The sequence below is a fragment of the Vipera ursinii genome, assembly GCF_947247035.1.
Source record: "Vipera ursinii genome assembly, chromosome: Z".
NCBI lineage: Eukaryota > Metazoa > Chordata > Lepidosauria > Squamata > Viperidae > Vipera > Vipera ursinii.
In genome coordinates this window covers 51,743,556-51,865,451 of record NC_139517.1, presented here as the reverse complement: position 1 = coordinate 51,865,451, position 121,896 = coordinate 51,743,556, and the positions used below count along the sequence as shown (strand labels likewise).

Below are 121,896 nucleotides of genomic sequence, written 5' to 3'. Positions count from 1 at the left end.
TAATCACTTCCACTTATGGGAAGTGAATGATATTCAAGAAACACTAGATATTTTCTAGGTTTGCCTACTTGGGCATAAATCAGAACAGAAATTTTGTATAAGCATTACATTTGAAAGTGTAAATAATTCAGCTAATATATTATTAATAGTTTGAAATGCTAAATCACATAACATTTTTAATTTACTTAAGTAAAATCACTGTTGATTTTTCAGTGTTTGTTTTTAATATGATTTGTATTCAACATTTAAAAAATATTTATTCTTCAAATATTTAGCAATCAAAATATGTTTCTGCTATGGTATGCAGAAATTATGTTTAATTTAACAGAATTATATCCATAAAAAGGACCAGAAAAAAAGAGGCTGCTTATTATTGGGGGCAAGATTTAATCAAAAAGGATAGAAAAATTAATTGCAACAATCATTTTAACCTAATACATAAATGTTGCCTCTTACATAGTACCTGCTTTATCACTTATTAATCAAATATTAAACAAAGCAATATATTTAATATTTCTTATAAATTAGAACATTTCAGTGCTATTCTCTGCAAACATATAAAAATAATTATCAATCGATCTAACCAATTCCTCATTCCAGTGAAATATCTGAGTATCACTCATCACTATAGACATCCCCTGCAAACGGTAGATGGACTTGACTCCCTGTAACATTGGGAAGCCTAGACAGATCAGGGAGGCTCTGGATGCGTGACTTGAGTTCTTTCCGTACCTGGGACACACCTGTTAATTTGCGCTTGTATTCCTATAACACATGAAAAACATTACATAAGTCAATCTGTTGATCAACTATTTCATTTTTGCCATTGGGAAACAAAACAAAATAACAAGAGTCCCATTTAATTCATTGAATATCATTGTAGCCTATACAAGATAGAAATTGACTAGAATAAAACGAGCTACACAATAATACAATAATACAAGCAAAATTGTTGATTTAAATTTATGAACTTGGGGCATACAAATGTAATAAATTTTAGATTAGGGATTAAATATAATGTAGAATAACAGAATAGTACATTTACTAATGTAAACTTGTCAACCATCCTATTGGTAAATGCAACAAAAGAAACTCCTGGGACATTATTTTACTAAGATTATAACTTTATGATAATTCCACATAGGAACAGTAGTAGCAAAACCAGTTCTAAAGTTTTTGCATGAAAATCTGCATAGGAAAATCCCCCTTTTCACCTGGATCTCCCCATTGTTCATTGTTCACCAATCATTTTGTTTTGGGAATAATCTCAGTGTCTCAAATTTTCCCAGCGTTTGACCTTGGGGTTTGGGGACTGTCCCAGGATCATCAGCTCAGCTGCATTCCTCAATTCCTCAAGCTTCCCTTATATTCCAATATTTTCCCTCCCCCTCCCTGTTTCTGTAGTCTGGTTGCGAGCAGGAGTGGCTAGCGACTCAGCCATGACATGCTGACCCTTAAGAAGAAAGATAATCCTACAAGAAACAAACATATACAATGTTAAATTACATTTTTTTCTCTTTTCCCCTGTATCCTATCAAGGCCAGTTTGGATACTTAACATGGAACCTGTGAATAAGTCTAGGTGCCTGAACATCCCCTACTGTCACACATTCTGGATCTGCGGGAAGGAATCCCTTCCATAACATGAAATAATGCAACTTCCCTTTATAATACTGGGAGTCAATGATCTCCTTGATCTCAAAATGTTTCTCTGCTGGGTGAGGGGAGGAGTCTTAATAGCTGGTCTTAGTGGTGAACAATGAAAGGGTTTCAATAAACTGCAGTGAAAAACTGGCTGAATGTGCCTGATATTTGGGGGCAGTTCCAACTCCACTGTTACCGGATTCACAATCCAGATAATAGGGAAAGGGACTATGTACTTGGATCCCAAATTTTTGCAGGGCTGCCTCAAATTTAGGAACTTTGTGGATAGATATACTTTGTCTCCTACTCTGAACTCACTCTGGGGCACTCTCTTCTTATCTGCTTGTCTGTTTTGCACTTCCCTTGCTTTTTCTAACGCCTTACGCTCTATTACCCAGGTGGCTTTCAAAATGTCTACCCACTCAGCCAATGAGGCTGATGAAGGGGTCTCTTGAGTGTGATATGGCATAGCCATGAATTCTATTCCAGTGGCCACCTGAAAGGTCGTAAATTCAGTGCTACTATTATTATATTATATGCCACTTCAGTGAAAGGTAAAGCAGTTCAGCCCAATTGGTCTGTTGTTAGTTCACCTAACATCGAAGATACTGTTCTAGGACTGAATTTGTACATTCTCGGGCTCCATTTGTTTGAGGATGATGGGAGGAGTGTATTAGGTTCAGGAATCCACATCAAAAATTTGACATGACTTGCACTCCTCGATCTGAAATGGTGTGCTTTGAGACACCATGCAGCCGGTATAAGTGCTGCAAGAATAGTTTAGTTAGGAATTGGGCCAAAGGAATCCTAGGCATGTCATAAAATGGGCTTGCTTGGAGAACAAATCCATGATAGTCCAAATTATAGTATTCCCAGCATTCTTTGGCAGCTCCACAATAAAGTCCATAGATATTTCCTTCCAGGGAGCTGTGGGGCTGGCCATAGTTTCCAGCAGACCTGGAGGCTTGCCAGGCAGCCACTTCATCGAAGCACAGATGGGACAGCTGGCCATGTAGGCTTCTATGTCCTTCTTCATTCTTGGCCACCAAAACTGCCTATTTATGAGATGAAGAGTCTTTACAAATCCAAAAATGCCCTGCTGCCCTAGCATCGTGGCTGCTCTGTAAAACTGGCCAGCTGGAACATATCCATGGCAGCCCATCTCTTAATGACACATTGTCTTTATGTTGTTGGTACCACTCATTTCCTGCCAGAGCATTGTTTAATGGTTGTATTAGATCTTCAGCCAACGGCAGTGGTGATGTTCTCTGCTGTCTCATAAGGGCTGGTGCCACAAACTGGACAGAATGATGGAGTTAACAACTTCCTCTCAGGTGCTGTTGTATTGTGGCAGTGAGGAGAGGGAATCTGCAAAGAACTCCCCACCCCCCAATAGGGTAGGGTGAAGTTGAAGTGGGTGAAGTATTGGGCCTACCAAACCTGTTTAGGAGACAGTTTTCGGGGAGTTTTCAATGCTTCTAGGTCAGGGGTCAGCAACCCGAAACAGCAAAAGAGCCACTCGGAACTGGTTCCGTCATACACACAAAAAAGTGGGAGCCGCAAAATGCGTGTGTGCATGTGGGCACGCATGTGCATGCGCAAAACAAGCAAAAAATACACCACCCCCTACGCCCGCACCGCATTCTGAGCTGCACGCACCCCTGGGGGGGGAGAGACGGACTTGCAGGTGACGGGCACTGGGTTGCGGCGGCGCCTTCAGCCCGGGCACTGCCGGAGCCACCCGAGCGCCCTCCCCCTCTCCCGGGACCTCCAAACCTCTGCATTTGATGAATGCAGCAGCTCTTCAAATGTGGAGGCGGAGGTTTGGGGAGCTGCGCAGCTCTCTAAACCGCCGCCGCCCCGTTTGCAGAGTTACGCATTCTTCCGCATTTGAAAGAAACACGAATGAACGCAGCAGCTGTGCAAAGAGGACGGTAGCAGTTTGGAGAGTGCGTGCGCACCTCTCCAAACCGCCGCCGTCCCGTTCTGAGACCTGCCGCGCTTGTCAAACATGGACGAACGCGGCAGCTGTGCAAACGGGACGGCAGCGGTTTGGAGAGGTGCGTGTGCACCTCTCCAAACCACCGCCGTCCCGTTCGGAGACCTGATGCGCTCGTCAAACATGGACGAACGCGGAAGCTGCGCAAACAGAACGGCGGCAGTTTGGAGAGGTGCGCGTGCACTCTCCAAACCGCCGCCATCCCGTTTGTAGACCTGCCACGTTCGTTCATGTTTGACGAGCACGGCAGACCTCCGAACGGGACAGTGGCGGTTTGGAGAGGTGCGCGCGCACTCTCCAAACCGCCGCCAGTCATTGGGAGACCTGCCGCGCTCGCCAAACATGGACGAATGCGGCAGCTGTGCAAACAGGCCGCAGCAGCTTCCCCAACGAGCGGCGCCACTGCCCGTTCGGGCGGAGGTGCGCACGCACCTCTCCAAATGTTTGGAGAGGTGCGCGCGCACCACTGCCCATTCAAAGAGGTGCGCGCGCACCGGCCGACTGGGAGCTGCAGGAGACGGCTCAAAGAGCCGCATGCGGCTCCGGAGCCACAGGTTGCCGACCCGTGTTCTAGGTTCTTGTGGTCTGTCCACACTTCAAAAGGAATCTTTCTGCCCTTCAAGAATTGTCTCCAGGTTAGGAGAGCCCAGCAGACTGCATAGGCTTCTTTTTCCCAAATAGCCCATCGCCTCTCAGTGTCTGACAGCTTGCAGGAAGTATACATGCACAGTTGCAGCTCTGTCTTGGCATTCCTTTGGAGCAGTATTGCTCCTACAGCCATGTCATTAGCATCCGCTTGTATTACAAAAGCCTCATCCAGTTCAGTGAAAAGGTGTTATAGCTTCTTGAACGCAGCTTGGCACTTGAGTGACTGTTCAAGGGCTGGTTGGGCTTGGGTTTATCTTTTCCCTTTGTTTTCAACAAGTTGATGATTGGTAGGGCTATCTGGGCAAATGTGGGGATGAATGGATGGTAGAAGTTTGCAAACCTGAGAAAAATCTGCAATTGCCTCCTTGTTCAAGGGGGTTCCCACTTTAATATCACCTAAACTTTACCAGGGTCCACCTCTATATCCTCTTTCAAAATTCAATTCCTGAGGTAGTCTAGGCTGGTCTTGTGAAAGTCACACTTGGACAGCTTTGCATAAAGTAGAGTCTTCCATAGTTTCTTGAGCACCGTTCTTATCAGTTTCACATGCTTTTCCCTGGTCTTGGTATAGATTAATCTATTGTCCAGGTATACCAAGACCCCTTTGTACAGGTGCTTATGTAAGAAATTTATCAATTTCATTAATACCGCAGGTGCTCCTTGAACACTAATGACATAATGCAGAACTGGTAACAGCCCAGGGGCCAATTAAACATTGTCTTCCATATGTCCCCTTCCCTAATCTTCACTTGGTAATATGCCTCCCTCAAGTCCAACTTGATGAAAAGTCTCCCTTAGCAAAGTGCCCTCACATGTCCTTCATTAATGGGAGGGCATGAACATTGGTGGCATCGACCCACGTGAAGTACTCGGGCCCATAGCCTTTCCATGCCACAAGGTACTGAAACCAGCCCCGCAACCGATAGGAATCCCAAATACTGTCCACTTCATACTACACAGCTCCATGAGGGGTTGCTGGACCTGGTGGTGGTGGAGCCGGCCGATGTGGATCGTCTGCCGCTACAGGAACCAGCAATGACCTGTGGAAAACCGGGTGAATCCACATGGTCCAGGCAATGACAAGCGAAATGCCACAGGATTGATCACCACTTCAACTGGAAATGGCTCCAAGTAACGGTGATCAAGTTTTTTTGACAGCTGTGCTGTGGGCAGGTGCTATGTGGAAAGCCAAACCCGATCGCCCATGGATAATGGAGGGACATCTCGATGATGATGATCGGTGAATCATTTGTAATCCTCCTTGGCTTTCTCCAGCTGGTGTCAAACTACTTGATGCACTGCCTTCAGCTCCTGGAGAAACTGGTCCATGGCTGGAACTGGGGAGTCAGATGGAGCCAACAGAAAGAGCCATGGATGAAATCCGTAACTGGCAAAGACCGGCGACACACGGGTGGATGCATGCTGGGCGTTGTTATAGGCAAACTCTGCCATAGCCAGGAGCTCCATCCAATTGTCCTGTTGGGTGTTGCTGAAACAGCGGAGGTAATGTTCCAAGATGGCATTCACCCTCTCTGTGCCCCCGTTGGTTTTGGGGTGATGGGTGGAGGACAGACATACCTGTACCTGCAGTTCTGTGAGTAGGATCTCCCAGAAGTGTGCATTGCACCCCCTGATCTGACATGACTCCGTCCGGTAACCCATGCAGCTGAAATACTTGGGCAATAAACAACTGGGCCATCATCCGTGCTGTAGGGAGACCCACACATGGAATAAAATGAGCCATTTTGGTGAGCATATCCACCTCCACTAAGACGATTGTGGCACCCTTGGATGGGGGCAACCCAGCAATGAAGTCTAATAAGACTGCCCCCCCAGGGTCTTTCTGGCATGGGTAGTGGCTTCAAGAGACCAGGAGGTGCAGCAGTAGCATACTTGGCCTGTCGACAAATGCTACACGATGCCACATAACTAGACACCTCGTGCCAGAGTTGCGGCCACCAAAACATTCTGGATACAAGGTGTAGTGTTTTGAAGACCCCGAAGTGACCCACTGCTGGACTATCATGGCATTGTTTCAGAATGATGCAATGGAGGGGTCCCCCAGTAACATAGATGCAGTCTCGGAAATGGAACAGGTCATCCATGTACATCTAAGGGGTCTTATCACCCTCATCGCCAGTCAACTCACAATGTTGAGCTGCCACAAATGGATCCTGTCACTGCGCCTCACAAATTCTGCTCCGTAGGTCCACGGGTTCCTCTGTGGCTGCCAACCGTTCCAAGGAAATAACCGTTCTTGTCCTTTGTTTGAGTGAATTCGGGCTTCTGGGACAGGGCGTCCACATGCTGGTTCCACCCACTAGGAAAATAGGTCACCCAAAAGTCGAACCTCACAAAAAACAATGACCATCGCACCTGTCGCTGATTCAGCATACTGGCAGTCCATAGCTGCTTTAGGTTCCGATGGTCTGTTCGAACCTCAATTTGGTGACAGGCCCCCTCTAAGTGGTGCTGCCATGTCTCAAAAGCGACTTTGACCGCCAACAACTCCTTGTCCCATGTTGTATAATTCCGTTTGGGGGCTGACAGCTTCTGTGAATAATAGGCACATGGGAACAAGGTACCTGAGGGAGCATAGGCTTGCAAAAGCACAGCCCCGATGGCCACATCTGATGCATCCGTCTCCACCATGAACGGCCTTAAGAGATCAGGATGCTTGAGGATAGGCTTGGAAGCAAACACGGCCTTAATGGCATCCAAGGCCCCCTGCTCCTCAGTGCCCCAATGGAACCTCACTCCTTTCCTTAACAGATTGGAAAGGGGAGCGGCCAGGGTCGCAAAGTGAGGAATGAACGTGTGGTAATAATTTGCAAATCCCAACAATCAATGCATGTCCTTGACCCTCCGCAGAGGCTGTCATTCCTGCAATGACTTTACTTTCTCCGGATCCATCTCCACACTCTCAGGCAAGATGCGATGGCCCAGAAAATAGATCGTGGTTTGTGCAAACTGGCACTTCTCATGCTTGGCAAAGAGATGGTTATCCCGCAATCAATGCAACACGAGCCAAACATGATTCCAATGTGCTTGTGGGGAGGACGAGTAGATCAGGATGTTGTTGAGGTAGATGACCACAAACTTATCCAGCAGGTCCCTGAGCATGTCATGCATAAAGTGCATGAATACTCCCAGTGCATTGGTCAAGCCAAAGGGCATAACCATGTACTCAAAATGTCCATACCGCATCCAGAAGGCTGTCTTCCACTCATCTCCCGCTTGTACTTGGACTAAGTTGTAAGCTCCCCGTAAGTCCAACTTTGTAAATATTTTGGCCTGGCGAAGTCTCTCAATGGGTTCGGGGATGAGCGGGAGTGGGTACCAATTACGGATTGTTATGGCATTCAATTTCTGGTAATTGCACCCCAATCTAAGTTTTATTTATTTATTATTTTATTTTATTTATTTTAATTTTATTTATATCCCGCCTTTCTCCGAAGACCCAGGGCGGCTTACAAGCTTAGCAGTTCCCCTGACTTCTTCTTCATGAAGAGCACTGGTGCAGCCAATGGGGAGGTGGAAGGTCGTATAAACCCCTTCCTGAGGTTTTTGTCAATGAAGTCCCTCAAGGCTGCCAACTTCGGTTCCGACAGGGACTAAATCTGGCCAACAGGCAACTTGGCATCAGGCACTAAATCAACTGGGCAGTCATTAGACTGATGCGGGGGCAACTGATCTGCCTCTTTTTCCCCAAACATATCGGCATAATCCCCCAACTCTGCCGGTAGGTTCAAATCCCCATTTGTCTCCTACACAGGAGACAACCAAATAATCTGTGGATCATGAACCCGTAACCAGCACCACTGGAAAGTGGGAAACGATAGCCACATAGAACACGGCTTCTTCCACATACGACCCAATACGCATGTGAAGGAGCCAGAACGAAGACCGGTGGTGACAATTGCTGCTGGAGAATGGACCACCACATGGCAAAAGCCAAGTCCATGAAATTGGCAGTAGCCCGAGTCCACTAGGGCCTGGACCTCCACCACTCCTTGACCAGGCATGAACACATTAGCTGGTAACACAAGGCGCTTTACCAGAGTATGTTGGGGTGGAGGTGATTGACTCATTTCCAAGCGAGCCCAACCTACGGAGCCCTCTAGGCCAACCCTGCCCATTTCTCGCCATGGCTTTGGGTGCCTTCACAGGACACTTGGCCACCATATGACCTGGACTGCCACAATACAAGCAAAGGCCTTCACAATGGTGCCTATCTTTTTCAGCTGGGGTCAGTTGAGGTTGTGCAGCCCCCAACTGCATTGGCTTGTCTGGAGGCGGTACCAACGGTGCCACTGTTTTGATGGGTGTGGGCAAAGCCTCCGTCCATCATTGTGCGTGTTGCTGCTGGAGTCTTGCATCGATATGGAAACATAGGTGCATGAGCTCCTGCAAGGAGGGAGGGCATTCAGTGCATGCCAGCTCATCCAGGAGATCAGATGAAAGTTCTTCCTGGAACTGGTACATGAGCACCACCTCATTCCACTGCAATTCCTGACAAACCACCTGAAATGTAGTGATGTAGTCTGCCAGTGAGCCATGCCCCTGCCGCAACTCTCTCACCCACCAGTTTGCAGTCTGGGCCCTAACAGGGTCCTCAAACATGGCCTTTAGCTGCCGGCAAAACTTTACATAATTGTCCAGCAGCTGATTGGGCTAGGACAACAGGGGAGTTGCCCAACGTGCTGCTGTTCAAGTCAAAAGGTTTATCACAAATCCCACCTTATCCCAGTCAGTGGGGAAGTCCTCAGGTCGAAGGCTCATATACAACTGGCACAGCCCAAAGAACAATGGAAAGTGGGGCTGTGAGCCATCAAATTTCTCTGGCACTGTAACAGGGCTTCTGCGGTGTGGCCGAGCTGCTTGCATCTGTGTCATCTGTGCAGTCAGGAGGGCTATCTGCTGTTGCAACTGATCATTTTCTAAACGGAGCTGATCCATGGTTGCCCAACTTGGTCTGAAGGAGCAATTGGGAGTGGGCCGGGAACAAAATGTGATGACCCAGGGCCACGAACGGAGACAAGCAGTCAGCTAGCAAAGAAACAATTCTTTAATCACTGCCCAAGTTCTCCAAAAGCTCCCACAGAAGCTGGCAAGAGTTCAAGCAATGCACATACAGGCAAGACAAAAACAAAATGTAAATAGTCCTTTTAACTCTCAGCTTGCCTGCAGTCTGTAAGGAAAGACTCAGAAAAGTCTTCTGTGGCTGTGAAGCAGGAAACTGACCAGTCCGGATTTCAAAGTGACCAGATTAAACAAGAGCACAATTCACATCTCCAGATAACACGTTTGTTCCCGGCGAATGCCCCACCCCACAGTGTCTCCTTATATCCTAATCCCCAGGTGTGCCTTGTGAAGTGGGCCGGGATGCTCTCCTCCCAAGCAATTGAGCCTGCCTCTGTCGTTCTCTCCTCCTCTCTGCTCTCCTTGCTCTAGGATCAGGTTTGGGGGGGGGTTGCTCCTCGCCTGCACTGTGCCTTTCCTGTTGCAAACCTGAAGGGCCTTGGCCTGCCTCAGCCTGCTCTTCCCTACAGACACCCCCTCCTGGGCCTCAACAAAGCACTCCATGTTGTTCTGTTCTCGGAGTCAGGCTCGATGGAGGCATAACAGTAATGTTGCCAAATGGAAAACATCTAAATGTTTGAGAAAAAATATTGTGTATTATGTAAACTATTGTACATATTTCAGCTACAATATTTGACTATATAGAATCAGACTTGTCTGATAATAACAATTTTAGATAGAAGGAATCACTGCAATGAGCATGTTTGATAATGACTGGGAATAGTAATTCCTGGCAAACATCAATATTGAGGGACAAGTACAACATAACATGTTCCAGTGTTTCAATTATTCCTCCATCACATATGCACAATCCCCGCTCAAAAGGGATGTTCCAATATTTCTCCTTAATAACTGCTGTTGGATAGGCATTGAATCTAGCCAAAGTCAAAGCCCTTTTAAATTTAGGTGTTATTATGCTATTAGTTGGCTAAAGTAAACATGCAGAGTGGCTCAGAAGATGTTTCTGGTAAGAGTGACAAATCTGATTGAGGTTCTAAGTCAATGGGAAATTGCTTAAGATTGGCTAAAGAGATAGGAAACTGTCAGTCATAATTAAAGGGGCCAAGCTGACTGGGAAAAAAGAAGCTTAAGCCAGTATGAAAATGTGAATCCAAATGGAAGTTTCTGTTTTGAATAAGTCGGTTATGTCGTCAGAATTCCAATCCTAATATACCCTACTTCCCCATTGCTGAAAGGCAGCAGAAGAGGGGGGGGAAGAATCTAGAAAGGGTGTGTGTATTATAGTCTTCTGTTAAATACTCTGCTCCAGGTCACCTAGAGATTTAAATTTATTACCAATTTATCTCACAAAACAGAGCAGCTTCCAGGTTCTACAAGTATAAATTGCTATACTTTGCAGTTTTGTTCGGAAAGACTTAGCTTCTGAATCAGTCTAAATTCATAGAAGCCTCCTTGGGTCACCTCTATTACTTGAACAATTCCAAGGATCTATTTTAGAAGGATAAAATTTATTATTAAAAACAAACAAACAAATAAAAATTTGTTTATCAAATTCCACATTTGTCTATTTTCAAAGCAGGAGTGTCAGTTCATTAAAAGAAATCTAAAAGACACAACATGCTTAAAGAATTTCAAGATTTTGAATTTTTTTTCAAGATGCCTGAATGCAGGCAAAAGAATGATTGATCTACCTGTGAATGGTAGAGTTGACCATGGATGGGAATGTGGGATCACACAGCATGGGAAGATCTTAAATATTTCATCCTTCCCACCTGGCTATTGGTACAATTGCAAGTGAAAAATCTGATTTCTGTTGAGTGAATAGAGCTGAATGAGTGGCACACTAATGCCTTTAAAACAAGTAGATGCCAAAGAGGAAGAAGAGGAGCCTATTAACATAAAACAGGGAAAGAATGTGGTTCTGTACAGAAATATCTTAATATGAAGAGATACAAAAATGAATGGCTACTTGAATCCTGAAAGACCAGATGCTAGTACTGAAAGCTGCTGTTTCAGTGAGACCAGCTACATCTTTATAAAGTCTTATAGCTTATAAAAAAGGTATATTTTATGAAAAATAGATCACCAGGAGATCTCCCAAATGAGGCAGATGGCTCCATCATTATGACTGTGTATTTGATAGAATTGTCAAAAAAGAACACAAACAATGATCTACTGTAGTAGAATACTTACAGTAGAAAGCCTTTTATTTGCACCTTTGCCTTAATGATCATGCTTCTAGAACATGGGTGTTAAACTTGATCATGTCACGTGATGTATCGTGACATTTTTTGCCTTTGTGTAACTGGGGTGGGTGTGGCCTGTGCGTGACACATCCGGCCCGAGGACCACCGGTTTGACACCTCTACTCTAGAAAGAATTAATCACTGAGATCCTCACCGGATTAATGGATGGCTGAGTTCAAGCATCTTTGAGGTCAAGAGCCTCTTTGGCTAAGGAGAGAAGTGAGTGAGAATTTATTTTAAGTTTTAAAAAAATTAACAAATTAAATTGTTTGCAATTTATTTTCTCTCCTTCTGTTTCTAAAAATCTAGGAGAAGAGAGCCACTGAATGAATCAGTTGAAAAGAACCAACACATGGTATTTGAGGATATGCCTCTCCACCTTTTTTCCAGTGACAAAATGAAGAACCTCCTAGTTTTTGAAGCAATAGTATGTTTTCTTCTAAGGTCAAGACAAAAATCTGCAATTTGGGTGATTTCCCCCCCCAAAACCTGCAATAATTATTTTGAGCCTGGAATATTTTTCAAATATCTAAATTGTAATTTTATCACAAATAAATTTAAACTATCTGCAGCTAGCTTAAATGCCAAAAGCTTAGATTTGAAGATCAACCTAGGATATATTGCAGATATCTGAAACAACTTACATCCAAATGCTTAAGAGAAGAGTAGGATGAAATATCAGGGTAGTAAATTAAACAGACAAGATTAGCATCAGGATGAGGTCTTAAAAAGTCTTTGCACTATTTTCATCTTTCTGAAGATAAACATATGAAAATACAATGAAGACAAAGTCAGTAGGGATGGTGACAGCTATACAATATATATTGACTGGCTGAATCCCAAACAAAGATCATGAATATGTGCTCAATATAATGACCTCTCAAAAATATGTTTGCTCCCTTAGGGCCAAGATCTTCCATACTTTGTTCCCAGGATATCACTTCCTTTGCTATTACAGAAAATGAGAGTTGTGAACAGTAAAAATTCACTTCAAGGTGGAGAGAATTTGCACATTAAAAGTTACCGTAAGTATATATGTCCACATAGAAGTTACTTGATTGAAAAGGTTTGTTGTTTTAGGAAACTCAATCATTAAAGAAACAGTGAATTAGCCACATGGTACAAAAAACCCTTCATTTTACGTGTAGACCGATAATTAAAGAGATCAGCAATCTTGGTGAAAATTGCCATTATTGATGTATAGAAATGCAGCTAAAGTTGCTTGGTAGAAGCAATCAAGACTGTAAAAATATACTTCTCTGGAATGCTGCCAATGTGAGAAGGACCAATTAAGAATCATAGTTTATCATGAGAAAGTGGTGTAAGGGGTTAGATTTCTTAGATTAAAAGCATTTTGGACAAAGATAGTACAAAAATGATAAATTCTCTCTTGGGTTAGAATGGATTATATATTATATTTATTATATTAAAATGGTGTCAGAATAATTTTTACATAGATCCTTGAAAAGCCAGAATAGAGTCCACATTGTGGAATAATCTACCACTGAAGCAAGCTATCTCTTTAATACAATTTGCAGGGTCTAGAAAAATATTAATTTTGTTTTTATACTAAAATGTTTCTTTCATATTTCTAATGTTTTTATTCCTTTGTACAGGCCAGGAACTGTTAAGAGAATGGATCACAATATAAGTCCCAAAAATAAATAAATAAATAAATAATATTCCAAATTAAATAAAAATTAATATAAAAAAGAAGCAGCACCAGAGCATGAAGATGTACATATTTTCAATAATTCAAATAGGAAATAAAAACGTTACCATCATAATTGAATGTGACAGCCAATCAAAGATGGCAAAGAGCTGAGGAAAAATAGATATAAGGAACTGGCAGGAGTAGGCAACATCCCAGAAAACAAACTCAGGATCGAAAAAGATCTTGACAAACTTGAACAATGGACCCTATCCAACAAAATGAGTTTCAATGTGGAGAAAAGCAAAGTTTTACATTTAGGCAGGAAAAGTCAAAGGTTCAAATACAGATTGGGCGAGACCTGGCTTAAAAACAGTAACTGTGAGAGGGACCTTGGAGTACTAGTGGATGATCACTTGACCATGAGCCAGCAGTGTGCAGCAGCAGCCAAAAAAACTAATACAATCCTGGGTTGTATAAACAGAGGCATAGAATCAAGATCACACAAAGTGTTAGTACAGCTTTATAAAACCCCAATAAGACCACACCTGGAATACTACAGCCAATTTTGGTCACCAAAAAAAATCCAACAAAAAAAATATAACAAAAAAGATGTTGAGAGTTTGGAAAAAATTCAGAGAAGAGCAACTAAGATGATGAAAGGCATGGAGACTAAAACATACGAAGAATGGCTGCAGGACTTGGGTCTGGCTAGTCTACAGAAAAGAAGAAATAGGGGAGACGTGATAGCAGTATTCCAGTATTTGAGGGGCTGCCACAAAGAAGAGGAGGTTACGTTATTCATCAAAGCATCAGAGGGCAAGACAAGAAACAATGGTTGGAAACTGATCAAAGAGAGAAGCAACCTGGAATGAAGGAGAAACTTCCTGACAGTGAGGACAATTAACCAATGGAATAGCTTGCCTTCAGAAATCATGGACGCTCCATCACTGGGGATTTTTAAGAAGAGGCTAGACACTCACTTGTCTGAGATGGTATAGGTCACAGATCAGCCACCTGTGGCTCTGGAGCCGCATGCGGTTCTTTCAGCCTTCTCCTGTGGCTCCCAGTTTGCAGATAGAGAGAGACAGACAGACAGAGGCACTTGCGCTTCCCTTCTCTCTCTCTCTCTCTCTTTGTATGTGTGTGTGTGTGTGTGTGTGTGTGTGTGTGTGTGTGTGTGTGTGTGTAACTCACACTGTCCTCCAAAAAGCTGACGAGCTTATTGGGTGGGGCTCCTGCTCCACAAGAAGCAGGAAGAGGGCCAGCCCAATAAGAATGTGTATCAGCTTGTCCAAGAACAGCATGAAGCCAGCTTGCCAGGTGAGCAGAAGATTGGAGAGAGGGAGAGAGAGGGGGGGAGAGAGAGAGGGAGAGAAGGGAAGAGCAAGTCTCTCTCTCTCTCACTCACTCACACACACAACACACAAACACACTGAGTGCGGGAAGAGCACTGGCAGACCAAGAGCAGAAAGGGAGGGAGAGAGAGAAAATATAAATATATGTGGTTGTCCTTACTGGACTTTTAGTAAAGAACATTTAATGAAATATTTTGATGTTTTTTTAATTAAGAGGTGAAGTATGGGGGATAATTATGCTGTATTTAAAGATGGTAGATAAGCTAGTAAGCTATTAAAATTGTTTTTACCTGTTGTGATGAAGGAGAAAGTTTTTTTCCCCCTTTCTCCTGTCCTTTTCTTCTCCCCCCCACGCAATTTTTTATTTTCTATTTTTCTGTTTGCAGTTTTTATAGTTTGCACTGGCTTTTTATTTCATAAATACGAGGAGGACTCAAATAGACATTTGAGTATTTTATTTGAAAGTAACCTTCGACCCAGCATCTTGGTTTTTTTGGAGTTCAAAATGCTTTTGTTGCATGCAAAAATAAAAATTTGTTTTCTTGGAAGCAGTTCATTGATTTCATAAATGCAGCACACTATAGTTTTTTTATACATAGCATAAAGGTAAAAAACAATATATGCAGTGTTATCTTCATTTTAGATGTCAAAAGGGTTTTGCGGCTCCCATTGTTTTCTTTTTGGTGGGAAACGGGTCCAAGTGGGTCTTTGAGTGTTTTAGGTTGCCTACCCCTGGTATAAATTCTCCTGCTTGATAGGGGGCTGGACTAGAAGACCTCCAAAGTCCCTTCCAACTCTATTCTATTCTAAGACATCTTGAAAGGGATATGGTTTGTATGCTAATGCTAGAAACTTCTTAGACTAAAAAGGAGAAATAAAAATAATGGGTCTTATTTGCAAAAAAAGGTGCCAGTTGCATATATTCACACCTTGATATAAACTCGACCAGGGCTCCCCAACCCCTGGAATTGGAATTGGGCTACCTGAGTGGTTGGTCAGAATGCAGAGCTCAACTTGCACAAGCAGAGAGCTGCGTGCACACGTGTGCACCAGCCTGCCACTTGTACAGGCCTGTTCCCCTCTTCCTCTCCAGCTGGGCTGCCAAGGTGCGAAGGTTGAGGACTGCTGAACTAGATGAATAGAGAAGGACTTATGAGAACTAACATCACACTATGTATCAAAGAAACCCATGGTTTGACTACAGATAACTGCTCTTGTCCTTTCCCAGGTCCCAACTCTGCTGTCTTTTAGGAAGGCTATAAAGACCTGGTTCTTCAGCAGGCCTTGAGCCAGGGGGTTTTGTGAATATACTACTATGCTATGAATGTTTACATTTTTTATATATTCAGTGGACAGCTGTTTCTTGTTTGTTTCTTCTAGTCCTGCATGTCACCTTGATTCATTTGATGATTAGACATCTTTATAAGTAAATTAAGGCAATCAAATTCTATGATTATGAATTCAAATAATGTTCAGTGGATACAAATACAATTAAACACACTGTTTAGGGCAATCACATTCTTCTCTGACATAAAGAAATTAGTATGTATTTTAAATTCATATTTAAATAGTATTTTAAAAATTTAGAAACAGCAGAAATTCATATGGAATTAAGCAAATGGAACATTAGTTTGATCTAGTGATTGCCACAAAAATAGAAACAGGACAACTTTGAGTTCTAGTCCTGCCTTAGGCATGAAAGTCAGCTGGTCACTTTGTGCTAATCACTGTCTGTCAGCCCAACTCACTTCAGAGAGGTGATTGAGTTTCATTGGTGAACATGATAAACTTGACAAACTTCTATTAACTCAGAAGTCTTTATCCAAACAAAGGAAGTTGAATTGGAAGTCTCTATCCAAACACAATAAGGAAGATGAAAATGAAGGGCAAGGGCAATGAAAGCATATCCCACTAAGAACAACAACAACAACAAAACCAAGAAGACAACCCCTGCCCTTTGAGTAATTGATTTCATATCCTCCCCAGGAAGGAAGCATGCAGATACCTGAAGAAAAGACTTTGCCAAATATATCAGTGATAAGTAAAGTAGCTCAGACTTCCCTAAAGAAAAAAGAGCATATGTTGGCAGTCAGAGATTCACAAACTAAAAGAATAGAGTCAAACATTTGTAGAACAGACAAATTCTTAAGGGAAGTGCATGGTCTTCCAGGTGCAAAGATTAAAGATGTGACAGAGAGGTTCACCAAAATAATCAAGCTCCCCAATTATTATCCTTCTTCTCTTTCATGTTGGGACAAATGATGTAACTAAAATCCTGAAAACAATTTCAATGGATTATGAGCAATTAGGAAGGATAGCCAAAGAATTAGCAGACAGGTGATGATCTCATCTATACTTCCAACTGAAAATCAACATCCAATGAGGTAACATAGGATTTTAGAAGTAAATCGCTGGCTCAAAGGAAGATGCCATCATGACAGTTTTGACTCTAGACCACAGACTACATTACTTAAAGGAAGGGCTTTAGGCAACAAATGAAGTGCATCTCACAAAGACTGGCAAGAATGTGTTTGGGAAACATCTGCCTCAGCTCATCTGAAGGGCTTTAAACTAAACCTGATGGGGGAAGGTGACCAATTTATAGGACTAAACCATAAATCAAATAACAAGAAAGGATCTCACAAGATCAGGAGGTTCAGAAAGCAAAACTAGAAACAACTATAAAGGACTCAAATGCCTGTATCCCAATACCTACTGTATGGAGAACAAAGAGGGAGAGCTTGAAATTCTAGTATAGGAGGGCAAGTATGATATTGTAGCTATTACTAAAACTTGGTGGAATGGATCCCATGACTACCACAGACAACTAGAAGAATATATATTGTTCAAAAGGAATAGACCCAACAAAAAAGAGGGGGTTTACATTGTCTGTAATGAATTACTATACCTCCAAAGAAATACAGAATGCCAGGGAGGAAAGCCTTCTTGAAAGTATTAAAGTATAAGTAAATGTTAAAGAAAAAAGAAATGACTTTGCTAAATGTGTGTACTAACCAGCCAAAGAGAAAAGATAAGTGAACTCCTGACATCAACTGGAAAACAAACTCTGCACTGGGTGAGAGATCAAACAGGTTCCTGACATGCTTAGCTAACAATTTTGTCATAGAAAAGCAGAGGAGGGAATTAGAGGACAGCTATACTGGACTTAATTCTTATTAACAGCAGTGAAATGAAGTTAGAGAACTATGTGGGACAGCAATCATGACATATTCAAATTCACATAATGGAACCATAGATAATTCAACCAAGTCAGAACAGTGTATTAGACTTTAAGAGAGCTGACTTCAACAAGCTAAGAGAGAGATTAGAAAGAAGTCCATGAATGGATACCCTATAAGGAAAAACAATCCAACACACTTGGGAAACCCTAAAAAATGAGAATCTTGAATCTGCAAGGAAGGAGTCAGGAAAGCTAAGGTCCCAGAATGAGCTAAAATTAGCAATTAGTATCATTAAATAATAAAATATTTTTTCCCTCAAAATGTAGGGAACAAGAAAAGACAAGGAAACAATAGGTCCACTAATGGGAGCAGATGGCAAATAGTTAACAGGCAATAGGGAGAAAGAACTGCTTAATTCCTTCTTTGCATTTGTTTTTATGCAACCGAAAGAATCAGTCCAATAGATCAAAATGGAGATAGAACAGGTATACAAATCAAAATGGCAAGGAATTAGTAAGAAAATACCTATCCATGATGAAATAGTAAAAAAAAACAGATTGTTTACATTCCAAGATTTTGAAGAATTGGCAGTTGTAATTTTGGAGCCACTGAATATAATTTTTCAATTTCAGGCAGCACAGTGGAAATCCCAGAGAACTCAAAAAGAGTTGATGTGCGTCTAATCTACAAAAAGGGGGGAAATGGATCCAGAAAATTATAGGCCAATCTATTGAGATGTAATAGCTGAGAAAATCCTGGAAAAGATAATCAAGTGGAGGATTTGTAAGCACAGCATGAAATCAAACCAGACAAACCTTATTGCCTTTTTTGATTAAATTAACTAAATTAATGGATCAGTAAAATGTTGTGAACATACAGCAGTATACATGGATTTCAGTACGTCACTTGATAAAGTAGACCACGGCTTACTTCTTGGTAAGACAGAACAATGTGGATAGAGAGTGCCACAACCAGAAGGATTTGCAATTGGTTAACCAATCACACTCAGAGAGAAGTCTTCAATAGAACTATATCTACATAGAAGAAAGCATGCAGTGATATACCTTAAAATTTGGTTTTGAGTCTGATACTCTTCAACATCTTTATAAATGATCTAGATGAGTAGAATGGGAATTTATCACATTTTCAGATGAATTCAACCTGGGGGCGGGGATTGCTAACTGTTTGGAATTGAGACTCAAGATCCAAAAGGACCTTGATAGACTTGAATATTGGGACTCTATGTGACAAGATCCATTTCAGTAACGAGAAAAGGTTCTTTACTTGGGCAAGAAAAACCAAATGCATGGTACAGAAATCAAGGGGTCCTAATGATCACCACTTAAATTTGAGCTAGTAGTGTGCGGCAGCTGCCAAAAATGTCAGTGTAATCCCAGTTTGTATCCACAGAGGGATAGCGTCAAGACAATAAGAAATTATTTACACTGCACTGGTGAGACAACATTTGGAATATTGCATGCAGTTCTGGTTAACCACGATACAAAAAGTTGAGACCGTAGAGGCTAAAATACAAAAAACATGGATAGAAGCCAACATTACTTTAATACCTATTCAGATTTGACACAGATAAAGAATTATAGACTAATAACTCTATTAAATGTGGACTATAAAAATTTTGCTTCAATAATAGCAGAAAGATTAAATAAGTTTTTGACTGAATTTATACATACAGACCAAAATCGATTTTTACCTAAGAGACAAATAAAAAATTACTTAAGAATGATCTTAGATATTTTGGAATACTATGAAATGCACCCAGTGAAGCAGATGGCGCTAATATTCCTAAATGCACAGAAGGCTTTGGATGACGTAAATTGCAATTTATGATTCAACAACTAAACACAATGGATTTTGGAGAAAACTTTACAAATATAATTAAAACAATTTATCATAGACAAATAGCTAAAGTAATTGTAAATGGAGACTTTACAGAAAACTTTAATATTAAAATAGGCACAAGACAACGATGTCCATTATCCCCATTATTATTTATATTAACACTGGAAGTACTGAATAGAAATATTAGGCAAGACTCAGAAATTAAAGGATTGGAGATAAAAGATGAAAAATATAAACTACAAGCATTTGCAGATGACTGGTCTCTGTATTAGACGAGCCACTTGAGACAAGCCTCAAGCTTATGAAAAAGATAGAAGAATGTGAAGAAGTGGCAGGACTGAAAATAAATAAAGACCAAAGTGATAACTAAAAACTTTACAGATAAACAAAAAAATCAATTGTCAGAAAAAACAGACCTTCAAATAGTTAAGAAAGTCAAATACTTGGGGATATATTTAACAGCAAGATGTGCAACAATAAAAGAAGACAACTATGTAAAATTATTAAAACAAATAAAATTAGACCTGGAAAAATGGAAAAATCTACAACTTTCAATGCTAGGGAGAATAGCAATGGTGAAGATGAATTTTTCACCAAAACCACTTTTTATTTTAAACAATACCTATAAAACTGGGATTTTTTTTAATGAATTAAATACATTGATTTTGAAATTTATTTGGCAAGGAAAAAAAGCTAGAATTAGATTGAAAATGCTATAATAAGTGAAAGAAAATGGAGGATTTGGGCTGCCAGATTGGGCAATATATTATCAAGCATCTGTATTAACTTGGTTAAAAGAATGGATAACTCTTAGACATAAAAGATTACTATATCTAGAGGGGCATGACCTACAACTCAGATGGCATCCCTTCTTATGGTATGGGAAGAATAAAATACATAGATACTTTCAAAATCATTACATAAGAAACACACTTCTTCTAGAATGGGAAAATGTAAAAGCGAAAATCTACATGAAAATACCTGGTTGACTTTCAACAATGGAAGTGTTTGTTCACCCAAACTTAATTAACTATGAGAAAATTGTGACATATAAAGACATTTTGAATGCTGAAGGGAAACTAAAACCTAGACAAGAACTGAAAGAACAGGGCATTGATCTATCATGGTGGCCACACCTGCAAATTCAAACAAGATATGAAAAAGATGTTAAAACATCTGGATTTTATAAAGAACAGACAGAATTTGACCAGATATTATTGACATCAAATGAAAAATTGATTAAGAAACTGTATAAGTATATGTTAAGTTTAAAGATGGAAAAGGAACAAGTCAAAGAAACAATGATAATATGTGTTCTGTATGTACCTGTCCAGCCTCGTGATTGGCTGATCCGGCCAGCAGGAATTTCTGGACACCGGGTTGGGTGTCTGAGGCAAGGCAGGAGATTCCAGCCAGGGGGTTGGCTAGCGTCTGGCAGTTTCCGGACATATAAGGGTTACCGGGGCATACAAGGTCAGTCGGCCACGTGTATTGGAATAAACAAGAGTAAACCCTTATCCGTCTCCGAGTATCTGTCGCCACCACTGAACACAACAGTGGCGATGAAGGTGGGATCGTGGCAGAAAAGCAGAGAAAAGGACGCGTGAGCGGAAAGGCGTGCGGAGCGGGAAATTCAAAGAGCCATCAGCAGCCGATAAGTCTTCAGCCCAGTGGCATCAGATTCGCGGACGGGGAAGCAAGAATGGCACAGGTCGGCTCAGTTAGAGAATTTGATCCAAGACGCCCAGAAGACTGGGAAGAGTACGTCAGCCAAGTCGAAGGGTACATGCTTGTGAATGGAATAACCGACGACCGAAAGAAGGCTGCCGCATTGCTGACAATCAGCGGTACACCGGTTTACCGGGTCGCCATGGGATTGTGCCAGCCAGCAGCAGTCGCCAGCGTCATACACCGACCTCTTGGTGAAGCTAAAAGAACATTTCACCCCCAAACGATCAGAACTTTTCTGGAGGAGAATCTTCGAGAAAAGGAACCAGAAACCAGGGGAATCCATAACAGAGTTCGTGGCAGCAGTGAGGGAAGCCGCACTCCGTTGCAAATATGATAACCTGGAAGTGCGAATCAGGGACAGAGTGGTCCTAGGGCTACGCGTTGAACAACTGCAGAACAGAATCATTGCAAAGCCCACAGGAAACTTACAAGAAGTCCTGGATGAACTGCTGACATATGAAGCCACCGGGCAATGCGACCCCCCCAACAGCAACGGCGCGGCCGGATCCATACACCAAGAGTGCCTTGTGGACAGTGGGGTGGAGGACTGCCCATGGGAGACGGACATCGACAAAATCACCCAGCGATTCAGCAAGGCCACCGCGAGAGCGAGCCGATTGGATGACGCCGACCGACCCAGAAGACCACCATCATCTCAACAACCCAAATCACTGAGGGAGGCCCAGAACAGACAAAGGGACCCAGAATCCAAATGCGGCAGCTGTGGGGGAAACCATCCCCATGCCAGCTGTAGATTCAGGAACACGAAATGCCAAAATTGCGGAAAAACTGGCCACATTCAAATAATCTGCAGAGGCAAACCGCGTGAAAACCTCCACGACATCGACGCCTGGGCCACAGGTAAGGTAACCCCTTGCAGAAGTGGCAAAGAGACCCACAGGCTGCAGGCATGGAACCCTAACTGGGGAAAGGGGGAGGCTATCAACCAGGTGCTAAGCCCCAAATTAAAAATTGAGGTCCGTTTGCAGGGCATTCCCTGCAGAATGGAGGTGGATTCAGGGGCAGCGGTGTCCATAATCTCGGGGGAAACATTGGCATGCATCGAGGCCAGAAGTGGCCGTCGGGTACCCATTAAGCACACACACATACAACTAGCAGATTTCCAAAGGACACCCATTAGAGTGAAGGGGAGAGTCACCATCGACGTCTGTTTTAAAGGGTTTAAGGGGCCACTAGAACTTCTAGTCATGGAGGGACAGAGAACCAGTTTAATCAGTCTCAACTGGTTCAGACCATTAGGTATCTGGGTTGGGGGAATTAATATGGTACAGTACCGAACCCTAGAATCCGTCTGCGATAGCTACGCAAACGTTTTCGATGGGACATTGGGGAAGTACAGGGGAACACCTATTAGCTTTAAATTGGACCCCTCAGTAAACCCCATAAGGATTAAAGCCAGGAGAGTCCCCTTCGCCCTTAAACAAAAAACTGAAGCCGAGTTAGATAAGTTAGTGGGCCAAGGGGTGTTGGAACCGGTAGAAGGGGGACCCTGGGAGACACCCATTGTCATTCCTCTCAAACCCAACAGGGACGTGAGGATATGTGCCGACTATAAAGCGACACTAAACCGAGCTTTAAATCAGCATGCTTACCCGGTTCCGACGGTGAAGCAGGTCCTCGCGACTTTCCAGAATGGTGCCATCTTTGCTAAACTCGATTTGGCGCAGGCATATTTGCAACTAACAGTTTCCAGGGAAGCAGCCGATGCACAAATGATATTTACCCACAAGGGGGCATTCCGAGTCAACAGATTACAATTTGGCATAGCAGCAGCCCCAGGTATCTTCCAAGAAGTGATGGAGAGGACCTTGAAAGGTATACCTGGGGTGTGCCCTTACTTTGATGACGTGCTGATAGCAGGGGAAACTGAGGGGGTCCTAGCAGAGTGTTTGGAAAGGGTACTGGGGAGATTTAGAGCTGCAGGGCTTAAATTAAAAAAGAAGAAATGCTCTATTGGAGTAAAATCCACTGAGTTTTTAGGGTACAGGATTGATGCTCAAGGCATACTCCCAATAGAGGAAAAAATAAAAGCAATCAAATCAGCCCCAGCACCCAAAAATAAGGCAGAGTTACAAGCATTTTTGGGTCTCATAAATTTCTATCATACATTCTTACCACATAAAGCTGCCATAGCAGAACCACTGCACAGGCTACTTGCCAAAAAAAAACCACCTGGCAGTGGCAGGAACAACACAAAAGAAGCTTTCAAACACTGAAGGAGATACTATCCAGTAGGTCCACAGTCACCCACTTCATTGAGGGAGAGCCAATATACTTAGCATGCGATGCATCACCATATGGGGTAGGGGCAGTGATCAGCCATATGGATAGTGATGGAGAACAAAGGCCAATAGCATATTACTCTAGAACTCTGACCAAGGCAGAGCGGAATTACGCGCAAATCGACAAAGAGGCGTTAGCAATCATGGCAGGTATAAAGAAATTCCACGATTATCTATATGGTAGGAATTTCACAATATTCACTGACCACAAACCACTCTTAGGACTATTCACAACTGACAGACAAACCCCACAAATAATGTCCCCAAGAATGCTGAGATGGTCAATATTCCTATCAGCATATACATTCTCCATCAAATACAGACCTGGGAAAGAAATGGGCCATGCGGATGCATTAAGCAGGCTACCCCTACCAGACACAGACACAGCACCTGTGGGACAAATCCTCACAATACAGGAACTCCCAGAATGCCCATTAACATCCAAAGACATCGCCAACACCACCAGCAAGGATCCAGTTCTAAGCAGAGTAGCATCATGGGTCCAAGGGGGGTGGAAAAGGGAAAACCCAGGACCACAATTCCAACCTTATTTCAGGAGAAGGGACGAGATGTCATCACACTTAGGTTGCCTATTATGGGGAAACAGGGTGACTGTGCCAGAGAAATTAAGAGAGAAGGTTGTCTGCGAACTACACGAAGGGCACCAGGGAATAGTGGATGCTACCAATGCCAGAGGTCTAGGCCAGAACAAGCTCATGCACCAGTACACAGGTGGGAGGCAACACACAACCCCTGGTCCCGAATACACATAGATTATGCGGGGGCCATTCCAGGGTCAGACATTCTTAGTAGTGGTTGACAGTTATTCTCGGTGGTTAGAGGTGGTGCCTGTTAAGAGCATGACGTCAGAAAAAACAATACAGGTCCTGAGGGGACTCTTTGCCTGACGTAATTGTATCTGACAATGGCCCTCAATTCACCTCTGCTGAATTTCAGGACTTCCTCAAGGCCAACTGGATTAGGCATGCAGCATCGGCACCCTTCCATCCCTCCAGCAACGGATTGGCAGAAAGGAACGTGAGATCAAACAAGGATGCACTGCGCAGAATTATTGTAGGGGACTGGCACCAAAGATTGACTCAGTTTTTGCTGGCACAACACACAACACCGTGCACAGCAACAGGAAAAAGCCCAGCAGAAATGAGGTGGGGCAGGAGACTCACAACCAAATTAGATAGGCTCCACCCAGATAGGGTATCAGCTGAAACTGAACAGGACTGCACGGCCAGATCATTGAACATTGGAGACTTGGTGTGGGCCAGGAACTACGGCCAAGGGGACAAGTGGTCACAGGGAGTGGTTGTAGACAAGCTGGGGCCACTATCTTACATCATAGAGGGGGAAGGGGAACGCCAGGTCAGGAGACACATTGACCAACTCAGGAAAAGGGCCCCAGAGAATACCCCACCGGCACCCAGTGAGACTCAGCAACAGCAAAGTCACACACACTACAAACCACTCCCACTTCCAACTACATCACCTCGTCTGAACTCAATGGGCAGTGCCGGACCAACTGAGGCCGGAACACCAAGGACTACAACAAGGGGGGCAGAATGCCCAGAGCCAGTCACAGAGCCAGTGCCAAGAGATCTCACAGGAACCTCACTGCCAGCGGGTCACCAGCTGATGGGGGTGCAGCCAGGGCTAACAGGACCAGTCCAGGGGAAGGAGATAAGATCTGACAGTCCACCTGGGAGATACCCTGCCAGAGAACACAGACCTCCGGAATACCTAAGGGATTTTGTAAGGAAATGAAACAGGGAATAGATTAATTCACAATTGGGGGGAAAGGGGTGTTCTGTATGTACCTGTCCAGCCTCGTGATTGGCTGATCCGGCCAGCAGGAATTCCTGGACACCGGGTTGGGTGTCTGAGGCAAAGCGGGAGATTCCAGCCAGGGGGTTTATTTATTTTATTTATTTATTTTAATTCCATTTATATCCCGCCCTTCTCCGAAGACTCAGGGCGGCTTACAAGGCTATTGTCCGGCAGTTGCCGGACATATAAGGGTTACTGGGGCATGCCAGGTCAGTCGGCCACGTGTATTGGAATAAACAAGAGTAAACCCTTATCCGTCTCCGGGTATCTGTTGCCACCACTGAACACAACAATATGGGCAAAAAACTTTGGGCATAACATAGAGCTAGAAAACTGGCAAAGCCTTTGGGAAAGAAACTCTAAAATAACAAAGGCGGTGACTTACAAAGAAAACCTATACAAAATGTTCTAGAGATGTCATTTTACACATATAAGGTTAGCTAAAATGTTTAAAAATATGTCTAGCAATTGTTGGAAATGTAGACAAAAACCAGGCACATGTTATCATATTTGGTGGACATGCCCTAAAGCCAAAAGGTTTTGGTCAAGAATACATATATGTTTAGAGAAAATGACTAAAAAACACAGATTTTAAGCCAGAATTATTTCTTTTAGGCAGTACTTTTTTTGTAAAAGAAAAAGGTGCCGGAACTCACACATGTCATACAACCCGCCTTGCCTACCCTATAAGGTTCCATCCAAAAAAGGTGCCGGAACTCCGTTCTGAGCATTCTATGAGAAAAAAAGCCCTGCTTTTAGGTATAATTGTAGGAAATTTTGAGAAGGAATATTTAATGTTACATGAATTAACTGCAGTGAGAATTGTATTTGCTCAACATTGGAAGGATGAAGAATTACCAGCAGAGGAAGAGATAATTAAGAAAATTTTAGACTGAGCAGAAATTGACAGACTGACAGTGAAAATGAAAGAGAAAGAAGACTCAGAATACTTTAGAACATGGGATACATTTTAACAATGGCTAGAAAAATGAGGTAGAGAGAAAGGAGTTTAACATGTATTAGTAAATTAAACATTGGAACCCAGTCAATATGTTGCTGATAAAATATTAAGGATTTGTGATGATAAAAAATTAATAAAATATTGAACAAAAAAAAAGTTGTGACCCTGGAAAGCGTACAAAGAAAAGCAACAAGATAATAAATGAACTGAAGGCTAAATTGTATGACAAGGACTTGATGGAGCTAGGTATGTCTGGTCTATTGAAGAGAAGAATTATGGGGGGACATGATAAATATATTCCAGTACTAGAGGGGCTGTTACAAAGAGAGGATTGATTTATTTTTTAAGGCAGGCATGTCAAACTTGAGATGTCATGTGACATCGTGCAACGTATTGGAATTTTTTTCCCGTGCCGGAAATGGGGTGGGTGTGGTTTCAGCGTGACGCATCCAGCCCGTGGGCCGGCATTTTGACATGCCTGCTGTAAGATATCAGAGGACAAAAAGTAATGGTGGAAATTTGTTAAAGAGAGAGTTAACCTAGAAAGAAAAATTTTCTGTCAATGAGAACAATTAATCAATGGAACAGCTTGCCTCTTGGAGTTATGGGTGTTCTATCATTTGAGGTTTTCAAAACTAGACTGGACAACCATATGACTGGGATGGTAGAAGACTCCTGCCTTGAGCAGGAGGTTGGACAATAAGACTTCCCAGGTCCTTTCCAGCCATATGATTCTATGACTATATGAGGTGTTTATAAAATAATTAGGATGGGATATAAATCAAATAAATAAATAAATATTTTGGAGAAGGATTGGTCATGAATTCTAAATTGATATTAAATAAACCTGGTTTATTTCCTCTTTAATTATTTTATTAAATTTCTTTAATTATAAACATTAACATAATCATTGTATATTTGTTTTATTTAAACATTTAAAGAGAATTTTTCAATATTATAGAATATTATTTCAGTAGACAGAATCTCTTGAATGTCTCAATCTCCAGAAGACTAATTTGGGATTTTAATTTAATGATCTATTTAAGATCACTGAAATTGTTACATCCAGATCATCTGTGGAGCAGTGGGCTAATGCCTTCTTAAGTAACACCAGCTGCCTGCAATTAGTGCAGGTTCGCGTCCCACCAGGCTCAAGGTTGACTCAGCCTTCCATCCTTCCGAGGTAGGTAAAATGAGGACCCAGATTGTTGGGGGCAATAAGCTGACTTTGTAATAATGCCGTTTGGGGTGTGTGTGAAAGCCCTAATAAGCAGGCATATACATAGAATGAAGGCTACTGCTAAGCTTGTAAGCCACCCTGAGTCTTCGGAGAAGGGCGGGATATAAATGGAAATAAAATAAATAAAAATAAATAAATAAAGATAATCTGTGCACACTATTAGGATCTGCCACAGTTATATTACACATATTTTCCCAAATTGTAGTAGAAAAACTGTAAGGAGGGTTTTTTTTAGTGGTAATGCTTAATTACTCCTTAATTATTATTTGGTCAAATATAATTGAAATAATTGGAAAATCACCCACAACAAAGAATTTTCTATTGATTTATCGTATATATTTTATTTAGCCAACTTAGTTTTGTACTGCGAAACAATGAAGAACAAACCATGCATTATATTGAATTCCAATATAACGTGATGACTCTCACCCAAAGTTCCAGTATCTTCTACTCCCTCTATCACTTCTTCTCTATTAGTAAGAATTAGGTCTAGTATAGCTTTTCCTCTAGTGCTTGAGCAGGGGGCTGGCCTAGAAGACCCTCAGGGTCCCTACGTGAAGGAGGAAAAAGGGGTGATAATCTGTGGGCTTGATTATTTTGGTAAGGTTTTTAACTATATCTTTGATTTTTGCTCCAGAAAGGCAACATACTATCTCATCTGCAGACTGCAGGTTCTGTTCCAGAGAACTGAATCTCCTATCACCAAAAATAGATTGGACTACTTTTCTTCCTATTACAGGAGTGCTTGACGATGACTCTTTTCTAAGTGTTTGCATACTGTCTTCCAGCAAGAGGCTATGAAACTGGTTGCTGAGGTCCAATGGGGCTGCATTGGAATGTGCTGATTTAGACAGTAGGGATCTTGTTCTTGATTGCTGTTTTTTTCTATGAGTGACATATTTCCATTGGTCCTCTTCTAAAAGTTCATTTATAGGATCATTTCTATTAAAAGTTGTTTGTTCCTTATTATGTTCAATTTGGATATAGCCTTCTTGCATAGGTTGGAGTTTCTCATTTTGTAGGATGAAAGTGGTTAGAGTTGCCTCTAGACCCTTTACTTTTTCTTCCAGTAATTCAGTTAATTTACATTTGACATACATATAATTTGGGTCTTCTACGGGCGCAAGCATATACAAGGAACATAGTTTTCAAATCACAATAGTGTCAGTCTCTTTTTCCATGACTTTGTTTTTGTTAAGGATTAAAAAAAATAAAAAGTATACAGATTTCCAGTTTGGTCATGACAGCATGGATGGAAGAAACCAGGGCTCCTGTTTCCTAGTCCAATTTAGCTCCATCCAGAAACTCCAAGGGGTCGGAAAGTTGCCCTGGAGAGGCGACGAGGAGGAAGGGAAGTTTAGGGAGCTTGGAGCTGATGGCGGTCAACCCAATTGAACCAAGGAACCCCTTCAAACAGCCAGGAGAAAGGCTGTGCAGACAACCCAAGTTATAGACAGCTGGGAAAGAAGTGAATAACATGGCAAGCCGCTGAACAGTTGATTTTCCTCAATGTGTTGAGATCTGGGTGAGACTGTTTATATTTCTTTTCCCTATGAATTTACAAACATAAATCCCTGTATTGGACAATTTCCAAAAGCAAATGACCCCAAGAAGATTTGGAAGAAGGGAGTTAAAAGTGGCGAAACATCTTAAATGGGGGAACAAAATCAAGGAATACAAAGATATATAGAAAATGAAATTGGGACTGATATAAAGATCAGTCAGATTGTTAATCTTTATGATTTGGGAAAAATTCTGTTTATTTTCTGGGAGAAAGCATTTTGAAAAGTTTTTAAAAAATTGGATATAGACAGTACAGTTAAACAAGGACATCCAGTGGTGGGAAGAAGGCACTACAATACAAAAAGAACTAGAGAAATTGCTGACCTTGGACTAACACCTGTTGTAAACAAAAAGGACTTTGTGTGACTCTATGCTAAAAAGGTTTTGTATAATCATATGTGCTGACTCTGGATACAACTATTAAAGAAACTACTTGGAGACAGAGCTGTTTATATTTTTGAACTGGAATATTTGGATTAGCCTAAAGCAGTTGGCCTTCTTTATGGTTGGATTTACAAAACCTGATTAATTGAAAAATGAATGCACCAAATCTTACTAAAATTACAAAAAAAAAAATCCTTTGCACCCTCCTCTGGGATATCTAGTACAGCAAGTCAGGGATCTATTGAAACATCGCTACAATGAGAAAAAACAAACAATTAATTCAAGAAACAATAAGGAAGAATCATGAAGAGACAAAAACAACTTAGATAAGCTAAATGAACAATGGCTTGATATAAAGACAAAATTTGATGCCCATCAACAAATGATTGTTAAAAATGAACAAGGAATTCAGAAAATGGAAGATAAATTAGAAGAAACTGATAAAAAATGGAGGCAATGATGGAAGAAAATGAAGGGCTAGGACAAGCAAATCAAAGCTGAGAAGGAGAGATCACACCCTTGGAAATGGAGAAAGCTGTACACTATTTAAGATTCCAGAACATACCTGCAGATGAGGAAGATATAACAGAAGTGGTTATTAATTTCCTGGTGGAGACCTTGAAAATAGACAGAATGGAGATGCAATTGGAGATTGATGAGACATTTAGAATGAATTCAAGCTATGTGAGGAAACACAAATTGCCTAGAGAAGTTCACGTAAGATTTGTAAAGAAAACAATGAGAGATGAAATACTCAGAAGAGCTAGGGATCATCCACTACAATATAGAAATAGGGAGATTGTGGTGTTGAGGCAGATCCCTAAGAGAATAAGGGACACCCAAAAACAATACCATTTTCTGACTACAAAGCTAATTGCAAAAGGTGTAAACTTTAGATGGTTAATGCCAGAAGGGATCTTAATCTACTGGAACAATACAAGATATCAACTGAACTCAATTTGGAAGGCAGAAGATTTCTACGAAAGAAATAGAGCATTTTTGGAAGAAAGAACACAATACCAACAAGAGGATAGAGAAGTCCAGAAACAGACAGAACAAGCAACAGAGGAAACAACTACACCAACTGAAGATGAGAAAGAGAAGATAGCCCAAGAGGGTGAGGGAATGGCAAGAGAGCAGAGAACCACGAGATTGACAAGACCTAAATATAAGTAAATAAAACGGAGAAGGAAAACGGATTTTTTTCAGTGAACATAGATTGAACTCTCCATCAAAAAGGAAAAGAATTTTTTTAAATTGCAGAAATTAAACATAAATATAATGTCTGCAAGAGACACCCCAATGATAAAAGAAGATAACTATATAAAATTACTAAACTAAATAAAACTTGACTTGGAAAAATGAAAAAATCTACAATTGTTGTTAGGAAGAATTGCTATGGTGAAAATGAATATATTACCAAAAATACTTTTCTTATTTCAAATGATACCTATAAAACTAGACAATTGTTTTTGAAGACTTGAATTCCTTAATTTTAAAATTTATCTGTCAAGGAAAGAAAGCTAAAATTAAATTGAAAATGTTACAAGAAGCTAAGGGAAACTGAGGTTTTGGCTTGCCAAATTGGGTTTTATATTATCCAGCATTAGTGTTAGCGTGGGTAAAAGAATGGATAACTCTCAGAAATAAAAGACTGTTGTATCTAGAGGGACAAGACTTACAACTTGGTTGGCGTGCCTTTTTATGGGAAAAATAAAATTCATAAATATTTTCAAAACCACTATATTAGAAATGCATTATTACTAACAGAAAAAAAATAAAATGTAAAATATATTTGAAAATTCCAGGATGGTTTTCAACAATGGAAGCATTTGTGCATTCAAATCTAGTTAGTCTTGAGAAAATATGGACATATATTCTAAAATCTGAAGGGAACTTAAAATCTAGACACATTTACAGATGCAAGTAAGATATGATAAAGATGCTAAATTGTATGGATTTTATAAAGAGCAGATTTTATTTGATCAGATATTATTAACCTCTGATGAAAAACTAATTAAGAAAATGTATAACTTTTTATTAAATTTGAAAATGGAAGATGAACAAGTAAAAGAAACAATGATAACGGGCAAATTTTTTTGAATATAATGTAGATGTAGAGAAATGGCAAAGTCTGTGGGAAAGAAATTACAAATTGACAATGTCAACCTCTTATAAAGAAAACTTACACAAAATGTTTTATAGATGGCACTAGCCACCAGCAAGATTAGCAAAATGTTTAAAAATATGTTGGATAAATGTCAGAAATGTAATTATAAACCAGGTACTTATTATCATGTATGGGGGACATGTGTTAAAGCAAAGAAATATTGGACAAAAATACATAGTTGGCTAGAAAAGATGCTGGGGAAACCTGAACTTTTCTATTAGGTATAACGCCAGGAAAGCTGGATACACGAAGTATATATTTGATTTTGCATGTGCCAACAGCAGCAAGACTTGTATTTGCACAATATTGGAAAAATGAAGAAATACCATTGGAGGAAGAAATAATTAAAAAAATACTACTGTGCAGAATTGGACAGATTGACTTTGAGATTGAAAGAAAAAGAAGAAACAGAATATTTTCAAACTTGGGACTTATTTTATCAATGGCTGGAGAAACGAACTAGGGATTAGCAATTTAATTTTTATTAGTGAATGATAAAGTCAGACAACACATTTTTTGAATAAGCACTGTTGAATTGTATTAAAAATCAATAAACACACACACAGAGAGACAGACACAGACACAAAAGTATACAATATGTTCAAAATAAAAAGGATTTTACCATAGATTTAAAAGAATAAAAATATTCTAAATTAAAAATGTAAAATTCTGAAAGCTCATTAAAAATTTCAAAGTTCAAAATTTTTCATTGTTGTATAGGACTTAAATGCAACTTAAGTTGCTCTCTAGATATAATTCATAATCTACAGGTGTATAAAATGTATGTATGTGTCCAGTGCTTTTTTGTAAAAGAAAAAGGTGCCGGAACTCACACATGTCAGGTGTGCCTACCCTACAAGGTTCCATCCAAAAAAGGTGCCAGAACTCCGTTCTGAGCGTTTTATGAGAAAAAAAGCCCTGTATGTGTCAGAATCCATTTATATCACATTTCATAATGTATGGGTAGAATATTGTGTTTATTCTGGGGATTCTGCCATCTCTGGGGGGAGGGAGAAAGAGGATGGTTACTCAGATTGCAGTAGGCTGTGTTTCAAAGACCAAGGAAACTTTTGATTTGGGGGGGACAGGGGGAGAGCAAGATCTGGATTGCATCTCCATTTACAGCTGAAAAGGAAGAAGCAATAACAATAAAAACAAGGAGAGTTCCCTTTCCCACGGAAGGGCCTGACACCTAAGTAAATAATGTGAGCCTGACCAAATGGATGAGGGGAGAGGGCTGAAATGGGAATGCTTTATATAGGATTGAAATGTAACTCTGTTAGATCCCGTCTTGTATTGCCACAATCGATCTCATCCTAGTAAACTTTTCCTTTTGAACAAACTTGCATCCAAGAGTTCTTATTTCCTAAGATGTGGATTGAGGTGGGTCCTGACAGTATGTATAGATAAATGTAGATAGACAGCCATGCACACATACACAATGAAAAAGATAAAAGAAAGAAAGAATCTCAGCTGAATGGAAGAAAAAAAATCATAGGTGGTATTTCAGCTGTACAAAAATATCTCAGCTGAACATAATAATGCAATATCAGCTTGCAGTTATTGTAAAAGTATGTAACAGTATGTACTTTTGCTTTGATAGAAATATGAGGGTTTTTTGCAGTTTAGATTGAAGAGTTTGAAAGTACAGCTGTGCTGTTATATGTCTCCTCACTCTTCAGCATAACAAAGGATGGGGCTGCTTAAGAAGGGGAAGGGCTACTTTTTCCCAAACAAAGAATTATTTCTTCTCAGGCTCTTTTTTATGAGATCCTTTGTTCTTAGCCCTCAACTTTCTGCCTTGGAGAAAAAAATGTTCCTGTCTTCCCTGCCTTCATGTTCTCAGCGTTTGTCCCTTCCCCACCGCCTGCTTTTCCTCTCTTCCTTCCTGCCAGCCACTGCTGGGATACTAGGCCCTTCCTGTCTTTTTGCCCTTTGCTTGCTTGGGTCTTCAGGATTGATGCAGTGCCAGGGTCCTCAGCTGGTCCACCTCAATGTCCCCAGCCATTGGTCTCCCATGCTGCTGCCTCCAACTGCATTGGTCCATTGCTCCTCCGTTTGCATCTTTCTGTCTCTAATTGCCTGCCGTCAGATAACAACTGAATTATTCTCAATAATTAAAATAGAATAATTCAATGATAATAATAATTCAATTAATATAATTGAAGAGAATAATAAAAAATCTTTAAAAAACCCTAAATAAACACAGAATTACACCCACAGGAAAATAAGTGAATAGAAGAAGACTTTCTTGGATGATTTACTTGGATGCAAATTGGTGAGTTCTGAGTAGTGTGACTGTCTGTTGGCAGTTTTTGTTATGTTTAAGAGAGAGGAGACAAATTACAGCAACTCAGCAATTATCTCTTTTCTCTATATAGACCACATCGATTTTAATTCTTCGATACTAACTGCATAGTTCTTTTTTAAAAAGTGTATACTTGGATAGATATAATTGCAAAATGAATTAGGTACAGATCTGTTTGCAAGAGTGTTTCTTTTTTCTCTAATGTATTAGGTGCAGATCTGTTTGCTAGGGTGGATTTTTCTACATATATTTTTCTGCATTATAAAGGATTACAGTCTCTATGAATTACATGATCTTGAATAAACCAACTATGAATTTTTATAAATATTGAATGATCCTGACAAGATCATTTATTCAAGACTTTGTTTATATAAGGTTATTATGTAAAAATCAACTGAGATTTTGTTTTTATTTTTTATTCATCTGTTATTTTTTCAATTCATCTATGGATTATAAACTATATCAATAGGGCAACTTCAATATTAGCCATAGATGGGACCAAAAGGATAATTAAAAACTACTACAACTAAGGTGAAATTTCTGGTCAATGTAAACAATTAACCAGTGGAATGACTTGCTTTCAGAAGCTTGTAGGTGTTTCATCACTGGAGGTTTTGAAGAAGAGATTTGACAGCCATTTGCCCAGAATGATATAGATCCTGTACAACTCTCTTATTCTGTTAATGTAAAAGACTCACATTTAAGAAATTTTTTCCCCAGATCATTTAAAAAACAAAACTAAACTAAATTGTTGGGAATTTTGAAAATGTTTGAGAATTCTTATTTTTGATATTTTGAAAAAAAAATCCTTTTAAGGGTGCAAAATCATTTTCGGATGCACACTAAGAAGCTGTGAGTGAGCCATCTGTCCACCCAAGTGGCAGCCAGCTGAGAGGCAGCCCAACAGCTCATCTGAGAGGCAGCCCAGCAGCCCAGTTGAGAGGCAGCCTAGTGGTCCACCTGAGAGAATGGAGAGGTGGCCTGGTGGTCCAGCTGAGGAGCAACTCAGCTACAAGGTGACCTGGTGGCCTGGCTATGAGGCAACCTGGTATAGCCCACCCGAGAGGTGACCTGGCAGCCCAACAACTGAGTCCAGCAGCCTGGATGGAGGACAACTGAGTGGAGGTGCGCGCAGTGCAGATGGAGGCCAGCTGAGCAGTGGTGGAACAGAGCTGGGTGGCAACTAGGCTGAGAGCAGCGTGGCAGATCAGCCAAGCAACAGCAGTGCAGAGCTAAGTGGCAGTAGTGTAGAGTGCCCAGAGTAGTGGCTGAGAGCAGCGTGGTGGACAAGCTGAGCAGCGGTTGTGTAGAGCTATGTGGCAGCATAGCAGAGTACCCTTATCAGCGGTTGAGAGCAGCATGGCGGACCAGCTGAGCAGTGGTGGCACAGAGTTAAATCAGCAGAGCAAAGTGTCCAGAGCACACATCATACCTGACATCCCAGCAGTGGTCAGGTAGTCAAAGAGCAAGAAGTCAGGGAGGAAAGGGATAAGTACAATACACTTCTAGACAGGGAAGAAAGGAATAAATTTTCAAGGCAAAGAGTAGAGGGCAAAACATCTCATAGATAGCAGCCAAAAATTTCCTGCAAAAAGAAGTACATATCAAAGTGCATACTTTTACATTTTTTAAATGAACTTTTAGAATTTAAAATTAGAATCTTTTTCTAAATCTGTGATTAAATCTTTTACATTTTGAACATTTATACACTTTTAAAATTTTAATCCTTAAACTAACTAGCAAAACGAAACATAGTCATGGAAAAAGAGACTGACACTATTGTGACTAGTAAAATATGTTCTATGTATGTGCGTATCTCCATAGAAGACTCAAATTACACATGTACCAAATACAAACTAAATAAATTACTAGAAGAAAAAGTAAAGGGTCTAGAGGCAACTCTAGCACTCTGAAACTACAAAATGAAAAACTCCAACCTAAGCAAGAAGACTATATCGAATTCCTTATTTGTTACCCATAATAAGGAACAAGCAAACAAGAAGAAAACAGAAATCAAGAACAATGCCCTGCTGTCTACTCCAGCTCCTTTGAAACTGAACAATCGATTCCGCAACCTCCCCTGGAAGAAAGCATGGAGACACCTACAAAAAAGACATCATCAAGTATCTGTAAAAAAAGAAGTATCATCAAGTGCTCCTGTGAAAAGAAGAAAAATAGCTTAAACTTTCCTAGGAAACAAAAGGCGTGTGTTGGTGATAGGAGATTCAATTCTCAGGGGAACAGAACCAGCTATCTGTAGATTGGACATTCAATCTAGGGAGATATGTTGTCTCCCTGGAGCAAAAATCAAAGATGTGACTGAGAATCTTACTAAAATAATCAGTCCCACAAATTACTATCCCTTTCTTCTCCTTTATGTAGGGACGAAAGACACAATAATGAACCTGAAAACAATATCGAGAAATTATGAGCAGCTAGGCAAGAAAGTTAAGGAGTTAGAAGCAAAAGTGGTGTTTTCATCTGTATTTCCAACAAAAGGACAACACCCAATGATGGAACAAAATTTTTAGAAATGAATCACTGGCTTAAGAATTGATACCGCCAAGAGAACTTTGGATTCTTAGACCATGTTGTGCATTACCTACATGAAGGGCTTCTGGCAAGGGATGGGCTGCACCTCAAAAGGACCAGGAAGAATGTATTCAAAATGCGACTGATCAGGAGGGTTTTAAACTAAAATTGAGGAGGGTGACCAATCCTTAGGATCTATTCCCAAATATAAACCCCAAGACAATCAAACAACAAGAGTGATGGGAAGGAAGAAAAGTTCCTTCGGTTCTTTTCGCCAGGCTGGTCTCAATCAGTACTGATAAGGAGAGTCAACCTAAGACACTATTTTGTGGTTTACCACAGGACTCAGTACTCCAATGACACCCAATTATCCACTCTCTCATGGTGCCTGGAGGCTGTGAGGGTCTGGACAGGAAACATCAGGTGACTGAACCCTGGTAAGATCAAGTGGCTCTGGGTTCACAGGGCTCTGAGCCTTCATCATCTTTGACTCTGGATAGGTGGCACTATCCCAAACAGATCCAGTCTGCAATTTTTTTTGGGGGGGGGTGGGTTTCACCTGGACTCATGATTCTTGCTCGAGGAGCATGTGGCAGTCATGGATAGGACAGTCTTTGCACAACTTTGTGTTGTGTGCCAGTTGTGGCCTTTCCTGGATCAGGACTCCTTGCACTCTGTCATTCAGTCCCTAGTCATCTCATGGTTGGACTATTGTATAGTGCTGTATTGTCTAGTGGGTTCTGGAGAGCAGGAAGGACGCTGAGACGATGAGTACAGCATGGCAGATCTTTATTCGGTGGAAGTGACTGTACTGGGGAATAGGGGTTACCTGCCCTCCTTTTATACCTGGCCAGGTGAGCAGCTGGCCAATCGGTTTGAACCTCTGTGTCCCGCTGAAACTGGGTTCCTGCTAAAAGTCCAATGCCCCCTGGTGGTGACTGCTATGAACGTGTGTCTGTGTTCCCTTCACCTGGATACATAACATCCCTTCCCCCTTAAAAGACAAAACAATCCCCTCAAACAACGGTCCCTATTGATGCACATAGTCCGACAGGTACGCAGGTGGCCGATGAACCCGGGATGAACGTCTTAGGGAAACTTCCCCCATGTCTTGGACGGCAGAGTCAGTGTTTGAGTCCTGGTTGACCATTTCCGGTTGACCCACCCCAGAGTCTGACCTTGTGGCAGGGTTGTCACTGCGGCCCTGGTCATGTTGTTGTCCCGGTCAAACAGGGCTTACTGGCAACAGTACTGGGTCAGAGAGGTCTTCTTCGGGCTCAGGTTCTGTTGTTTGTTGGTGGGGTTGGTAGTGATGATTTGAGCTTGATGATGGGTAGTTTTCCAGGTGATCGGTCTGTGGCCATTCAGGAACCTGTTTCCTGACCTGGTCTATGTGCCGTCTGACCTGGCGACCCCCCTCCACCCCTAGTACGTAGAATAAAGGCCCGGTTTTGTCAACCACCACCCCCGGAATCCACAAATGTCTGGACCCATAGTTTCTGGCCCAGACCAAGTCACCAGAGTGTAACTCCCTAGAGGGGTTGGGTTGCTCAGTCTCCGAAGCCACTCTGTTGGGGTGCAGTCTGTCCAATTTGGTGATGAGGTGTCTGCCCCAACGGAGTTCCGCCGGGCTCTTCCCCGTTGCTGTGCAGGGTGTGGTGTGTTGGGATAATAGGAAGTCCGCCAACCTGTGATGCCACTCGCCGACGATGATGCGCCTGAGTGCGTCCTTGATCGTTCTCACCATGCGCTCTGCTTGTCCGTTAGTCGACGGGTAGAAAGGCGCGGATGTGACTGTCTAATCAGATTCTCTTTTATGAAGGCCTGAAATTCAGCAGTGGTAAATTGAGCCCTATTATCTGATACCAAGATGTCAGGCAGGCCGTGTGTGGCAAAAAGTCTCCTGAGCACTTGGATTGTTCTGGCCCTGGTCATATTGGGGACTGGCACTACCTCCAACCATTTGGAGTGGCTATCTACCGCTAATAGGAAGAGCTGTCCCTGGAATGGGCCCGCGTAGTCTATGTGGACCCTGGACCAGGGTGTGTGTGTGGCCTCCCATTTGTGGACAGGTGCTTGGGGCATCTCAGGTCTGCACCTTTGACAATTGTAACACCCGTTTACCTGCTCTTCTATTGCCTTATCTAGCCCTGGCCACCAAAGGTAACTTCTAGCTAATGCCTTCATTCGCACTATACGAGGGTGCCCCTCATGTAAGGATTTCAGGACTCTATCCCTCAGTGTGTCTGGTATGATGACCCTACTACCCCACAACAGGCATCTGTTATGGGCAGACAATTCATGTCTTCTTATGAAATAAGCCTGGAATTCCGGGCCTGGACTCTTATCTTGCCACCCTGTGAATACCCAAGACTGGACCCTGCTCAGGATTTTATCTGATGCAGTTGCTATGTCCCTAGCATGGAGAGGGCATTCCGGAAGCTCTTGGATTGTCAGTATCTGTGCAGCAGGCACCAGATCAGGTTCTGTGTTAGTCAGGGGTAGCCTACTTAACCCATCCGCATGGCCCATTTCTTTCCCTGGTTTGTGAACCAGCTTAAAGGTGTACAATGATAAGAATATGGACCACCTGAGCATCCTTGGGGAGAGAATTTGGGGGGGTTGTTTGTCCATGGTGAATAACCCTAATAGAGGCTCATGATCTGTGAATATAGTGAATTCCCTACCATAAAGTAGTCGTGGAATTTCTTGACCCCAGCCACTATTGCCAGGGCCTCCTTGTCTATCTGGGCGTAGTTCATCTCTGTCCCTGACAAGGTTCTGGATTAGTATGCGATGGGCACCTGTTCCCCATTTTCCTCTAGGTGGCTCAGTACTGCACCCACTCCATAGGGTGAAGCATCGCAAGCAATGCAGATGGGCTTTGTTTCTATGAAGTGGGTGACTGTAGACCTGCTTGAAAGTAGGGCCTTTAAGGATTGGAAGCTTTTTCATGGACATTGGTCCAGCTCCATGCAGCTTTCTTATCTAGGAGCCTGTGCAAAGGCTCAGCTATTGCTGCCTTGTGGGATAAGAAGGAATGGTTTAAGTTGAGCAGCCCAAGGAAGGCTTGCAGTTCAGCCTTGTTCTTGGGAGTGGGGGCCATCTTAATTGCCCATACTTTGGATTCTGCAGGGTGGATCCCACTGGCATCTATTTTAAACTCCAAAAACTCAGTGGATGCCACCCCAATGCTACATTTGTCCCTTTTTAATTTGAGACCTGCAGCACATAATCTGCTTAACACTGCCCTCAGTCTTTCAGCCAGTACTTCTTCTGTGTCCCCTGCAATGAGGACATCATCAAAATAAGGACATACCCCTTGAATGCCCTTGAGAGTCCACTCCATTACCTCCTGGAAGATGCCTGGTGCTACACTGACACCAAACTGCAGGCTGTTAACCTTGAAGGCTCCCTTGTGTGTTACTATTGTTTGTGCTTCTGCCGTCTCCCTGGTAACCAGCAGCTGCTGGTACGCCTGCGCGAGATCCAGCTTAGCAAAGATGGTGCCGCCTTGGAGGGAAGCGAGAACGTGGCTGACTGTTGGGACCGGGTAAGTGTGCTGGTTAAGGGCCCGATTTAATGTACATTTATAGTAGGTGCAGATCCTGACCTCCCTGTTAGCTTTGAGAGGGGTGATTATAGGGGTCTCCCACTCTCCCCCTTCTACTGGCTGTAGGACTCCCTGTTCGACTAGTTCGTCTAACTCACCTTCTATCTTGTGTTTAAGCGTGAAGGGGACTTGCCAGGGTTTAATCCTAATGGGGAGGACGCTGGGGTTTAGTTTAAAAGAGATCGGGCCCCCGGTGTACCTGCCTAGCTTGTTATTGAATACCTCTGCAAATTCTTTGCAGACGGATTTGATGCTGCTTTCCTGGGTCCTATAGATGCCTGAGATCCCTATGCCTAGTGCCTCAAACCAGTCTAGCCCAACTAGACTGGTTCTCCGGCCCTCAACCACAATAATATCCAAGTGCCCTTGGAACTTCTTAAACCGCACTGAAAGGGTGGCCTCCCCCTTGATTTTTACTGGGGTGTTTTGGAAATCGGTGAGGATAATGTTTAAGGGCCTCAATTTGACCCACTGCTTGCTCTGACCGCAAATAAGTTTAAAAGTCTCATACGATATGACTGAGACTGCAGAGCCGGAGTCAAGCTCCATTTTACAGGGAATGCCCTGTAAATGGACGTCCAATTTAATTTTGGGTTTAAGTGGCCGTCGGGCCCCGGTTCGGCAGATGGCCCTCCAGCTTTCAAAAAATCCTATACTGGTCGGTTTCTGGGCCCCAGTACCTTTCTGCGATGCGTCCTCTGGCTGCAGCTCATGGAGACCCTCTCAGAAACGGCTATGGCAGACCACTGCGATGTGGCCTGATTTTCTGCAGGCCTGACATGTGGCTGATCGAAACTTGCAGTTTGTGTGCACATGGTCTCGGCCACAGCTTGCGCATTTCGGGAAGGCTATTGCCTTCCGCTGTTTCTCCCGGCTTCCTCATTGTCCCGGCCTCCTCCAAACCTGGTCGATGCCGGTCTCTTCTGCTTCTCCGCTCCCTCCGTATGCAGCATCTTCGAGGTGGATGGATCCTCCTGGGCTGCTGGGTCAGGGGGTCGGGACCGCTTGCCACGTGCTGCCAGCCACCTCGTTGGCCAAGATCTTATCCTGAGCATCTTGGAGGGTTAAGTTGGGCCTTGCGAACAACTTCTGTTGCAGGCACTTCTCACGTAGGCTGAACACGAGCCTGTCGCACAGCCTCTCATCCAGATTGGTGAACTTGCAGAGGTGGGTGGCCTGCCGCAAGGCTGCGATGAACTCCGATGCCGATTCGCCCGGCAGTTGGACCCTCTGGACGAACTGGAACCACCAGGCCAGCTCAGACATTCGTGGCTTGAAATGCCCGTTCAGCTTCTCGGTGAGGTCTTGGAATTTTGTATTTGTATTTTGTATTTTATTAAATTTGTATACCGCCCTTCTCCCGAAGGACTCAGGGCGGTGAACAGGGCATATATAAATAGAAAATACAAAAATTAAAAGAGAATTAAACAATTGCCCAGATAAAAACAGTAACAATATAAAACCCATTAAAAACCCTAACGTCCCCCATCAGACCAGGCCAGCTTGTTCAAATAAATGGGTCTTCAGACCGCGCCGGAAGGAGCGAAGGTCCGGTGCCGTCCAGAGCTCAACCGGCAGTTGGTTCCATAAAGCCGGAGCGCCCACAGAGAAGGCCCTCCCACTGGGGGCCACCAGCCGACATTCTCTGACCGGAGGCACCCTGAGGAGGCCCTCTCTGTGGGAACGCACAGGGCGGAGGGAAGTTGATGCCGGCAGCAGGTGGTCCCCGAGGTACTCCGGACCCATGCTATGTAAGGACTTAAAGACCATAACCAAAACCTTGAATCTCACCCGGAAGACAACTGGTAACCAATGCAGCTCGCGGAGCAAAGGTGTAACATGGGAGTACCGGGAAACTCCCAAGACAACTCTCGCGGCCGTATTCTGTACCAGTTGGAGCCTCCGAGTGGTCTTCAAGGGGAGCCCCATGTAAAGAGCATTGCAGTAGTCCAGGCGAGAGGTCACGAGTGCATGAGTGACCGTACACAGGGCATCCCGGTCCAGATAGGGCCGCAACTGGCGCACCAGGCGAACCTGGGCGAAAGCCCCCCTAGTCATGGCTACTATATGGTCTTCCAGGGTAAGCCGTGAATCTAGGAGGACTCCCAAGTTGTGAGCCCTATCCACGGGGGGTAAAAACTCACCCCCCATAGAAAGAGGTGGAATATTTTGAATGTCCCGGGATGCCGGAATGCACAGCCACTCAGTCTTGTCAGGGTTGAGCTGAAGTCTGTTCCTCCCCATCCAGACCCGAACCGCCTCCAGGCAACGGGACATCACGTCGAGGGCATCACTGGGGTGGTTTGGGGTCGAAATGAAAAGCTGGGTATCATCGGCATACTGATGATACCCAACTCCAAAACCACGAATGATCTCACCCAGCGGTTTCATGTAGATGTTGAACAGGAGAGGCAAGAGGACCGACCCCTGAGGAACTCCACAAACAAGAGTCCTTGGGGTCGACCTCTGCCCCCCTGCCAACACCGACTGCGAGCGTCCCAGGAGATAGGAGGAGAACCACTGAAGAACTGTGCCTCCCACTGCCAATCCCCTGAGACGCCGCAGCAGGATACCATCGTCGATGGTATCGAAAGCCGCCGAGAGGTCTATTAGGACAAGGACAGAGGAATGTCCTCTGTCCCGGGCCCTCCAGAGATCATTCACCAGAGCGACCAATGCCATCTCCATGCTGTACCGGGGCCTGAAACCAGATTGGGACGGGTCTAGATAATCCGCTTCATCCAGAACCAGGGGGACCTGATGCGCCACCACACTCTCAACAACCTTCGCAAGAAAGCGAAGGTTGGAGACCAGACGAAAGTTATTCAACACAGCTGGATCCAGGGCAGGCTTCTTGAGGAGAGGTCTCACCACCGCCTCCTTCAAGACGGCGGGGAAATTACCCTCACTCAAAGAAGCAGATATAACTGCCTGGAACCAGCCTCGTGTCCTCTCCCGAGCTGCATAGACCAGCCAAGAAGGGCACGGGTCCAATAAACATGTGGTGGAGCTCAACCTCCCCATAATCCTGTCCACTTCCTCAGGGGTCACAGAATCAAACTCCTCCCAGATAGCATTGACAAGACCGCCTGTGTCCTGATCGTCGGACTCTCCCCAGTTGGAGTCCAGACCGGTCCGAATCTGAGCGATTTTATCCAACAGATGTTGACCAAACTCCTTGGCACAGCCCTGCAAGGGTTCCTCCCTCACCTCCTGATTAAGGAGGGAGCGGGTCACCCTAAACAGGGCGGCCGGGCAATTATCTGCGGGCCCGCTTATGCAGAGCAGGGTCACTGCTTTCAGGCCATCTTCGGTGATCTGGTTTGCCCGGAGGAAATTTTCGACCTGTCCCAGGTGAGAGTCCCACCGTTCGGGGTGACAGATGTCGAATTCTCGGGGCTGTCCAATCTGTGCCATCTCTGCGTCTGGCTCCCGTGAATCCTGCTCCACCGATGTGGCTGCTAGCGTGGTCGAGGGGGGGGGGAAGATGCCTCTTTCCTCCAGCAAGCGATGCCGTCCCCTAGTGACTTTCAGCTCTTACGGTGAAGCAGGATCCCACCTTCGTTGCCACTATTGTGTAGTGGGTTCTGGAGAGCAGGAAGGATGCTGAGACGATGAGTACAGCATGGCAGATCTTTATTCATTGGAAGTGACTGTAGTGGGGAATAGGGGGTACCTGCCCTCCTTTTATACCTGGCCAAGTGAGCAGCCGGCCAATCGATTTGAATCTCTGTTTCCCGTCGAAACTGGGTTCCTGCCAAAAGTCCAATGCCCCCTGGTGGTGACTGCTATGAACGTGTGTCTGTGTTTCCTTCACCTGGATACATAACATGCTGTACATGAGGCTGTCCTTGAAGAGTGTTCAGAAGCTACAGCTGGTGCAGAACTTGGCAGCAGAGGCAATTTTTGGGCCTCAAAAAATGGTCCCTGTAACATTACTGCTCCACGAGCTGCATTGTTAACTGGTCTGCTTCCAGGTGCAATTCAAGGTATTAGTAACCTCAAGTAACCTGGAGCTATAAAATGAAAGGTATTAGTAATCACCTTTAAAGCCCTTCATTTTATAGCTCCAGGTTACTTGAGGAACTGTTTCACCCCACTGAGATTTGCACGTCCCACTGGCGTCAGCAGAGGTGGCATGCTGCAGGCCCCATCAGCCCGATTATTCCGGCTGGAAGGGTCCAGGAGCAGGGGATTCTCTTCGGTTTCTCCTGCCCTATGGAACTCCTTGCCCCTGATGTGAGGTTGGTCTCAACCCTATTCTTTTGTAAGGGCCTAAACACCTGGCTCTGCTAATTGGCCTGGGGCCCCAATGAGGGAACAGTACAGTGTTTGATCAAGTAACAACAGATCCCATCTCCCCCATTCTGCCCCCGAATTCCCTACATGTCCTTGAGTTTAATCTCTAGTTTTAATTTATTCAGGTGAGATGAAACTCATGACTGGAATGTACTGATGGAAGGATATAATAAACTATTCAAAAGAAACAGACCTAAAAAAAGAAGAGGTGGAGTTGCACTGTATATCAAAGATTACTGTACCCCCACGGAAATGCACAAAACCAAGGACGAAAACCTCCTAGAATATATATAGATCAATATAAAAGGGGGAATATTACATTACTATAGGCATATACTACAGGCCACCCAACCAAGCAGAAGAAATAGAGGAACCTTTTGCTAACCAGTTAACAAATGTATGTAGAAAATACATAATAGTAATGGGGACTACCTACTAACAACTTTGCCAGACAAAAGGTACTAGAGGGACAACTATACTGAACTTAATTCTTACTAATAGAGAAGAAGTGAACAAGGGAATTGAAGTGGCCAGAACTTTGGGAAAGAGTGACCATGTCATATTGGAATTCAATATAATGCAAATACAAACAATAGAACATAATCCAGCCAATGTCTTAAACTTTAAGAGAGTTGATTTTAACAAACTCAGAATCTACAGTGAGTCCAGAAAACTATAGACTAATCAGCCTGACATCAATACCTGGGAAAAATAAGCAGTGCATTTGGATCTGTAAATGAACAAGATGATTACTAGAAGCCAGCATGGATTTGTCAAAAACAAATCATAGCAGAAAAACCATATTGCCTTCTCTGACTAAGTGGACTAGCAAAATGTTCTGGAGAGTTTACTTAGACTTCAATAAGGCAAAGGGAGAAGGATACACAGTACCACCACCAGATGGATTTGCAATTGGCTGACAAACGACAGTCAGCATGTCCTAAATCTAACTTCATCTACATGGAGGAAAGCATGCAGTGGGGTACCTCAAGGTTCTTTCTTAGGCCAAGTACTCTTCAACATCTTCATAAGTGATCTAGATCAGGAGTCCCCAACACTCAAGCTGGGGCCGACTACTGGGCCGTGAGCTTTCGGTACTGGGCCACACAAGTGGTGGGAAAGTGCATGTGCATGCGCTCCATTTGCATGAATGGTGGATGCACGTCTGTTGCTCATGCAAGTGGAGTTGCGTGCATACGTGCATGTGCCTACTGCACATGTGGAACCATCCTCTCCTCCCTCCTGCTCGTCTGCAAAGCTGAAAAGGCTGGGGAACTTTGATCTAGATGAGGGGATAGAAGGGGAACTCATTAAATTTGAAGACAACACCAAGTTGGGGGGAACATCTAATAATTTAGAAAATAGATTCAAGATCCAGAAGGATCTTGGTAGACTTGAACACTGGGCTCTATTCAAGAAATGCAATTCAGTGATGAGAAAAATAAGGTTCTGTGTGCACAAGTATTAGGCAAGTGAGTATTTTTGGCCATATCATCATTTTCATGTGTATTTTCCACCTCCAAGCTGTATAAACTTGAATGCTTAGTGGATATAAACATATCAGGTGGTGTGTATTTGTGTAATAAGGGAGGGTAGGGCCTAAGGAGATCAACACCCTATATCAAGGTGTGTATAATTATTAGGCAGCTTCTTTTCCTCAGGCAAAATGGGCCAAAAGAGATTTAACTGACTCTGAAAAGTCAAAAATTGTAAAAAGACTTTCAGAGGGATGCAGCACTCTTGAAATTGTTAAGATATTGGGGAGTGATCACAGAACCATCAAACATTTTGTTGCAAATAGTCAACAGAGTCGCAAAAAACATGTTGAGGAAAAAAAGATACACATTAACTGCCAAAGAGTTGAGAAGAATCAAACGTGAAGCTACCAGGAACCCATTATCCTCCAGTACTATCGTATTCCAGAACTGCAACCTACCTGGGATGCACAGAAGTACAAGGTGCTCAGAGACATGGCCAAGGTAAGGAAGGCTGAAACGTAACCACCACTGAATAAGGCACATAAGTTGAAATGGGAAGACTGGGCCAAGAAATACCTGAAGACAGATTTTTCAAAGGTTTTATGGACCCTTGACGGACCAGATGGATGGACCCATGGGTGGCTCAGTAATAGGCACAGAGCACTTTGATTCAGATGCCAGCAAGGTAGAGGTGGGGTACTGGTATGGGCTAGTTGGACCTTTTCGGGTTGAAGATGGACTCAAAATCAACTCCCAAACCTACTGCCAGTTTTTAGAAGACTTTCTTCCAGCAGTGGTACAGCCAGTAAAGGCCTTAAAGATGAAAGAATGACATAGTCCTCTTCCTCATCTGACCTAAACCTTATTGAGAACTTGTGGGATCTTCTTAAATGGGAGATTTACAATGAAGGAAAATAGTACACCTCTTCTTAAATGGGAGATTTACAATGAAGGAAAATAGTACACCTCTTTGAACAGTGTGTAGGAGGCTGTGGTTGCTGCTGCACAAAACGTTGATTATCAACAGATCAAGGAACTGACAGACTCCATGAATGAAAGGGTTATGACTGTTAATGAAAAGAAGGGTGGCTATGCTGGTCACTGATTTGTTTGAAATGTCAGAAATGTTTATTTGTACCTTCTGAGTTTGTTATTCTCACTTTAGCAGATGCAAATAAACAAATGAGATGGGCAAGTTTTCATTTTTCATTTAGCTGAATGATCATTCTGCCCACTAGTAGTTGCCCAATAATTGTGCACACATATTCTCCTGGGAAGGCCAAAACCTTTTATTTTCATAAATATTCAGATTTGAGGTATATTAACATTTTGGATTGACTGACAGCATTGTAGTTGTTCAATAAGAAAATTAATCCTCCAAAATACAACTTGCCTAATAATTGTGTGCCCAGTGTACAGGCAAGAATAACTAAATGCACACATATAGTATATGTAGTACCTGGCCCAACAGTAGAAACTGTGAGAAGGATCTAGATGTCCTAGTAGATCACAATTTAAATATGAGCCAGCAAGGTGCTGCAACTGCCAAAAAAGCTAATGAAGTCCTAGGTTGCATCAACACAGGGATATCACTTGAAGTGATAATACTGGTTTACACTGCACTGGTGAAACCACACTTGGAATACTGTGTCCAGTTCTGGCTTACCCTGATACAAAAAAGATATTGAGACCATAGAAAGAGTACAGAAAAGTAACCAAGATGATAAAGGATCCACAAGGTGAACAATATGATGAACAATTGATGGAACTGGATATATGTAGTCTAATGAATGGAAGGATTAGGGATGATATGATAGTGGTCTTCCAATATTTGAGGTGTGTCACAGAGAAGAGATCAATCTACTGTATTGTCCAAAGCACCTGAAGAAGGACAAGTAACAGATGGAAAATTAAAGAGATCCAACCTCTAACTAAGGATATTTTTTTCAACAATGAGAATACCTAATCAATGGAACAGCTTACCTCTGGAAGTTGTGGATGCTCCATTACTGGAGGTTTTCAAAAGACTATATAAGTATTTGTCTGGAATGGTATAGGGTCTCCTGCCTGAGGAGGGAATTGGACTAGAAGACTTTCAATGTCCCTTCCATCCCTATTATTCTATGTTCTAATTAGACCTGAATGAGTTCTACATCAAGACATATCAAGCTTCAATATGTTAAAAGAATCCTGATGCCTGTCTACAAATGCAATCCCATAATAAAAAATTTCCAGATATTAAGTTTCATGGCACAGAGTAAACACCACAAAATCAGCAAATAAAATAAAAATAATGCCTATCAGAATATACAGGTACAGGTAGTCCTCACTATATAACTCCTCTGTTCAGTAACAATTCAAAGTTATGACAGCACTGAAAAAGTAACTTTATAATCAGTTTTACACAACCATCAATTTTTATGACTGTTGCAGCATCCCAAGGTCATTTGATCATCTACATGCTTCAAAGCCACCTTCCAGTAAGCAGTCAATGGAGAACCTGGCAGTAAAATTGCAAGTTACAATACCTGATTTAATGACTGTGGCAGATTGTAAGTCTATTGGGATCACACATCTTGCTTAACAACTGTGTCACTTGGTAATAGATTTGCCAATCCCAACTGTAGTTGTTAAATGAGGACTATCTGCAACAAGAGTTGATCCCATTCCAATAACACAGTAGAACACTTGGGCCTAAACAGAGCCTATTACACTGGTCTAAAAGGAGAAAGCCTCGGAAATGAAAGTAGCTCAATTTTACCAGAATTGGGTCCCTAATAAAGAAAAAGTAAGACCTGTGTATTAATTGGCTCATTTCCAAGATACAGCTTCAGTGAAAATTTCATCAAAATAATTCAAAATTATGAGCGGGATGTGCGATTATGCTTCATAACTTTTCTGCAAACTGTGATATAGCAATGAGAATGGTGCCACACCAATCATTATAAAATTATCTTTTTATTGATACCAATAACATAACTTTCCATTCATTTGATTTTTCATGTAACATTTTCATGCTTTTTGCATGAAAAACTGACAAGTTTTAACATCAGATTAAATGACAAGATTCCATCTTTATTTGGTATCTAAGCACATTGCTAAGCACATTGATTCGTGCTTTAAATTGTAAGCTGCCCTGAGTCTTCGGAGAAGGGCGGCATATAAATGGGATTAAAATAAATAAATAAAATAAAATAAACTGCGCTTTTTGGTTTTTCTCTTAGTGAACTGCAGTAGAATCATCCCTGGGGAGATTCCAGCAGTGAGGGACTCCATCTCCCTTGGTATTTTTTCTCCATGCCTGTAATATACTGGTGGAATCTCTCCCCATGATCATCACTCACTGCCCCAAAGTTCAAAGGAAAATAGTCTAAATGTGAGTGTAAGAAATAAATTCTGTGACATATTTGCACCAAGTGCTTTATAGGACCTAAGTACATTTTCCATTTTTTTTCCATAGTCATCTGCCTTGCTGTTCCCGAGAAACTCTGTTGCCACGGACTTGAAGGCTTCCCATGCCTTCTTTTCCTTGCCACAGAACAATCAAATTTGTCATCTCAGAGAAGTTCTTGAATCTGTGGACTGACAAAAAGACGCCTTCAGTGATTTTGGCTTCATTAAGTCTTAGAAACTTTTCATAGATATTGGAAACCTAGTTTTGTTTTGTCCATAGCCTTTACAAAGTTCTGAGGTGCTGACACCACTCTGCAAGAGCTTCCACTGTTGTAATCTGGAGTCCAGTAGCTCTGCCTTACTGTTAGGCGATTCCAAATCCTTGACCAGGTCATTTAATTCGCCCTGTGAAATTAGATGTGGTTCAGGAGGAGCATACGGTGGGCTGAAATTTGGGTCTGCTAACATTGACGGCCGTGGATCAGCTGCTTCCTGCTCATCATGAATCTACAGGGGATGTTCCTCTGTCCTAGTCCTATTAGACCTCTCAGCGGCTTTTGATACCATCAACCATGGTATCCTACTGCGGCGTCTCAGGGGGTTGGGAGTGGGAGGCACTGTTTTACAGTGGTTCTCCTCCTATCTCCTGGGCCGCTCGCAGTTGGTGTTGACGGGAGGGCAGAGGTCCGCCCCGAGATCTCTCGTTTGTGGAGTTCCTCAGGGTTCGGTCCTCTCTCCCCTCATGTTCAACATCTATATGAAGCCGCTGGGCGAGCTCATTTGTGGTTTTGGGGTTGGGTATCATCAGTATGCTGATGATACCCAACTTTTTCTTTCCACTCCGAACCAACCCAGTGATGCCCTTGACGTGATGTCCCGTTGCCTGGAGGCGGTCCAGGTTTGGATGGGGAGAAACAGGCTTCGTCTCAACCCTGCCAAGACTGAGTGGCTGTACGTACCGGCATCTCGGGTTAACCAGTTTGTTCCATCATTAAGAATGGGGGGGTGAGGTGTTACCCCACGTTGATAGGGCTCACAACTTGGGTGTCCTCCTGGACTCACGGCTCAACTTTGAAGATCATCGTCTCTTGCGGCTCCCAGCCGCCCGGTGCGCGCGCACCTCTTCCAACGGGCAGTGGTGCGCGCGCACCTCTCCAAATGGAGAGTGGCACCGCCCATTTGGAGATGTGCACGCGCACCTTCCCGAATGGGCAGAGGTGCGCGTGCACCTCCCCAAACCTTTGGAGAGGTGCGCGCGTACCTCCGCGCGAATGGGCAGCGGTGCCGCTCTTTGAGGAAGCTGCCGCGGCCCGTCTGTGAAGCTGCCGAAAGCGGCAGCTTAGCAGACGGGCCGCGGCAGCTTCCTCAAAGAGCGGCGCCCCTGCCCATTCCGAGAGGTGCGCGCGCACCTCTCCGAACGACCGGAGTTGCGCGCGCACCTCCCCAAACCTCTTTGAGGAAGCTTTCGGCAGCTTCCTCAAAGAGCGGCGCCGCTGCCCCTTCGCACGGAGGTACGCGCGCACCTCCCCAAAGGTTTGGGGAGGTGCGCGCGCAACTCCGGTCGTTCGGAGAGGTGCGCGCGCACCTCTCGGAATGGGCAGGGGCGCCTCTCTTTTTGAGGAAGCTGAGACGGGCCGCGGCAGCTTCCTCAAAGAGCGGCACCGCTGCCCCTTCACGCGGAGGTACGCGCGCACCTCCCCAAAGGTTTGGGGAGGTGCGCGCGCAACTCCGGTCGTTCGGAGAGGTGCGCGCGCACCTCTCGGAATGGGCAGGGGCGCCTCTCTTTTTGAGGAAGCTGAGACGGGCCGCGGCAGCTTCCTCAAAGAGCGGCACCGCTGCCCATTCGCGCGGAGGTACGCGCGCACCTCCGGTCGTTCGAAGAGGCGCGCGCGCACCTCTCGGAATGGGCAGGGGCGCCGCTCTTTGAGGAAGCTGCCATGGCCCGTCTGCAAAGCTGCCGAAAGCGGCAGCTTTGCAGACGGGCCGTCGCGCAACCGGGAACCGGTTCCATCTCATTTTTAAAAAAATGGCAGCCGCGTGCGTCCACGCATGCGCAAAAAACCTTTTTGCGCATGCGCGTGCATGGACACACGCACGCGGCTCCCTTTTTTTAATTTGTGATGGAACCGGTTCCCAGTGGCTCTTTTTCTTTTTTAGGTTGCCGACCCCTGATATAGGAGGATCATATAGGAGCCGTGACCAGGGGGGCTTTTGCCCAGGCTCGCCTGGTGTGCCAGTTGCAGCCCTATCTGGACCGAGATGCCCTACGCACAGTCACCCATGCTCTCGTGACCTCCTGGTTAGACTACTGCAATGCTCTCTACATGGGGCTGCCCTTGAGGACCACTCGGAGGCTTCAACTGGTGCAGAATGCAGCTGCGCCGGTTGCGATGGGAGTTCCCCGATACTCCTGTGTAGCATTGGCTTCCGGTTGCCTTCCGAGTGAGATTCAAGGTGCTGGTGACGACCTATAAAGCCCTAAATGGCTTGGGTCCAGATTATCTGAGGGAACACCTGCTGCCAGCATCAACTTCCCATCGTCCTGTGCGCTCCCACAGGGAGGGTCTTCTTAGGGTACCGCCAGTAAAGGATTGCCGGCAGGTGACTCCCAGAGAGAGGGCTTTCTCTGTGGGTGCGCCTGCCCTCTGGAACCAACTTCTAATGGAACTTAGGACTGCCTCCGACCTCTACTCATTCCGCCGGGACCTGAAAACTTGGCTCTTTGAGCTGTCAGGCCTAGACTGAGGGGTTTTAATGTTTTAACTTTTTTAATTTTGGGCCCTAAATTTAATTGTTTTAACTGTTTTAATTTTTTTAACTTTTGTATGGTATGATTTTAATTGCCCTGTAAACCGCCCTGAGTCCTACGGGAATAGGGCGGTATATAAGTTAAATAAATAATAATAATAATTCTGGTGGGTCTGGAATTGGCAAATCCTCAACAGGGAGTACAGGACAGTGCAGGTGGAATGTTTGCATATTTCATAGTCCACTTTTTTTCTTGAGATCCCTCTTGCAATTGGGAGAACTGTGCAAAAATAGCAATCGCTACTATGATTGGTAGGTTTCCTCCAACCTACCAATCACAGTAGCAATTGCTATTTTTGAGATGCAAATGTAACCTTACCACAAATGTAGCAGAGGTTATCTGTGTGCTTTACAGTTTCAAGGCAACTTGGCTTCTGAGGTAAAATATCCTGCAACTGTTCCTTGGAAATGTTAGGCAATGACATTTTCACAAGCCACCAGATGTCCAAGAGAAATGTATCTTGCAATTAAAGAATAAATTAGTTAGGTAATAATCTTTAGTCTCAAAGTGAAGACAAATTTATACACTTCCATGTGGTACCATTTTCATTGTTCTACCTACTTTGTTGAGAAGTTATGAGGCATCATGATCATTAGACACCTCCCTCCCTTTTAGGCAAATATACTCGCCTAGGTATAAATCTTTATTGTGAAATATCTTGAAAACTTCAGCTAACCAGCACCTTTATCACCTGCTTTCTAATTCATCTAATCAAAATATTTAAGAATTAACACATTTTATCTTGGAGGGCGTTAATTTCCCAGAACAGTTCTGATAATGTAATGTCCAAAGTGCTCTCCACAGTTTCATTCTCTCCCTGAGGTTACTGCTTAGGCCAGGGGTCAGCAACCTGAAACAGTGAAAGAGCCACTCAGAACCGGTTCCCTCACAAAAGGAAAAACTGGGAGCCGCAAAAAATGTGTGCACATGCGCGTACATACGTACATGCGCAGAACAGGATTTGACTGAAGAGTGGAGCCAAGGCGAGATATGCACCTACCCTGCATATTTGAATTGATTGGTTGAACTTTTTTAGTCCCACTTTTTTTGGGGGGGACTGCACATGGCAGAGGACTGGGAGCCGCAGGAGATGGCTGAAAGAGCCACATGCGGCTCTGGAGCCGCAGGTTGCAGACCTGTAGCTTAGGTAGTCTATAAGAGGCATACTATTCTATTGTCAAATATTGAAGTGTTTTGAGCAAAGATTTACTGTTTTTAATTGTTTTAGATGGATTCCTGTATCTCTAACATGTAATTTTAAATCGGAGTGTGCAAAGAAATCTCAACATTGATGATTAAAAAAAATGTTTAGAACAGGCATGTCAAACTCACGATGTCATGTGACATCACGCAACATATCAGGACTTTTCCCCCATTCTCAGCAATGGAGTGGGCGCAGTTTCGGCATGATGCATCCGGCCTGTGGGCTGGCAGTTTGACATGCCTGGTTTAGAAAATTCTTATGGCAATGCATGCATACGCACACATTCATATATACAGAAGTTTAGAATAACCAATTACAATATGTTGATTGAACTGATAATAAACACAATTTATATTTAGATAACAGCAACCAGTTTAAAAAATAAGTTGTTTTCAAGCTTATGAGCATTTTTTAATGTATCAGTATAAGTATGTGATCTATTCTCCATACAAGTCTACACAACTAAGGAGAATCCAATTAAACAAATGAATTTAAAACATTATACATGTTTGTTTATTGAGGAAAATTATCCAAAACTATCAGTGATGCCAAATGTATGTGAAACTCTAGAATTATCAGCACATTTGAAGGGAAAATTAATCAAGTGTTTCAACTGAGAAAATAATCAAATCCTGTGGGACACTAGTTACTGAAAGCAACAGGTCACATACTTTTGCTATACACAAATATGTAGCTATAGATAAATTTCCTCAATAATTTTTTTAACTAATTTATTCAATTTGGTTCTTTTTATCAAGTTTAAGGTCCTGTGTGATCACAATTTAGGTCATATTTATGCAGGAATATTGGAATTTTAAAAGAGTTCACAATTTTAAACTATATTTTTCAGCATGAAGAGATGTTTTACTTCTCACATCTTTTACTTTTTCACACAATTATTTCTTTATCTAATCCACCATTCTTCAATTCTGCTAAACACAGAACATAATATTTCTTTTTCAGCTCAATTAGAGCACTTGGACTTTAAGTAGCATGTTGAGATCACATTCTTACTTTGGCAATATCCAAGACAAAAAATATTTAATTGAAAAATATCCATCTATTTAATAGTTTTCCCCTACTACATTAAAATGATAGCTTGAGACAACTTTTAAATGATTTGTGGGGGATCTCAGGTTTTCAAGGGCCACGTATGGCTCCTAGGACTTAATTGTACACACTTGTTCTAAACAACAGATATTGCAAACTGACAAGGGGGAACTTTTAACCTTTATGTCACATCTGTTAACTCCCCAGAAAAACAGAATAATATTAAGACTATCCTTTCATTCTTAAAATTTCAACAGCAACCCACAATTCTCTGTAACCCAGTGGGCAGAAAGGAGGAGAAAAAGAGGAAAAAAGCAATCAATACTATTAGCAGAGGGAGTTCCCATCTCTCATGTATTCATTCATATACATGCACAACCTAGTTCTCCATCTATATCTCAACATAGTTGTGTTGTTATTCACGCAATTTAATATTGCATGCACAGACATGTTTACTAAGTGATTTTCTAATAACCTGAGTAGACAATGTTAAATTGATGAACTCAATTGTATAGAAATTAATTTTAATGAATTTCATTTAACACATTCAGTTTGATGAGAATGATTGGTATATAGCTTATTGTAATTTAAGAAAAACTGATTTGTCAAACATACAGGTATAAGAATGATTCTTTTTTAGAAAGAGGAGACAAAACAGGATTTTGATTCTGAATTTTATTTTTAGCAGGATGCATTACTAATGGAAGATGTCACCATAAGAAAATAATATCCATGTTCCTCACCTGAAATAGAAGCTAGATATATATTAATGACATGTCACTATCAAAACTGTAAGACATTACCCACCCTTATGGAGGATAGAAGGATAATAATATTAGGTTTTTGTTATGTGCTATTGAGTAAGAAATTATACAAATTTAAGGTATAAATATGAAGAACTGGTATATAATCTGAATTTAAAGTTCTTAAATCAAGTTAAAAGTTGTCAACTTTAATAATTAGGTCTATCAGAATCATCATGTTCCAATGTCCTGAGGGAAAAAAGTAAACAAATTTATGGCATTCAACCAACATTTATTCAAAAGTACAACTACTAGAATATTTACCATAGATAATGCTTGCTAAATAACCTATCATCTTAAAGCTTTATATGTAGTTGACTTATGACAGTTCATTTTGTAATTGTTTGAAGTTATGATAGCACTGAAAAAAGTGATCTATGATCAGTCCTTGCGCTTATCACTGTCACAATGCCACCACAGCCACTTCATCGTGATTCAGGTGCTTGGCAACCATCACACATTTATGACTGTTGCAGTGCCTTGTGGCAATCTATAATTGCCATTTGCAACCTGCTAGCTGGGTTCCCACCAGCAAAGTGAATGGGGAAGCCAGAAGACAAGGTCACAATTTGTGGTCACATGATCTCTCACTTAACAACCAAGGTGATTTGCTGACCATGGCAAGACCATAGCAAAAAAGACTGTAAAATCAGGGGCAGTCATGTGATGCCTCACTTTATGACATACAGCTTAACAATGAATTTTCTGATCCCCATTGTGGTCCTAATAGCTTTTTTCTAGGTAGAATTTTGAAGTTAATAAGTATGACTTTTATACTTTTGTTTTAAAAAATTCAATTTTAAACACTTAAAGCTTACTTCTAAGTTGAAAAAAAATGAACTTAGACTTCTACAAAGCATGCAGATAATCTAGCATTAAATTTCATCTCACAAAAGGCTGATAAAGTATATTTGTAATTTTTAAAAAATAGCAATGCAACTACAAATTGCCAAAGGAAACATAAGAATAATACAATTATCAATGCAAATAGCAGGGAGAGAAGTTTGAAAACATGTTCCCCCATTTTGGGGGAAGTTGGCAAAGCCTTAAACTTAATCCCACTGAATTCACCGGGACAGTTCTGACGGGTCATGTACAAATTGCAGTGAGAGTTCCATCAGATTAAAAAAATGCATCAATATTAGAAAGAAAGAGATCTGTTAATGTCAAGTTTGATATTAAGTCCCAAAGAATATGTGATATTTGATAACAAAACAAATGCTTCGCCCAACATTTTTTCCACAGTAAATGTATGCGCTTTACTGTTTAATACTTCAGAAGAGTTAAAACCACCTATTATGAGAAAGCTGAAGTATCTTATGATCTAAACACATTCTGTGAGGAAAAGCAAACATAGTGAAGAATATTAACTAGGGGGAAAAAAGCTGGGGAAAAGAACTACCACAATAAATCACGCACTTCCAATGTTTGTTCTTTCTCTGACAGGATTTCTTTTTGGAATCGTAAGAAATCTGATAACATCCGATTTAGTTGTTTTCTATCATCAATTTCAGCTGCCAACCTGCCATTGTAATCCGCCAGCAACATACATGCATCATCTACCATCTTGGAAAGCTGTTCTCCTGATTCTTTGTCTGCAAAGTGAGCAAAAATATATTTAAAATTCACATTATAAATTATCCAATTAAGTATAATATTCTGATACTACAATTATAACATAGTTTGCCTAACCTGTGATTCTGTTAAGCAAAGTTGCATCTTGAACCTCTAGAGGTATTGAGGCTATCCTCTGATGAACTGCTGCATCTCCAGAGGTTGCATTTTCTAATTCTTGTAATGCTCTTATAAGATCCATCGTCTATAAAAATGTGTAAGTTTGAAAAATTACAAAATAACATATTACAAAATAATAATAGAGCTGAGAAAAATTGCAATAAAGTTATTCTTAATTCAACTGAGAACAGAACCAGAGTATTCCTATTCAGAATACCAACCAACCATGGTTTTTCCAGGATATTTCATTACATTCTCACTCTATACCAGTTTCTTTTCCCTTTGTGGAATTTTCCCCAGTCCACTGCTACTGTGGCTTCTGTATGTGTGGTACTTTTTAAAAAATTCACAAAAGCTGACTTTTCAATTAATTATAGAATTTCCAAGGATTTTTTCCCCTCACTCTTTCTGTACTTGTATTAAACTTGGGATCTGTTAATATTGGCCTTTCTGTCAATGTGTGATACAGTTTTGACAACAGAACTCTAGTGGAATGTAGACCAATTCCTAGTACATATGCAGGCCCAGATTAAAATATCATACAGAATCTCTGGAATTAATTTATTATCTGAGCCCTATGATTTGGGGAATAGAAGTTGACAAAAGTCCCTGCTCTAACTTGATTTTTATTTCATACGCAGTTTAAAAGATTCTGAATACAATTAAGTTCTTAATACAGGTGGAAAGTAATTTAAAAAAGCGAATGAATGAATGAATGAATGTATTATATATTTGACTTTTTGCCTAAAGATGAAAAACATTTCTCATAAACATTTATGTTTAAATGCTTGGATATTAAGTGAAAACAGAAAGTGGTATCTATCGATAAAATGAGAACACTTTATTGAGTGAACACTCCTCCCTGCCTCCCCTATTGAGATTGATTTCTCTATGCACCAATCACGCAGATGACAAATTCACAGCAAGTTCAGTTATTCATTATTGTGTTTTCCCGAAAGTAAACCCACCCCCAAAAGTAAGCCCCAGCTGATTTTCAGGGGGTAGGCCTAATATAAGCCCTCCCCCTGAAACTAAGTCTTACTTAAGGTCTGCACAGATGGGCTGCCTGTGTTGAGGCAAATCCGATGGGGGAGGGGGGATCTGACCCACGGTACAGGTGTACTGGTTCCTTACTGCCGTCCGGCTTGTTCCACGGTCTCATGGCAGCGGCACTGGGTGCAACGCATGAGGTGGCAAATGGCTGGTTTTGGCACAACGTACTATTTACCGCCGGCCGTAGCCATTTGTTGCCTTGCGTGTCGCACCCAATGCCACTGCCCTGAGGCCTGGCAGATCCTTCCCCCTTTTGACCCATGTGCCATTATACCGGTTCCGCACCGTCACCCAGCTTGTTCCACAGCCTCATGGCAGCGGCATTGGGCAGGAGGCGGCAAATGGCCACAACACAGCCATTTGCCATCTCACGCATCACACCCAATGCCGCTTCCAGGCCTATCGTACATTAACTCTAACCCCCACTGCCTCCCAACCCTAACAGGAGTTGGGAAGCCCTGGGGAAAATAAAAGAAAAACTGGGTGGGGAAAAAAACAGTCAATGGGTCAGATAGGGGGGAATCTGCCAGGCCTCATGGCCATGCCACTGGCAAGTGCAACACGGCTTGGCAGAAAGCAGCCATGGAACAAGTGAGGCAGGTTCCCCCCTCACCTGCCCACAGAGCCACCAAAGTGGCAGGTGGAGTGCTGGAGGCTCAGGGAGGGAGTGGTGAATTCCCCCCAGGAATTGCATTTCTTTCTTTACCTGACTCCCAGCCTTGTGCCGTTTCTCCTCCGTGATCTGCTGCTGCCACGTGCAGGGAAACAAAAGTTTTTTTGGGGGGGGAAAGGTCAATCAATTCCAACTTCTTGTGAAAAAAAAAGATCTCGTGAAGTTGGAATTCATTGACTTTTTCCCCCTCCCCAAAAACTTTTGTTTCCCTGCACGTGGAAGCGGCAGATCACGGAGGAGAAATGGCACAAGGCTGGGAGTCAGGTAAGCAAAGAAAGGCAAATCATGGGGGGAGCAAGGATTTTTTTTTCCTTAACTGTCCCATTTGTTCCAAGGCTACTTTCCGCCAAGTGGCGTTGTGCTCACCAATGGCCCACCCACCCTACCCGAGCTTCCAGTGCTCCACCTGCCGCTTTGGTTGGCCTGGCCAGCCCCACCTCACCACCCTGCCCGCCGCCGCCCAGCACAGGAACCCCGGGGCTGCAGGGGGCTGGCCTGGTACGGGAAGGGCATGCATCCCCCCGCCCACTTCACCACCCTCCCTCCCTGAGCCTCCGGTGCTCCACCTGCCACTTTGGATGGCCTGGTGGCCCCCACCTCAGCACCCTGCCCGCTGCCACCCAGCCCAGCCGCCCCAGGGCGGCAGGGGCTGGCCTGGGACAGGAAGGGCATGCGCCCCACCCTCCCGCCACTATGCAGTGTAAAGTTTCCTCCCTTGTTTAGTGCCTTTATAGTCCAAAGTTCCATCTGTTATTGCATTAGTCTCCCATTATACAGAGATTTTGATAGTTCAGTTCTAATTTTTTAAATGTAATTTTTGGTAAAATTGTTCTTGTTCATCATTTGGTGCATATATTGCTACCATCAGTATCTGTTTTTGATCCATCATTATTTCCACCAATATTCTCCCCTCTTCATCTGCATAAATTTGTTTAGGGTTCATTGTTTCTTTAATGTATAGAGCTTTTCCTCTTTTCTTTTGAAGTGCTAACGCAAAGTGAAGTTTACCAATTTTCGGTTGTTTTAACAACTTATAGTTGTCTCAAGAAGTTAGAAAATCTGATTGAACTTTTTTTTTTACTGGTAGTCCCACAAACATGGGGTGAAGGCTGAGAAGCAAACAGAGAAACGCAATGCAGCTGAAAGGCAGGTTAGTGAAAAAAACGCTTGGGGGAGGCGAGGCCATCTGGGTGGGGGCAGAGGTGGCAACATTACCCTGTGCAGCTTCAGCAGGTGTCTGGCAGTGGAGGGAAGCAACCTGTCCGCCAACATGCTCTCCACTCCATGCACAGGACCCGCCCCACCCCTGCACGCTCACAGCCTACTGGTGCCAGTACCGGCAAAAGTAAGCGTTCCCCAAAAGCAAAACCTAGTGCTTACTTCAGAGCCCAAAAGAAAGAAAGACAGGGTCTTACTTTCGGGGAAACACGGTAGTACCTAGCCAAACAATATGGGGAAAACACAAGAGACAAAAAGCTTACAGTTGCTGGAAAAACACCCTATTGATCCCTTTAGAAAAAAACACACCTCAAAGTGCAGTATCAACAGAATGTTTAGAAGCAAGACATTTGCAGTTTATTTTTATACACTGCTAGTACCTGGGGAGGATCACATGGAGAGCTTTGTGCAGAGCAGTTATCTTCAATCTTTATCTGCTCATATGTGCGTTTCCTTGGGTTTCCATCTAGAAATTAAAAATTAAATATTTAAGTCAAGTACAAAGTTATACAAACCATAAAATAAAAGGCTGCATATGAAATTTACTTACACAAAGCTTGTCTAAGTTGTTCCAATACATCATTTTCATAAACAGATCTTTCTTCCCAAATAGACAGCACACGGCCCAGATGCTTTTTGCAACTATCGTCAGTTTCACTATGATGGCAAAAAAGTCATCAATAGAAATGGAAGAAAAACAAGTAAACAGAAACGTATCTCAACAAACTTCTATATACCTTGTTTTATACAAATTTATTACAAGTCACCATATTTTAATAGATTGTTATCTGTATTTTCAGTCAGAAAAACAAAAGTTTCTACATATCTGAATAGCTCCCATATGTGAACTCTTTTCAGGTTTTGGTGATAGTATGGTCTTTTGGGCATAACAGAATTTTCTATTGGAAGTTCATCATATGATCGTTTCAAATGTCTGAATCTTGATGTTCATATTGTTAAGATTAAATAATGCTGCTTACAAACCTCTGGTCCAATTAAAATCATACATTGGTATAGATTTAGCCTTAAAACAGTCATCCTTCACCTATGTCAATTACAAGTCCAATTCTATACACACACGAACACACACACAGCTCTTCCACTACACTCACTTTCTCTCTCACACACAAACTTACACATTCACTTTAGTTCCATTTTCTAAATCAAATCAAATCAAACCAAACCAAACAGCAATCTGTATGTCAAACTTTCATTATTCTAGGATGATGATTTTTGCCCAGAAAAAAATAGTTCTTCAGATTAATATACTGAATGGAATGTACTATACCTGGATACGTGTTTAAAAGCTCCCACTATGACAGGTGCAAAATCTTTTGTAAATTCCGGTCCTTTTCTTTTGCTGTTCTGAATAACATCATTAGCCAGATACAAAAAAGTTAGCTTCCTGTTTGGTTTGGCTAAAAAAAGGAAAAGAAAGAACAGAAAGAAGAAAGAATGATTGTAGAAATCTAGATTGAACAGTTTTTGTCAAATTCATATTTGCATACAAGATAATAAGACAGTAATTCTGTACAGTTTCAAATCCAATATGCTAGTTATACTGCTCTCTCTCTCCCTTCCTCTCCCTCCCCCCCTTGCCTCTCCTATGTAACATATACTATATATGTTAGTCATTTGGTTTCAAGAAGACATACTGTTACACAGTTCATCTATAAATATGGAGGTGGCTATTCAGTTCCAGTGCAGAGTCTAGCACAATAGGAACACTGAAAGTCCATTGCTATAGTAATTCCGTGTGTTATTCTGTGACATCATTACAGCTTTCTATCAATTTGGTGGTGCCTGTCTTCAAAGCCAATGCAGGTTTTAGAGCAGAGGCCTTGCCTCTGGGTTCTGTCAGCTGCAATTTCTAGTTCCCTTGGTTGGATGTCACAGTGGTGCAGGATTTCATTCATAGAATTTTAATTGTAATTTTATTTTAATTGGGTTTTAATTGGAGTTTAATAGGGGTTTTATTTTATTCAAGGACTAAATTTATTTATTTTAATTGTTCTTAACTTTTGTAATTTGTATTGTTATTTTAAATTCCTTGTGAATCACCCTGAGTCCTACGGGAGAAGGGTGGTATATAAGTCCAATAAACATAAACATAGTGTTTTTGTAGCACTTGCATGGTTGACCTCAAGATCTCTTATGAACTCCACTCACTATAAAGCAACTAGCAAGGCATACAGTGGTCATCCATTCTCATGATATGTCCTAGCCATCTCACCTGGGCTTTGATAATCAGGGATTCAGTGCTGATGGACTCTGCATGATCCAAGACCTTGAGGTTGGACTTTATGATGAAATGATAGGGCAGGTTCTTTACAAGGGTGAAACATCAGCCGCATTTGCCATTTCCAACGTATATAGCCTCAGTCCTATTCAATCTGTGTTTTACTTGTATGTTGTTACATGATGTACAAGTAGTCTCTGACTTACAACCATTCATTTAGTAACTGTTCAAATTTACAACACTGAAAAAACTGACTTAGGGCTGTGGTTTTCATACTAGACTAGAACAGAATAGAGTTGGAAGGACCTAGGAGGTCTTCTAGTCCAGCCCCCTACCATCTCAGACAAGTGACTGTCTAGCCCAGAGGTCCCCAACCTTTTGGGCACCAGGGACCAGTTCCACGCACAAAGGTTTTTCCATGGACCAGAGACTGTGTGGTTTTGTGTGCTGCCTGCATTCCACGGATGGGGCTTTGCTTCTTTGTGGACTGGTTGTTGGCATGCCACGGTCCGGTACCGGTCCACGGACTGGTCTAGCCTCTTCTTGAAAATCTCCAGTGATGGAGCACCCACGATTTCTGGAAGCAAGCTGTTCCACTGGTTAATTGTCCTCACTGTCAGGAAGTTTCTCCTTCATTCCAGGTTGCTTCTCTCTTTGATCAGTTCCCAACCATTGTTTCTTGTGCTGCTCTCTGGTGCTTTGGTGAATAACATGACCTCCTCTTCTTTGTGGCAGCCCCTCAAATACTGCTATTATGTCTCCCCTATTTCTTTTCTTTAGATTAGCCAAACCCAAGTCCTGCAGCCATTCTTCATGTTTTAGTTTCCATGCCTTTCATCATCTTAGTTGCTGTTCTCTGAATTTTTTCCAGGCTCTCAACATCTTTTTTGTGATATGGTGACCAAAATTGGCTGCAGTATTCCAGGTGTGGTCTTACTAGGATTTTATAAAGAGGTACTAATACTTTGCATGTTCTTGATTCTATACCTCTGTTTATACAACCTAGGATTGTATTAGTTTTTTTGGCTGCTGCTGCACACTGCTGGCTCATAGTCAAGTGATTGTGCACTAGGACTACAAAGTGCTTCTCACAGTTACTGTTTTTAAGCCAGGTCTTACTTAATCTGTACTTGTACCTTTGATTTTTCCTGCATCAATGTAAGACTTTGCTTTTCTCCACATTGAAACTCATTTTTTGGATAGGGCCCATTGTTTTAAGTTTGTCAAGATCTTTTTGGATCCTGAATTTGTCTTCTGGGGTGCTGGTTACTCCTGCCAGTTTGGTGCCATCTGCAAATTTGAAGCGTTCCCCTTCAATTCCCTCATCTAAGTCATTTATGAAGATATCAGAGAATACTGGGCCTAAGATGGAACCTTGTGGTACCCCACAGCTTACTTCTCTCCATGTGGATGTAGTGCCGTTGAGGACTACTCATTGAGTACAGTTTGTCAGCCAGCTTCAGATCCATCTGGTGGTGATGTTGTCTATTCCACCTTTTTCTAGCTTACCAAGGAGTAGGTTGTGGTCTACTTTAACAAATGCCTTACTGAAGTCTACGTATACTACATCCACAGCATTTTGCTGGTCTGTTTGGCATAATCTGTTTTTAACAAACCCGTGCTGGTTACTAGTTATAACATAGTTTGCTTCTAGTTGTTTGCAGATCTGTTTTTTGATTATCTTTTCTAGGATCTTCCCAGGTATTGATGTTAAACTGATTGGTCTGTAGTTTTCTGGGTTTGTTTCCCCCCCTTTTTTTTTAAAGATCAGTCCTTTTCCAATCTTCAGGTACTTCAAGATATGGTACAATGTGTCTGAGATAACATCTGCCAGCTCCTTCAGAATGTCGACTGTTGTAGCATCCCCATGGTCATGTGATCAAAATTTGGGTGCTTGGCAACTGGCATGTACAGGGAGTGCAGAATTATTAGGCAAGTTGTATTTTTGAGGATTAATTTTATTATTGAACAACAACCATGTTCTCAATGAACCCAAAAAACTCATTAATATCAAAGCTGAATATTTTTGGAAGTAGTTTTTAGTTTGTTTTTAGTTATAGCTATTTTAGGGGGATATCTGTGTGTGCAGGTGACTATTACTGTGCATAATTATTAGGCAACTTAACAAAAAACAAATATATACCCATTTCAATTATTTATTTTTACCAGCGAAACCAATATAACATCTCAACATTCACAAATATACATTTCTGACATTCAAAAACATAACAAAAACAAATCAGTGACCAATATAGCCACCTTTCTTTGCAAGGACACTCAAAAGCCTGCCATCCATGGATTCTGTCAGTGTTTTGATCTGTTCACCATCAACATTGCGTGCAGCAGCAACCACAGCCTCCCAGACACTGTTCAGAGAGGTGTACTGTTTTCCCTCCTTGTAAATCTCACATTTGATGATGGACCACAGGTTCTCAATGGGGTTCAGATCAGGTGAACAAGGAGGCCATGTCATTAGATTTCCTTCTTTTATACCCTTTCTTGCCAGCCACGCTGTGGAGTACTTGGACGTGTGTGATGGAGCATTGTCCTGCATGAAAATCATGTTTTTCTTGAAGGATGCAGACTTCTTCCTGTACCACTGCTTGAAGAAGGTGTCTTCCAGAAACTGGCAGTAGGACTGGGAGTTGAGCTTGACTCCATCCTCAACCCGAAAAGGCCCCACAAGCTCATCTTTGATGATACCAGCCCAAACCAGTACTCCACCTCCACCTTGCTGGCGTCTGAGTCGGACTGGAGCTCTCTGCCCTTTACCAATCCAGCCACGGGCCCATCCATCTGGCCCATCAAGACTCACTCTCATTTCATCAGTCCATAAAACCTTAGAAAAATCAGTCTTGAGATATTTCTTGGCCCAGTCTTGACGTTTCAGCTTGTGTGTCTTGTTCAGTGGTGGTCGTCTTTCAGCCTTTCTTCCCTTGGCCATGTCTCTGAGTATTGCACACCTTGTGCTTTTGGGCACTCCAGTGATGTTGCAGCTCTGAAATATGGCCAAACTGGTGGCAAGTGGCATCTTGGCAGCTGCACGCTTGACTTTTCTCAGTTCATGGGCAGTTATTTTGCGCCTTGGTTTCTCCACACGCTTCTTGCGACCCTGTTGACTATTTTGAATGAAACGCTTGATTGTTCGATGATCACGCTTCAGAAGCTTTGCAATTTTAAGAGTGCTGCATCCCTCTGCAAGATATCTCACTATTTTTGACTTTTCTGAGCCTGTCAAGTCCTTCTTTTGACCCATTTTGCCAAAGGAAAGGAAGTTGCCTAATAATTATGCACACCTGATACAGGGTGTTGATGTCATTAGACCACACCCCTTCTCATTACAGAGATGCACATCACCTAATATGCTTAATTGGTAGTAGGCTTTCGAGCCTATACAGCTTGGAGTAAGACAACATGCATAAAGAGGATAATGTGGTCAAAATACTCATTTGCCTAATAATTCTGCACTCCCTGTATTCATGACACTTGCACTGTCCTAATCATGTGATCATCATTTTGACCTTCCCAGCTGGCTTCCAAAAAGCAAAGAAATGGGGAAAGCTAGATTCACACAACAACCACATGATTCATTCAAATCATTGCAGTGATTTGCTTAACAGCTGTAGCAAAAAATTGTAAAATGGGGTGCAAATTGTTTAAAAACTATCTTGCTTAGCAATGGAAATTTTAGGCTAAATTGTGGTCGTAAGTCAATCACTACCTTACATTGTCTGAAGAAGGGTATATCAATCAGGTACTGATTGGACAACTCTCTCTTTGACCTTTATTTCACCTGTATTTATTCATTTATTTATTTATTCATTAGATTATTCATTACCTGTTTTGTTTCAAATGACTCTAGGTGCTTACAGCATAATAAATATTAAAAACATTAAAATCATTGAATATAAAATGACAGTCAAAATAATTAATGTAAGATGGGAAAAGAGGGACTAGGAAAAATAGGGAGCAGGGGAATGGAGGTGGAATTAGCTTTTAATTACTCAACTACCAGTGTCAAGGTGCCCAATAGGGACCCTAACCTATCTGGCAGAATCACATTTTATGAAGTCAGGAGGGTGGGAGCCAATCTCACCTCAGAGGGTAAGATGTTCAAAAGGGCAGGAGCCACAGCACAGAAAGCTCTTCTCCTCTACCGCACCAGCCAAAATTCTTTGACCAACAGCTCTGCTAGCAAAGGTGGAGTGGGCCAGTCCCATTAGGATAAGACAGTTCCTCAAGTAACCTGGAACTATGCCATGAAAGGCTTTATAGGTGATTACCAACACCAACAGTGGTGTAACATGGGCCACTCTAGGGACTCCAAGAACTGACAATGCTGCCCTACTCTGTGCCAACTGTAGCTTCTGACTGCTCTTCATGTACAGCACTGCAACAGTCCAAACGTGAGATGAGTAGGCCTTGAGTGACTGAACACAGGGATTCCTGATCCACGAAAGGCTGCAACTGATGCACAAAATGGAATTGAACCTAGCTGTTACTGCCACGTGCTCTCTGAGCAGGAGTTGCAAGTCCAAAAAAAACCCCCAAGTCACCGATCCAGTCTATCTGGATAATGCCATCCAGAACTAAAGATGTTAAAGTCCTACATCTTGAAGCTCCATGCACCCAAAACTACTCGGTTTTGCCAGGGTTCAGATGAAGCCTGTTGTCCCTAATCCAGGCCCCCACAGCCTCCAGATATCCCAAAGCATCACTTGGATCACCAGGGGTGGAGATATAAAGCTGAGTATCATCAGCATACTATTTATACCTCAATCCATGGTGACGGATGATCACATCCAGTGGCTTCATGTAGAAGTTAAAAAGGAGTGGAGAAAGTACAGAACCCTGCGGCATCCTACAAAGGAGTGGACAATCACTCCTCATTCCCTATCAACGTAGATTGGGACAGACCCTAGAGAAAGGAGCTTAACCAGTGCAAACTGCACCACCCAGCCCCAAACTCATAGTGACCCAAAAGGATACCATAGTTGACCCTATTAAAGGCCAATAAGAGGTTAAAAAGAGCAAGGATGATTGCATTACCCCATTCTACTCTTGCCGGCAATTATCAATTAATGCAACCAAATTTGTGTCTGTGCCATAACCGGGCTGAAAAGGCCATAATCTGACTGAAAAGGCTCCAGAAAATCATTAGTCAATAATAACCTGGTGTATGTTATATTAACAGAATAATAATATTATTATAATCATCCATTATAATATAGAATTATCATAAATAATACCTTTGTTCAAACTATTGTGCCTTAGTCTGACATACAGATAAAGCATGATAAATTGATTTAATCAGATTTAACTAGAACCTTCCCAAAGCCTTTATTCTATTTCATACATTCAGCAATGCTTCAGATCCAGCAGAAAACAGCTCATAAAAGTGTACTGAAGAAGCCATAACTGATGTCTGGGTATAGCAATGATCTAGATAGGGACTAATAAAATAAGATTTAATCCAAACAAGACTGAAGTGCAGTTGACCATTTGCACCAGTGAAATCCCCACACCACATAGGAGTAGTGATGTCCTGTTCTGAAACAGAAACACTTTTGAAATTCTGCTTCTGAATCATGGACATGGGCAAAAATATTTTCACAAAGCTTTGCCTAGGTACCGTGTTTCCTCAAAAATAAGACCTGGTCTTATATTTTCTTTTGGCACCAAAAAATACATTAGAGTTTATTTTGGGGGAAATCTTATTTTTTGGGGGGTGGAACTGCTTCACATGCCCCGTACCTGCTTACTCCAGGGCCCCCCGCATCCAGGACACTCCCCAGTGACCTTCCCCCCCAGCTAGTCGCCCACCTCTTCCCTTCAATTCCCCTCACGTCAGACTGCCATGCTATGGAGGATGGGCCTTACCCGGTCCCCCTCTGCCAGAAGGGAGTGACAGTGAAAGGTTCTGCCGCCACTGGGCAACAGCCATGTCTGCTACTGGAGGGGCTTTTTTTTGTCCCTGCCGTCCTCGCTTCGCCACAGATGACCTGCCTGGTGGCAGCCACCTCCTCCTCCTCCTCCTCCATCACCAACCATCCGATAGCTTGCACTGTGACCAGGGATGTAACCATCCCTTGCTGCCTCCCTCTACCAGCCCTCTGTCGCCGCCACCGCACTTTCTTGCACACTTTCTTGGTGCCCTGCATCAGCCCATGTCTTCCTTCTCCATTCTGGAAATGGCAGCCCCATTTTCTGCCACCTTCCTCCCAGCAGAAGGGAGGAAAAGAAGGATGCTTCATATGAAAGGATGCTAAGCTCTGGGAAAACTACACTAGCTGCAGCTGGGCGAGGAAGGCCAGGGCCCCTGCAGGAAGCAGATCAGCTCCTCAAGGGCTTTGCAGAACCATTGGCGAAGGGGAGCTTGGCCTTCCTTGCCCAGCTCCAGATAGCGTAGTTTCCCCAGGGCTTAGCATCCTTCCATACAAAGTGTCCTTCCTTTCCTGCCTTCTGCTGGGAAGAAAGTGGCAGAAAATGGGGCTGTCATTTCCAGAACGGAGGAGATGTGAAGTGGTCCAGGGCAGCAAGAAAGTGTGCAATAAGGTGCATGGGTGGTGATGGAGGGCTGACTGAGGTGGCAGGGGAGGCTTGCGCCCCCCACTCATTGTGGAGGAGGTGGCAGCTGCCGCCCTCTTTTTTTACTTTTCTATGCTTTTTCCCCTTGTATTTTATACTTTGATAAAATTAATAAAATAAGAGTGCTGAGGAAAAAGACCCTGCCCTCTAGTTGCAATAGGTGGGGCGAGGCGCACACATCAAAATCAAGCTAGGGTGGGGGGAGTTGTGCCACGCACCCCGCACCCACTTATTTCAGGGACCCCCACATCCAGGCCACTCCCTGCTCTGTGACCACCCCCTGCCGGTTCAGTGACCTGGCTGCCCACCCACCTATTCCCTTTCACTCCCCTCCCAAGCGGGACCGCCGTGCTCTCCAGTTTCTTCTTGAAAACCTCCAGTGATGGAGCACCAGAACTTCCAGAGATAAGCCTTTCCACTAATTGTTTTCACTGTCAGGGTATTTCTTCTTAGTTGTACGTTGGATCTCTCTTTTAATGATCTTCCACCCATTACTTCATGTCCTTTGGAGAATAGGTTGACTTCCCTCTTCTCTATGACAACTCCTCAAGTACTGGACGACTGCTATCATATCACCCCTAGTCCATCTTTTTGTGGACAGGATCATGGAGAGATTAAGTGCTGCCATGTGTTTGTTGGACCCGTGTCCCTCCTGGCTGGTTTATGCGGCTTGGGAGGTTACACGAGGCTGGCTCCTGGCAGTTATTAATGCTTCCTTGAGTGAGGGGTGCTTCCCTGCCGCCTTGAAGGAAGCAGTGGTGAGGCCCCTCCTCAAGAAACCTGCCTTGGATCCAGCTATTTTAAATAACTTTCGTCCTGTCTCCAACCTTCGCTTTCTTGCGAAGGTTGTTGAGAGCGTGGTGGCACGGCAGCTCCCTTTGGTCCTGGAGGAAACTGAGTATCTGGATCCGTACCAATCGGGTTTCAGGCCTGGGTACAGCACGGAGATGGCACTGGTCATGCTGGTGGATGATCTCTGGCGGGCCCAGGATAGGGGTTATTCCTCTGACCTGGTCCTATTAGATCTCTCAGTGGCTTTTGATACCATCGACCATGGTATCTTGCTGCGACATCTTGGGGGGTTGGGAGTGGGAGGCACTGTTTTACGGTGGTTCTCCTCCTACCTCTTGGGCCATTCGCAGACGGTGTTGGCAGGAGGGCAGAGGTCAACCCCAAGGCCCCTTAGTTGTGGGGTGCCCCAGGGGTCAGTCCTCTCTCCCCTTCTGTTCAACATCTATATGAAGCCTCTGGATGAGATCATCCGTGGTTTTGGGGTGAGGTATCATCAATATGCTGATGATACCCAGCTTTTCATCTCCACCCCGAACCAATCCAGTGATGCTCTCGATGTGATGTCCCGCTGCCTGGAAGCAGTACGAATCTGGATAGGGAAGAACAAGCTCCAGCTCAACCCAGCCAAGACTGAGTGGCTCTACGTACCGGCATTTCGTTTCGTCCAAGAGGTTCCATCTTTGGTTATGGGAGGAGAGGTGTTACCTCCCGCTGATAGGGCGCGCAACTTAGGCATCCTCCTGGATACACGACTCAGTTTTGAAGATCATATAGGAGTTGTGGCCAGGGGGACTTTTGCCCAGGTTCGCCTGGTGTGCCAGTTGCACCCATATCTGGACCGAGATGCTCTACATACGGTCACTCATGCGCTCGTTACCTCCTGTATAGATTACTGCAATGCTCTCTAAATGGGGCTGCCCTTGAAGACCACCTGGAGGCTGCAGCTGGTGCAGAATGCAGCCGCGCGAGTTGTGATGGGAGTATCCCGAAACTCCCATATTACACCCCTCCTTCATGAGCTGCATTGGTTACCGGTTGCCCTCCGGGTGAGGTTTAAGGTGCTGGTTCTTACCTATAAAGCCCTACATGGCTTAGGCCTGGGATATTTGCAGGACCGTCTGCTGCCAGGAACGACTTCCCATTGCCCGGTGCGCTCACACAGGGAGGGCCTCCTCAGGGTGCTGTCGGCTAGACACTGTCGGCTGGCGACCCCCAGGGGGAGGGCCTTCTCTGTGGGAGCGCCTGCCCTATGGAATCAGCTTCCCCTTGAGCTCCGGATGGCCCCGGATCTCCGGTCCTTTCGTCGTGACCTCAAAACATTTCTTTTCCATCAGGCTGACCTGGACTGATGATAGGGGTTTTTAAAAAGAAAATGTTTTTAATATTTTATCACTGGGGCTTGTTAGTTTAATCTTTTTTTTAACATTTGTATTGTGTTTATTGTTGTTAGCCACCCTGAGTCCTTTGGGAGATAGGGCGGCATATAAGTCCCAAAAATAAATAAATAAATAAATAAATAAATAAATAAATAAATAAATAAATAAATAAATAAATAAATAAATAAATAAATAAATAATTCTATTAGTTTTATGAATGCTAAAATTTTCTCGTAATATTTTAGCAGAGAAGTATTTTTAAATTTATTTTTATGAAGTTAAACATCTGTATTTCACATGTGTTCAGAAAAACCAAACTGAACATTTGTTTTTTAAAAAAAGAAAATTAATGATAAAATATTCCCTTCTTTGTTATTTATTAATGCTATTATGTTTATAATTCTTAAGCAACTGGCATCCATCAATAAGCATAAAAGCCCTTCCTTTTTACAATCCTATAATCCCAAAATTAGGAGTAGAATCAGGGTGACTGGATGGAGCTAAGTGTTTATGGCTAGATGCCCTTCTTGATGCCTCATGGAGTACACAGCTATTTTTTTTCCTTTGCATCCTAGGAGAAAAATATCTGCCAATATTTAGGATTGAAATTTCAACCTTCAAAGTGGGAGGTGATGATCTTCACCACTGGACTATCATGCTGTTCATTATCTATCAATAAGCATATGAATAAGGAATTCCAGTTTTGTGCAGTAGTGCAGCAGCTGAGGGATCGTGGGGATCCGTTTCCTACGGCTGATTTCTGCCTGCCAGGGGACCCTAAATGGGCCTGTAGTTGGCCTGTAGAGGCAACACAAAGGGGAAAAGCCCTCCAGAAACTGGTAGAAGATGCTAGCTCAACTTCTGAGTCTAGCCCAAGCTACAAGCAACCAAAGTCCAAAAGTACTCGTTTAAGCTGAGTGTAAAAAATGTGTTTGGAACTGGGTAAGAACAGCGATTTTCTCTTCTATTTGGAAACTGATTTCCTGGGGGGAAAAAAACCCAAGAAGCAAAAAAGCCTCTGAAAATGAGAAGGAGGGGGACTTTTGCCCCACTCTCCTGCAGATGGAAGTGGCGAATTAAACCTTTTGGGGGAATAGAAATATATTGAAATAGAAAGATTATAAGACTTAATTTGGATAAGTTTGAAATCGGTGGAATCTGTTAAGATTTTCCTTTTATATCATCAAAACTGAAGTAAATAAGTATTTATTACTGAAAGAACTGGTGCTGACATCTAGTGGTGGATGAAAATATTACAACAGCTGCTCTATTACAGAGACTGGCAAAGCCCAGGAAAAGATAAATTTGATCTTGGTGACTTTCAATGTCTTAAAACAAAGAACAGCTGTGACAAAAAAAGGAAACATCTTGGGCTTTGTATAAAGTGAGAATTATAAACTGTTAAAAAAAAAGAAAAAAAGAAGGGGTGTTGTCTTACCTGAACGCTTTTTCTCAGCATGACGATGGAGAATCCACAGATGGGTTAATCTTGCCTTTCTGCCCTAGAGAATAAGTCAATCAACCTTTGCCATGCCTCTCTTCCTCTGGCTAGGAATCCCCAGTCACAGCGAAGGCACAGCAGTTGATGAGTATTCAAGGTGGTGGTTCAATTTCCCCTGACACAGGACCGGATGGACCCTGGGTGTGTGTGGATTCTCCATCATCATGCTGAGAAAAGGTGTTCAGGTAAGACAATGCCCCTTCTCCAGCATGACGAGTGGAGAATCCACAGATGGGACATACCAAGCCTCACTGTCCCTATGGACGGGAAGAAGTCTGGGCCTGTGTCCAACTATCTGTCACTACTCTTTGGAGAACTCTCCTGCCAAATGAAGCATCTGCTGAGGCAAATTTATCTATCTTATAATGCCTCACAAATGGGGAAGGGGACAACCATGTTGCCGCCTTGCATATCTCTTCTATTGATGCCTTTGTCACCCACACCACTGAAGTTGCAGCACTGTGAGTGGAGTCTGTGGTAATTTGCCTTGAACTGGCAAGGACTGCATCAGGTATGCCACTGCTATGCAAGCCCTAATCCATCTGCCTATAGTAGAGGCAGACACCTTCTGACTCATTGAAGAGGGCTGGAATGAAACGAATAGAGCTTCAGATTTGCAAAAAGAGGCAGTTCGCTTAATACAGTGACGCAAGGCTCTACAAATGTCCAAGGTGTGCCATTTACATTCCAAATCGTGGGATGGCTCTGTACAAAAATCTGGCAGCACAATCTCCTGCACCCTGTGAAACAATGAGTTGATCTTAGGGACAAATGAGGGGTCTAAGCATAAGACCACCCTGCCTTTATGAAAAATACATGAGTCTTCTCTAATTGAAAGTGCTGCCAATTCCGAGATGCACTTTGCTGATGTGACATTTACTAGGAAGGCGACATTGAATGTCAAGAACCGCAGAGAAGAGGTTTTGATGGGTTCAAATGAAGGTGAAGTGAGAGCCTGTAGGACCTTGGACAGGTCCCATGAGGGATATCTGTGAACCACAGGCAGTTTGGTGTTGACTGCTCCCCGATAAAGGACCATACCATGGGGCGTTGAGCCAAGGGTTCCGAGTTGCCATATGTGAGCACCGAGGACAGGGCAGCAACTTGCCTGTGAATAGTGTTGGGTGCTAAGCCCTTCTTAAGCCCCTCCAGTAAGTAATCCAAAATTCTTGGAATAGGAATTGTAGCTGGATCTAATTGTAGGCTCTCACACCAGTTACAGAAATTCTTCCATGTGGAGGGAACTGTCTGGCTCTTTTGAAAATTTACCAAAAACCCATGGTCCTGGAGAGTCTTGATGGACAATGCCAGGTCTGACTGAGCCATCTGGACTGAGGAGGACTGAATGAGGATGTCGTCCAGATAACACTGGACACGTACCGGAATGGCCCTCAGATGCGCTGCCAGGACCTTTGTGAATGCTCTGGGAGCCAATGACAGGCCGAATGGTAGAACTCTGTATTGAAAATGGTGGCCTGCGTAGAAGAACCTGAGGAATTTGCGGTGCCCAGGAATGATGGGAATGTGCAGGGAGGCCTCCGTGAGATCGATGGATGTCAGGAGGTCCCCGCTTCTGATGCCTAATATGGATTGGAGCGTTTGCATTTTGAACTTCTTGTATACCAAATGGGTATTTAATTTCCTTAAATCCAGGATTGCTCTCCATCCTCCCGATGCCTTTGGAATGATGAACAGAATGGAATAAAAACCCCATCCCTTCTGCCCTGCTGGTACCAGTTCTATGGCCTGGATTTCCAGGAGACGTCGAATGGCCTCCTTCATGAGGTGTCTGTTTACCGGATTTTTGCATGATGGGCAAGAGACGAAATGCCTCGGAGGAATGGAGTTGAACTCCAGAGTCAGGCTGAATCTGATGGTGTTGAGGACCCAGAGACCTGTAGTGATGTTCTCCCATCTGTGTGCAAAGAGAGGCAACCTGCCTCCTATGGAAGAGATACCCTTGCTGTCACTTGGACCTTCTGAAAGGACGGCCTCCCGCGCCTCCCGTTTGGCCTGAAATTGCTGTCTGGATTTGTCCCTGTTACCAGATCTGTCGAATTGACGTTCTGGTCTGGGAGGATAAGGGCGGGAGTAATGAGTGAATTCCAACCCTGTGTCAGTCAAACGAAAGGACTGCCTCGGGCATAAGGGGTAGCTCTCCTGTCTGTTCTCCTGATAAGAGGGGACAGGACCTTACACTTATCTTTGTTCTTGATCAGATAAGGATTTAGTGCCTCTCCAAATAACTGGCCTCCCTCATAGGGGGCTGAGGCCAACCACCACTTGGACCTAGCATCCACTTGCCTGTGTCTGAGCCACAGAAGTCTGCGGGAGGTAATGTTAGATGCTAATGCCCGGGAGGAAAATCTGGCCACATGCAACGATGAATCAGCCATGTATTCTGATGCAGCCACTAATTTGTTTAGATGTTGGTGCATCCATGCCTCTTCTGGTGGGACCCTAGCCTGCAATTGGTGTAGCCAGAGGACAGACGTTCTGGCAAAAAAGGAAGTTGATATAGCTGCCTTCACCGCCCATGGTGAGGCTTGATGGGTCCTGTGGAAATTAAGCTCTGATTTCTTATCCTCTGACTTCAGAGAATCTGCTATATCCCCAGATACAGCGAAAGAGGAAACCAAAGGTGCTAAGGGCTTATCTACTGTGGGGACCTCTGAGAGTGCTGGAGCCATATTAAATAACTTTTTATCAGTTCCCCCCAGGGATGGAAAAGTACCATTGTCTTTGGACAACATTGAGAAAAAGGGGAGGACAGGGAATTCCTGTTGAGTAAACATTGGTTCTCAAAAAACCTTACTGGTAGGCCCTTGGCTGGTGGAAGGTTCAGCCTGAGGGACACTTTCAGGACCAAGTTGGGCAGTGCTCCTGGCCTTGTGAAGTAAGGATTTAAAGAAGGCCAGATTAAACAGGCCTATGAAAGGAGGGAAATCAGGAGATAAGTCCTCATCTTATGACATCCCCTGCTCTCTCTGATCCTCGTCCCCTATGAACGTCATCCTACTTCTGGAGGAATGGGAGGGGGAAACTGACCCTGGTATGTGGCTGATTCCGCCTGGGGACTGTGAGATGGGTACGCTGATGCTATCAACTCAGGCCAAGCTGTCTGGTCTAGGGTCGAAGCTACACCCTGGGCAATACCCTGAGAAATCAGAAACTGCAGTCGTTCTGATAGTTCTGTCTCCTGAGCATCTGTTTCCTGAGTGAAGTCCTGCCGCTGTAGGAATGAATGTGGCCTCTGGGCCCAGAGATCTAGCTGTAGTAGGGGGAGCAGAGACCTGAAGGTTGAGCCCTTCACCGGAAAGGGAAACCATCTCCACCTGTTCTGCCACAGGAAAATTGAACTGATCTGTTTCTCCTTCTGGAGTCCTGGAATTGAATGAGGACCCTCGAAAAAAACGCCTCATGATTCTGGCCTTCTGAATGGCCTGAGAATGATCGTACTGTTTTCAAAATGGCAGCCACGAGTAAATGATCTCCAGCTCCAATGCTAGACATGAGTAATTAAGTGTGGCAGTAGTTTCAATGGCTGGGGCAATAAGACTGCTGGCTGAATGTGGCCAAAATTGAGTCTATTTTGCAGCTAAAATGTCCTCGCTGGAAGGGAGGATCCCCTCCCTAGGAACAACAAAAGTGGCATCCAAAATGGTGACCGCTACATGTTTGCCTTGCCTGAGAGCTAAAAATAGCCTGAGGCTTCAGCCGAAGCCTGCAAAACTGCTCGGACTCACAATGGTTTAAAATGCAGTGCTGATATCAGCGCAGAGAAAGGGAAGGTAAGGAAAGATACAACCTGGAAAAATATCCTATAGTGTTGTCTTCCTGCTAGAGCCAATCTTCACCACGTCTCTCTTGGGCTAAGACTAAGTCATGACTGGGACTCCTAGCAGGAGGAAGAGAGGCATGGCAAATGTTGATTGACTTAGTCTCTAGGGCAGAAAGGCAAGATAACCCATCTGTGTATACTCCACTTGTCATGCTGGAGAATTGAGCTTTCTGGATTACAAATGCTAACTCAACTGTGACTCTAAAGCCATCTGCAGAGAAAGGAAAACCCTGATTTTTGGCTATCATGGAAACCAGAGATCTGCAGAAAGAATATACCAAGAAAAAAATCAATACTTTCCAGAAGGAGATCTATGCTATGTTGCAATTAATCTAAACAACAATAATCTCAAACCACGAGGAAATTAAACATAACCTTGAAAACATAAATGAACACATCTCCAATTTAACTTTACAACACCAAAATTCTCAGAAAAATAGAGATTGAGCAGATAAAACAGACAACTGATTATGAGACAGAGGAGAGAGATTTCAAGATGGAATTTAACAATACTAGGAAATAAGACTTAATCCAGATGGAAAAAAATCTACAGGGAACTCTGAACATGGAAAAAACAAACTACACTTTAAGATTACAAAATAAGTTTGATGACAAGAAAAAAGATTTGGTAATACGGATTTTGCCAGGAGAACTATGAGATCTTGAGAGACAAAAAATAATAAATAAAATCAAGAAAGACAAAAAGGAAAAGATTTTCAATGAATATGAAGGGGCAAAACCTTCCTATAAAAACATTTTATCTGTTTTGCCTTTTGTACCTGCAATAACATTTATAAGATTATGGGAAGACACTTTAATTCATCAAAGCATATTGAACAAGAAAGATGTTGGGCAAAAAAAAAGGCTAAAGTGAGAATTAAGAAATTAGATGATGGGAATTATCAGAGGGAGTATTTAAAAATTAAATATTTGTTTGAATATGGTTAAAGAAATAGAAAGATTTTGAATATAAATGAAGATTAGTTTAAGAGGGTTGAGCCCCTAAAGTAATATGCCTTCTTTTTTTTCTTTTGTGTTTTGTTTTTTTTACATGAGAAATATAAAAATGTTGGGATGGTTTATATAAAAGAATTGTTTTCTCTGGTTTTTTTGCTCTTATTTCTTTTAAGATATGAGAAATGTAAAAAAATGTGATGGCTTGTATGAGAAAAAAGATTTAAATACTTAAGTGTAACTAATTTTGAGAAAATCTTAACCAGTTAGAATGTTTTGAATGACCATTCAAAGTTACAGCAGTACTGAAAAAAGTGACTTATGACTATTTTTCACTTATGACCATTACAGCCTCCCTGTGGTCATGTGATTTATATTTGGATGCTTGACAACTGACGTACATTTATGATGGTTGCAGTGTCCCAGTGTCATATGATTATCTTTTGTGACCTTCTGAGAAGCAAAGTCAATGGCGAAACAAGATCCACTTAACCATATTACTAATTTAACAATTGCAGTGATTCAGTTAACAACTGTGGCAAGAAAAGTTGTAAAATGGGGCAAAATTCACAACAAATTTCTCAATCAGCAACAAAAATTTTGGGCTTGATTGTGGTCCTAAGTAGAGAACCACCTGTATATAAATTATTATGCTGGCAGTAACAACTATGCACTTGATATGCTACAAATGGGGGGGGGAAATGAGCTAATCCTTGGTATGTTTTGAAGCTCTTCGCAGTATAATCTCTTCGCAGCCCTTTGAAAGCGCAATAGGAAAGGTATGATTTGAACATCTGGAAACAAACTGCTACAGAAAATGAAGCATCATCAAGCTCAACAATGAGATCCAATGCAGATGTCATTCTCTTAAAGGGAAGACTCTTTAACACTTTTAAAACTTCTTTCCACAATCTCAATGCCAGTCTCCACTTGCTGTTCAAGCAGGAGACTTAAATCCAAGAGAATATCAGGGCTGTAAGTGCACAGTCCCCTTTACAGGTTAAGACAGATGTCTTCAGATTCAATAGATCTTTAAATTCATAGCCATCCCATCTTGCTAATGTTCAGTCAAAGACTGTTTTTCCTCATCCCGACCCTAACAGCTTCCAGATACCAGGCCAGGACCTCCATTGCCTCTCCTGTCTCCTGGAATGGAGATGTCTATTGGATATCATCTGCATATCACTAATATCTTACCCCCATGTGAATGGATGCTAGGAGCATCCTATACATCAGGAGTCCTCAACCCCCAGTCCATGGACCAGTACCGGTCCATGACATGCCAGCAATTGGTCGCACAAACAAGGAAAGCCCCATCCACAAGATGCAGGCAGCACACAAAACCACACCCCTTCAGGGCTCTGGAAAAAACTCTCTCCACTTAACTGGTCCCTGGTGCCCAAAAGGTCAGGGACCTCTGATATAGATAGTAAACAAGGAGGGAGGCTGACATCTAATATAGGAGCAATCTCTCCAAGGAAGATAAACTGCTAAAAACATGTATGTTCATGACATTGCAAGCCACTGAGAGATCCAATGGGACCAGGAGGATCACATACCCCCTTACACTGCTTATCAAAGAAAATTAAAAGACCTTGCCTGGCAGCTTTCACTAGATCGGTAGATCAGGGATCTATCTACTCTACAGGTGGCTGAATATAGGCCAGAACAGAATACCCTGCCAATTCCTAAGGATCCACAGGTTCAAACATATCCCAGATAACTAGGTTAGATATGTCCTTTGTCATCTCAATTTGACTTGCCCGCTTAGCTTACAATTCTGAGTGAATATGAGTAATTGCATTTTCCAGATGCTGAGTGAATTCCTTGCAACTGATCATTAGGCTAAAGTTTCCCCAACAAGAATGTGCATTTTTAAACAATGCTATCTAATATCTACCCATGAATGGAATAAGAACAGCAAAGCAAGCCTACTTTGGTGCCATAGTATACATTAAAACTGAACTCTTACTATAATCTGCAAACATTCATTTTCCGTTTTGTTTCCCATCACTTTTTTCTGCCACATGGTAAATGGAGATATTCTGTCAGAGTAGTGGACACGGAAAGGTTATAAATATGGAATTCTATCAGATGCTTACATCACCTGCCTATTGTAAGGATTAATCAAACTCTCCAGAGAAATGCCTGCCCAAGCTTCGGAAAATTTCATTTGAAAACCCATAGGAAAACACCTGGTGCTCAGGGTAAACTATATAAATTGGGATCCTACTCCCTGCTGTTTCATGGCACAGGATCACTCCAAAGAAACAGAAGCCAGAGTATGACAAAGGTATGATGAAAATAGCCCTGATCCTCAAATCACATCTCATTAACTCTCAAACAAAAACCAGAAGTGTGTGATCTCCTATGAGGGTGCGGTCTGCAATTACCTGGACAAGCACAAGCCCAGGATTTTGGAATTAACTCACAAGATGGTTTCCAGGAAAAAAAACCTGAAGTACCCCAAAACCAACAGTCTGGGCATTCTATCATATACTGAGATTCAGCAGCTTGGGTAAAGATGACAATGTGTAACAGAGTGGCTGATACAAAATCCCAGACTTGTCCCTTGAAGCCAAATTTACAAAACAGCCTTACCTCATAAGACAGCCTCATACTTCAAAACTAATAGCCACCTGCATAGTTGTTATTATCAGACTAGTATGATTCTATTTCTATGAGCGTGGTCAAATTTAATGAAATTGTCTGCAAAACTAGACATATTTTGATTATATAAATAAATCAGTCATGAACTATTTTATTTTGTTCCATCTGTTGTTTTATTGTGGTGAATGACCATAATAAAGTTATATATACATGCAATTCCTCTTCTCCTTCCATTGCTTCTATTCCTTTTAAACAAATTGTATCCTTCAAAAGTTTTATTCCACTCATGGCACATATTCTACCAGTACATAATTGCTGTTTTGTGGTAAGAATTCATTTATTTTATAAGCATTATTTTATATGAAACAGGTGGCTCTTTCACCGATTCAGGTTGCCGACCCCTGCACTAGAGACTGGGCAAAGGATATTCCATACCAGGGATGGAAGATTCATTGGATAGTGAAGGGGGGGGAGGCAGCGGAGGCTGAGGACCCCTTCCCTCCCCCTGGGGTCAATATGGTATGGGGAAGGGAAGAAAGCACGAATTAAAGTGAAAATGTTACAAGAAGCTAAAAATAGTGGAGGATTTGGACTCCCGGACTGGAGACTATATTATCAAGCAGCCATTTTACCATGGCTTAAAGAATGGATTACGCTGAGAAATAAAAGACTATTGTACCTAGAGGGGCGTGACCTACAAATTGGTTGGCATGCCTTCCTATGGTATGAGAAAAGTAAAACACAGATACTTCAAAAACAACTTTATAAGGAATGTACTCCTTTCAGAATGGGAAAGAATAAAGCAGAAAATTTATATTAAACTACCTGATTGGCTTTCAACAATGGAAGCATTTGCTTACCCAAACTTAACTGTGACAGGGATTGGCAACCTGAATCGTTGAAAGAGCCACTTGGAACCGGTTCCCTCACCAAAAAAACCCTGGAAGCCGCAAAATAAAATACATGTGTGCATGCACATGCGCACAGAACAGGGCTTGATTAAATAGCGGAGCCTAAGGCGAGACATACACTGGCCCTGCCCCCTGTCCACCTCTGGTATGGATGGCTCCGCAGTGCTGGCTTCTCCTCCCCTCAGAAAAGACTGCTCTGAGGGAGGGGAGGAGGAGGCCGACGAGGAGAAGGAGCTGCTGTGGCAAATCTTCTGAGGCTGCTGCTCGGGCTTGCCTATCTCAGCCTGCTGCAGGATTTGGGGGGTTTTGTGGGATTTTTGCATGCAGTTTATTTGGCGGGGGGAGGAGGAGGAAGTGCGGAGCAGCCAGTCAGAGCTCTGTTTGCTTATTGAGAGAGAGAGAGAGAGAGAGAGAGAGAGAAGGAGGGAGGGGAGGATGGAAGACAAGAAAGGAAGAAGGCAGGAAGAATATGGGAAGGAAGGAAGGAAAAAATAAAGAGAAAGAAAGAAAACAGTTGCCGCTTGACTCGCTGTGTACAGGCGTGTTGCATGGCTGGCAGCTTTGCGCAGGCAGGAAAGGGGGGCTTCTCCCTCTGGGGGTGGAGTGAGAAAGACGTATTCTCCAACTGGCTCTTCCTTCCCCTTCTCTGGGCTGGGCTGCAATCTTGCCCACTGCTTCTCTGCCTCCTCCTTCCTCCTCCCCCCCTTTCAAAAAAAAAGGAGAAGGCAGGCGGTGGGGCAGGGGGTTTCCCTTCCTTGCTGAATTCCAGTGTTTGCAAAAGAGGCAGAAGTGATCGCACTTTTGCAAGCAGGAAATCTTGCATGGGAATTGCAGCCGGGGATTCCCCCCCACACACACACTTTCCTTGGCTTGCCTGTATCTGGGGTTTCCTTCCTCGCGAGGAGACCCACAAGATCTTCTGCTTGCAAAAGGGCGATCACTTCTGCCTCTCTTGCAAACACTGGAATTGGGCAAGGGGAACTCCCTGCCCCACCACCTGCCTTCTCCTTTTTTTCTTCAAGGGGGAGAGGAGGAAGGAGGAGGTGGAGAAGCAGCGGGTGAGATTGCAGCCCAGCCCAGAGAAGGGGAAGGAAGAGCCGGTTGGAGAATGCGTCTTTCTCCCTCCATCCCCAGAGGTGGAACAAAGCAGAGAGGCGAAGAACGTGGAGGGTACAGAAGAACATGGAAGGAAAGAAGGAAGATATAACCTTCACCAAAGCAGCTTCCATGCAAAAGAAACACATTAGCGCTTATGTGAGCAGACATGTGCCTCCACAAGCAGCTCCCCCTCCCCCCAGCCTCCCCTAAGCCAAAAAAACCTGGCCCTGCCTTAATTGCAGGCGAAACCTGCCGAAAGCCCAACCAGCTCGTGCAGAAGCGCTGCCTGCTCGCCTTTCCAGGTTGCTCCAGCCCAGCTTTTTTCCTCCCTTTTTTTTTAACTGGACAACCTGTGAAATCGGCCTTTTCTATTTAATTAGTTATTTGGGGGGGGGAATATGCAAGCCTCCTCCTCCTCCTCCTCCAAAGGTGCACCTCCCGGCTCCGAGAGACGGAGGCAAGCCGAGAAACTGAGCTCCGCTTTGCCCGATGTTTTTGCTTTCCAAAGCGGCCTCGGCATCACCTAGCCAGCATGCTTGCGCAAGGGAGAGGTGCTGCTCGGGGCTGGAGGGAAGGCTAGGCAAATTTCTCCCGCCTTGCCAGGCAAATGGTGGCTGATCAAACATGCGCACGAGGGAGAGCAGCACCTCTCCCTCGTGGGCATGTTTGATCAGCCTCCGTTTGCCTGGCAAGGCGGGGGAAGTCTGCCCAGCCTCCCCTCCGGCCCCGAGCAGCACCTCTCCCTCGCACATGTGTTTGATCAGCCTCCATTTGCCTGGCAAGGTGGGGGAAATTTGCCCGGCTTCCCCTCTGGCCCCGAGCAGCACCTCTCCCTTGCATGTGTTTGATCAGCCTCCGTTTGCCTGGCAAGGTGGGGGAAATCTGCCCGGCCTCCCCTCCGGCCCCGAGCAGCACCTCTCCCTCGCGTGCACGTTTGATCAGCCTCCCTCTGGCCCCGAGCAGCACCTCTCCCCTGTGCGCACGTTTGATCAGCCTCCATTTGCCTGGCAAGGCAGGGGAAATTTGCCCAGCCTCCCCTCTGGCCCCGAGCAGTACCTCTCCGTGTCATCAGTCTCTGTTTGCCTGGCAAGGCGGGGGAAATCTGCCCAGCCTCCCCTTCGGCCCTGGGCAGCACCTCTGCCTCACTCGCGTGTTCAATCAGCTTCCGCGTCCCCCCCACCCCATCTAACCGACCCACCCTTTCTTTCCAGCAGTCCTCTGTCTTTTCTTCTGCTGTTGCCACGTGCAGTCCAAAGAAGAAAAGATGTTTGTGGGCAGTCCCACAAACCAAAGAAATTCAACCAATCAATTTGTGAGATGTTTTTTTTCGTGAGAAGTTTGAATTGATTGGTTGAACTTTTCTTTTTTTTCCGGGACTGCACATGGCGGAGGACTGGGAGCCACAGGATTTGGCTGAAAGAGCCACATGCGGCTCCGGAGCAGCGGGTTGCCAACCCGTGAACTATGACAAAGTCATTACTTACAAACATATACTAGATAAGGAAGAAAAATTGAAAGACTTACAACGACAAGGTATTGACTTAGCATGGTGGCCATATTTGCAAATTCAAACAAGATATAGAAAAGATGCAAATACAATGGGATTTTATAAAGAACAGACAGAATTTGATCAAATTTTATTAAAAACAGATGAAAACCTGATTAAGAAACTTTACAGATTTCTGCTAAACTTGAATATGGAAGAAGAACAAGTAAAAGAAACAATGATAACATGGACAAAAAACTTTAGATATTCTATAGATTTGGAAGACTGGCAAAAATTATGGGGCAGAAATATTAAATTGACTAAAGCAGTTTCATATAAAGAAAATTTGTATAAAACGTTTTATAGATGGCATATGACACCAGTAAGATTAGCCAAAATGTTCAAAAATACCTTGAATAATTGCTGGAAATGTAAACAAAGGACAGGTACTTACTACCATATCTGGTTGGTATGCCCTAAAGCGAAAAAGTTCTGGCTTAAGATACATACATGGCTAGAAAAGATGACTAAAATACTTACACCAGAACTGTTTTTGTTAGGAATATTAGGAGCTAAGTATTATTATTATTATTATTATTATTATTATTATTATTATTATTATTATTATTATTATTATTATTATTAATTTTATTTGTATACCGCCCTTCTCCCGAAGGACTCAGGGCGGTCAACAGGGCAATACATGTTAAAAAACAAGAATACAAATATTAAAAGAAATTAAGCAAGATGCCCAACAACAGCAATAAGTTAAAATACATTAAAAAACCAAAGATTTTAAGGAGAAGGAAGGATTTTACATTTCTTGTGCAAGAGCTCAAGCAACGAGATATAAGGTTTAGATGGGAGATCCCAGTTGGGTTGATGGTGACGCACGAAGGTAAAAGGTACCGTCTGGTTACTGTGATGCAAGCGCGTGATTTCTATAATAATGTTCTAAATGCAACGCCATTAACACTTCTGGAAGCTGAAAAGGGATCTGGAGAAGGAGTGCATCAAGAGGTCGAAGGTGGTCAGATAGAAGACAACGGTGTTGGAGGAGATCAAGATACAACTTCGTCGGATGATTCTATAGAACAGAGGGTGACGCGTGCTGCTGCAAAACGATCTAAGAAGAGAAAATAGCAGGATTTGCAGAAGTCTATGGAATTTCTAAGACGTATTCATAGTCAAGTATGGGAGGTGGGAAAAGATTTGGGTGTAGACGCAATATATTTTTTATATGTGGTGGTTTTGTGGAAAGGGTGAGTTTTTTTGGATTAAAGTTTGGTGGAATATATAGAAGATTTCCAAATGGAGGTTAAAGTTTTGTTTGCAATCTTTTTTATTGTTTGGAATAATTATAGATGTGGTACTGGAAGAGGAACGGCCGATTACAGAAGAGTGGACTTTAAAGTTTTCTGATTTGGTTGAGGTGGCGAAGATTTTGGTTAATTTGAAAGATTATTTGTAAGAACGTTATATCATGGAATGGACAAAATGGATGGAGTCTATTTAGGACAAGTATAGGGTTGAGAAGTATTATATAGTATTTGAATAATTCTTTTTTCCTTTTTTTCTGTTTTTTTTTCTCTTTCTATTTTGGGGTTTTTTTTCTTGTTTTTAATGTATATTTAATATTATTAAGGTTTGTTTTATCCTATATAAGCTAGAAAGTGTTTCTTTTTTATTTTAGTTTTTTATATATATTTAATATTGCTAAGGTTTGTTTTATCTTATATAAGCTAGAGAGTGATGGATTTTAGAATTTATAGTTGTTAGTACATGGTTGCTTATGTTTGCCTTTCTTTTTTTCTTTTTATATATATAGCTTGTATTCAGCTCTGGGAAGTCGGGGGGGAGGGGGGGAGGCAGGGGGGGAGGAGGGAGGGAGGGAGGGGGGAGGGAGGGGGGAGGAGGGAGGGGGAAGGGGGGTTTTTTAAAGGAAAATTGTATTTTAAAACTTTTCAATAAAAAAAAATACATTAAAAAACAGTAAAACCCAAGCCCATCACCCATCAGGCCAGGCCGGCTTGTTCAAACAGATAAGTCTTTAGATCGCGCTGGAAGGAGCGAAGGTCGGGAGCCATCCGGAGTTCAATCGGAAGACAGTTCCACAGCTCAGGCGCGCCCACAGAGAACACCCTGCCCCTGGGGGCCACCAGTCGACATTCTTTGACTGGTGGCACCCTGAGGAGGCCCTATCTGTGGGAACGCACTGGGCGGAGGGAAGTTGATGCCGGCCGCAGGTGCTCCCTAAGGTATTCCGGACCCTTGCCATGTAGGGCTTTGTAGGTCATTACCGGCACCTTGAATCTCACCCAGAAGACAACTGGGAGCCAATGCAGCTCGCGGAGCAGAGGTGTAACATGGGAGTATCGGGAAACTCCCAACACAACTCTCGCGGCTGCATTCTGTACCATTTGAAGCCTCCGAGTGGTCTTCAAGGGCAGCCCCATGTAGAGAACATTGCAGTAGTCTAAACGAGAGGTCACGAGCGCATGAGTGACTGTACGCAAGGCATCCCGGTCTAGATAGGGCCGCAACTGACGCACCAGGCGAACCTGGGCGAAGGCCCCCCTAGTCACAGTTATTATATGGTCTTCTAAAGAAAGCTGTGAATCTAGGAGGACTCCCAAGCTTCGAGCCCTAGCTACGGGGGGTAATAACTCACCCCCCATAGAAAGAGATGGAATATTCTGAATATCCCGAGATGCCGGTACGCACAGCCACTCAGTCTTGTCAGGGTTGAGTCGAAGCCTGTTCCACCCCATCCAGACCTGAACCGCCTCCAGGCAACGGGACATCACATTGAGGGCATCACTGGGGTGGTTTGGGGTCGAAATAAAAAGCTGGGTATCATCAGCATACTGATGATACCCAACTCCAAAACCACGAATGATCTCACCCAGCGGTTTCATATAGATGTTGAACAGGAGAGGCGAGAGGACCGACCCCTGAGGAACTCCACAAGCGAGAGGCCTCAAGGTCGACCTCTGCCCCCCTGCCAACACCGTCTGTGAACATCCCAGGATATAGGAGGAGAACCACTGAAGAACCGTGCCTCCCACTCCCAACCCCCTAAGACGCCGCAGCAGAATACCATGGTCGATGGTATCAAAAGCCACTGAGAGGTCTAATAGGACTAGGACGGAGGAATATCCCCTGTCCCGAGCCCTCCAGAGATCATTCACCAGAGCGACCAATGCCGTCTCCGTGCTGTACCAGGGCCTGAAGCCCGATTGGTACGGGTCTAGATAATCCGCTTCATCCAGAACCAGAGGGAGCTGATGCGCCACCATGCTCTCAACAACCTTCGCAAGAAAGTGAAGGTTGGAGACCGGACGAAAGTTATTTAACACAGCTGGGTCCAAGGCAGGCTTCTTGAGGAGAGGTCTCACCACCGCCTCCTTCAAGACGGCGGGGAAACTACCCTCACTCAAAGATGCAGATATAACTGCCTGGAACCAGCCTCGTGTCTCCTCCCGGGCCGCATAAACCAACCAGGAAGGGCACGGGTCCAATAAACACGTGGTGGAACTCAGCCTCCCCATAATCCTGTCCACTTCCTCCGGAGTCACAGGATCGAACTCCTCCCAGATAACATTGACAAGACCACCCGTGTCCTGATCGTCAGACTCTGCCCAGTCGGAGTTCAAATCGGTCCGAATCCGAGCGATTTTGTCTGACAGATGTTGGCTAGATTCCTCGGCACGACCCTGCAAGGGATCCTCCCTCAACTGCTGATTAAGAAGTGAGCGAGTCACCCTAAACAGGGCGGCCGGGCGATTATCTGCGGACGCGATGAGGGTGGAGAAGTAATTACACCTCGCCACCCTCATCGCTGCGAGATAAGACCTAATATGGGTTCTTAACCGCAACCGGTCGGGTTCGGATCGGCTGGACCTCCAACAGCTCTCTATGTCCCGTCTCCAACGCTTCATCTCCCGGAGCTCCGCGTAGAACCATGGGGCCCGCTGGGATCTGCACCGGGTCAGGGGCCACAAGGGTACAACTCGGTCAAGTGCCTCCGTGGCCGCCCTTTCCCAGGCTTCCACCAAGGCATCCACCGAGCTGTGAGCAAAGGAGGCCGGTGGGGACCCCAGTGCTGCCTGGAACCTCTCAGGGTCCATTAAGTGCCTGGGGCGGAACCATCTAGTTGGTTCAACACACCCACGGTGAGGAGTGGCAAAATGGAAGACCAGCCGCAGGAGATGATGATTGGTCCATGACAGGGGCATAACAATTGGGGAGCCCCCACCAAGATCATCTAACCACTGTCCGGATAGAAAAACTAAATCAAGGGTGTGGCCTCCCACATGAGTTGGTCCATGAATTACTTGCGTCAGGTCCATGGCCGTCATGGAAGCCATGAACTCCCGAGCTAACTCAGAGGATCCTCCCAGGGATGGTAGATTGAAGTCACCTAAAACCATAAGTTTCGGGAACTCAATCACCAGCCCCAAGAGGATATCGAGAAGCTCAGGCAGGGCTGCTGCTGCATGACTAGGCGAAAGGTACACCAGCAGCAAGCCCAACTGCGCCCTAGGACCACATCTCAGGAGGAGAGACTCACACCCGACTATCTGAAGAACGGTGGCCTCCTGAGGACACAAGGTCTCCCTCATAACTACCGCCACTCCCCCGCCCCTACCTTGAGCCCGAGGCCGGTGCAACACCCGGAAACCTGGTGGGCAAAGGTCAACCAGGGGGATACCACCCTCTGGGCCCAACCAAGTCTCTGTGATGCAAGCCAGGTCTGCATGCTCACTCTCAACCAGGTCCCGGATGAGAGGAGCCTTATTAACAACGGACCTGGCATTCAAGTACACCAGCTGGAGCTCAGGTGGCTGCACATCCCCGCTCCTGGGACCTCAAGCCGAAAGCAGAGGGTCGGAGCACCTCACCGCTTGTAAATAGCGGAGATGCCCTCCCGGATGTCGATAAGGCCCTCTGTTCGTACACCTGCTGCCATTCCCTAACGTCGTGGGAATAGGTAATCCCACGACCCGCTCCAGAGCTCCTGAGACAGCTAACCCCGGCTCCCCCCCTACACGATCAATCCCGGACCTGGCCTGAACAACAGTTGGTGGATTACCCCCCATTTCCAACCAACCACGACCCTCCTTCCTCCCTAACCCCACAAAAATTTAACTAAGAAAGTAACCAGGGGCCTCTTATTAAATTTATACCTGAGGCCCCTGTTCCTGCCCAACCATCATTCAGGGTCCCAACAATCGGGCCCTTCATCAAGAGGCAGAGTGGAAAATAAGGCGGGTCGCACCCAGGATGGGGGAGCACCCCTGAGGGAGAACAAAACCGTGCTAGGGTAACTAAGGCGCATGGTGATAATTAAATAAAGCCGGCAAAAAGCAGACCCAGATCGAAACGGGAGGATCTTAAAATAGAAGGGAAGTGTCCACACTGCAAACCCAGCTCCACTGCCACTAGAGCTGGGTCAACCCGGAACAGTCCCCATCCTCTCACAATGGTCAGGACCGGGAAGCAGCCTGGGACATACAACCGGGGAAGGCAATACCGCCTAGAGCTCTCACCTCTAGGAAGGTAGCAGGTGGAAAATCTTAACCACTCTCCCACAGTGGTTTTTCACCCGGGACCTCCCAGAACCATAGGGGAGAGGAAAGGGAGGGCAATAGGGCAAAAGAGTCAGCGAGGTAAATTAGGGCTAAAAAACCCATAGAGTCACAAAGTGGTAAGAGAAGCTCCGGTTACAAAGTTCCTTTAAGCGTCATGGAGAGGACCAGATAATAATCAGGCCGGTAGAGGAGGAAACTAGGACCCATAGTACTTCAACAGGGCCCATGGTCCAGTCAGCGCAAAAACTAAGTTATGCCTCCAAATGTCCAAGGCATAAGCGTCCACACTCCACCACCAGGCCATGGTCATCATACCAGAGTGGCCGTGGAACTCCAACTCCCCTTGCTGCCGGCCGTCTCAGACGCCAACCAGAAACATCTCCACCACTCCAGCACTTCAACGCTGATGCTGCTCCAAGCCACGATTCATAATACCGACCATCAATCGGCCAGCATCCGGCTCCTCCAAGCAGCTGGAAGGCTCTCCTGAGCACCGCCAAGCTCCGTCGAGTTGTCCCGGGCTCCGCAAGTATGAGAAGGAGAATGAGTATCTAATATTGCATGTATTGACAGCAGCGAGAATAGTATTTGCCCAATACTGGAAAAATGAAAACTTATCAACTGAAGAGATTTTAATCAAGAAAATTTTAGCGTGTGCAGAAATGGATAGATTAACTTTAGAGATTAAAGAGAAAGAGGATTCAATTTATTTTAAAACATGGGATAAATTTTACAATGGTTAAGAAAACGAACTAGTGAGAAATGAATGTGATATGTTATTTTAAATATATGTTAGTAAGGAGAATGATATGTATTGACCAACTGATACGGTTTATGATTATTGCTTAGCATATACATTACAGCTATTTACTATTATATTAATTAGCGTTAACTGAACATATATACCCGGACAATAGTCTGTTTGCTAAAGCTTGAAAATGTTACTGGGGGGCAATCCCAATGTTGTTCCCAACCACATTCCTACCCCAATCCTGATCCTAACTCCACCCTGAACCTTAATCCCTAACCTGGTCCTACTCCTTCCCCAACCTTATAATATTCAATAATAACTTTTATAAAAATAAAAAACATGGTATGGGGAAACAAGTGGAAAACCAGGCAGGCAGCTGAGCAGGATGTCCTAGTTCACAGGTCTGCAACCCGCGGCTCCGGAGCCGCATGCGGCTCTTTCAGCTGTCTCCTGCGGCTGCCAGTCCTCTGCCATTTGCAGTCCAAAAAAAAAAGTGGGACTAAAAAAGTTCAACCAATCAATTCAACTATGTAGGGTAGGTGCATATCTCGCCTTGGCTCCACTCTTCAGTCAAACCCTGTTCTGCACATGCGTGCATGTACACACATGCGCACACATTTTTTGCGGCTCCCAGTTTTTCCTTTTGTGAGGGAACAGGTTCCAAGTGGCTCTTTCACTGTTTCAGGTTGCTGACCCCTGTCCTAGTTGAATGGAAGCTCAACTTTACCCCAAGCCCCTCCATAGAGCAGTTGAGGAAGAAGTTTGGAGGAATGGAGATGCATGCAGTGGTGACACCAGAGACCATGGCCGCCGACACCAGCTCAGGAACTGCCATGGTTTTTTGTGGAGCTCCGGGAGATGAAACATCAGAGACGGGGTCTAGAGAGCGGTTGGAGGTCCAGCCGTTCCGAATCTGACCAATTGCATTTAAGAACCTTTATAAGGTCTTATCTTGCGGCGATGAGGACAGCGAAGGCTAATTACTTGGCTGCCCTCATCACGTCCGCAGATAATTGCCCAGCTGCCCTGTTTAGGGTGACTTGCTCCCTCCTTAATCAGGAGGTGAGGGAGCAGCCCTTGCAGGGGCGGGCCGAGCAGTTTAGTCACCATCTGACAGACAAAATCGCTCAGATCCGGGCCAGTTTGGACTCTAACTGGGCAGAGTCTGATGTGGAGGAATCGGACGGTCTTGAGCATGTTATCTGGACTGAGTTTGATCCTGTTTCCCCTGATGATGTGGACAGGATTATGGGGACGCTGAGCTCCACCACCTGTTTATTGGACCCATGTCCCTCCTGGCTGATTTATGCGGCTCGGGAGGAGACACGAAGCTGGTTCCAGGCAGTAATATCTGCCTCTTTGAGTGAGGGTGTCTTCCCCACTGCTTTGAAGGAGGCGGTGGTGAGGCCCCTTCTCAAGAAGCCTGCCCTGAACCCAGCGATTTTAAACAACTATCGTCCGGTCTCCAACCTTTGCTTTTTGGCGAAGGTTGTTGAGAGTGTGGTGGCGCATCAGCTTCCTCTGTTCCTGGAGGAAACTGATTATCTTGACCCGTACCAATCGGGTTTCAGGCCCGGGTACAGCACGAAGACGGCATTGGTTGCTCTCGTGAATGATCTCTGGCGGGCTCAGGACAGGGGATGTTCCTCTGTCCTAGTCCTTTTAGATCTCTCAGTGGCTTTCGATACCATCGACCATGGTATCCTACTGCGGCGTCTCAGGGGGTTAGGAGTGGGAGGCACTGTTTTGCGGTGGTTCTCCTCCTACCTCCTGGGCCGCTCGCAGTCGGTGTTGACGGGAAGGCAGAGGTCCGCCCCGAGATCTCTCGTTTGCGGAGTCCCTCAGGGGTCGGTCCTCCCTCCCTTCCTGTTCAACATCTACATGAAACCGTTGGGCGAGCTCATTCGTGGTTTCGGGGTGGGGTATCATCAGTACGCTGATGATACCCAACTGTTTCTTTCCACCCCGAACCATCGCAGTGATGCCCTCGACATGATGTCCCATTGCCTGGAGGCGGTCCGGGTTTGGATGTGGAGAAACAGGCTTCGTCTCAATCCCGCCAAGACTGAGTAGCTGTGCATACCGGCATCTCGGACTAACCAGTCCATTCCACCTTAATGATGGGGGGGTGAGGTGTTACCCCCCATCGATAGGGCTTGCAACTTGGGCGTCCTCCTGGACTCACGGCTCAGTTTTGAAGACCATATAGGAGCCGTGACCAGGGGGGCCTTTGCCCAGGTTCGCCTGGTGCACCAGTTGCGGCCCTACCTGGACCGAGATGCCCTGCGCACAGTCACCCATGTGCTCGTGACGTCTCGATTGGACTACTGCAATGCTCTCTACATGGGGCTGCCCTTGAGGACCACTCAGAGGCTTCAGCTGGTGCAGAATGAGGCTGCGCGGGTTGTGATGGGGGTTTCCCGATACTCCCATGTAACACCTCTGCTCCGCGAGCTGCATTGACTTCTGGTTGCCCTCCGGGTGAGATTCAAGGTGCTGGTGATGACCTATAAAGCCCTAAATGGCTTAGGTGTGGGATATGTGAGGGAACACCTGCTGCCGGCATCAAGCTCCCTTCGTCCTGTGCACTCCCACAGGGAGGGTCTTCTCAGGGTACCACTAGTAAAAGATTGCCGGTGGATAACACCCAGGGGGAGGGCCTTCTCTGTGGGTGCGCCTGCCCTTTGGAACCAGCTGCCCGTAGAGCTTAGGACTGCCCCTGACCTTCGCTCATTCCGCCGGGACCTGAAGACTTGGCTCTTTGAGCTTTCTGGCCTGGACTGAGAGTATTAATTGGGGTTTTAAATTGGATTTCAATTGGGGTTCTATATTTATTCAAGGTTTAAATATAATTATTTTAACTGTTTTTAATTTTTGTAATTGTTGTATTGTTATTTTAATAAAACCTTGTGAACCGCCCTGAGTCCTACGGGAGAAGGGCGGTATATAAGTCTAATAAAGATAAAGATAAATCACTGGAAAGCCTGGCTACTTCTCCTCTTCAGCTAGTGAAAAAGGGCCCCCCCAGCCACAGTTTCAGCGCAGAGAGCAGTGACAGATCTTGCCACCCCTCCTCTTCAGCTGGTAACACTGGCAACAGCTGGGATTCCACCCCAGGGGCTTGACCTGATACAGGAAGAATGCCAGCCAAGCTCTTTGTTCAGCATGTATACTGGTTGCAGGGCATCCCCAGCTGTATAATTTCAGATTGAGGAGTGCAATTCACCTCAAAGTTTCGATGTGAATTCCTAAGCCTGCTAGGCTCCTCCTAGGGCAGGGGTCGGCAACCTAAAAAAGAAAAAGAGCCACTGGGAACCGGTTCCATCACAAATTAAAAAAAGAGGGAGCCGCGTGCGTGTGTCCATGCACGCGCATGCGCAAAAAGGTTTTTTGTGCATGCGCGGACGCACGCGGCTGCCATTTTTTTAAAAATGAGATGGAACCGGTTCCCGGTTGCCCGACGGCGACGGCCCGTCTGCAAAGCTGCCGCTTTCGGCAGCTTTGCAGACGGGCCGTGGCAGCTTCCTCAAAGAGCGGCACCCCTGCCCATTCCGAGAGGTGCGCGCGCACCTCTCCGAACGACCGGAGGTGCGCGCGTACCTCCGCGCGAATGGGCAGCGGTGCCGCTCTTTGAGGAAGCTGCCGCGGCCCGTCTCAGCTTCCTCAAAAAGAGAGGTGCCCCTGCCCATTCCGAGAGGTGCGCGCGCACCTCTCCGAACGACCGGAGTTGCGCGCGCACCTCCCCAAAGGTTTGGGGAGGTGCGCGCGCGACTCCGGTCGTTCGGAGAGGTGCGCGCGCACCTCTCGGAATGGGCAGGGGCGCCGCTCTTTGAAGAAGCTGCCGCGGCCCGTCTGCTAAGCTGCCGCTTTCGGCAGCTTCACAGACGGGCCGCGGCAGCTTCCTCAAAGAGCGGCACCGCTGCCCCTTCGCGCGGAGGTACGCGCGCACCTCCCCAAAGGTTTGGGGAGGTGCGCGCGCAACTCCGGTCGTTCGGAGAGGTGCGCGCGCACCTCTCGGAATGGGCAGGGGCGCCGCTCTTTGAGGAAGCTGCCGCGGCCCGTCTGCTAAGCTGCCGCTTTCGGCAGCTTCACAGACGGGCCGCGGCAGCTTCCTGAAAGAGCGGCACCACTGCCCGTTCGCGCGGAGGTACACGCGCACCTCTCCAAAGGTTTGGGGAGGTGCGCGCGCACCTCCACCCATTCGGGGAGGTGCGTGTGCACCTCTCCAAACGGGCGGTGCCACTCTCCATTTGGAGAGGTGCGCGCGCACCACTGCCCGTTGGAAGAGGTGCGCGCGCACCGGGCGGCTGGGAGCCGCAAGAGACGGCTCAAAGAGCCGCATGCGGCTCCGGAGCCGCAGGTTGCCGACCTGTGTCCTAGGGACTTAGCTCCATCCATCATCCTCAAAAAAATGGAACCTGTGAATGTACGAATGCAGTCACAGAGCAGTAGCTTTAATACTATGTGAATTACCAGCAAGATAATTGGGATGAGGTTTTACCCTTCAGGGATGTGGCATACAATAACTCTGTGCTAAGTAGTCTCAGATTCACCCCCCTTCGAGTAGCCACCAGTGCAGAATTCGTGCCTATACCAGAACTCCCTCAGAAGACCCCTTCAACGACGTCGCTAGCTGAATGGATCAGTACTGTGAAAGCCATTTGGCCGATAGTACACAAAGCACTAGAAGCCGTGAGGGAAGCACAGAAGAGGCAGGCTGACAGAGAAAGCATCCCAAAAGGAGTTTAAGATAGGAACAAAATATATCTGTCCATAAAGTTCTTGCAATTGAGACAGCCCTCCAAGAAATTAGGCCCTAAATACATGGGCCCTTTCACTATCATCCGGAGACAGTGGAACTGGAATTGCCCAAAAATCTAAGGCACATCCACCCAGTGTTTCACTGGTTTATTAAGGCCCTTCTGTAATTCATCGCTGAGACCTGCTACTAAGCCACCCCACTCCCCTATATGGGTAGAAAGGGAAAAAACATTCGGAGGTCAAGAAGATCCTTGACTCTTGACTCTACAGGGGGAAGCTACAGTATTTAGTTTTGTGGAATAGGTTTCCTTTAGCAGAGGCAGAATGGCTGGTGGCAATGAATGTTCATGTCCCTAGATTCACCCATAGGTTCAACGGCAGATACCTGGACCGACCACAATGCTTAATGGTATCAAGAAACTGTGATGTAATAATGTGTTTGTTTTCTTATAGAATTAATCTTTCTGAGTGTCATGGTTGGCTCACCACGAAACTCCCGCTCGCAACCAGACAGCAGCAGCAGGAGGAGAGAAGGCATTAGAATGCAGATGGAGGTATTGGGGAGGCCAAAGGAATGCAAGTGTGCCGACTTGAAGCCTGAGACAAATCCAACATCCAAAGTCATTGGCTGGGAAAGTCCAAGGCGGAGACTGTTCCCAAATAAAATAAGTGTACTGATTGGCTAGACTAATGGATAATGGGGGAACTAGGGGAAAGTTTTTTCAATGCTGTTTGCATGCGTTAGAATTGGCTTTTCTACTTTTGTACTCATATGGAATCTTCAGTAAATTATGCTCTTGGTAAAAAGACGTCCCAGCAGTTTCCTTTGCTGGTTTTAGCCAGTTGGATGGTTGACATATAGCAGTGAAAATATTGTACCAGGACACCATTCATGTGTTTACAGCCTCCATTTGTCTCCAGATGATGGGAAAAACTGAGCCTTATGAGGTCCCAGCAGTTTGAGGAACTCCTGACAGATGTGGAAAGTGAATTGAACCCCTCTGTCTGATATGATCTGCCTGGGAGGTTCATGTAGTTGATAGATTGCTACACAAAGAATTTTGCCAAAGTGTGTGCAGACAGGATTTGAGGGCAAATGCACTTGTTCAGAGAATAGGTTAGTGACTACCCAAATCACTGTATTCTCCATGCTTTTGGACAATTCCACGTTGAAGTCCATGGAAACTTCCTTCCAGGTGCCTTGGGACTGGCTACTGGTTGCCATAGTTACCTGGATGCCCCTTTGCAGATGCGCATATGGGATAACTGCCCACATAACACTCAATGTTCTTTTTCATGCCTGGCCACCAGAACTAGCATTTTACTAAGTGTAGGGTTTTGATGAACCTGAAATACTTGGCTGTTTTAGAACCATGGCTCCACTGGAGGACAAATGTGTGTTGGCTCTTGGGAACATAGTTTGCAGCCTATCTAAGTAAGACCACCTTGTAGGGTGCAATCCACTTGGTGGTGGGTAAACCAAATGTCTTGAGCCAGGGAGCATCTCAATGCCTGGGTAAGGTCGTCACTGAGGTTTGGTTTGGCTCTTGCCTGTGCTCAGATGATTGCTACAGCTGTCAACTAGGTAGAATGAACAACAGAATATATGACTTCCTCATTGGAATTATTGTATTGTGGAAGCCTGGAGAGGGCATCTGCTAGAAAGTTCTTCCTACCAGGCAGGAAAAGTGAAATTGAATCATTAAAGTATTGCACAAATATCACTTATTTTAGGGAGAGTTTATGTGGCATTTTGAGGCTTCTAGGTTTTGTGGTTTCTATACTTCAAAAAGGGTTTTATTGTCTTCCAGGAAGTGTCTCCAAGTGAGGAATGCCCATCACAAGGCATATGCTTCTTTTCCCCATATAACCCATCTATGCTCCTCACTGAAGAGGTTTTTTAGAAGTGCAAGTGCAGGGTTGCAGAACTTTATGATTCCTCTGTAGTACAAGAGGGAGTTGGGGTCTGGGTGCTTAAGGACTGGCTCAGCGGCAAATAATCATTTCAATCTTTCAAAGGCTGCCTAGCACTTCATTGACCATTTTAAGGGTGGGTTCAGTTTAGGTTTTACTTTCTCTTGATTTTTAACAGGTTAGTGATTGGCAGATCTATCTGTGCAAATGCTGAGATAAATTGTCTGTAAAAGTTCGCAAAACCAAGGAAGCTTTGTTGTTTTCGTGTACAAGGGGCTTCCCTCTTCAACACCACCCGCAACTTTCCCAGGTCCATTTCTACTCCCTTATATGAGATGTAATAGCCTAGATAGTCTGTTTTACATTTATGGAATTCATATTTGGATAGTTTGGCATAAAGTTGAGCAGTGCAGTTTTCCCAGCACTACCCTGATGAGTCTCACATGTTCTTCCACAGTCTCCATATAGATTGAATGTCATCCAGGTAAACAAGGACCCCTTTGTACAGGTGCTCAGTGCAAGATCTCGTTAATCAGTTGCATAAACACAGCTGGGGCTCCTTTCAGTCCAAAAGAGAGCACCCAGAACTGGAAACACCAGTTGAACGCGGTCTTCCATTCATCTCCCTCTTTGATTTGGACCCAATAGTAGGCTTCCCTCAAGTCAAGCTTGGTGAAGACTCTTCCTTTCGCCAAATGGCTTAACATGTCCGTCATTAGTGGGAAGGGATATGTTTTCGACACAGATCACATTTAAGTCCCCTGTAGTCGAAGAACGCTTCCTTTTTTCCCCAGGGACTGCCATGCATGATTTTGCTGGTTGGATGAATCCTTGGGCTAGGTTTTTGTCAATAAACTTTCTGAGTTTCTCTAGTTCCCTCAGGGCAATAGAACATAGTTTAGGTTTAGATAGCTGGGTCCCTGGTAAAATTTCAAGACTGCAGTCTGCATTCCAGGGGGGGGGGATATTTGATTTTTGCTAGCTACACACTTCTGCCAAGTCCAAAAAATTTTCTTGGGATCAGGGAAACGAAGTTTTCCCTTTTGTAAGCTGCCACTGAACTCTCCGCTTTCATTTTCTTAATAGGCAGTGAGTGGCAATGTATCACTGTTTCTGCTGCTTCTCTCCCCCCATTTGTTTTCACTGGATTTTCTTTCTCCAGTTTATTGAGGGGTTCCAGTTCTCTAGCCAGGCTAGCCCTAGTATCATAGGCCTGTCCATGCCAGGGCCCATGATGAAATTGATAACCTCCTTGTTGGGTACCGTCCTCATCCTTACCGGCTTGGTGACACCTCCACCCGCTAACAAGCCATCCAACTGGGAAAAAGTTATTGCAACTCTCTGAAGTGCATCCCAAATTTCTCCATCACGCTGGGACTGACAAGGCATCTGGCGCATCCTGAGTCCAATAGGGCTGCAATACACCCCTGCACTCTGAAGAAACCACCATTAATTTTATTGCGACAATTATTGGTTTGAACGGGATGACTTACCAACAAATTATTATCTCCTCCACTGTTGCTCTTTGATCTGGCCCTTTCCACTCTGCAAGAGGGTCATTGAACCTCTTCCTTAAGGCATACATGAAGCAGTCAAAGTGGTATAGTTCCACCACATCATCATGAAGAGCCACCAACCACTCTGCAGTTTCTCCCTCTATGGCCATGGTAATACAGGACAACTGGCTGGATCAGTTGGGAGGTATGCCCAATATTCCTCCATATAGCTCCACACATGGGTGAGGAATAATGTCAATTACCTGGCATCCTTGTTGAATCTCACTCCCAGTGGGTATCAGTGCCTTCTCCTTGCGAACGTGGCTTAAGCTGGTAGTGGCATTGGGGCAGGTCCAGCAGCAGTAGTTTGGGCTGCTGTCACCCCAGTCTGGTGGATCTGACCCCATTTGAACCTCTGGGCTCAACTTTTTAAAGGTGTCCTTCAGGATATTGATCACCTGTTCTAGTATCCAGAGTGGAGGTCCAGCTCATTTGATGCTGGGCACTGGCATTGGGACCGGCCCTCTTGGCCAAGAGTCACCCCAGGAGGGGATTTCTCCCATTCCTCCATCCTCCCCATCCCAGTCGACCACTGGACTCTGGATCAGGTGCCCAGCTCTAGCGAGGCTTCTGCATCTTCTCTCTGACCAGGGTTCTTTTCATTGCTACCTAGTTTCGAAACTACCAATTCCACTTCTCCAGCTCCTCCTGCTCTATTTCTTGAGACACCATCTTTTGGCCAATCCTCATAGTAGGGGTTGTCCTCTGGATGGATCTTTATTGCAGATCTAGCTTAAAGTTAGATCTGTCCTGATTCGGTCATCTAATAACGAAAGACCCTCAATTCCATTTGTAGTGAAAGGTATATGTTTATTGATGCCAATCAGCTATAGCATAATAAAGCTAGATCTGAGGATTCCTACGCAGGATGCCCCAAGTTTTCTCCTACCTTTCCCAAGTCATCTTCCCTTGGTTGATTTCCCAAATGTCCAATAAAATTTAGAATTTGTGGCTTTTGGTGCTGCTTTGGTGGCTGGTTGCCTCATGCTCCCAGGCCCCTCTTCTCGTTTCCCAGGTCAGCACTAAGAATGCTCTCTGATTCCTGACTTTCCCCCTCTGGACAACTCCCCTCCCTGTGTATTTCATGTCTGGCTGGCATCACAGCAAGTCACAATTTCTAACTGCTGTCCTTTTATCCTCATCTTTTCTTTTTAAGGCAATATCAAAAGGCACTTCATCATGTTTTGTTTTCTGTCTCTCAGGTTAATTGAATATAAACTCAGGACTCCATCTATCAGGCCCGGATATAGCACAGAGGCGGCATTGGTCGCGCTGGTGAATGATCTCTGGTGGGTCCGAGATAGGGGTTACTCCTCTATCCTGATCTTATTAGATCTCTCAGCGGATTTTGATACCATCGACCATGGTATCTTGCTGCGTCGTCTTGAGGGGTTGGGAGTGAGAGGCACCGTTCTACGATGGTTCTCCTCCTACCTCTCGGGCCGTTCGCAGACGGTGTTGGCAGGGGGGCAGAGATCAACCCCTAGGCCCCTTAGTTGTGGGGTGCCTCAGGGATCGGTGCTCTCGCCCCTCCTGTTCAACATCTATATGAAGCTGCTGGGTGAAATCATTCGTGGTTTTGGGGTGAGGTATCACCAATATGCGGATGATACCCAGTTGTTCATCTCCACCCCAAACCAACCCAGTGATGCCCTCGATGTGATGTTCCGTTGCCTGGAAGCGGTACAGATTTGGATGGGAAAGAACAGGCTCCGGCTCAACCCAGCCAAAACTGAGTGGCTTTACGTACCGACATCTCGTTTAGTCCAACAGGTTCCATCTTTGATTATAGGAGGAGAGATATTACCTCCCATTGATAGAGCACACAACCTGGGCGTCCTCCTGGATTCACGACTCAGTTTTGAAGATCATATTGGAGTCGTGGCTAGGGAGGCATTTGCCCAGATTCGCCTGGTACACCAGTTGCGCCCCTTTCTGGACCGAGATGCCCTACGTACAGTCACCCATGCACTCGTTACCTCCCGTATAGACTACTGTAATGCTCTCTACATGGGGCTGCCCTTGAAGACCACCCGGAGGCTTCAACTGGTGCAGAGTGCAGCTGCACGGGTAGTGATGGGAGCACCCCGATACTCCCATATTACACCCCTCCTGCATGAGCTGCATTGGCTACTGGTTGCCCTCCGGGTGAGATTTAAGATGCTGGTTCTTACCTTTAAAGCCCTAGATGGCTTAGGCCCGGGATACTTGCAGGACCATCTGCTGCCGGGAACGAATTCCCATCACCCAGTACGCTCACAGAGAGAAGGCCTCCTCAGGGTACCGTCGGCTAGACAATATCGGCTTGCGACCCCCAGGGGAAGAGCCTTCTCTGTGGGAGCGCCAGCCCTGTGGAATCAGCTCCCCCCTGAGCTTCGGATGGCCCAAGATCTCCAGTCCTTTCGCCGCGGCCTCAAAACACTCCTTTTCCACCTGGCTGACCTAGACTGACAGGGATTTTAATTATGTTTACAATTCTAACTCTACTCTTTATTTTAATTTATTTCAAATTTTTATTTTTAATTTACTGCACAGAGACCTTTAAGTTTTGTTGTTAGCCGCCCTGAGTCCCTCGGGAGATAGGGCGGGATATAAATCCCATAAATAAATAAATAAATAAATAAATAGTCCTTAATGTTAGAATAATTTAGTGCTATTTATGTTGCATTAAAATATTGATTTCTCTTACATATTACTAGTTAATTTTTAATGTAGTTGAACATAATATTTCTTATTTCAATATATTTTCCAAGATTATCCCAGGATATACAGCAGGAGGCCAATATTACTAAAACTACAGGAGCTATTTTTTAATGAAACAATGGTCACTTGATTGTCTCTGATATTAAAATATATAAGCAAAGGTTAGTTCTTCTGTGCTGTATAAAGCCTCTACAGGTTTATTCAATTCTTAGAGAATAAACTAAAGAAGATTTGGAACTTTACCTTAATAAACATAGATATATGTGTACTGAGCTAGACATATTGCATTAAGTATACAAGTCTGCTTCTTACCAATTATATCAGTATCAACTGAATTGTTTGTGAACTGAATGAGATTCAATTTTAGAAACAGAAATAGAAACACAGAACTGGAATAGACCTTGGAGGTTTTCTTGTCCAATCCCCTTCTCAAAGCAAAAAACTTTATTCCTTTCTGGAGAAATCCATCTCTTCTTGAAAATCTCCAGGAATGGAACATCCACAACTCTGGAAGGAAAGTTATTTCTTTGATTGGATTCCTCACTGTTAAGAAATTTCTTAGTTTCAGGATGGGTGTCCCTCTTATAATCTTCCACCCAATTCCTTCTTGTCCTGGCCTCAGGTGCTTTAAAGAATAAATCAATCACCTCTTCTCTGGGACTGCCTTTAAAGTATTGGAACATGCCTAATCCTTCTCTCTGTTAAGCTAAACACATCCAGGTTCCCTTAGTCATTCCTCCAATGGTTTAGTCTCCAAACCACTTATAATATATTTGCTGCTCTCTGTTCTTTTTCTAGGACCTCAACATCTTTTTTGTATGGTGATCAGAACTTGACTCAGTATTCCAATTGTGGTCTACTAACACAATATAGAGCAGTACTATCACTTCTTGTGATCTTGATGCTATCCCTCTATTGATGCAGCCTAGAATTGTGTTGGCTTTGACAAATGTAATACACTGCTAGCTTATGGTCCCTAGATCTCTCTCAAAATTACTACTGTTGAACCAGGTATTGTCTATTCTGCACCCATGCATTTATATTTTCCTGCCTGTGCAGGACCTTGTTTTTTGCTCCACGGAACTGCATCTTGTTGGATACGGACCAATGCTCAACTATCAAGATCCTTCTGAATTTTGAGTCTATCACCCAAAATGTTAAAAATTCTCCCCATCTGCAAATATGAGTACCCCTACAATCCCTTCATATAAAGAATTTATGAGGATGTTAAAAAGTACTTGAGGTACTCAACAGCAGAATCTTGAGGTACTCCATATATGCATGCATACATGCATGGATGCACACACACATGTACATACATGTAGTCAACTTATAAGAGTTTGTTTAGTGACCAAAGTTGTAACTGAAAAAAGTGACATGACCACTTTCATACTTGTGACCATTGTAGAATTCCCATGTTTATGTGATCAAAATTCAGATACTTGGCAACTGGTTCATATTTACGATGGTTGTAGCATCCTGGGGTCATGTGATCATCTTTTGCGATCTTATGACAAGCAAAGGCAATAGGGAAGCCAGACACTTAACAACCATATTACTAACTTAACCACTGTAATGATTCACTTAAGAGCTGTGGCAAGAAAGATTGTAAAATGGGGCAAAGCTTATTAACGGTCTCACTTAGCAATAGAAATCCTAGTCATAAATTAAGGATTACCTACACACACACACACACACACACACACACTCAAGCTATAGAAGTAGCTATTTTATACAACTAGTATTTGCATACTAGAAATTGCAGATTCCACCTTCTGATTTAAAATAATTCTACATATATGGGCTTTCTTATAGTACTTATCTACAAAATGCCTTCATCTAATTGAATTGATCTAAATAAAATTTAACATTTCAATTTTTATTTTATACTGGATTACTTACAAATTATGCAACTGATCAGCAGTATTGAATGTTTCAGTGAAAATATTACTTTGGAATGCAATGCCTTCAGATTTTCCAATTTATGAGAAAAAATGAGTCTACATTATCTGCTATCAGATAACGTAAACTGTGATGTTCTAGTTTTTAAATGTGCTATCAAAATCCTGCTGGATTCAAGAGTAATAGAGATCAGTAGATAACATAAAAAAATGCTTAGATTAGAAGGGTTTTCTTGTTTCCCCAATAAAGTCAATTCAATAACATTAAATATATGATAGGATAATGTTCACTTCCTGGCAATAAGATGCTAAACCTGTCTCTTCTGATCCTTGAGATCAATGCTGATCTGGCTTGGTGAGCAAAACTGATTTACTTAATTTTAAGTGAGCTATCACTCTCATTTCAATTTCTCCATTTGCAACATGAGAATAGTATTATGATATTGGCTATAGTTATAATTAAGGCAATGACATGTTTAACACTCTGAACATTAAGGGTGGTGTATTTTTTTCTCAACAGAGTATAAAGGGTGGTGTATTTTTTTCTCAACAGAGTATTTTCATTACTATTACTGTATCACATTTTGTAAAAAGCATCCATTATGTTTCAACTTGCTATGCATGTCCCCAATTTCATCAGATTCTTGTCAATGTTCTATTATATTAAGATATAAGATATTCAATGAAATAATATACAGCTGCTTCTATTAAGACAAGCAAGAATCAATATCACCAGCAAGCACCTGCCTCCACTCTTATCTGAAAATATTTATCGTTATCTATGACGTTCTATTTATACTTCTTACCAAGTTGTCAGGTAATATACTCCTCTAACTTTTTCTGTCCTATCACATGGAAGAAACCTTTAAGCCTAACAGTTGAATAAACAGCTTATGTTAAGCATATAATTAACAGACTCAAATGCAATATAAACTTTAGCCTATCAGAATGTAAAAACGAACCTTTTCCCAAAACAAGTTTTTCCCGCTGCACCCTATGCAATATTAACTAAATTTTCCTTTAATGGATTGATAATAAAGTGGCCTCAGGTTGTAGGCGCATGTATATTTCATATTCTAAATTTCTATAAACTCAACAATACAATCTGCTGTTTTAATTTCAGCGCCTGTTATCACTGTAATGCAGCAGGGACTAAAGAAGGAAATCCTACTGTTAATAAGGCTGTTAGGAAGGCTTCCCGGCATGAGCAAGAAAAATCTTTCTCCACTACGTCTCCTCTTCCTCATGGCCTTGTGACATCCCGCCCCCTATCCCTGGGGGGGGGGGGGGAAAGGCCCAGACCAGAAGATGCGCCAACTCTGACAGTCTTTCCATTCTCTTCCCACGTCTTCTCTGATCCCTCCGCGTCATCACTAGGCCGCGGCGGACGGCCCTCGAGGACTCAAATCGACCAAACGAGCACAATACCAATAATTCTTTTATCCGCAGAGGGAAAACTCAGCCCACCTGTGAGAGAGGGGGCGCGGGCAGCCGACTCCCCTTGGATCACCCATTCGTCCCTCACCTTTGCGCAGTTCGCGCTCCCAGACGGTGACAATGAGCGGCGAATGTTTTCGGTGATGGATGAGCCATAGGCTCAGTGTCTGGACACTTTGCTGAGAATTGCTTAGCTCCGACAATTTCCTCTCCAGCGCCGATTCTGAGAAAGCAGACATTGCCGTTCTATCCTTTCCCCCAGTTTCGGACCTTAAAGTGAACGAACGTTGCGATAAGCAGATCGCGTACCTCAAACAAAATGGCGGCTAGTCTGTAGAGCCGCAGAGGCACGCCTTTTACGCGACGTCATTAAGCGAGACCTGTACTACAGAGAATTATAAAAATAAGAGATACCATAAAAAACTCCAGTTCTAAAAACGGGAGCATGGTCTGAGTTTTCTTAACTATAGTAAACCGAATTGCACATAAACATAGCTTTCAAAAGGAATCAGAACACACACCTGAAGCAGCGATTTTCTCATTATAGCTGCTTTTTTCTTGGCGTTCCTTCTGCACATTACAAATCATCTTGAATTCTGCACTAACTTTTTTTTTAATATAATAGAGCTGGAAGGGACCTTTTGGGTCTTCTAGTCTAGCCCCATTGCTCAAGCAGGAGAAACTACCATCTCAGACAAGTGACTGTCTAGCCTCTTCTTAAAAATCTCCAGTGATGGAGCACCCACGATTTCTGGAGGCAAGCTATTCCACTGGTTAATTGTCCTCACTGTCAGGAAGTTTCTCCTTAATTCTAGATTGCTTCTGTCTTTGTTCAGTTTCCAACCATTGTTTCTTGTCCTGCCCTCTGGTGCTTTGGTGAATAATGTGAGCACCTCTTCTTTATGGCAGCCCCTCAAGTATTGAATACTGCTATCACATCTCCCTTATTTCTTCTTTTCTTTAGACTAGCCCAGGGGTAGACAACCTTGGCTCTTTTATGACTCGTGGACTTAGCTGTCTCAGGAATTCTGGGAGTTGAAGTCCATGAGTCATAAAAGAGCCAAGGTTGCTTACCCCTGGACTAGCCAGACCCAACTCCTACACTCGTTCTTCGTATGTTTTAGTCTCCAGGTCTTTGATCATCTTAGTGGCTCTTCTCTGAATTTTTTTCCAAACTTTAAACATCTTTTTTTGTTATATGGTGACCAAAACTGGCTGCAGTATTTCAGGAGTGGTCTTACTAGGGTTTTATAAAGCAGTATTAATACTTTGCGTGATCTCGGTTCTATGCTTATGTTCAGTGCTTTTTTTGTAAAAGAAAAAGGTGCCGGAACTCACACATGTCATACAACCTGCCTTGCCTACCCTACAAGGTTCCATCCAAAAAAGGTGCCAGAACTCCGTTCTGAGCGTTCTATGAGAAAAAAAAGCCCTGCTTATGTTTATACAACCCAGGTTGTATTAGCTGTTTTGGCTGCTGCTGCACACTGCTGGCTCATAGTCAAGTGATCATCCACTAGGCCAGGGCTTTTCAAACTTTTCACCCATTGTACCACTTTTAGGATATGGCAACATCCGAGTACCACCAGTCACCTAGCAAGGTGTCAAAAACTTGATGACAAAAAAAGGAGCGTGTGCGCCAGAATCAGCACAGCTCTCCAGCTGATCAGCGCTTTTTCTGGGTTCAGCAGACATGCCGGGATCAGTGACGAGCTCCAGCTGGAGCCTGGCGCTGATCCTGGCACTTCCACTGAGCCCTGACAGCCCCGAAGAAGCACCAATCAGCTGGAAAGCTGTGCTGATCCAGTTACTTCCGCTGAGCCCTGACAGCCGTGAAGCTCCAGCTATCTCTCACTCAGGATTGTGCGGTGCTGCCACCGGTTCAACTCATTCCCCTTCCCCGCTACCACTTTTCTAGGATGCTCGCATACCACCGGCCAGGTGCCAATGTACCACAGGTGGTGCCCGTACCACTAGTTGAAAAGCCCTGCACTAGGATTCCAAGGTGCCTATCACAGTTACTGTTTTTGAGCCAGGTCTCGCCTAATCTGTATTTGTGCCTTTGATTTTTCCTGCCTAAATGTAAAACTTTGCTTTTCTCCACATTGAAACTCATTTTATTGGACAAAATTCCATTTTGTTGTTCAAGTTGGTCAAGATCTTTTTGAATTCTGAGTTTGTCTTCTGGGGTGTTGGCTACTCCTGCCAGTTTGGTGTCATCTGTAAATTTGATGAGTTCTCCTCCAATTCCCTCATCTAAGTTGTTTATGAAGATATTGAAGGATGCTGGGCCTAAGATGGAACCTTGTGGCACCCCACTGCTTGCTTTTCTCCATGTGGATGTAATGTTATTGAAGACTACTCGTTGAGTACAGTTTGCCAGCCAGCTACAGATCCATTTGGTGGTGATGTTGTCTATTCCACTTTTTTCTAGTTTACCAAGGGGTAGGTTGTGGTCTACCTTATCAAATGCCTTACTGAAGTCTAAGTATACTATGTTGACAGTATTTCGCTGGTCTATTAAGTTTAGTCACTTTATCGAAGAATAAAATAAGATTGATTTGGTATGGTCTGTTTTTGACAAACCTGTGTTGGCTGCTAGTTATAACTTTGTTTGCTTCTAGTTGTTTGCAGATCTGTTTTTTATTATCTTTTCCAGGATCTTCCCAGGTATTGATGTTAGACTGATTGGTCTGTAGTTTTCTGGGTCTCTTTTTTCTCCTTTCTTGAAGATGGGAACCACATCAGCCCTTTTCCAATCCTCAGATATTTCCCTGATGCTCCAGGATTTTTGAACGATATGGTGCAATGGTTCTGAGATAACATCTGCCAGTACCTTCAGAACTCTGGGATGTAATCTGTTGGGTCTCGGTATTTTATATTCGTTAAGGTCAGATAGGTGTTCTCTTATCATTTTCTTACTTATTTTAAATTTTGTTTCTAGTTTGTCTTTTGCAGTGGTTTTTTGGTATGTTGGGTTATAGTTTCTTTTTGTGTGAAGACTGATGCAAAGTATGAGTTAAGCAGTTCTGCTTTCTCCATGTTGTCTGTTATTTAGTTGCCATCTTCTCTCTTTAGTGGACCTACAGTTTCCTTGACTTTTTTATTGTTGTTAATATATTGGAAGAAACTTTTTTTTTATTATCCTTGATTTCTGTTGCAAGTCTTTGTTCGTTCTGAGCCTTTATTTTCCTGACTTCATCTTTGCATGTTCTGGCTGTCTGCTGATAATCGGCCTTAGTTATGTACCCCTCTTTCCATTTTTGGTATTTGTCCTTTTTGTCTTTTTGTTTGTCAGAGAGATCTTTGTGCAGCCCTGCTGGTTTCTTCTTGAATTTCTTGTTTTTCTTTTTCAGTGGTATTGTGCTGGTCTAGGCTTTTATGGTTGCATTTTTCAGAGTTTCTCATGCTTCTTGGATTGTTTTCCCCTTTAGGATTTTCATCCATGGGATCTTTCCTAGATTCTCTCTGATTTTGTTAAATCAGCTCTTTTGAAGTTTAAGACCATGGTTGGAATGTTTTCTATTGCTAGTGTTTGCATTATATTAAATTCCAATATGACATGATCACTTTCGTCCAAGGTTCTGGTAACTTCAACTCCCTCTATCACTTTTTATCTATTTGTAAGAATTAAGCCCAGTATGGTTTTATGTCTAGTTCCCTCCTCCATCTTTTGTTTTGATGGAGTTTCCAGTCAGCGAAAATAGACTTAAGATATACCCTCATTGGAAATTCTATAACCAAGATAATTTTACTGGGTCTGGTGAAATTCACATTTTGATAACTTGACATAAAGTTGGCTTTCAACAGTTTCTTTAGCACTTCTCTCACCAGCTTTATATAATCAGTCATATTTGTGCTGTATATTAGGATATCATCAAGATACACCAAAACCCCTTTATATAGGTGATCATGTAGGACCTCATTAATCAACTGCATGAATACGGCTGGGGCCCCTTGTAGCCCGAATGGCATGACTCTGAATTGATAGCTCCCCATTGGGCAGTTGAAGGCAGTTTTCCATTCATCTCCCTCTTTTTTTCTCACCCGGCAATAAACTTCTCTCAGGTCTAATTTAGTGAAGACGCTTCCTTTAGACAGGTGGGTTAGTAAGTCTTTCAGGAAAGGGAGGGGATATTTATTTTTGACACTCACTGCATTAAGATTTATAATCTGTGCAAAGATGAAAAGACCCATCTTTTTTCCTTTAAATAGTACAGGGGCTCCCATAGCAGACTTGGCCCGTTCAATGAACACTCTCGCTAGGTTTTTGTTCACGTATCACTGCATCTCCTCCATTTCGAGGGGGGACATAGCGTACATTTTCAGTCATGGGAGTTTGGCTTCTGGCAGCAGTCCGATAGCACAATCATTGGGTCTGTGAGGGGGCAGGGCATCACATTCTTTCTCACTGAATGCCTCTGCTAGGTCCTGGTACTCGCTGGGGATAAGTGGCTTGCCTGGTAGCCGTGAGGCAGCCATGTGCACTTGGTCATTGGGTGGACTAAATTTTCCTGTAGAATCAATGGGGGGATTGGGCCCTATAGGTAGTCTCACAGTTCTCATTTCTTTCTCCCATCAGATAAATGGCTTCCATTTGTCCAACCATGCTAATCTTAGGATCACAGCCTCAGTCATTTTTGGAGCCACCAGGAAGTGAATAAACTTCCAGTGCTCACCTATTTCTAAGTGTAGGTGCTTAGTTAATTGCGTGACTAAAGTCCCTCCCATCAGGGAGCCATCGGCTTACTCAAACCTCACAGGTTTGGAGAACAGTTTAGCCCAGTCTCAGGGCAAATGACAGGCTAATGATGCATCGGGAGCAGCCAGAATCGACTAGTACTTTTAAGTCTACTTGTGCCCCTGATTTAGGGATTGTGAGTTTGGCAGGCAGTGAAAAAGGTGGGACGTGTTGACTCACCATCGGGTTGTTCTCCCCTTCATCATCGCTGTCGAATAGTCCCCATCTGCGGTGATCTTGGAGCCCAGGAAAATAAAATCTGTCACTACCTCCATTTCTTCCCCATCTATTTGCCAGGAATTGAGAGGGCTGGATGCCATGATCTTGGTTTTCTTAATGTTGAGTGCCCACTTTTGCACTCTCCTTCTTCACCCGCATCAAGAGGCTATTTAGTTCCTCTTCACTTTCTGCCATTAGAATGGTATCGTATGCATATCTTAGGTTGTTGATATTTCTCCCAGCAATCTTAATTCCAACTTTTGATTCATCAAGCCCTGCCTTTCTCATGATGTGCTCTGCATATAAGTTAAATAGGCAGGGCAACAGTATATAGCCTTGTCAGACTCCTTGCCCAATTTTGAACCAATCAGTGGTTCCGTGTCCAGTTCTCACTGTTGCTTCTTGACCTGCATATAGGTTTCTCAAGAGACAAATAAGATGGTCTGGTACTCCCATCTCTTTAAGAAGTTGGCACAATTTGTTGTGATCCACACAATCAAAGGCTTTAGCACAGTCAATGAAGCAGAAGTAGATGTTTTTCTGGAACTCCCTAGCTTTCTCCATGATCCAGCATATGTTGGCAATTTGATCTCTAGTTCCTCTGCCTCTTCAAAATCCTGCCTGTACTTCTATTCTAGTTCTCGATCCATATATTGCTGGAATATAGCTTGTAGGATTTTAAGTATAACTTTACTAGCATGTGATTATGAGAGCAATGATGCGATAGTTTGAACATTCTTTGGCATTGCCTTTCTTTGGAATTGGAATGTAAACTGACCTTTTCCAATCTTGTGGCCACTGTTGAGTTTTCCAAATTTGCTGGCAAATTGAGTGTAGCACTTTTACTGCCTTGTCTTTTAAGATTTTGAATAGCTCAGCTGGAATATTGTCACATCCACTAGCTTTGTTGTTGCTCAGATTTCCTAAGGCCCATTTCACTTCACATTGTAGGATGTCTGGCTCGGGGTCAGTGACCACCATATCATGGTTATCTGGGATGTTAAGCTCGTTCTTGTATAAGTAGTGTGTAGTTTTGCCACCTCTTCTTAATCTCTTCTGCCTCTGTAAGGTCCCTGCCATTTTGGTCCTTTATCATGTCCATCTTTGTCCAAACGTTCCCTTCATCTCTCCAATTTTCTTGAAGAGATCTCTGGTCCTCCCTATTCTATTGTTATTTTCTATTTCTTTGCATTGTTCATTTAAGAAGGCATTCTTATCTCTTCTAGCTATTCTCTGCAATTCTGCATTCAATTGGGTGTATTTTTCTTTTTCTCCCTTGCCTTTCGCTTCCCTCCTTTCCTCAGCTATTTGCAAAGCTTCCTCAGACAGCCATTTTGCTTTCTTGCATTTCTTTTTCTTTGGGATGGTTTTAGTTGCTACCTCTTGTACAATGTTGCGAACCTCTGTCCATAATTCTTCAGGCACTCTGTCTATCAGATCTAATTCCTTAAATCTATTTGTCACCTCTACTGTGTATTCATCAGGGATATAATTTAGTTCGTATCTGAGTGGCCTAGTGCTTTTCCCTACTTTATTCAATTTAAGCCTAAATTTTGCAACGAGAAGCTCATGGTCTGAGCCACAGTCAGCTTCTGGTCTTGTTTTTACTGACTGTATAAAATAAAAAGGAAGAAAAAGAAAGTACTATGTTACTTGAGGGGCTCTTCCCTCTTAAAATCAAGTTCAGATCCAAATTTTTTCTATTTCTTTAACCATATTTGAATAGGTGTTTCTTTTTAAAATATTCTCTCTGATAGGCCTCATCATCTATTTTCTTAATTTTCACTTTAGCCTTTTTCTTTTGCTCAGTATCTTTCTTAATCAATATGTTCTGTGAATCAAAGAATCTTTCCATATTCTTGTAGGTGTTACTATAGATATAAAAGGTAAGTCAAGTACAATATTTTTGTGAGAGCTATCTGCCCATTCATTTTTGTTAAAATCTTTTTCTTTCTTTTTCTCTCTGCTTTTCTTATCATTTTTTCTCTCTACAGTTCTAATGTTTTTCCTGGCATCTCTGCAGTCCATTTTGTCCAATCTTTTTTCTTATCCTCAAATTTTAACTGTTTTGTGGTGTTAAAGTGTAAGTTGTCTTTTCCAAATCCAGTATTTCTTGTAATTTTTTTCCACTTGGGTTAAATCATACTTCTTTGTTTTGTTAGGTTCCATCTTTAAGTCTCTATCCTCAAATTTGTATTCAGTTGTCTGTTTTATCTGTTTCTTCTCTGTTGTTGTTTCCTGGGATTTTTTTGTTGTAAAGTTAAATTGGAGATGAATTGGTTTATATTTTCAAAGTTATTTTGGATTTCTTTGTTGTTTGAAATCATTGTTATTTGAATTAGTTGCAACATATCATATGTCTCCTCTTGAAAATATTTATTTTTTCTTGATAGGTTCTTTCTATAAATCTCTGATTTTTCATGATGACCAAGAATCCAAATTTTCTTTTCTCTGCAAATAGCTTTGGGGTCAGAGTTAAATAGATACTTGTAATCCAGAAAGTTCAAAAAAGTTTTTTTGTTCCCTTAAGTTTGTAAGTCTCACTTTGCCTGCACCCCAGATTGTTTTCTTTTTTGTCACAGCAGTTCTCTCTTTTAGAGCTTTGAAGGTCACAAGTAGAGATTAGTTTTTTACAGATTTTGCCAAGTCCTGTATGAAAGCCATAGCTGTCGTAGTCTTCATCCACCACTAGAAGTCAGCACTGGTTTATTTTTCAAATTTTCAAAATGAACAAATTGCCTTTAAAATGAAAATCTTAACCATTCAGTAATTTCAAACTTATCCAAATTTAGGTTTTATAGTCATTTCATTTCATTTCATTTCTATATGTTTTGGTCCTCCATTTGCCACTTCCATTAGTAAAAGCCTGGGTTAAAATCCCCCTCCTTCACTTTCAGAGGTTTGTTGCTTCTTGGGATTTTGTTTTCTTCAGGTAAGTTGATAAGTACGATAGAGAAAATCGATGTTCTTACCCAGATTCAAACGTGCTGTTTACAATCAACTTAAAATAGTGCTTTTGACTTCGGTTGCTTGCAGCTTGGGCTAGACTCTGAAGTTAGGCTAGCCTTTCGTTTGTTGGTTTCTAGAAGGCTTCTTCTGGACCGATTGGGCCAACCACCATCTCTCTGAGGTCTCCAGAACTTCCTTCCTTCTTTGCCTCTTTGGGGTGACTGTTGGCCCATTTAGGGTCCCCTAACAAAGAAACTCAGCTGAAGGTCATGGATTCCCAAACCCCTCGACTGCTTCGCAGGACCAGAAGTCTACACCTCCCATTTTTCTTGATAGGTGCTGACATGTTTCTACACCTTGACTGGAGTCCACCTGTAATAAATTAAACAGATTAGAAATGATTTGGAAAAGCACACACCTCTCTATAGAAGGCCTCACAGTTGACAAGGTATACTGTAGCAGAGCAAGAGACAGGACAGTTGCAAGGCACAGATCTGAGGAATGCTACAGTAAATTTCTGCTACACTGAAAGTTCCTAAGAGCACAGTGGCCTCCATAATTCTCAAGAGCTGGTCGCCCAGTCAAGCTGAGCAATTGTTGGAGAAGGGCCCTAGTAGGAGAGATGACCAAGAATCTGATGGTCACTCTGACTAAGCTACTAAGATCCTGTATGGAGATGGGACAGAGTTCCAGAAGGACAGTTATCACTGCCATCCTCCACCGATCTGGGCTTTATGGCTAGACAGAAGCCTCTCAGTGCAAAACTCATGAAAGCCTGCTTGGAATTTGCAAAAAAGCACCTGACAGATTCTCTGGTCTGACAAAACTGAGATTGAACTATTTGGCCTTAATTCTAAACATTATGTCTGGAGGAAACCAGGCATTGCCCAATATCATCTCAACAGTGAAGCATGGTGGAGGCAGCATCATGCTATGAGTATGTTTCTCAGCAGCAAGCATTGGGAGACTGGTCAGGGTTGAGGGAAAGCTGAATGGCGCAAAGTACATATCCTCAATGAAAACTTGTTCCACAGCTCTCAGGACCTCAGACAGGGCCAAAGGTTCACTTTCCAACATAACAACGATCCTAAGCACACAGCCAAGACAACACAGGAGTGGCTTAGGGCAACTCTGTGAATGTCTTAGAGCGGCCCAGCCAGATCCCTTACTAGAACCCTATTGAACATCTCTGGAGGGACCTGAAAATGTCAGTCCACTGATGATCGCCATCAAAACCTAACTGAGCTTGAGAGGATTTGCAAGAAAGAATGCTTAAAACATTTCTAAAATTTTGTTTTCACATTTCTCTTCAGGCATAGGGGGAGGTTGTTCCTGAAAATTATGTTTAGCTTGCCAATTCTTACCAACTACATTTAACACACCATTCAATTTCCTTTATTTTATCACCTTCCATTGAGATACGTTGGGCAAGATATATGTAGTAGTTTACTACATTTAGTTCTTCCCCAGATATAATTTTTTTTCTTTCTTTGGTGAATTTATTAAACATAACCTGGCCTTTTTTCTCCCAATCAACTCTCAGCACCCAGTCAACATGTTTACTAATCTATTTCTTGAGAGAGAGGACTTGACCCTCAATGAGAGGAATCTTGACAGACTTGAGCATTAAGTCCCATCTAACAAGATGTAGATCAGTGGAGACATAAGGTCTTGTACTTAGGCGGGAAAAAACATGCACAGCTATACAGTAGGCAGTACTTGGGCCAACATTAGTGAATGCAAAAGAGATCTTGATATTCTAATGCAGAGGTCCCCAACCCCTGGTCCATGGACCGGTACCAGACCACGGCATGCCAGCAACCAGTCTGCACAAGCAAGCAAAGCCCCATTCATGGGATGCAGGCAGCACAAAAAAACATGCACTCTCGGGTCCATGGAAAAACATTTCTCCATAGAACCAGTCCCTGGTGCCCAAAAGATTGGGAACCTTTGTTCTAGTGGACCATCACTTAAGTGTGAGCCAGCAGTGTGCTCTAGTTGAGTCCTTTGGGAGAAGGGCGGTATAGAAATTAAATTATTATTATTATTATTATTATTATTATTATTATTATTATTATTATTATTATTATTATTATTATTATTATTATAAAAGGCAATGTAGTCCTGAGCTGCATTAACAGAAGGATAGCATCAAGTTCATGACAAATGATAGTTTTGCTCCACATTGTACTACTGAGGCCACATGTGGAATACTACCTCCAATTCTGGTCACCAGAATACAAAAAAGATGCTGAGTGCCTAGAAAGAGTACAAAAAAAAGCAACAAAGAAAAGGTGTCTAGAGGCTAAGCTGTATGATAAACAGTTAAGGGAACTAGGTATGTCTATCCTAATGAAGAGAAGGATTAGGAGTAACATGATAGCTATCTTCCAGTATTTGTTGGGCAGTCACAAGGAGGAGGGGATGTATTTTATTCTCCAAAGCATCTGTGGGCAGGATAAGAAGCAATGGATGGAAGTTCATTAAAGAGAGACCCAATCTGGAACTAATGAGAAATTTCTTAACAGTGGAACAATGTCGGTGGAACAACTTGCCTCCCAGAGTTGTGGTGCTACATTGCTGGAGGTGTTCTAAAAAATAATGGACAGCCATTTGGCTGAGATGCAATAATGTCTCCTGCCTTGGACAGGGGTTTGGACTAGAGCAGGCTTTTCAGCCTTTTCACAGAGTGTACCATTTTTAGGACATGGCAATATTCAAGTACCACCAGTGCTTAGCAAGGTGTCAAAAACTTGATGACTAAAAAAAAGGGCGGGGGGATTGATTAGATCACAGGTCTGCAACCCGTGGCTCCGAAGCCACATGCGGCTCTTTCAGCCATCTCCTGCGTCTCCCAGTCCTCTGCCATGTGCAGTCCAAAAAAAAAAAGTGGGACTAAAAAAGTTCAACCAATCAATTCAAATATGCAGGGTAGGTGCATATCTCGCCTTGGCTCCACTCTTCAAACCCTGTTCTGCGCATGCGCACATGTACGCGCATGTGCACACATTTTTTACGGCTCCCAGTTTTTCCTTTTGTGAGGGAACTGGTTCCGAGTGGCTCTTTCATTGTTTCAGGTTTCTGACCCCTGGATTAGATTGATTTGTTTTTATAGAAATGGCTACTTTATACTCTTATTGAAAAGCAAAAAGTTGAGGTTCGATGTTAATGCTTCATTCTACTGCAACAGAGGAAGTTGGAAGTCAAAGCCTTTTCTTTTTTTCCTTCTCTCCCTCACTTTTCCCCCTTTTTCCTCCCCACTGTGTCCTACTATTTGCTTTTGTATTTTTTGTATTTTATTCTATAATCTGATAAAATGTTACAAACCTTAAAAAAGTAAAAAAGTACCAGTTTTACTCCTTTTTTTATAAACTCTCTTCTCCCCCCTTCTTTTTATATCCTCTCCTTTCTCCTCCCTTTCTCTTCTGAGTGCACTGAAAGTGCCGATCCTGGGCTCTCAGCAGAGTCCTGGCAACACCGCAGCTCCAGATGACTCTCCCTAGGCCTCTCAGCTGCCGCTTCAGCTCATCCACTTTTTTTAAAAAATGCTTTTCAACCCTTCATATGCGTACCACCTACCAGGTACCAAAGTATCACCAGTGGTACATGTACCATGGGTTGAAAAGCCCTGGAGTAAAAGACCTCTAAGTCCCTTCCAGCCCTATGATTGTATGATTCTATGAATATATTGTTACAGCAGCATAGCACCTACTTGTATCTTAGTGGCCATGAAACCACTAGATGGCACTCAAGCAGCTTTTAAAAAAATTAGGTGTATCGGCCAATTTGATGTGTCTAGATAGGTTAATATGAACCAGATGTGCATCCTTGTTTCTTAATATGGTACTCTTCCTCATTGAATCATGGAGTTACAAGAGAGCATTAAGGCTACTGAGTCCATATGGCTATTTGATCAGTACATATTAAAACATTCCCAACAGATAGTGCACCACTTTCATTAAAAAAAATCATTACACTGACAGACTGCTCTTTCTCTTATGAAGTTCACTTTCTCCCACCACTGAGATTCAGTCAAAATTACCTTCCTGTAATCTAATTTATTCATTGTCTGTTTGTACTCTGAAACAATACAGAGCCTTAAGGAAAGCTGGCTGGTTAAGTTGTTGGACTAAGAGCAGAAGGATCTCACAGCTGCAAATCTCACTTAGTTTAGAATAGCCATCAAAGCTGTTCTAAATGAATTAGAATAGAATAGAATAGAATAGAATAGAATAGAATAGAATAGAATAGAATAGAATAGAATAGAATGGAATGGAATGGAATGGAATGGAATGGAATGGAATGGAATGGAATGGAATGGAATGGAATGGAATGGAATGGAATAGAATAGAATAGAATAGAATGGCAATAATAATAGGAATAGCATTTAGACTTATATACTGCTTCACAGTGCTTCACAGCCCTCTCTAAGTAATTTAAAGAGTTAGCATATTGCCCCCAACAATCTGGCTCCTCATTTTACCAACCTTGGAAGGATGGAAGGTTGAGTCAACCTTGAGCCAGTAAGAATTGAACTGCCAAACTGCTTGCAGCCAGCAGTTAGCAGAAGTAGCTTGCAATAGTGCATTCTAACTACTGTGTCACCACAAAATAGAGAATGGAATGAAATACTTTATTGGCCAAGTGTGAGTAGACACATAAAGAATTTGTCTCCCAGTATACATGCAAAACAACAAAGTAATAATAATCATAACAAAAGATAATAATAATAATAATAATAATAATAATAATAATAATAATAATAATAATAATAATAATAATAGAGAAAGTAGTGAAAGATGAGAAAGATAAAAGTAATATAATAATACACTACATGGGTAATACACTTAGGCATAAGACAGAACTATGAAAATTAAATTTTCAGCAAAGTGATGGCATGATGAACAAAATTGTCCCAGTGTCTAGTTGTTTTGGCATGCAATGCTCTGTAGCTGTGTCCCAAAGGGAGAAGTTGAAAAAGTTTATGTCCAGGACTTGAGAGGTTGTAGATATTTTCTCAGTCCTCTTTCTAATCCATGCAATATATAGGCATTTAATGGAAGGCAGCTGGCTTATTTATTATTTATGTTAGATATAAATCTAATAAACAACATTTAGTGTGATATCTTTTAACACATTTCAACTATAATATCTCCCTTGTCTTCTCATGCAATTCACTCCTGGATTGTTAAGCCTAATAAAAGCATTGCTCTGAGATTAATAAACTCAGTTCCTCCTCTTGATTCAAATCTGGGACTTGTTTGATTACTCTTAATTCTAGCTACCCTTAAAATTAAGAACTCAAGTAAATTTTCCTCACTGTTCCTGTTGCTTTATTTCCTCAGTTGAATAGTTCAAATTAATTATTTTAAGAATAGTTGATGAACAAATGCCTTTTTAAAGCAAAAACTGCAAGGAAGATACCAGAAATTTCCTGGAAGGACCATGCTTGGCAAAAGTTGTATCCCAACAGATGTCAATATACTTAAAATCTCCCATCCCAATGACCTCATATTTCTTTGAAAGATATGCAGCTTGGTACTGGAATGCTTCATCTCCTTAAGTAGGCAATAGTAGCCACAAGCAAGAGTTTATTGTTTTTATGTATTCATACATTTATTTTATCCAGATGTTCTCTACAGCATTACCAAGTTAATACATTTAAATTTTAGGCAGAAATGAATATTTTTAACATAGAGCATTTCAGTTCTTCCTTTTTATGATTTCTGTCTTTGTTAAATTATTGCCTTCTTAATTTGCTATAAACCAGTTATGAGAGTTACCCATCAGGTCTTTTAAATTCTAAAACATATAATAAATTACATTTGTTAAATTACATTTTCTTTTCTCAATTAAAATCTAGCTTAATTCTTATATGCTGGGCATTAGTACACAGATAAAAAAGGCTATGAACCAAAGTTATTTGGACTACAGAAAGCTTCATCAAAGAGGGCCACAGATACTTAACTGCCATCAACACCAGATATTGCAAATTTGAATACACAGTGTCACAGTTGGGCTTGCAAAGGCTAGGGCTGTATTTTCTAGATTTATGAACTAGTCTTTTCAGACTTCACAGACAAATTCATGGTGCTTTAAGAGACAAATTCATGGTGCTTTTAGTGGAAGATATTTTAAGCTACTTTGAGAATGAAGCTCAGCACACAGACAAGGTGCACACAATTCTGTGTAGAGTGAGAGACAACCATCTCTTTGCCAAGTCAGAAAAATGTGCTTTGATCTGCAACAACTAGACTTTTAAAGTTATCATATTTCCAGAAAGGGCATCCAGATGTAGCCTCAGAAGATCCAGGTTCTACTAGACTGGCAAGCACTCTGCACAGTCAAAGATGTCTAATGCTTCCTGGACTTTGCTAACCTACAGAAAGTTTATACCCATTTTTGTTCCCAGAGCCAAACCCCTGACCCAACTGAGAAAGAAAGGGGTTAAATTTGCTTGGCTTTTATACATTTTCAATAAAGAATTCCTTGCTGTTAAATCTGCATTCCAACACTGGAGGTACTTTATGGAAGTTGTGTGTTTTCCTTTATAAATCAAGACAGACCACAAGAATCTATATGCCCTGCAGCAGACAAAGCTATTTTCTCCCAAATAAATCAGATGGACCCAATTCTTCTCATATTTTGATTTTTACATTCAGGATGTTTCAGGTGCAAAGAATCTAATGCCAGATGGTCTCTCTCACAAACCAGAATATTCTCAGATTCAATAGACTTCAGTATCAGCAACAATTCTATAGCCTTCACATTTCCAGCCTTGACAACAACCACAATCCATGAGAGGTTGGGAGCTACCAACTGCACTAGGATTTAATCACCAGGCTAAAGACTCAGCAATGACTAGACTACTTTCATGGGCCTGGGTGGATGACCTCAAAGAAGCCCCAGCAGTTACTGTAACCCTGATTACAATGGAGGCAGGATCCCTAAAATACAAGGGCATAATAATAGCTCCTGCCTTGCAGGAAAGAGGTCCTGCAGCTTTGCCACGACAATCAGCAGGATATGGGGGGGGGGGGGGGCGCTGATCTTCAAAATTCTACACAGAAATTTTAGAAACTTTTAATGGCCTAAGATAGCAGCAGACATTAAGAAATACATGGCCTTTTGCCACACATGCAGAAGGGCCAAACCGTCCATGAGAAGTAGCAGGGCTTTTGCAGTACCAACACCTTCCCCATCTATAGTCTCTCTGGATTTCATTCCTTTTTTTTTACTCCCTCCCTCCCCCCCAACCCTCCCCTCCCCTCCCCTCCCCCCTCGCCGACTTCCCAGAGCTGAATACAGGGTATAAACTTACAAACTTAAGCTAAAATATGCTAACAACAAAAATAAAACATTAAATTCTATCACACTTTAACTCTCCGTAAACATAACTATATTACTAACAAATAACTAATAATACATCGTATAAAACCACTACTTATTCAAATGCTAAATGAAACTTTTTAGTCCCATATTTATTCTGAATATATTCGATCCATCTTCTCCATTCCACAATATATCTCTGTTGCAATTGTTCTTTCAAGTATGCTGAAATCTTTGCCATTTCCGCCAAGTTAGAAACTTTCAAAGTCCACTCTTCTATAGTAGGCAGTTCCTCCTTCTTCCAATACTGCGCTGCTAAAAGTCTTGCTGCCATAATTAAATTCAACATCAATTTAGTATCTGTAACAGTAAAATCTGTAATAATACCCAACAAAAACAACTGCAGAGAAAACCTTATCTTTTTCTTAAATAGCTTTTGCATATTCCACCAAATTTTAATCCAAAAAGCTTTAACTTTTTTACAAGTCCATCATGTGTGATAATACGTTGCATCCTCACAACCACACCTCCAACATTTGGCCTGGCAATTCGGATACATACTTGCTAGTTTTTTAGGGTCTAAATGCCACCTATAAAACATTTTATAAAAATTCTCTCTTAAATTTTGGGCCTCTGTAAATTTTACGTTTCTAACCCAAATCTTTTCCCAAGTATCTATTGTTATAACCTCCTGAAAATTCTGGGCCCACTTTATCATACAATCTTTAACAAGTTCCGTTTCTGAGTCAATTTTTATCAATGCATTATATATTCTTCTTATATGTGCTTGACCTTGATCTCTAATTTGTTTTACCAAATTTCCATCAGATATCAAAATACCAACTTTCTGAACTTCTTTCCATCTTGCTTGTAACTGCCCATACTGAAACCAAGTTTGCACAATCTTTTCTTCTTTTAATTGCCATACATTCCTTTCTATCCTTAAAATTTCTTTATATGTAGTCTCATCATGTTTAAATCCAACATTTATATTTTCTATTGCATGTTTAGGTATTGCCCAAATTGGTATATTGTAATTTAACTTATGTCTATATTTTTTCCATACTCGCAGCAGAGCATACCTTAATATATGTATCTTAAATACATTATCCACCTTATCATACAATAAATATGCATGCCAACCAAATAACAAATCATAACCCTCAAGATTTAATAATCTCCCTTGTGTTAAATTAAACCAATCACTTATTAATGATAAAGCAGCAGCCTCATAATATAGTTTAAGATTAGGCATTTTTTTTTAAATTTTATTAAGTTTATTGTTTAAAAACATTGGACACAGTACCAGCGGGCTGACAAACCTTCTTGTCTACAATGTTCAAATATATATATATACATGTATATATGTACATGAAAAATACACTTAAATACACTTAAATTACAAATCAGTGAAATAACACAATATTTAAAACAATGAGCTAGTCCAGACATGTCAAACACAACGCCCGGGGGCCAGATCTGGCACGCGAAGTGGTTTCATGTGGCCCACGAAGCCATCGTGGAAACAGTGAGAGAATGGCCCCCACTGCCTTGGCCCTGGCCCAGAGACCCTCCTTCTGCCAGAGACCCTCAGATCTGTCCCACTCCTGCCCGGGCCCCCATAGGCACCCTTGATGCGAACGATGTAGAGCTGGCCACACCCATCCAATAGGCCATATGCACTCTAGACACGCCCATCCAGTAGGCCACACCCACCCTGGCCACACCCACCCAGCCCCCTGAGGACAACTGCAATGCTGATGTGGCCCTCAATGAAATTGAGTTTGACACCCCTGAGCTAGTCTGTAAAACCTAATAGAGATCTTTCTTTTTTATCCCTCCAAAGATACAATTTGTTCCAAATTCTATAATAATCTGATTGATCTTTATTCTTTAGTTCCAAAGTTAGTTTGTCCATTTCTGCGCAATCCCAAATTTTCCTAATAACCTCTTTTTCTCCTGGGATCTCATTCTTTTTCCATTTTTGCGCAAATGACATTCTAGCTGCTGTGATACTATGGATCATCAAATATAGCACATCTTTAGGATATTTCTCTTTCGTAATTCCCAACAAGAAAAGTTCTGGACTAAACTCAATATCTTGTTTTAGTATTTCTTTCAGCCAAATCCAAATCATTTTCCAAAATTTTTGTGTTTTACTGCAAGACCACCACGTATGGAAATATGTGCCTATCTCTTCAGAGCACTTCCAACATTTGGGAGATGCTGTTGTATACATTTTTGCTAGACGGGCTGGGGGAAGATGCCATCGATAAAACATTTTTAATAAATTTTCTTTATAAGATGAGGCCAGTGTTATCCTTTTATTTCTGTCCCAAATTGTTTGCCAAGTACCTAAATCAATGTTATGTCCTAAATTGTTAGCCCAAATCAACATGGGATCCTTCACTTGCTCTTCAAACAGCTTATATCCCAAAAGCAATTTGTATAATTTCTTTATCTGTTTGGAGTCTGGGCCCAATAATATTTTATCCAATGCTGTTTCAGAGGTATATATCCCCCATTCTTTTTTATCCTTCCTAAATCTTGATTGGATTTGTAAGTAGGCCCGCCAATCGAGTTTTATACCTTGTGATTCTAGTTCATTCCTAAGTTTCAATTCCCCCTCCTCATTCATAATATCCTTGTATGAAATT

General features: G+C 43.2%; 1 protein-coding gene across 1 annotated transcript; it reads right to left on the bottom strand.

Annotated features, from left to right (window-relative positions):
* Positions 1-457: 457 nt before the first annotated feature.
* Positions 458-104,276, bottom strand: RPRD1A (regulation of nuclear pre-mRNA domain containing 1A). Its single transcript, XM_083377163.1, has 7 exons — positions 104,090-104,276; positions 61,277-61,406; positions 60,539-60,645; positions 60,369-60,454; positions 57,003-57,129; positions 56,730-56,905; positions 458-765 (listed from the first exon to the last, which is right to left on the bottom strand). The coding sequence occupies exons 1-7, from the start codon at positions 104,238-104,240 to the stop codon at positions 616-618; spliced, it is 927 nt and encodes a 308-aa protein (XP_083233289.1). The 5' UTR covers positions 104,241-104,276; the 3' UTR covers positions 458-615.
* Between the last annotated feature and the right edge of the window lie 17,620 nt (positions 104,277-121,896).

What these genes read in the sequence shown, in the direction of transcription:
- RPRD1A (XM_083377163.1), bottom strand. Translation starts at nt 104,240, where the DNA reads ATGTCTGCTTTCTCAGAATCGGCGCTGGAGAGGAAATTGTCGGAGCTA. An exon ending in GCTTTTAAACACGTATCCAG is followed by an intron (nt 60,646 to 61,276) that starts GTATAGTACATT and finishes TTGCCATCATAG; the next exon opens with TGAAACTGACGATAGTTGCA. An exon ending in AGAAAGAACAAACATTGGAA is followed by an intron (nt 766 to 56,729) that starts GTGCGTGATTTA and finishes CATGTGTTATAG; the next exon opens with GAATACAAGCGCAAATTAAC.